At 36.3% G+C, this 144179-nt stretch overlaps 1 protein-coding gene across 5 annotated transcripts; it reads left to right on the top strand.

Annotated features, from left to right (window-relative positions):
- Positions 1-35270: 35270 nt before the first annotated feature.
- PPP3CA (protein phosphatase 3 catalytic subunit alpha) lies at positions 35271-115964 on the top strand. Of its 5 annotated transcripts, none has more exons than XM_039361328.1 (13): positions 35271-35402; positions 50967-51078; positions 53011-53156; positions 56414-56553; positions 68956-69033; positions 73262-73356; positions 76985-77110; positions 81327-81401; positions 92635-92658; positions 103981-104065; positions 106394-106491; positions 110044-110073; positions 114193-115964. In XM_039361328.1, exons 1-13 carry the CDS (start codon positions 35313-35315, stop codon positions 114387-114389), a joined length of 1296 nt encoding a protein of 431 aa, XP_039217262.1. In that variant the 5' UTR covers positions 35271-35312; the 3' UTR covers positions 114390-115964. The 5 variants fall into 5 exon arrangements, with proteins under 5 accessions (XP_039217262.1, XP_039217261.1, XP_039217263.1 ...); XM_039361327.1 differs by having other exon boundaries at positions 92632-92658; XM_039361329.1 differs by lacking the exon at positions 92635-92658.
- Positions 115965-144179: the final 28215 nt, after the last annotated feature.

Here is a 144179-nt window from a genome sequence, read left to right as displayed (position 1 = left end):
AAGAAGACCAAAGAATACCTAATCAAGAAATACCAATTAGAAACAAGGAAGATCAAGGAAGCACTGGAAATAATAAAGCAACAAATAACAGCTATAGCCAGGAAAATCAGTAGATATGAAGCTCGAATTGCAAACTATAGGCAGAACCTCCAATTTCAATCCAATCAGAAACGTTTATACCAATCCATCAATGGAGAAACTGCAAGGAATCAGTCAGTACCTGACAAGGAAGAAACAGTGCAATTCTGGAAGCAGATATGGGATAACCCAAAGAAATACAACACGGATGCAGCTTGGTTAAAAGAGGTGGATGCAAATAAAACAGAAGTTGAAATGAAAGAACTAGTAATAACAACAAAAATGGTAGAAAAAAGAGCAAAGAAAATCAAAAATTGGTCAGCACCTGGTGAAGATGAACTGCATTGGTTTTGGTTGAAACATCTAAATGTTATACACCCACTCATTGCCAAGCAGTTCAACAATATATTACAAGGATAGGATTGAAAGTGGCTAACACTGGAAAACCTACCTAATAATGTAAAAATCCAGCAAAGGGTCACCACCAGGTAACTACAGGCCATTACCTGCTTACCACAACTGTCATATTCTAACTTTGGTGGTAGCCGAAGTTTAGCAGTATACAGCATCTAGTTGAAAACAATCTCTTTCCATCCACCTAGGCAGAAAGGAAACCCCCCATAGCAGAGGAACAAAGCATCAACTCCTAATGAACAAAATGATCTTGGAAAACTGCAAGAGAAGGAAGACCAACCTGAGTGGCCATGGGCTTGACTACAAAAGGCATTTTGTACGCTCTGGTCCACATGATTGGATAATCGAAGTGCCTATAATTAACAGGATTAAGTAGAAACCATCAGAAAATTTGTGCAAAAATCGATGGCACATGGAAGACAAGTTGCAGATCAATGGTGAAAAGCTGTGGAGAGGTTAATCTCAAAGCGGAATATTCAAGGAGATTCATTATCACCATTACTATTTGTTATTGCACTGTTTCCTCTGTCAACAATACTGAATAACTCAGGACATGGCTATCAAACATCAAAAACATCTGCCAGACTATCCCACCTCCTTTATATGGATGATCTGAAGCTGTATTGAAAAACATCATCTGAAATAGAATCGCTGCTCAACAATGTCCGTATATATAGCCAAGATATTGTAATGGAGTTTGGCTTGGACAAATGTGCCACACTTACTATCAAACAAGGAAAAATAGTGAAAACTGAAGGAATCAAGATGCCCCATGAAAATAACATTAAGAATCTGGATGAGGAAGATTACTACAAATACTTGGGTATCCTTCCAGCTGACAACATCAAGCACACTGAAGTCAAGAAAAAGATTAGAGGTGAATACATCAAGAGAGTGAAGAAGATCTTAAAGTCCAAACTCAATGGAGGAAATACATAAAGGCAATCAACACCTGGGCAATCCCAGTCATTAGGTACACAGCTGGAATAGTGGACTGGACTCAAGCAGAACTAAAAGCAATGGATAGCCAGACCAGAAAAATAATGACAATGAATCATGCCCTTCATCCACGCAGTGACATTGATAGACTTTATCTACCAAGGCCAATAGGTGGGCGTGGAATGCTACAAGTCCATCAGATGGTTGAAGAAGAAAAAATGGCTTTGGAAGAATATCTGAAGAACAATGATGAAGATGCACTGAAATTAGTATATCAGGAAGGCTTACTAACTACTGGAGAGACCAAACTTGCCTACAAGAAAGACCAAATGAAGAACAGAATAGAGGCATGGGAAGACAAGCACTACATGGCCAATACATGAAAAAAATAGCTGGGAAAGCAGATAATAATAAAACCTGGCAATGGCTAAGAGCAGGAAAATTGAAGAAAGAGACCGAGGGACTAATTCTGGCTGCACAAGACCAAGCCTTAAGGACAAATGCATACAAAGTCAAAATTGAGAAGACAGCAACAGACAGTAAGTGCCGCCTATGCAAAGAAGCTGAAGAAACAGTGGACCACTTGGTAAGCTGTTGCAAGAAGATTGCACAACTGATTACAAGCAGCGGCATGACAAAGTAGCAACAATGGTGCATTGGAAGATCTGCAAAAAATATCATTTGCCTGTAGCAAAAACTGGTGGGATCATAAAATAGAGAAAGTCATAGAAAATGATAAAATTAAACTGCTCTGGGACTTCAGAATTCAAACAGACAAGCACCTGCAACATAACACCCCAGACTTAACAATTGTCGATAAGAAAGACAAAAAAGTCTGGATAGTGGACGTGGCAGTGCCTGGAGACAGCAGAATAGAAGAGAAAGAACTGGAGAAGATAACAAAATACAAAGACCTACAAATAGAAATAGAAAGACTGTGGCAAAAGCAAGCAAGGGTAGTACCAATAGTCATAGGCTCCTTGGGTGCAATCCCAAACAACTGGAGCACCACTTGAACACCATTGGCATTGACAAATTCGCTATTAGTCAATTGCAAAAGGCGGCCTTATTAGGAACTGCTTCCATCCTGCGACGATACCTATAATACCATCAAACATCTACTTCTGCCTATCCCAGGTCCTGGGTAAGGACTCGATAGGTAGACAAAATGCCAAATCCAGTCTGAACATCTGGCTGACTGTGCGATGATTGATATAATAATAATAAAGGAAAAGTAGTGAAAACTGAAGGAATAGGAAAAGTAGTGAAAACTGAAGGAATCAAGATGCCCCACGAAAATAACATTAAGAGTCTGGATGAGGAAGATTACTACAAATACTTGGGTATCCTTCAAGCTGACAACATCAAGCACACTGAAGTCAAGAAAAAGATTAGAGGTGAATACATCAAGAGAGTGAAGAAGATCTTAAAGTCCAAACTCAATGGAGGAAATACCATAAAGGCAATCAACACCTGGGCAATTCCAGTCATTAGGTACACAGCTGGAATAGTGGACTGGACTCAAGCAGAACTAAAAGCAATGGATGGAAAGACCAGAAAAATAATGACAATGAATCATGCCCTTCATCCACGCAGTGACATTGACAGACTTTATCTACCAAGGCAAATAGGTGGGCGTGGAATGCTACAAGTACATCAGATGGTTGAAGAAGAAAAATGGCTTTGGAAGAATATCTGAAAAACAATGATGAAGATGCACTGAAATTAGTATATCAGGAAGGCTTACTGACTACTGGAGAGACCAAACTGGCCTACAAGAAAGACCAAATGAAGAACAGAATAGAGGCATGGGAAGACGAAGCACTACATGGCCAATACGTTAAAAAAATAGCTGGGAAAGCAGATAATAACAAGACCTGGCAATGGCTAAGAGCAGGAAAATTGAAGAAAGAGAACGAGGGACTAATTCTGGCTGCACAAGACCAAGCTTTAAGGACAAATGCATATAAAGTCAAAACTGAGAAGACATCAACAGATAGTAAGTGCCGCCTATGCAAAGAAGCTGAAGAAACAGTGGACCACCTGGTAAGCTGTTGTAAGAAGATTGCACAGACTGACTACAAGCAGCGGCATGACAAAGTAGCAATAATGGTGCATTGGAAGATCTGCAAAAAATATCATTTGCCTGTAAGCAAAAACTGGTGGGATTATAAAATAGAGAAAGTCATAGAAAATGATAAAATTAAACTGCTCTGGGATTTCAGAATTCAAACAGACAAGCACCTGCAACATAACACCCCAGACTTAACAATTGTCGATAAGAAAGACAAAAAAGTCTGGATAGTGGACGTGGCCGTGCCTGGAGACAGCAGAATAGACGAGAAAGAACTGGAGAAGATCACAAAATACAAAGACCTACAAATAGAAATAGAAAGACTGTGGCAAAAGCAAGCAAGGGTAGTACCAATAGTAATAGGCTCCTTAGGTGCAATCCCAAAACAACTGGAGCACCACTTGAACACCATTGGCATAGACAAATTCGCTATTAGTCAATTGCAAAAGGCAGCCTTATTAGGAACTGCTTCCATCCTGCAACGATATCTGTAATACCATCAAACATCCACATCTGCCTATCCCAGGTCCTGGGTAAGGACTCGATAGTTAGACAAAATGCCAAATCCAGTCTGAACATCTGGCTGACTGTGCGATGATCCATAATAATAATAATAATAATAATAATAATAATAATAATAATAATAATAATAATAATAGGTGACTGTGAATAAAAAAATAGGATATTTAGCTGCAATGTTCAAGGAAAAAACAACCGTTCAAATGTTACAGGTTCACTATTGAGGTTCCTCCAATGATTTCCTTTAGTTATGTGGATGCTTTCAGGAGAAGAAAGTTGCAAGACTTCATACACTGAAATGCATTAATCAATTCCCTTTCAATCTCTGCAGCCTTAGAGAATTAGTTTGTGAGACTATGCACATTAATATGAATTGTCAAAATTCCAATTGTCCATTAAACAGGGCCACAGTGCTTGGATTTGCACATATATTAAGACACTACATTACAATATATTTGGTTCTTGAGAAAAACTCAATGCAAATGAAGGCCAAAACTGGCTAAAGAACTGGCAGCTGTGATTTATTATTATAATAATAATTCAGAGTGTAATGCAAATATGTTTACCTTGGAAATGTTGGCTAAAAGGATAAATCCTAGACAAGCACTCAAATATGCAGGATATTTGAGCCTTTTTTATTTTTATTAACAGAAATGTTGAGCTAACGAACAATGCTTATTCCAAACCTCAGAGTGTAATTTGCTCACCATTTACATCTATTGCTATCACTGAACATTTAACATATATGAGCTGAAGCTAAGCATTTGCAGCAGTAATAAAATAAATTAAAATCTTTATTATGATCATAGAACCATGTAGACTTGCAACAGGAAATTCAATCATCCACACTTTGCTCCAATATAAAATCATTTCCATGAGAAACAGGAAAAGAAATCAATAGCAGTCCTTAGATAAACACCATTGTAACAGAGAAGAGGAAAAAAAATAGAAATTGATGTAATTTATATATGATACATGATGAAGGAGGATCCATCAGAATTCTAACTTGTTTTACTAGTTGTGTTGCCTGTTTTTGTATACTTGTTTGTTCTGTTTGCTTCATAGCCAAATGGGTGAGAAAGTAAGATCAATTTAATATCTAAAGTGGTTTCTAATCTTGTTTCTCTCTTACTATATTTACAATTGATCAACAAGGAACTGATAGATTTATACTATTTATTTTGACAAACTATATTTAACAGGGGGAAAAAAACCCTTAAATTGGGTCAGTTGGAACAAATGTGATTTGGTGACTTGGGTCTGCAAGAAAACAATATCAGGTTTGGAAAGTGTTATATTTCAATCCATTTTCCATAGTAATGCATAAGAAAGAGTTGGCTACTGTAAACATGAGATAACTTATATTTATAAACTGCTGATAAGAAAACAGCTACCATAAATGCCAGCGTATAAGACAACTTCTGCGAGCGCTGAAATCGGCGCCAAAGACGGGGGTCGTCTTATACGCCGAGTCGTCTTATACACCGGAAATACTGGTAGTTTCCGGCGTATAAGACGACGTTCTAGGAATGCGGCCCGGCTATAAAGACGGGGGTCGTCTTATACGCCGGGTCGCCTAATACGGCGGCATATACGGTAACTATCTCAGCCCCATACTGTGATGTAGCTTAAAAAATAACTTATTTATCCAACCAACTTCCAGTACATTGGAAAATTAGTTGGATAAACTTGGAAATACTACCTGTTTGAGTCATCAGTTGGCAAACCATCCATGGTAGGCGTGATTATGTCAGAAGAAAGGAAGGATCTCTTTATTATTAGTCACCGTATTCCCTAATTAGGTAACAAAAAGTGTTTTAATTATTCTTGAAACACAATATAGAAACTGGATTAATGTTTTTTTTTTTAAGCTACAGCTCTCATAATTAGGCTTTATTTTTACAGAGACATAAGCAAATGTCATTCCAGTCCTTTGGAGTTTTCAGTTTCAAATGTATGAAGATAACTGGGTCAAGGACAAGGAGTGAAGATAATGAAACATGACTGGGCAAATGGACCTCAGATAGAAAGATTTCTGACAAAATTTATCTAAAAGATGCATAAACAGTTTTGCATCTTCCAGATGTGTTGGTTCCATAATCTCTGGTTAATTCTCAGGCTGGCTGTACTTTATGTGAATTATAGTCTCAAACCTCTGGAAAGTATCAAGTTACATACACTGTAAATACTGTAAATCATATTACAATATGCAGAATTATTGTCCTTTTTTACTGCCCTTCCGTCTTTTTTCCCATAAAAAAATCCTAATAGTTGCTTTTTGAGTAATGGATTAAAATTGCCACATGTTTCCCCCCACAATTTGGGTCCTCATTTTATCAAGGATGGAAGGCTGAGTCAACCCTGAACTGGTGAGGATCGAACTTCTGGCAGTGAATTGAATTAGGCTGCAATACTGCATTCTAACCACTGCACTATCATGGCTCCCTAATGCCACAATTCTCTGTAGGAAATATGAATTTGGTGAGACACATTGTGTACCATTGGTATCCTTGCATTTCTTCCATCTTATTTCTTTGGCTCTTGTTCAATATTTAAACTAAAGGGTTTTATAATTAGCTTAAACTTTTTTTTTAATAATCTGATATAGCTCAGGTTCCCATAAAGCTGCAGCTGTTGCAAACCCATTTGTTTATTAAATATATTTAAAGCATTTCTACACAGAAAGGCTCTTAATGCATAGCCAGATCAATAAAAAGACAGTCCCTGGCACAAAATATAAGAAACAAACAAACAAACAACATGAAAGGCAAAACAAAAGTCTATTGAACAATGACTGAGAGTGTCCAGATTCAAGTCCATCCTTAATTTTAGAAACACATTGGTTGACTTGGAGGCCACCTTGCAACCTTCCCCATAGAATTATGCATAAAAATGAGAGAGAGGGCTTTGTATGCTGTTTTGAGCTTGCAGAGGGGTATTAAACTAATGAACAAATAAATACCCAAGTACCAATTGCTAACATTATATGGATTTCCCTTTCCAGCATACAAGGGTTTTGGGGTGACTATCAAAGAAGATATGGAGCCCATTCAAATTAGATTCTCAGGAAAGTCAGTGCTGGCCTCTCAGTTATTGTATGGTAGACTGGCTGTCAGGTGACTTTTATCATCACTGTTTACATACAAATATTTATGTTTGGAAAACATACATACATACAAACACATACATACTACTTAGTAAGCTAGAAAAAGGTGAGATAGACAACAACACTATCAAATGGATCTATAGCTGATTGACAAACCATACTCAGCAAATACTCCTCAATGGTACTACATCCACATGGAGAGAAGTAAGCAGTGGGGTACCACAAGGCTCCGTCTTAGGCCCAGTACTCTTCAATATCTTCATTAATGACTTAGATGAGGGAATAGAAGAGGAACTCATCAAATTTGCAGATGACACTAACTGGCAGGAATAGCCAACATCCCAGAAGACAAGCTCAGGATCCAAAAATATCTTGACAAACTTGAACAATAGGCCCTATCCAACAAAATGAGTTTTAATGTGGAGAAAAGCAAAATTTTACATTTAGGCAGGAAAAATCAAAGATTTACGTACAATTTAGGTGAGACCTGGCTCAAAAACAGCAACTGTGAGAGGGAACTTGGAGTCCTAGTGGATGATCACTTGACTGTGAGCCAGCAGTTTGCAGCAGCAACCAAAAAACCTAATACAGTCCTGGGTTGTATAAACAGAGGCATAGAATCAAGATCACATGAAGTATTAGTACTGCTTTATAAAATCCTAGTGAGACCACACCTGGAATACTGCAACCAATTTTGGTCACCATACTACAAAAAAAATGTTGAGACCTTGGAAAAAGTTCAGAGAAGAGCAACTAAGATGATCAAAGGCCTGGAGACTAAAACATACTGCAGGACTTGGGTTTGGCTAGTCTAAAGAAAAGAAGAAACAGGGGCAACATGATAGCAGTATTCCAGTATTTGAGGGGCTGCTACAAAGAAGAGGGTGTCAAACTATTCTCAAAAGTACCAGACGGCAAAACAAGAAACAATGTTGGAAACTGACCAAAGAGAGAAGCAACCTGAAATTAAGCAGAAACTTCCTAACAGTGAGGACAATTAACCAGTGGAACAGCTTGCCTTCAAATTGTAGGCACTCCATCACTGGAGATTTTTAAGAAGAGACTAGACCAGTGGTTCTCAACCTGTGGGTCGGGACCCCATTTGGGGTCGAACGACCATTTCACGGGGGTCGCCAAACAACGCAGTCCGCCATTTTTTCCCCCTTTTCCTTAGCTGTGCTACTCCCTTTTATTCTATTGGCTTTTGAAAGCCAATAGAATAGACTCTCTTGAATAGAGTCTAATTCTATTGGCTTTCAAAAGCCAATAGGAATTGTCCAGGCTGTCTCTGCCCTGCTGAGCCCGCCAAAAGTCCCATTCTGCAAACGGTGCTGCGTCAGTTGAGTAGTCCTCGACTTATGACTAGTTGAGTAGTCCTCGACTTACGACCGGTTGGGGGTCGCGGCATTAAAAAGGTTGAGAAACACTGGACTAGACAGTCATTTGTTTGAAATGGTATAGGTTCTCCTGCTTGAGCAGGGGGCTGGACTAGAAGACCTCCAAGGTCCCTTCCAACTTCTATTCTATTCTATTCTATTCCTATTCTATTCTATTCACATGTACACACATACACATACAGTATCTACATATATAAATATTTGTATAGGTATACGTGTACACACACACACACATATATACACATACATATATGTATATACACACACACAGTCCAAAAATCTACCTTGAGAGTTCCATCTTTGCTGTCCATTGTTTTAGTGGTATGTGGGAGTGACTTTGGGAGATGGGAGGTGGGAGAAGAGATGCTTCCTAGGGAACAGTCTGATAAGAGACGGCATAGCCTGCAGCTTCATAATAGTCAGAGGAGACTCAGAAAGGAATCTCCTTAGTTTCTCACAGTGAAAAAGACGTGGCAGGAGATTTGTATTATCAGACTTGCAAGATTCAGTTAATATAGTCTTACAGTGAGGTAAATCATATGATTGTGTTTCCCCTCTGGTCTACCTGGGAAGGTTGCTTGTTGACAACATCAGTGTCACATGTGGTGATGTCAGAAGGGCAGTATTCAGCTTTTCCATTGCATAAGCTGAGCTGATCCTGCAGTCCCCTAGATTAATGTGTGTTGTTCTGTCAACAAATTTTGTTTAATGTGGCAAGCAGGAATTTACACTGCTAGGGGAACAGCTGGCCAAGCTGCTTTGTTTGGATTTGTGCCTGTATTTTTGGCTTGTAGGATGGGTGAGCAGGTATCTTGTATCACATAGGCTGCGCCATTCCAGTGTTTGTGTTAAGTGATTCAGGGAATTAACAGAAGTGAGGCGTGCATTCAATAAAGCAGACAAATAAGCTGACAAGTGTGCTTAGGAAGGTCTCTGTACAAGCTGTGATACAGCTTTTAATGAAGGCAAAAAAAGATATTCCTGCAGTTTTCTAAATAATTTTTTTTTAAAGGCGTGACTCAAGGTGGGGAATGATGGCCTGTTAATGACTTGTGGACTTCAACTTCCAGAATTAGGAATTCTGGGAGTTGAAGTCCACAAGTCATAAAGACGCCATCTTTCCCCACCTCTGCCAGATGAAACAAAAAGTTCTGCACTAGACTTACTTTACTCATTTAGTGATTTTACTAGTTTCATACTAATAGTAAAGGTAGTCAGTGACTTATAACTATTCGTTTAGTGACTGTTTGAAGTTACAGTAGCACTGAAAAAAGTGATTTTCGACGTTTTCACATTTACAACAGTTGCAGCATCCCCATGGTCATATGATCAAAATTCAGTTACTTGGCAACTGGCATGTATTTATGACAGTTGCATTCTTCCAGGGTCATGTGATCTAACCTAACCTTTCCAGCTAGCTTCAGATAAGTAAAGTCAATGGAGGAAGCCAGATTCGTTTAATATGATTCACTTAACAACTGCACTGATTCATTTAACAACTGTGACAAAAAGGTCATAAAATGGAGCACAATTCACTTAACAACTGCCTTGCTTAGCAATAGAAATTTTGGGTTCAATTGTGGTCGTAAGTTGAGGACTATATTCAGATTTGAAAAACGGTGGATTGCTTTAAACAGCTGGTTGGATATTAATATATTACTTGCCTTTCCATTCATAAAATACTGAGGGGGGAGTAAATAAATTTGAAGATGAAAGGGTAGTACCTTGGTTTTTTTTTAAAGTAGGCCCACATTAAAACATACAAGTTTTCTATACCTATCATTTCTGGAAAATCTTCTGTTCATTACTATAGAAGGGGCATTGTCTTACCTGAACACCTTTTCTCAGCACGGAGATGGATAATCCACTAATGGGTTAACTTAATCCTCCTGCCCAATCAGATCAAGTCAGCCAAACTTGCCACGCCTGTCCTGGGCCTGTTTTCCCAGTCTCGACGAGGGCGCAGCTACTGACTGATGGCATGATGTGTTGGCTCACAAACTAACCCTAGGCCTAAGGACCTAAATGGGTGGGTGTGGATTATCCATCTCCGTGCTGAGAAAAGGCGTTCAGGTAAGACAACGCCCCTTCTCCAGCACTGGAGATGGATAATCCACTAATGGGACATACCAAAGCCCACTGTCCTTACGGGAGGGAATCGGGCAAGTTTGGAACTGTGTCACGGGGCACCACCTGTTGCAGGACCCTCCTGCCAAAGGAGGCCTCGGTGGATGCTTACCTGTCCAATTTTTAATGCCAGATGAACGTTGAAGGGGAAGACCACGTGGCCACCTACACACCTCCTCAATGGAAGCTTGCGTGGCCCAAGCCGCAGATGTGGCTGCACTACACGTGGAATGGACAGTGACACGACGTGGAACCGGCAAGGAATCTGACTGGTACACCCCCACAATGCAGGCTCTTATCCGCTGGCTGATTGTGGAGGCCAAGACCTTCCAACCCTTTGAAGAAGGGTGGAACAAAAAGTGCCTCAGAGCTGTGGAAGGAAGCCGTCTGCTTGATATAATAACGGAGAGCCCAGCATATGTCCAGGGAATGCCATTGACGTTCCAGATCATGGGAAGGATTAGGGCAGAAATCAGGGAGAACGATATCTGAGCCCTATGGAACAGCGAATTGACTTTGGGAACAAAGGTGGGGTCTAAACAAAGGGTAACATGGTCCCGGTGAAAAATACATAAATCATCCCTGACTGAAAGTGCAGCCATCTCAGAAATACATCGGGCCAAAGTGATGGCTACCAAGAAGGCGACCTTGATGGATAAGGATCTCATGTTGCACGAACTGAGGGGTTTGAAGGGAGCTTTTGTGAGAGCCTGAAGGACCCGAGGCAATTCCCACAAGGGATACCTGTGGACAACAGGAGGTCTTGTATTGGTCGCACCCTTGAGGAAAGAACGGATCAAGGAATGTTGACCCAGAGAACTAACAGTGTCGCAAATAATCAATGTAGAGAGGGCTGCCACCTGTCTGTGCAATGTGTTAAGTGCTAATCCCTTATTCAGACCCTCGAGTAAGTAGTCCAAAATATTTGGAATGGTCAATTCTGATAAAGGCAAGTGGTTAGCGGAACACCATTGGCAAAAATTATGCCATGTGGCATCATAGATGCAGTTGGTGGCCGGTCTACGAGATGCCTGGATTATGGCAATGACCCCTGGTGAACAGGACTCCCGGGATAGGAGCCGGCACTCAAGTGCCATATGGCTAACTGGAGCCATTGAGGGTCTGGGTGAATCAGATCCCCCTGAGTTAGTGATACCCAGTCCATAGGAAGTTTCCAAGGGCATGATAAGGAAAGGCCGACAAGGTCGGCAAACCAAGGTCTACACGGCCAGTAAGGGGTTATCAAGAGAACTTCTGCTCTCTCTTGGAAAAGCTTGCGGATGACCACCAGGAGAAGAGGGAGAGGGGGAAAGGCATAGAGGAGACCTTCTGGCCATGAAACCCAAAGGGCATCTACTCTCTCTGCCCCTTGAGTTGGGAAGTGCGAAAAGAATCACGGGAGTTGTGTGTTTGCCTGGGAGGCGAACAGATCTATGATGGGAGACCGAATCTGTGGGTGATTTCCCTGAATAGATTCGGGTGCAGATGCTATTCCCAGTGGTCCACGGTTGACCTCAGAAAATCTGCTCTTGTGTTTGCCTCTCCCGAGATGTGGTCTGCCCTGATTGAGGCGAGGTTGGTCTCTGCTCAGGAACCCAACAGCTGGGCCTCAGTCAGGAGGGCACGGGATCGGTACCCCCTGCTGGTTCACATGGGCTTTTGCTGCCACGTTGTCCGTGAGGATTAACACATGCTGTCTTGCAATGCTGTGGCAGAAGTGGAGGGCTAGATGTGTGGCCCTGAGTTCCAGCCAATTGATATTGTGCCTCAGGTCTGACCGAGACCAACGTCCCTGGGCCCACTGTGACTGATGGTGTGCTCCCCAGCCAAAGAGGCTGGCATCCATCGTGATCGTAGCTGACCAGGCTTCTTGAAAAGAGACCCTCTGGCCATGGTGGGAGAGATCCACCATCTGAGTGAGCGCAGGATTTATGGTGGAATCCTTACCTCTCAGGAGGAAGTGCTGGTACCCTGCTTCTGGTAGGGAAGCAGAAACCACTGAAGAGTCCGTGAGTATAACCTGGCCCAGGGAACGATCGAGATGCAAAATATCATCTTTCCCAGAAGCCTGGAGAGGCCGGAAGGTGACGTAGAGTCCTTTCCTTGCAGACCTTGAGAACCAAGTCTCGTATGCTGTCCCTGCATTCCTGGGACAGATACACCCGACATTCTATTGTCTCTATTATGGCTCTTAAGTGGAGCAATCTGGTCAATGGGACCGTCTGACTTTTCTTGAAGTTGACCGAAAAGCCGTGACTCTGCAGGACCTCGATCACCTGTATCATGTAACTGAACCTGAGAAACTGGCGGTGGCCAGGAATGATAGGGATGTGTAAGTATGCCTCTGTGAGGTCTACAGATGTTAGAAAGTCCCCCTTTCGGATGCTGCCTAAGATGGACTGAAGTGTTTGCATTTTGAACCTTTGGTATGCCAGATAAAAATTCAGGCCTTTTAAGATTGTTCTCCATCCTCCCAAGGTCTTGGGGACCACAAAAAGAATGAGTAAAATCCGCGACCCCGTTGAGCCAGAGGTACCGGTTCTATGTCCCTTATTTCTAATAAGTGACGGATGGCCTACTGCATGAGACCCTTCCTTAGTGAGTTTTTTGATTGGGGGCAAGAAATGAACCGTCTTGGTGGGCTGGCAATGAATTCTAGGGATAGACCGTATCAATTGGTATCCAGGACCCAGGCGTCTGTGGTGGTGACCTCCCATTGAGCAGCAAATAGGGACAGCCTGCCCCCTATGGGAGGGTCCACTCAGGAGTCACTTCCTGCAGAATGGGCATCCTCCACCACGAAAGGGCCATTTGGACTGAAACTGTTGCCTGGGTCTCGAGGCCGGTCTATCTACCAGACAGTCTTGCCTGGGAGTGAAGGGTCGTGAAGGTTGCATAGTCGAAGGAGTAGGGGCAGATCGAAAGAACTGTCTATGGTTATACAGAGTAGTCCGCCTATCGGACCATTTGGTAAGGTGGGCCAGAATTTTCTTCTTTTCCTTGTTCTCAGTCTGAAATGGGGCTAACGCATCCCCAAATAATTTGCTACCCTGGTATGGGGCTGTCGCCAAGCGCCACTTGGCCTTGGCGTCTGCCTGCCAGTGTCTAAGCCATAGCAGGCAACAGGCTGTCACATTGGAGGAAAACCATGCAGCATGCAGAGTCGCATCGGAAGCGTATTCCGTTGTGGCCACTAACTTGCTCAGGTCCTGATGTGTGCGGACATCATCCGGGGGAATCCTGGCCTGGAGCTGACAAAGTCAGATGTGGGCGGATCTAGTAAAAAACGAGGCTGAAGTAGAAGCCCTAATAGATCATGCCGCCGCCTTGTGTCTCCTCCTAAATGCCAGTTCTGATCTGCGTTCCTCCATTTTTAAGGCCTCAGACATATCCCCTGAAATCCCCTGGTGGGAGAGAAGAGGTAGGACAGGGGCTCATCCAGTGGGCACGTCCAGTGCCCCTGCTAAATCTGAGGCCATGCTAAACAACTTTTTGTTGTTCCCACCTGGAAGAGGAAAGGTGCCCGGGGAGGCCCATTGTTTCTTAACTGCATTGAGGAACAATGATGGACAGGGAACATGGTGGTGCGTGATTACCGGTTCTACGAAAACTGGGTCCGCTTCTGAATCCGTTGCAGTTGTTGCTGGGGTCCCATGTGTGCTGCAGAACTAGCCTTGTGAAGAAGCTGTAAAAAGACAGATAGACTGCCGAACGGGGGTGGATCCGGGGCTGCCGCCTCCTCCAACCACGAGGCATCAATCGCCTGATCCTCTTTTGGGGTTAATGAGACCCCACTATACAAGGAATGGGAGGGGGAGGGAGGATTGTGAGAACTCTGATGAGCCGGACAAGATAGAGGAAGGGAAAGCAAGGAATCCGCCCTGGTTACCAGTGGAGATCTGGCCACGAGAACCCTCTCCACTGCCTGAGCCACCAGGACTTGGAGCCTATCCTCTAGGGGAGGAAGGTCTGACTCCTCTCCTCTGAGCCCCACGGCCGTGGGCATGTGAAGGTGGCCTCTGGGGCCTGCTGGGCCCATGGGGTGGTTGGAGACCTGAATGTATGCGTGTCAGATTCCAGGCCGGGCTGACCAGAGGAAGTAGAAGGCTTTATCAGAGACCAGACTTCCTAGGCAGAAGAGGAGAGACCGAGGGGCAAGTCAGAAAAGATGGACTCAGTCTGAGCAGTCTCTGCCCTAGCTTGTTTTTGAGCCTTTGAAAACTCTTTTTCCAATGCCTGGTGGAGGTTTGGAGGTTTTCCTCCCAGAAACAGCCTTAGGTTTTACCTTGGCTGAGATCCTACAAGCAGCCTCTTGGCTAGGGGACCTGTGCCTTTTCCGGATGGAGGGGAGGTGTCCTTGGACTGGGAGGCCATGTTATCCTCCATGCTGGTATAGAGACTTCAGGTGCACAAGAAGGTACCCCTGGAAAAGGGATCAATTGGCTGATAAAGGTGTAGGGCAACAGCTGGAAAGAACTGCCCTACCCCACTGGTCACCGAACCGGTGGTATCCAAAAGACCGGTCCTACTTGCAGTCCCTATAATTTCCCACCAGAGGGTGGATGCGGCCTGCTAGTAAGGCTTGCTGTGTTGCCAGGCCATCAAATTAAAAGAATGGCAACAAATACAGAGTCAGAGGCTGGGAACTACTGTGTTAATCAGCTAGCCAGGTGGTGGCCAGGACTAGAGACACCAGAGAGCCTATGCAGGAATGCGAGAGGAAAGGACAATTCTACGGAAAGGAGTTTCCAGGAATATTTTAGCAATAGCACTTAGACTTCTATACTGCTTCACAGACAAGAGAGAAATCCCATGGAATCCTTGGATGCAAGGAACCCGGGAAAAGCCTTGAACAGAAAAAAGGCCTCAGTAAGGCCTTGAGCTGGAGCACGTGGAGTCTCCAAAATGGCGGCCCAGACGGATGATGAAGCCTCCAAGATGGCGGCCGTAACCGGAGACACTCCTGCCTAGGCCTGGGCCTTCTACTTAGAGAATCTCTTCCAGGGGCTTGTACAATAAGAGGGAGATGCCCCTTAAAAGAAGGCTAGCAAAAGCATAAACTGGGTGGAAATTCCTTCGTCTACCCCCCCCACTTCCCCTTGCAGCCGGCAAGCCTGGGGATGACCACACGGTCTGCAACATGGCGGCCGCATCCCAAGCTCCGTTCACCCCCTCTGGCTCCGAACACAGAAAAAGTTCACCCAACTGAACACATGCTTCTCCGAAAGAGATGGGAGCAAAAACAGCCTCCACAGCTGATCGGCAGCGTTTCCGGAACGCTGGGAGCCTCCGGTGCGAGAATTTGCAATCCGAGGCACTGCAGCCTCCACGAGGCTAACCGGACGCTGTAAAGTCGTTGGAGCTGCAGTCGCAAGCTCTGACGCCGATGGTGAGCCGGGGGAATGGGGGGGGGAGATTTGTAACAGCGCTGGGCCCAGCGCTGTGCTGGAAAGGGAAGGGAGAAACAGAAACCTCCGTTTGCTGTAAATCCCAATGGGGATTAGATAAAGATAAAGTCCTCTAGAGGAGCACTGATCCAAGCGCCACTCTGAGGGCTAGAAGGTATTGGGAGTTATTAAAGTTATTAGGACAAATGGATAATCCACTAATAGGTTAAGATCTACCTACCTGAGCCAAACATGCACCTATGTTCTGGGCACGATCAATTCGAGACTGGGAAAACAGGCCCAGGAAAGGCATGGCAAGTTTGGCTGACTTGATCTGATTGGGCAGGAGGATTAAGTTAACCCATTAGTGGATTATCCATCTCCAGTGCTGGAGAATTACAATCGGTATAGGATATTGTCTGTATTGGGCAAGGAAACTGAACCAAAGCAGTTAAACAATATAATGCTTTTATTAAGAAACAGGTGTCCATAATGTATTGCCTCTTTAAAAAAATATTGTATGATATTTGATATTTTCATGAAATATACTATTGCCCCTGCCTTTTTATTTTCTTGCTCCTTATCCTCCTTTTTTTCAGTTTGATTGGCTTCTTGAATGGATGGCGAAAATCTATGTTTGTTTTTTTTGTTGTTTCAGAAATCTACAAAGATGCACAGGCAGATTGGTTATAAAGTTGATTTATCTTTTTAAGTATAAACAGTGACCATATTAATTTCCATGTATAGGATTCCTCTTTTTGCCTTATCTTTCTAAGAGAGTTTCATATGTTCTTTATTAATCAGCACAGTTTCTGCCTAGATAGGGAATACTTTTGGGGAGAATTTGGCCCTAAAAAGAAGCCCTTGTAATAAAAGTAACATGCAAAGCCTCAGAGATCAAGAAAAGCCCCACACAACATGTTATTAATCAGAAGAATAACTTAGCCAAGTACAATATGTTGCTGAAGGGAGTTAAAAATGAAAAACTAGTTATTAAATCTAATTATTTATGTCTGTTTCTCCTGGTACAGAATTATTTACAGAACTATAAGACTGAAAAATTACAGCAACTTTTCTTAACCTTGCAGTTTGAAGATGTGTGGACCAACTCCTAGAATTCCCCAACTGGAATGGCTGGATGGGTTATTCTGGGAGTTGAAGTTCACACATCTTCAAGCTGCCAGAGTTGAGGAACACTGGACTATAAGAATACAGTTAGTATTCATTCAGTGGTAACATCCAAATTTCATTTGCAAAACACAATGACATGCAAATGTCTAGACTCTAGAAATTCCTGCTTCAATTGTATGTTTCTCTGAATCTCTGAAACTGGCACAGCCTTTTAAGGATACCAAGTTAAAAACAAATTTCCTCAGATCTGACTGCATACTTTTGATGTAGTTATATACAGAATAACAAAAAAAAAAAAAGGAATGTGAAAAATACAGAAGCTTCGACATCCATTTGAGCCAGTACTGCTGCTTTTTTATGTCTGGTAAATTTGTTAATAAGCTCAAAAAAGATGATTGACCCATAGGAGAAGACAGTTCCACAAATAACTGATCCTTTTAACCTGTCAGATTGTGATCGTTGTCCTGTCTTCTTTCAATAACAGTTGGGTCTTCTAAACAGCTGTCTGGGCATTTGAAAATGAAGACATTACATTACAGGGAAAGTTATAAAAAAATTAAACACTACCAGCTGTCAATTTGCACTGTGTGAAATATTGCCAAGAAATGGAAGTAACATGGGGTCATTAATGTAATGGCAATACAAAGAAAAATCTTTCTAAAACTGCTCTAAGTGGTTAGATTTGCAGAACAAAAACCAGAGATCACTGTGACCTGCTGAAAAAGGTGAGTAGTTGTCTACAGATCCACAGTTATCCAACTGGTTAGCCAACAGTGATTTGCATGGGAGAGTTGTCAGAAGAAATCTTTTCTTCAGCCTGAGAAGAAAAAAAAGCTATTGTATTTAGAGATAAATCTTCATAAGTCAGAAGCATTTTTGAAGAGAGTGTTTTGCACCAATGAAACAACCAAACAAAATATTAAATAAGATATATCTATTTAATATTTAATCCAGATATATTTATAAAAACCATATAGAATGCATTTGGATAGAAAGGGGGAATAATTTGAAAAAAAAATGTCAACTGTTAAGCATGCGGATGTTTCTATTATGCTTTTGGTTGTATGGCAGATAATGGATTAGGAAACAAAGTGCATGTAGAAAAAACAAGTGCCAACATGTCCTAAAAGCTGATGTCCCATGGCCAGTAAAGGAATTAAAGCTGAAAGTGATTGGTTATTTCAGCAAAACAGTCATCTGAAACATACCTCCTAATCAACTGTGGGTTTACAAGAAAGAAACATGATGATTTTAGAACAGCCTTCACAATTGCTAGATGTAAATATAATTGAAAATTCTGTCGGAAAGAATGTGGGAAGATTCCAAAAGCATGAACTGAAAGATATTTAACTGACTACTGAAAATGTTTTGAAGCTGTTATTTCTGCCCAGTGATATGTTGCAAAGTGTTGGAAAAGTGTCCAGATTTCTTAACTTGCCCTATTCATTTTTCTTATTTTGAAGCTATAAACAACTGCGCATAAATAGTAACTGTGCATTCAGAGTTGCAGAAAGATGTACCAAGTTGAGCTTATGGCAGCTTCTGATACTTGAGATTTGTTAAAAGTTGCAATTTGACCAGGTCCCTAAACCTTTGCATGTACTATGAATGTGCATCATCCCAACAGATTTGTATAGAAGTTGCTAGCTCACTAAAATCAAACAAAGAGCCTCAGGGAGCACCTGTCATATATAATACGAAGACAACACCCAAGAAAATGTAGTTCTAAATGCGATAGCTTCTCCCAGAGTGAGCATGCTAATGAATAATATTAGCATTTGCTTTTTACAACTTGAGTTACAAAAGCACTGAGCTTCAGTGTACTGTAGCATTTTGCAGCCATTTCCTCACTCAGGCAGGCAAACACTGTTGGAACAAATTAATTGCTAAATATTGCACTTGAAACAGTTGTAGGGAAGTTATTCTAGTGTGAAGAATCTAAATATGTTTTTAACTTAATGTACCCTAGCCCAATATTCTCCATATGTGCCATGCTTCATTTCCCAGAATTCCTAGTCATTATTTCTGTGAAATGAAGCAGATGTGGCTGACTGGAAATTCTGGGAGCTGAGGTATAAAAGATGAGGAAAGAAACTTTATCAACATCAGTGATAATGTCTGAATTTTTGAGAACATAGACAATAGTCCAGACTATAACTATAAATAATGCAGTGGTTAAGATTCCCTTCTATGCTGTGATGTAATAACAACACTTTGGGAGGAAAAAAATCATTTATATAACCATATAAAAGTCTTTTTAAAAGCCTAACATTTTCCTTAACTATTCATTCTTTTTCTTCTTCCTTTTCTTTCTTTTCTGCACTTTCTATTTTTTTTTTAGTATTAGTATTTCAAAAGTATAAGGGCTTAAAAACAATGAAAAATGTGAGTTCATAAATATGATATAGCTATGTGTAGTGTGTTCCATTGATAAACCAAAAGTCAGACCCTATAGGCCAGAGGTGTCAAACTGCCAGCCTGCGGGCCGGATGAATCATGGTTAAAATGCGCCCACTTCATTGCTGGCAATGGAAAAAAAGTTGCTATATGTCACGACACGTCATGTGACATTGCGAGTTTGACATCTTTGCTATATGCCAATGTCAATAGGTTTTATTAATTAATGGAATTTTTCCCCAAATGTTACTGTTGGAGAAAGGTTTTTTTGGTAGTAATTCCAGTGTTATAATTAAAAAGATAAGAACTAATACTAAAAAAAAAGAAAGAAAAAATAGAAAGTGCAGAAAAGGAAGAAAAGGAAGAAGAAAAAGAATGACTTGATTTAACCAATATAGAAAACTTGGTGGAAATAGTAGGAAGATTGTGGAAAAATTATTATGTAGTAAGAAAATTGTAGATCTAGATTTTAAAGGAAACTAATGTGAAACTAATGTGATCAAACATTGATTTTGGACTACAAATAATAGCTACTTCCTGATTACTGTTGACATCTTCCACTGCTTTTAACATACATTAGCAATATAATGTTTATTTTAGTTTTTGTTAACTGAAATAGAATTGTAAGTTAGAAGAGATAATTCCATTTACTCTATTCAGTCCCACTTAAGTATTGGATTCAGTTGAATACACCATACTTTTACAATACATACTGAATCAAGTTCAGAAAAAAGCAACAAGAATAATGAAGAGACTAGAAACCAAATATGTGAAGAGACCATGAGGTAGTTAGGAATGTTTAGCCTTGAGAAAGCTGAGCATTCTTCCAATATTTAAAAATTTTCAGACAAGAATTTCCAGATATGATCTCCATAGTCCCCAAAGACAAAACACAGAATGATGGATTTTTAATTTGGATTTTGTTGCTGAGGAGGGAGTTAAACTCAATAACTAAAGTGGTCCTTTCAAACTCCTGTCATCCTATAGAATGTGAAAAGATACGATTGGCTTTCTCTAATACACAGGATTTTAGTCATTTTGATTATGATTATTGGACCATGACAGAGATTTTATTTTTATTTTATTTTATTTTTAAAATTTATAAGCCGCCCCACTCCCGGAGGACTCTTGGCGGCTAACAATAAAAACACATAAAACATAACAAAACAAACAGTACAAGAACAGTCATCCAGGGGTCAGATTTTATAAACCCCAGGCCTGCCGGAAAAGCCAGGTCTTAAGCAACTTACGGAAAACCAACAGGGTGGGAGCGGTCCTAATCTCTGGGGGGAGCTGGTTCCAAAAAGTGGGCGCCATCACAGAGAAAGCCCTCCTCCGCGGCCCCGCCAAATAGCACTGCTTGGCCGACGGGACCTGAAGGAGGCCCAGCCTGTGGGATCTAACCGGACGAAAGGAACTATGGGGTAGTAGCCGGTCTCACAAATAGCCGAGATGAACCTCGGTGGACAATTTTGAGTGAACTGCTTCATAGGATTATTGAGGGGAAGATTGGATGTGATAATGTTAAACAGGCTGTCTTTAATTCCTGGAGAAAACCTGAAATATCATTGATCAGTTATCAATATTTTAAGAACATTTTCTTAAACTATGTTATGGTAGTCTAGATCGATATATCATTCTAGCCATTGTCTAACCACTGCAGGATGAGGCCTTTTCTGCATATTTCCAACCAATATGGTTTTTCCTTTGCCAGTTGGGACCATAATACTTGGGACCATAATGTCATCGCTCCACTTTGTTTTAGGTCTCTTTTGTGGACACTTTTTTATCAAGTAGAATTAGTATATATATCAAACATAAAATAGACTTAGGTTATGCTTGCAGTAGTCTTACAGATTTAGCAATAATTCCCATTGATTTCAATGGAATTGTTCCCAAAGTTTGAACATAACTCAGTTTCTCCCAATTTGTATTTCCATGATAATTCCATTTCTTACCAAATGAGTCTGTTTTAAAATATCTGAAAATATTGGATTAGTTTCTCTAATGCCCAGATCATTTGACCAATATATCTAGAGGGCAGTGCACTGGGAAAACTGTCAGCCCCCCCAAACTGCAAAAGACATGTAGTGATGCTTCCAAGCTTGAGTTTTTTATTGTTCCACACCCACAGGCAGAATCTTTTCAAACTAAAGCACTCTACTATCTGCATCTATCATATGTTCTGAGAACTATTAGGGAGGCCTGTCTTCGCCCTCTTTATCTCACACAAAATATCTGAATTGAGATGTCTCCTATTCCTTTGAAAAATACCCACTCCCTTCGTTGGAATATGGCCTACTACATTCCATCACAGATTATAAGCAATTCTATAAGTTGGACAGACCAGAAAGATCAAAAGGCTTCTTTCTCCAGCTGTCTATTTATGGCCCCCCAGTCATAGAAGAGGACATAAAAAAGTATATCCTATATAATATTTCCAAGAATGTCTTGCTATATGTACACTCTGCATCCTTTCACTCAGTGAAAATATCAGATTACATTATGAGAGAAGATACAGAAACATACTGTCCCTTGCTAGCCTTTTAGTTTAATAACTGTTCAGTTAATTGAACAAAACACTGCTTCTATCCAGCAAACAAAACTTCAAGTCCTCTGTCTGTTCACTATTTGAGATAAATATAGAATCAGATAGATTGTATTTTGAACATTCAAAGTGATGGATTAATATTATAGCAAACTCTTCATAGAAATATGACAGAAATTAGCTAATTCTGTTGCCAACTTAGTTTGTCTGGTATAGTACTCCATAGTCTTCTAGATGTGAAATTACTATAATCAGTCATACTTGCTATGTATCTCATTTACATAAACACCCTTTATTGATAGTTTAGTTTTTGATTATTCCATAATTTTGCATCTATGACCATTCTTTCTGTGTCCCTAATTCATCTTTCCATCCTTATTCTATAAATGAGTACTAGAATGAACTTTGATTAAAAGCTACTTTACCAATGTAAGTATGAATAACTTTATTTTTTCATCTTCATTGTATATCACCAATATTTTAGAATATGAGAATAGTTAGTATAATGTCCACCTAAGATGCTGTTAGGTACTTACTGGTATCCATGAGCTTCTTGAATCATCTGATACTTTTAACAGAAAATAAACAAGAAAGTTGTGAAATATCAGTTACTGTATCATACTGTTTTCAGTAATATTTTTGGCCCTAAAATATTTTTCAAGGTGTAGTATTTGTAATATGACTTATAATCTTCTTTTCAATTTTGATGCTTAAAGCAAACAATTACTGAGGACATAATATAGACAGCTAAATTCTTAAATCAAAATTAACACTAAACCAAGAATTAAAATTATTTAAGAATTAAAGCCCGATGAAAGAGATGTGTATTTACAGATTTGTAAATGCAGATAGAAAGTGCCCTTCAGAGAGGGGATAGTGTGTTCTCATTAAATCATTATTTCTGATTGGCCACTGCTATTAACACCATAGATTTAGTATAATTGTTTGAATATTTTTACCATTATGCCCCTTTATCCCTGCTCTTCATAAACACAATATAATCAGAATATATGGAAAACCAGCTTCATATGCACTTCAACCAATTAATTGTCAAGCATAAGGATCAGTTCTAAGCAAGTTGACCGGGAGGTTCAGCTGATATATATATATATATATCTGCATTATTAGTATAATTAAACCAGAATTGCAGGAGAGAACATTGAACACTGTTGTTACCATATAGGATAGTCAGATTTTTCATATTAACTTGCATCTCTTGATCAAAATTCTGTTTGGTTCTTTTTAGCAGAATCAGCATCTGACACATATTTCCTTGATTTTTAATTGTATTTTGCCTATACTTGGTCACTCACCTTTGCTCTGTTCTCAGCTCTACAATATTAAAACACTTTCATGAACATGAGAATTCTGCACATCTGTTAGAACTGTCCTTTTTCTTACTCATTATTGCTACATAAATGAAATAATAGGCAAATTCTTCAAATACCACATTATGATCACAAAGTATACTATTTTAATTTAAAATTTAAAATAGTATACTTTGTGATCATAGTAATATTAATACTATGCTACTTGTAAACAAAGCACAATATGATTTTTTATAGATTATGTGAAAAAGAGATTTGGAACTTAAATCAGTTTTGAAAAAAAAATCTATCTTTTTTTTAAAAAAGTTTGCATAAAACAGATAATTAGTCTATTTGCCATGTTTTGGATTTCCCAATGTAACTGTCAGATAGATTGCCAATTAAGTTCAGAGACTTTCCTGAACCAAATGTTGACCAGTTAAATTTAATTATGCCACCAAAATTGCAATCTCCTATGCCAACAGCTCTGCTGACTGCAAAATTCTGAAATTTCTAGAGTAACTTGCCTCAAAGGGGTTGGGAAAGTTAAGACAGAAGATTAACCTCTATTGAGCATAGAGTAAACATTTTGGAGACCAAACCATCATTTATGATAATCAAGTTTGCTTCTGGATAGTAATATTAACAGTTGGGTAATGTCCATCTGTTCTATATGTGAAGATTTTTATAATTCCAGTACTCGTAGATAGAGGAACAGCAAGAGTGAGTACCTCGTTACCAAGCAATTAACTGTCTTTGTCAACTGGATTGTGTTCATTTTTAACCCTTGGAAAACAACTTAAGAGATATCATAAACTGATGATGTCATAAATTAATAATGAAGATGTTGTGCTCCCTGTTTACAGCTGGTTACAGGATGACAGCAGATACTGAAATGGATTGTACTATTATTAATAGGTCTCTTGTCTTCTATAGGTCCCAATTTATTAAATAACATCTTTGAGTAGGAAACAGCTGTCTTAAGCTTTGTTTATAGTTGACTTGAGGAAATGTATTCTAACCCTAGAATACATTTAGAGACTGTTCTTCATACATACCCATGGAGATAAAATGCCCAGTGAAAGGGCTTTATCAGTATACTCCCATAAAAAGAGATGAACATAGTGGGTCATTTGAAATATCCTCTACATTTATCACCTACTGATTTGTCAAGTGGACATTAAAATGCATAAATAAATGTTAATATGACCTGTCCTTAGAGAGATGCAGAGAAACTGCTTCATTCTTTTTTTTTATTGAAAATTTTTAAGTTTTACAAAACAATTCCCTTCCCCGACCCTCCCAACCCTCCCCTATCCTTCCCCGACCTTCCCAGAGCTGAATACAGGCTTAATTAAAAAAAAATTTAAAAAATCTTAAGACACATATAAACCATAAGCAAATCTAAATACATTAATTAAACAAATTATAAAATAGTTGACAACAATATATATATATATAAAGAAAAAATACAAGAAGGAAGGAAAAAAGAGACAGAAAAAGAAGAAATCAAATAAGAAGAAAAATAAAAAGAAAAATAAAAAAAATGTCTATAAAATATCTTAAATTTTAAATATAAATTATTCAAAAACTAAGTAATATTTTTTTATATCCAACTTATATTGTATGAAATCTATCCATTTTTTCCATACCAAAAAATACTTCTCTTGCGATTGATCTTTCAAGAAAGCCGAAATCTTTGCCATTTCCACCAAATAAGAAACTTTAAGAAACCACTCTTGCAAAGTAGGCAAAGATTCCTTCTTCCAACATTGCCCTCTAACAACCTAGCCGCTGTAATTAAATTTAACATCAATATAGTCTCTTTACTATCACAATCAGAAACAATACCTAACAAAAACAATTGTGGGGTAAATTTTACCCTTCTTCTAAAAAATTTTTGGATATTCCACCATATCTTAATCCAAAAAGCTTTTTTATTTTTACATGACCACCAGATATGATAATAAGTAGCATCCAAACATCCACATCTCCAACATTTAGGCTGCAAATCAGGATACATACGAGACATTTTTTGTGGATCAAGGTGCCATCTATAAAACATTTTGTAAAAATTTTCCCTTAAATTTTGGGCTTGTGTAAATTTAACATTCCTCACCCAAATAATTTCCCAGGTATCTAATAAATCCGGTTTATCAAAATTTTGTGCCCATTTAACCATACATTCTTTAACTAATTCTGCTTCTGAATCCATAAATTCTCTTAATATGAGTTCATCTTTGATCTTTTATTTGTTTTAACAAATTCTCATCTTCTCTAAGCAAACCCACATTACGATCTATCTTCCACCTCTCCACTATTTGTCTATAATGAAACCATGAGTAATTAATATGTTCTTGTGTCAAATCTTCCAAAGATTTTAATTGCCAGTTTTTACCATCCCATCTAGAAACTGCTTCATTCTTATGCATCTAAGAGGGCAGAAGTTAAATAGGAGAGGAGGAGGAAAGAGGAACAATAACTAGTGAACAAACAGGAAACAATATACAAACATCCTAGTGTTCAGAGACAGTCACTAAAATTGCCATTAGAAAGTGATGTGGCACCAAGAGTATGTCCAAGCTATGGAGACACAAAGGGCCACTTGGCTGGGAGATGCTTCATTCCTTGTTCCACAGGCAAGAGGGAAAGTTAAGCTCAGACTTTTTCTTATGTTGGGACTGTGAACCAACAGCCCTGGCATGCTTGGGTTCTGTTCCCTAATATAAAGAAAAGGAAACGTTTTTTTTTCACTTCCAACAACAGATCTTTAAGCTGGCATTCAAGACAGAAAAGGGTCTGGGCTATCTACAATCTGCAAGTTGTTATGTAAATTACTGAGAGTTCATTAAAAGAACTTACTTCAGCTGTTTATGAATCCCACACTTCAAGTAAACTATATGGTATACTTGATCTGGTGTTATTTTAGTGGTTCAGGGCCAGTGGAATCTGCAGCTCGATATCCAAAACAGAATTCTCTGTAATCTATACAGAGAGAGTTCTTTTTAAAAAGCCCTTGGGATCTTTTTCAATTTTCAGGATAAAACTTTTAATAAATATCTATAGATATCAAAGTAAGCTTTCATCTCAAAAATCAATAAATAACATTCTATCCATTTGCAGCCATTGAGGAATCAGGTCATGAATAGATATACTGTAACATGTTCAGATACTTACCCAATATACAATATTTTTCTCAAAATATATTTTCCATCATTAAAAATGTTGTACCATATAATACTTTTATTACGTTAAATGAAAGGATAGGTGGTAAAATTAACAATGGTTTTATTATAGTCAATGCATAATGTGGACATTGGTAATAACTGAAAATTGCTTTTGACATTTTTTTTAGAAAAGTAGAAATAAAAAATTAATATGCAATTATTAGATCCTATTTTAATTAAGCTTTTTAGTAATTATATCTATTAGAATCTATAAGGTGGATAGTGACTGATTTTATAGCACATACTGTAGAACACTTTCTCCACTACGATATAAAAGGATTACAGGTTCATTTAAAAAAAAAAAATCTAGACTTACTTGGAGTTTGTTGGTTAATTTCAGCTTTAAAAAAAGCTGCTGACATCTGACAGAGACAGATCTAAACAGGAAAATCCAGTTTACATAGAATAATCTAGACTGGTGAAATTGAGTCAGATAGGTAGAATGCAATCAAATTAAGTAGGTCAGATCTGCTGAAAGTCAATGGAGAATCTCTCATTTCAAGAGCTTGTTGAAACCAGAACCATGGATAGCTCCAAATAAGCTTTGTCTATTGAAGTTTTCTGTAGAAGAAATACAATTCTCTCAGCTGCTACCTGAAGTCAAGTGGAAGAGAAAGTTTTTCTCCAAATAATTTCTTAAGAACTAGCAATCCTACTATTTATTGGATAGGAAAAAATGCAGTTGAAAGCAAATGGAAGGGATACTACTGTATCCAGGTATTGCTACTGAAGGTGCCTTTGAAGATTAGGGTCTCATGGACTTATAATAATAATAATAATAGTAGTAGTAGTAAAGTTGGAAGGGACCTTGGAGGTCATCTAGTCCAACCCCCTGCTCAGGCAGGAAACCCTACACCATTTCGGACAAATGGCTGTCCAGTCTCTTCTAAAAAACTTCCAGTGTTGGAGCATTTACTGCTTCTGGAGGCAGGCTGTTCCACTGATTAATTGTTCTCACTGTCAGGAAGTTTCTCCTTAGTTCTAGGTTGCTTCTCTCCTTGATTAGTTTACACCCGTTGCTTCTTGTCCTGCCTTCAGGTGCTTTGGAAAATAGCTTAATTCCCTCTTCTTTATGGCAGCCCCTGAGATATTGGAATACTGCTATCATGTCCCCCCTTGTCCTTCTCTTCGTGAAACTAGACATACCCAATTCTCGCAACCGTTCCTTATATGTTTTAGCCTCCAGTCCCCTAATCATCTTTGTTGCTCTTCTCTGTACTCTTTCTAGAGTCTCAACATCTTTTTTACATCGTGGTGACCAAAACTGGATGCAGTATTACAAGTGTGGCCTTACCAAGGCATTGAAGAGTGGTATTAATACTTCACGTGATCTTGATTCTATCCCTCTGTTAATGCAGCCTAGCACTGTGTTGGCCTTTTTGGCAGCTGCAGCACACTGCTGGCTCATATTTAAGTGATTGTCTACTAGGACTCCGAGGTCCCTCTCACAGTTACTACTATTGAGCATGGTGCCACCTATGCTGTAATTGTGCATTTGGTTTTTCTTGCCTAAATGTAGAACCTTGCTTTTTTCACCATTGAATTTCATTTTGTTAGTTAGTGCCCAGTGTTCAAGTCTGTCCAGATCCTTCTGTATCTTAAGCCTGTCTTCTGGAGTGTTGGCTATTCCTGCCAGCTTGGTGTTGTCTGCAAATTTGATGAGTTCCCCATCCCTTCATCCAAATCGTTGATGAAGATGTTGAAGAGCACTGGGCCAAGAACAGAGCCCTGGGGCACCCCGCTATACACTTCCCTCCATACAGATGCAGTTCCATTGAGGAACACTGGCTGAGTACGGCCGGTCAGCCAGCTACGGATCCATCTGGTGGTGATTCTGTCTACCCCACATTTTTCTATCTTGTCAAGTAGTAGGTTGTGATCTACTTTATCAAATGCCTTACTGAAGTCCAAGTAAATTATGTCCACAGCATTCCTCTGATCCAATAATTTTGTCACTTGGTCAAAGAATGCAATAAGATTTGTCTGGCATGATCTATTTTTGACAAACCCATGTTGGCTTTTAGTAATGACTTTGTTTGCCTCGAGGTGTTCGTTGATTAGTTGTTTGATTATCTTTTCCAGGATCTTCCCAGGTATTGAGGTCAGGCTGATAGGTCTGTAATTTCCTGGATCCATTTTTTTTCCTTTTTTGAGGATGGGAACTACATCAGCTCTTTTACAGTCCTCTGGTAGTTCCCCTGTGTTCCAGGATCTTTGAAAAATATAGTTCAGTGGTTCCGATATCACATCTGCCAGTTCCTTGAGAACCTTGGGGTGTAATCCACTTGGGAAAGATGGGATCTTTACATACTGTCTTTTCCTTCTCTTTATCTTTTTCAGAGTGGCTTTTGGAAGATGCATACACAAGAATCACATACTTTCATAAATAGACACAGAGAGAGAGGGAGGGAGGGAGGGAGAGGGACATAAATATATATGTATTCAAATGTAAACAAATAAGCACAATCCATATATTTATTGGGATAGTGTGATCTTCAGCTGGAGTTGAGAACCTTAAGGTGACAAGAGAAGGATGCGGACATTGTATAGAATTGGGTCTGCATTTCTTATTGGATTCTTCCTTTGTTTGTCTTAAATTCAAGATAGCAATAATGCTTTAGTTCATTGCCTCTGGAGCCTCATATTTCTGCTGTACTGTGGAAATGAAGATTCTGCCGAGAGTTATCTTTTTATATAAAAATATATAAATTTTATTAAAAGTTTTATAACAAAATCATAAAAACCAGTACAAACTAATAAAGAACAAAAGAAACAAAGAAAAGAAAGAAGAAAATATTAAATGTGCAGAAAGAATGAAAAGAAATAGAAAAAAGAAGCTTCTGATTTCTTTTTCAGAAAATATAAGTACATTTACAGTATTATCTCTTACTTTATGATTACAAAAAAAGAACTCATTTTTTTCTTGTTATCTAGGTTTTTTTTTTTTTTGAGAACCACAAATCTTTTTTATGCAAAAAGTCTAAAGCAGTTTCCAATCAATCATGAATATAGAGATGTTTTTTTCTCTAAAAGAAGTTAATTTAGCCATCTCTGCAATTTCCATCATTTTCACCAGCCATATCTCCACTGAGGGTAGCATTGAGTCTTTCCACTTTTGAGCATATAATAGTCTCACTGCAGTTATCAGATATAGATATAGAGTTTCATTTTTTTCTAGTTCCCTGTCCATTAGTCCCAAAAGAAAAATATCTGGTTTCAGTTGAAACAAAAGTACAATTTAAGTTCTGTTTCAGTAAATGTCATCAAGCAATGTTCTCTTGTTAAGGATGTCCAAAACAGGACTCTCTCTAATATTCCTTTGTGGAAGAATGCAGAGCTAATATTTAACTAGTATTGAAGAGGAGATAATTTCTTTTGATGTTTTAAATATTTCCTTAGGTTGATGTGTATCCTCTTTTGAACCTTTGGAGTTTTGTTCAATACCTGGATAGAAAGGGAGAGAGACAGACCATATATTTTACCTTGCCTTGTGATTTATTGCATGGTGTAGGGAGATGTTCAGGCAGTGCAGGAGGGTATTAATTCCTATTTGCAAGAAATAATACTTCCAGTTTTATTAGAGAAGCCACAGTGAAAGCATTCCTGAAAAATTCATCACATGACCAGGAAGAATTGAACAATAGTAGTCCCATGGCGAGCTGCTTCCATAAGCAGTGTTTGACCAGATCTAGACAGTTAAGTTTTCTTCATCCATTTCAGTCAGATTTTGTTTATATTTTGATTGTCATTTGTTGGTCTTTGCTGAGAGGATTAGGAAGAATTTGACTCCACTGATTTTCCTAGAACTTAAATATCCTTCAGTGCTGTGAAGCATGGTATCCTCTCCTAGTAGGATGCCCCAAGAAAATAATATATTGAATTAAGGAAGCCCCAGGAATTGTTACCATGGTTACTATTGATACAAGCCCTGGAAAAAGCATGGCTTCTTTAAGAAACACTGAAAGGTGTAGCAAATGTGCTCCTCATGAACATCTTTTCAGATCCAAATAGCTCCCATCTCAACTTTCATTTCTTGGCACGAAAAATCTCAAGACATTTTTGCTTGACTACCAAGATCAACTTGAAAATTCTACTTCTGGTGTTATCCCAACTGTTTTTAATAATGTTTGTATTATGGTATATTTAAATATTTATTTTTATTTTTACATGTGATATTTATCACATATTTATCAACATGGATTGAAACTGGGATAGACAGTTTATTAATAACCCTGTACTCTGCTCTGGAAAGCGAGGGGGGAGGGTTGAGGGTGGGTGGGTGGGTGAGTGGCTGGGTAATATAGTCATCGTAAATGCTTGGGCATTTCCCCTATGCTGCGTTCATGTGTGCGAGAGGGATGAGAGGGGAGGAAGGAGTAGGGAGGAAGTAGGATGGTTAGAGGAGAAGGGGAGGGGAAGAGAGTAGGAGGGGAGGAGAGAAAGAGGAGGGAAGTAGGGAAGGATTAGAGAGGGTGGACGCAGCCTGGGGGGAATGGGCAGGCGGTACCAATGGTTAGGAATTTATTTTAATTGAATTGTATTTTGTATGAATAAAAGGAAAATAAAAACTTTTTAATAATAATAAAAAAAAGAAACTGGGGCATAGCATTTCTAAAATTCCATAGCAACAATGGAATTTAAAATAAATAAATAAATCCTGCACTAAAAGGTGGCTTAGATCAAAATGGGACAATCTTCCACTGAGTTTTGTAGTACTTTCTTATTTAGATTGTTTCTCCAAAGCTTTATATGTATACAAACCACCTTTCTGCTGTTATATTTTTTAATATGTTAAGTACACATTGGTATATGTCCATTATAACTTAACCTTAAATCAGAAGTATATACTTATTCCCTTCTGTCTCCAGAAGCATGATGTTTATAAATATTTCTATAAATATTGGAAGGCATACCATTTTAAACATTTTTTAAAAAATTGTTGCAATAAATAAAGATTTGAGTAACATATTCCATCTGCTATAACTGGCTTGTATAAATAATTTTCACTCCTCTGTACCTTCAGCTGTGGGATTCTGTAAAATAAATCCCTCAGCATAACTTGATTCCATTAACAGAAACACATGAGTAGATTCCATCCACTGATTATATTTGTACAAAATGTTGGATACCAAAATTTAGAAATGAATAATTAAAGATAAATATTGGAACAAAAAACACTTGGGACCAGAATTTCCGTTCCTAAGCAGATGTTAAGTGAGCCATGCCCAATTCACCTACCTTTTGTGCCACGGTGTTAAGTGAATCACACAATCGCAAAGTGAATCTGACTTCCACCATTGACTTTGCTTGTCAGAAGCCAGCTGGGAAGGTGGCAAATGATGATCACATGACCCCAGGACACTACAATTGTCATAAATTCAGCTAGGTTGCCAAGTGCCCAAGTTTTGACCACATGACCGTAGGGTTGATGCAAGGAACATAAGTGTAAGGTCTAGTCATAAATCACTTTTTTCAGTGTCATTGTAACTTTGAACACTTGCTGGATGAATGATTATAAATCGAGGATTACTGTTACAGCATAGGATGTGAACCTAGTTGGCATGAAAATATCTATATTTGAGAGTGCTTTAAACTAGTTTCCTAGGCAGAGATACAAAAAAAATCCAAATAAGCTATTCTTCCTGAAGGGAGCGTGCCTTTGCTGCTGTGTGAATAAAGTTCATAGCAATAGAGTTTTTGCTAGGGTTGGTACATTGAATTCTTATATATGTCAAGCAAGGGTATCCCAGCAATTAAGGCAAAGATGAGGGAGTTCATTTGCAGTTTTCCCTTGAGAATAAGTCAAGATAATATGGCACCATGCTGTGAAAAAATACTCAGATAAAATATGACTACGGTATAGGTATGGTATGATAAATTTTAGTGCTATCTTATTAACAGCACTTCTGCCACACCATAATTTCAACTATATAAATATGGTTTCTCTTATTCTAAATCACACATTGACATATTTATCATGCAGTAGCACATGGTTTTCATAAATAAACCTGATAAGAATTGATTATTTGTTTTTTTGAGTGCAGGAATAGCTAATAGTTGTCCAAGTTAAAGACTTGCTCCATGTCCACAAAATTGAAATAAGCTATGAATATATGAGACTGGTGAGGATTGAAATGTCCATGCAAGACTATTAATGTAAAAATGTAGCATAAGAACTGAGTTACATCTGAATGTCTTAGCAGGAAGCATAGGTAGAAATTTTGTTTATTAAAATTCCATAGTTTTAAAAAGCAGAAGAGAGTAGGTTTAATATCCACTAATATTACACACAAGATGTTGATACAGTGCTATACCGTGATTATCCAATCAAGCTTTCATATTTCTTTACTTTTTTGGGTACATGACAAATTCTGTAATGCTGTTTCATTCTTGAATTCAGTGTTCAATGAGAATGAGCGTACCCTTCTTAAAAGAAAAAAACTAATACTCTTGCATTCTTATGCTTACTTATATAGCTCAAGAGTGTATTTAATTATGGATATTTGTTAAGGGTGTGAGTATATATATTTGATAAGAGATTATATGAGAAAATAGATTTTAGTAGAGATTTACATATTAATAGATTTTTAGTAGAGATTTACATATTAATGATATTTTACAGTTAAGGTATAATTTTTATAATGATTAATATTTGGGTTTTATTATTTTATGGTGAACTGTGCTTATAATGAGATTTATGTAATATAAAAAGTGGATATTTTTATGATGGATGAATAGAATGATTGGATATTCTGTATGGGATTTTTTTTTAAAGGATTACATTAGTGAAGTAATATAATGTATAGAGATAAAATAAATTAATAAGATTTTGCTTAGGTTTGTTTTTAAATTAGGAACTAATTTTATAATTTTGTTTTATAATGATAAGTATTTTTGAATTAATGATTGGATATTTAGTTAGATATGTTTATGTTATGTTTAATTTAGATTAAAAGATTACCAGATTGTCTGGATTCTGAGGTAGAATTCCTTCTTTTTTATATATTTTTGTTTAAACTTCTCCCCCTCCCTTTTTTCATATTTTAACTTTTTCCTTTCCTTTTTTGTTGTTATTTTGTATTTTATTTTCTTTTGAAATTTAATAGTTATTAAAAACAAAATAGTGTATTGAATTATATTTTGATGTAATTAAAAAAAGATTTTTGAAATATTTACCTTCGGTATTTTTCCTGAATGATGTATATGACTTGTGCTAAATGTAAATGTAGATGTTTTAATACTATAAACTAGCTTATTTTATATTAGTTCATATAAAATAATTATTAAATATATTAAATTTAAAATGGCCAAACATCTTGACATATCAGTATATTTTTATTTGGGTAAGACTGTGTCTTAAATTATATCACACAATGGGAAGTGCAAAGGAATATATATTTATGTATATTTGCAGATGTACAGATTGATAGTTGGTGTGTTTTTAGACTTAATTTCCTTCATTATTAAAGGTAATATATATACAATCCCAAATAATTTCTAATCTAGTTTCAAACCAAATTTGGTTATACCAGGCGAACAGAAGCTGATCATTTGAATCTACATTATTAAAATTCAGGATTCAGTAAGATGTAAGATGTAAATGATCTTATATTATTATAGCTAATATAATCTAACATCAAATAATTAAATAAAATGTTCATAGAATTCTGCTATTGAAGAATTCTTGGCATTAATTTATCAGAATTCTATTACTGCCATTCTGTAGTCTGCAGTCTGTTCTACTATAATTACAAAGTGGAAAATGACTTTGAATGATTGATGGAACAAAGTAGTTCAATGAAGCTTGCTAATATTTAACCAAACAACTTTTTTTTAATAGAGTTGATATACTGTTTCTCATGGCATATATCTAACCTTATTTTCTCCTTTTATTCCACTATTGTTTTGGTTGCTAGAAGAATGCTACAAAATCTCCTTGATCAAAAGTTATTATGGACCGAATAAACTTCCATTCTAATTGCAGTTGTAATCCTTGAAACTTATCCAATGATTTTTAATATAGACCTGGTCAGCAGCATTTTGTTATGGTCTGAGCCCAAGAACAAGATAGTGCTCCTTCCCAGGCCATGTTCAAAGGCTGACTGAACTGAAAGTTGAATCTTACTATCACATCACCAGCGTTGAAGAATCTTACACCATGGATGCTAGTTTATGGAACAATATAGTCTAACATCTGGAAAGCAGATGGGTGCAGGGCATTATGGCTGTCTCTATAAGACACTAATGTCTGTTCATAACATCTGTAACCTGAGGCAGTCAATATGCTTCACCTATGCCTGAGCCATCTATCCATATAGATATAGATGTAAATCAGTTTCATAGTTCTTCTCTTATTCCATGTTTCATAGCAGCTAAAGAATCTTGAATAGCAAACTGGAAGGCTATTGGTAGTCAACATAAATCAGGAGTGGACAACTATGGCACTTTTATGAAAGTTGCCATAGTTGCCCATCCTGATGGCAAATCAGTGATGTAATATGTTAGAAAGAAATTGCCCAGATCCTACATTCTAGATTTAAGTTACATTTCACTTACTATCTAGAAAATAAATATAGTTCTATAATGTATAGCATTATTAATTATTATTTCCATCATTTTCTTTCAGTTTGTGGCGATATCCATGGACAATTCTTTGACTTGATGAAGCTGTTTGAAGTGGGAGGTTCTCCTGCCAACACACGATACCTTTTTCTAGGGGACTATGTTGACAGAGGATACTTCAGTATTGAAGTAAGTGTTGTTTCCTTCTTTAGCTATGAAATTAATTTGCAATGCATGTTGATTTCTTATTTTCTTTCAGTATATTATAATTCTAAAAGTATATTTTCATGCTGCCACTTTTGGCAAACATGGTATACAGAAATGTTCAGTAGAAAGCATCACGTTGAACTACCATAAGCATATTTGGTCTTTTTCTTCTAGCCTAGATATTACACTTTTTAAAAATAGTTAATATTTTATAATTATTAAATTTCAGGCAGGTCTAATTTATTTGGTTAAGCCCTGAAATCATTATAGGTAGTCCTTGTTTAACAACCTCTTGTTCAGTGACTGGGGTTACAGTGGTGTTGAACAAATGGTACTGACAATTTGTCTTTGAAGTTCTGGCTGTCCCAGCACCCCTGCTTTTACATGATCCTGATCTAGGCACTTGGCAACTGGCTTGCACTAATGAGAGTTTCAGCATCCAACAGTTACGTGATCACAATTTGTGACCTTCCTTGCTACATCACACAAGCAAAGTTAACCAGGAAGCTGGCAAGGAATGTTGCGACTTGCCCTGGCAAACCTAGCAGACAACTTTGTCTCCCAAAAAGTAGAGAAGGGAACTAGGGATTTGACATTTTGGATCTACTTCTCACTAACAGAGATGAAATGATAGAAGGTGTTGAAACCATAGGAACCCTGGGAGGAAGTGATCATGCAATATTGGAATTCAACATTATGGAAGCACAAGCAATAGAACACAGTCAAACGAGAGTCTTGGACTTCAAGAGAGCTAATTTCAATAAACTTAGAGAGGGCTTGGGAAGGATTCCATGGATGAGAATCCTCAAGGGGAAAACAACTCAAGAAGCTTGGGAAATTTTGAAAAATGAGATAATAAAAGCCCATTCTAGCACAATACCAACAAAGGAGAAAAATAACAGCTCTCATAAAGAACTCTCTAGCTGTATAAAGAGCTCTCTGACAAACTGAAAGGTAAAAAGGACAAGTATAGAAAGTGGAAAGAGGGGCACATAACTAAGTCAGAATATCAGCAAATAGCCCAAGCCTCCAAACATGAAGTGAGGAAAGCCAAGGCTCAAAATGAACTAAGGCTTGCGACCAAAGTCAAAAATAACAAAAAAAAGCTTCTTTCAACATGTAAAAAACGAAGAAAAAAGTGAAGGAAACTATTGGTCCATTAGTGGGTGAAAGTGGCAAGAAGGTGACAAGCAACAGGGAGAAAGCAGAACTATTTAACTGTTTTTTGCATCTGTCTTTACACAAAGGAAAAAACAGACCAACTTATCAAAAATAGTGCCATAAAAAACAGAATAGAAACACAAGTTAAGATAGGCAAGAAAATGGTAAGTGAACACCTATCCAGCCTAGACGAGTTCAAATCTCCAGGACCAGATGGATTACACCCCAATGTTCTCAAGGAACAGGCAGATGTGCTCTCAGAACTACTGAACTATATTTTTCAAAGATCCTGGAACACAGGGGAACTACCAGAGGACTGGAAAAGAGCTGATGTAGTTCCCATCTACAAAAAAGGGAAAAAAAATGGACCCAGGAAATTACAGACCTATCAGCCTGACCTCAATACCTGGGAAGATCCTGGAAAAGATAATCAAACAATGAATCAGTGAACACCTAGAGGCAAACAAAGCCAATTACTAAAAGCCAACATGGGTTTGTGAAAAATAGATCATGCCAGACAAATCTTATTGCATTCTTTGACCAAGTGACAAAATTAGTGGATCAGAGGAATGCTGTGGACATAATTTACTTGGACTTCAGTAAGGCATTTGATAAAGTAGGTCACAACCTACTACTTGACAAGATAGAAAAATGTGGGGTAGACAGCACCACCACCAGATGAATCCATAGCTGGCTGACCGGCCGTACTCAGTGAGTGGTCCTCAATGGAAGTGCATCTATATGGAGGGAAGTGTGTAGTGGGGTGCCCCAGGGCTCTGTTCTTGGTCCAGTGCTCTTCAACTTCTTCATCAACGATTTGGACGAAGGGATAGATGGGGAACTCATCAAATTTGCAGACGACACCAAGCTGGCAGGAATAGCCAACACTCCAGAAGACAGGCTTAAGATACAGAAGGATCTGGACAGACTTGAACACTGGGCGCTATCTAACAAAATGAAATTCAATGGTGAAAAAAGCAAGGTTCTACATTTAGGCAAGAAAAACCAAATGCACAGCTATAGTATAGGGGGTACCTTGCTCAATAGTAGTAACTGTGAGAGGGACCTCGGAGTCCTAGTGGACAATCACCTAAATATGAGCCAGCAGTGTGCTGCAGCTGCCAAAAAGGCCAACGCAGTGCTAAGTTGCATAAACAGAGGGATAGAATCAAGATCACGTGAAGTGTTAATACCACTTTACAATGCCTTAGTAAGGCCACACTTGGAATACTGCATCCAGTTTTGGTCACCATGGTGTAAAAAAGATGTTGAGACTCTAGAAAGAGTACAGAGAAGAGCAACAAAGATGATTAGGGGACTGGAGGCTAAAACATATAAGGCACAACTGCTGGAATTGGGTATGTCTAGTTTAATGAAGAGAAGGATGAGGGAGGACATGATAGCAGTGTTCCAATATCTCAGGGGCTGCCACAAAGAAGAGGATGTCAAGCTATTTTCCAAAGCACCTGAAGGCAGGACAAGAAGCAACGGGTGGAAACTAAGGAAGGAGAGAAGCAACCTAGAACTAAGGAGAAACTTCCTGACAGTTAGAACAGTTAACCAGTGGAAGAGCCTGCCTCCAGAAGCTGTGAATGCTCCAACACTGGAGGTTTTTAAGAAGAGATTAGACAACCATTTGTCCGAAATGGTATAGGGCAGGAGTGTTAAACTCAATTTCAGTGAGGGCCGCATCAGCATTGCGGTTGCCCTTGGGGGCCAGGTGGGTGTGTCCAGAGTGGGTGCAGCCTACTGGATGGGCGTGGATGGAGTGGGTGTGGCCTACTGGATAGGTGTGGCCAGTTCTACATCATTTGTGTCAAGGGTGCCTGTGGGGGCCTGGGCAGGAGTGAGACAGATCTGAGGGTCTCTGGCAGAAGGGGGTGGGATCGAGGCAAGTGCCAAGGCATGGTCCACCGGGGCAAATGCCAAGATGGCCACCACAAAATTTGTACATTGGCTCCCGGCTGGCCTGGGCAAGGGTCAAGGCAGCAGGGGCCATTCCCTCACTGCTTCCAGGATGGCTTCGTGGGCCACATGAAACCACTTTGCGGGCCTTGTGTTTGACATGTCTAGTATAGGGTTTCCTGCCTGAGCAGGGGGTTGGACTAGATGACCTCCAAGGTCCCTTCCAACTTTACTATTATTGTTTATTATTATTATTATTATTATTATTATTATTATTATTATTATTATTATATTCTCCCTCACCTGGTAGCAGTTACTCCAATCCAAGTGCCTTGCACACCACCTGCACACCCTCCCCCACCCAGCAGCAGCCACAAATCTATTGCTGGCTTTGTTGCAACCTTCTGGACTTACTTAATGACCTGTCATCCTCGCTTAACAATGGCAACAGAGAATGCCAGCACTAAGCATGCAATCACATGTCATTACATGACTTCAAACTTTTATGACTGCATCACTTAGCAACGGAAATTCTGGTCCCAATTATTTTGCACATCTGTACTGAGAACTAATATGTAATGTTAGCTTATTTGGTTGAAAAATTATTCATTAAAACTAACAGTATATTCAAAATGTCAAAGCTTTATAGGTAGTCCTCAATTTACATTTCTTAAGTCGTTGTTATGTGACCACATAGGATTTTATAAACATTTTTGTGACAGTTGTGATGTGAATGGAGTGTTCATTAAGTGAATCCATTTTACCCTTTGGACGACTTTTGCTTTAAACTGGAAGTAGATATTGGTTTACAGCAAAAAAATGTCATAAATTGAGTCATGTGTTCATGGACATTGCAAATGACCATAAATGTGAGCTGGTTGGTAACTGTCATAAATTGAGTCATGTGACTATGGGTGCAGCTGTTGGAACTTCAACAGCAAGTCTTGAGTAGCTTTGGAGAGGTCCACTGAAACTTTGAATTGTCACTAAGCAACTGGTCATAAGCTGAGGGCTATGTGTAAGCTAAATTACTCACTTCCCTTTCCTTGCCTTCCCCCCAAAGAAAGACTTATGGATTCTACAAAGCTGTCACATTGCCCTGGAAAACTGTTTTACCCTGTTTCTTCAAACTAAGTCCTTCTGAATCCTTATGACTTCCACATTCGGTATGCAGGATTGCAATTTAAATAATTCACATTCACCTTCCTTATAGTTTTAAAAGGATTTTAAACTTCTTTTTAATTTGGCCAAGTCTAAAAACAATCTGCCTTTTTTTTCCTGCAGTGGCATCAGATAATTGTGATGACTAACGGTTATCTTGCATTTAATTATGTTCCTTCCATATAAAATACAGTAAGAGGAATAAAGGAGCAATATGTATTCTTCCTGGCCATGTTAAATTACACTTTGGGTAGATTAATACTGCTCCTTAAGGCCATTCTATGTTTTTATCATATTTGAGATAGTAAGGAAAAGACAGCATCTATTGTAAAATCAAACAGGTTTTAAGGGTTTGGACCATCAACTTCTATGTTCTCTGAATCTGTCTTTTTTGTGGTGGGTGGAATTGCCTGCTGCCTGCAAATTGTTTCAAATAGAGACAACAGTGCATGAAGAAAACCTCTGTATTTTTAGGAACAAGAATTGGAAATTATACAAGGTGGGTGGTAGAAATATAATAATGCATTGCAAAGGAAAATGAAGCATTTCAAACTTTTATGTATGCTATGTGTGCGGGTGCATATAATATATGTATACACACACACATACACACACACAGAGATACACACACTCATATACATACCAAACACACACACACTGCAAAGCTCAATAAAATATCTGGTCTTTTTAAGCCATAAATTTGTCATTTTCCCCTTCCACCCCAGAAATAAATTAGGACTAGGCTATGTTCATTCTACTTTAATTTCTTTTTTTTAAAAAAAAAAGTTTTTCCTTTGAAGGGAGAGTGTTAGATAACCCTTCAGTTTAGCCTAGTAATTGAGTCTTCGGTTTAGCATAAAAATTAAGAGAAATATAATGAAGATTCCTGGTACATTTTTCTGTGTTGCAATACTAACACTGCAAGAGAACTAGTGTCTCTAATAGAAGACCTGTTTGGATCTTCTCAAATCTCAAATGCTGTAAATTATCATATGAACTTTGTTACAAGCTACCCTACCACAACATTTTAAAAGTAAATTATTATAGGAATCCTTCAAGCTCGAATAATTGGAGGTACAATAGACATGTTTAACATTACTGAAAAAAAATTGATAGAAAGACTTCTTTCTTTTTCTTCATTCTAAAACACAGGGTCATTCATTCAAGATAGATGAAGAATGCATGGTTGCAGAATGGAATATTTTATAGACAGTTAATTTGAATTACTTTAAAGGACTATTATATAACTTCATGGAGGACATTATAGGCACTAGTTACAACTGTGGTAATGAAGAATTCATATTCATTCAATCAATCAATTTCTTAGCTGCTCATCCCAGTCAATGTCCCTGGGAAGCTTACAATTTAAAAAATTACAATAAAAATAATAAAAACATAATAACAAGAGAAACATCCTAAATAAATATACATAGTAGCCAAAATATTTAGCCAGTTAGCAATACAGCCAGGAAATAGGGCCCTTAACTCATTCATCTTGAATCTCACAGCTCTTTCCTTTTCATCAGCTTTCTATTCCGTCCATTATATCTATATTGTTCTTACTGCTTGTATAGCATTAACCCCTTTGCTCAAGGGCTTCTAGCAGTAGTAGACAGGCATCTGTATACCCTTGTCCAGATAATCATGGACATGGGCATTTCTTCATAGTCCTTTGGCCACTTTGATCAGTAGAGATGTAGATACTGTAGACATTGTGCCTTAGCTATCTTGCTAGGTTGGCATAGGACCTCAAGAAAGCTGCTTCCTCATTTCTGGAAGACAGATTAGGAGTTTACAGGTTCTTCAGCTGCCATAACCAGCAGTACTTACTTTGATTTGGTTACTGATGTCTTTAGATCAGAAGAAGAAGAAAGAAATTGTGAATTAAATTTAACAATGTTATCAATCTTTATCTACATATGGTCTCTAGGAAAGATCATCTAATGATGCATGATTGGGCAGCTGTCTTATAATCATGTGTCAACTCTTTAAGATAGATAGACTAGGGCACTATGCATGCTTTTAGCAGAGCAGTCTTTAGTTCACTATTTCTTCCCCAAACATTGTCCTTTTGTGTTTTCTAGACCCCCCAAAATACTGTTATTTAAAAACATTAAAAATAACGATAATATCCTCTTGAAAGGGAGGAGATAGCTCTCTGATGACCATTGATGGCATGAAACTCTTTACTAGTTTTTGCTGTACTATTTACTGTACTGAGCATATATACAATTCTTCCAGGTTCAATTATACTTCAGGTTTGGCTTCCATTCTAGCCTCTTTTGAATTCTAGCCTCTTTTAACCTGATTTGAATATACAGATTGGTCTTTAAACAGTTGCATTCCTCTTCTTTGCAAAAATGAAAAGTGGTAATGATTGTTTAAGAAAAGCCTTCCAGGAATTATCAATGGATTTCTCCTATTCAAAATCTTTTTTTCTGCAGAAATCTAAAAGTATACTTTCTTCCTTCCTTAAAAATATACCTTAGTCTTCCCTTTTAATCGTCTAAATAGGAGTCTCTGGGCAAATAGGCAAATGATTTGTAGCTGAGAAAGAGGCTAGAATGGAAGCCAAACTTGCAATATCTTTTAAGTCATAAATTTGCACAATTTAGCTTTTCCCCAGTTGTCCAAATGCTCAAAACTGACTGCTAATTGGAAGTAATAGCATTCTCATGCATTTTTCCACCATAGCTCCTATATACTAGAAGTGTTATAATTCAGGGATGTTTAGTTAGCGCTGACCTTCAGATAAATGTCACTTGGAGAGGTCTTTTGAATTTTATATGGTGACATGTTTTGTTAAAGGGTCAAGCAACAGATATGATTTGTAAATATAGATTGGCAAATATAGCATACCTTCTGCGAGCAAAATACATTTCTGGCTGCAATCAAGATTCCCCTTCCATTATCTGAATATTTTGCAATATGCTAAAATCAAAGAGGAATGTCCCAGCACAGTATTCTGCTTAATTTGTGCCTTGACAAATACTCTCAATTAAAATGCTGGATATTATGACTCAGTATTCTGGGATTTGAAGAGAAGATGCAGAATTGTGAACTGTGCAGTTTATAAAGTTGTTCTTCTAATGCATGATGGAATATGAATATAGTTAGCAGAAGGGATACATTTCCTGCTGGTTGGGTAATGCAGAATTGAAATGGTTTTGAAATTGTACAAGGACTTCAGATACAAGTGCATCCTCCAATTTTCAAAAGAAACTTAAAATAATTCTTATTTTGTTCTGTTTATAGAGAACTGCTTACAAGAAACTAGCACAGAACCACATATCTTAATAGTTTTTCCCATCCCATATTTCAGACAAAACAAAGCAGATAGAGTATATGGATTTTTGTCCATACAATCATCTGAAAATAGTTGTTCTATGAATGGAGTACAGAGATGTTTGTGCAGTGTATCTAAATTCTGCTCTAAGTAGCAATCTGATAATTGTTTGAACAATACCACATATTTAGGATTAGCAACTGCCTTTTGGCATTTGCTAATGAGACAATACTCGGTGGATTTTATAGATGTTCTAATTTTCATATTTAAACAACACTTGATCTGACTATTAAAGTAGAAGTACACATTTAGGCCAAAATTATTTCATACACAAAGCCTTTGATCAATTTTCAATAAAACCACTATCCAAATTCTTTATACTCTTGTTTAGAACCAGAATGCTATGAAGTGGCCAAATACCTATTAATTTGATTAAAGAGTGAGCCAAAGGGGTTTGCATTATTTACTTATTTAACTGATGTGTATATACTGCCATTTAAAATCAGGTCTTCATGAAATTGTCAGTCTAAAAATCTTGCATTCAGTAAAGCTAGTAAATATCATTGAAAAAACTAATTAATTAATACTGAATTTCTTAGGATGGAAAGCATTTCAAATACAAGGATTTTTCTTTTTACATATTGTCATTTTAATGAATTACTAATTTAGTGATTAATCCTAAAGTTGATGAATAAGCTTCCAGATGTCATAAATAAGTTGAAGAATATTCAACATATGGTAAAAGAAACATGTGTTAATACGATCCTTGAGAGCAAAATAAAACAGGCAGATGTTACCAGTGATAATGTAACACCAACTTCAGGCCGTTCAGAAAAATTGGGATTGCAATGTTTAAACATTTAAATTCCCAACCAGCTTGGCTGAAGATTGCTGTTGTATTCTCTCAAGACATTTAATCACATAATGATACCACTACAGTTTCCTTTTCCTTTAAGTGTGTTGTATGTTCTGAAGGCATATGGTTAACATAGAGTATATCATGTCAAAGGAGAAAAAAATTCTCCTTTGACAATTTGAATTGGATTTTCTTGTTTAGAGTTCTGGAAAATTTTAACTTTATTAAATAAGTAAAATTATTTTATACTTCATAGAAAGACAAATAATTGTTAACGGAAAACTAACAAAAAAAGGCTCCAAATACCCGTTGTTTCTATCCTTGTTTATATTCTTGAGGTACAGGTAGTCCTCGACTTATAACCATAACTGAGCCCAAAATTTCTGTCACTAAGTAGGACATTTGTTAAGTGAGTTTTGCCTCATTTTATGACCTTTCTCCCATAGTTGTTAAGTGAAACTATATTCCCCATTGACTTTGCTTGACAGAAGATTGCAAAAGGGGATCACATGATCTTGGGACACTGCAGCCGTCATAAATAAAGTCAGTTGCCAGGTATCTGACTTTTGATCACATGACCATGGGGATGTTGCAATGGTCATAAGTGTGAAAAACAGTCATAAGTGACTTTTTTCGGTGCTGTTGTAACTTTGAACAGTCACTCAATGAGTGGTTATAATTCAAGGACTATCTGTATTGAACACAGACATAAGACAAGATGAGAAAATTGTGGGAGTTAAGCTTTAAAAAAGAATTCATAGATGACCTGATAATAGTTTTAGAAGAATTGGTAGGAGGAATAGAAAATTCCTAACAAGTTTTAAGTTTAAGAAAATGGAGATGCTAAGAAAAATATGAAATCAGAAGATCAAATAAAACTGATGGAGAAAACTGAATTTAAAATTGGAAAAAAAATAAAATGATATTATAACAAATATGAATTATATGTTATTTCAAAATAAGTATGTTAAGGGAATAAAATTAAGAAGATGGGACAAATTAAAATTGTCATTGTTAGGGAGAACTTTTGCGGTGAGAATTATTGTTTTGCTTACAAGCGATGTACAAACAATGGCAAAGGATATATCTAAAGTTATATGGCAAGGAGGGAAAACCCACAAGTTAAATATAATGCGCTACAAGATGCAAAAGAAAGATTGGGTTTACTGGATTTGAAACTGCATTTTGCATTTTGATGTTTGAACAGAGAAACCCATTTTGGTCTTTTAGAGTTAGATGACCATGACCTGAAGCTTGGATATATGTTATGATAAAGTTAAAATTAATATGTATTTTAAATATTTTATTAGATATGCCATATTGGAAATGTAAAAGATACAAAGCCAGACTATGCCTGAAAACATTTCTGTGGATTACAGTGCCTATAAGAAATATGGCAAGGACAAACAAATTGTTAACATACCAAGAATTTTTGGAAAATATTTAAAGTGAATATAAAATTAATCTATAGAGAGAGCAACTAATAGTAGAAGAATGATTGCCAATAGCTTTGACATTTACAGTTATCAGAAAGATTCAAAATGGATAAAAAGACCTGGTATAAAAAGACATAAATTGAGGCACTGTTGTGTATTGATGATAAACATTTAATTGCTAAAATGTATCAACTTTTGTTGACACTTGAAGCAGGAAGAATAGGTTAAAAGTCAGCTAATTATTTTGATTATAATATGCAGGTGGATCCGTGGGGAAAAATGGTTTTAAAAAGGTTGACATTTTCATTATGTTATGATCATTAAAAGAATTTTTATAAAATGGTATACAATGTCAGAGAAATTATCTAGAATGTATACTGGAAATGTGAACAAAATGAAAGGGCATTTTATCATACTAGGTGGACATGTGAAAAACATTAAAAATGGATTAAAATACATGCATTAATATAGTAGATTTTGAAGTTTAATATTCAACTGAAGCCATAATTTCTTTTAGGATTGATGAATAAACAGTTAGAAAACGTTATAGAAGATTATTTCAATTTTTTTTATTAGAGAAAGAATACTATACTTTGACAAAAAGAAAAACACCTTAATTATTTCAGTTTTATAATATCTAGTATTGTTCAGAATAACTTTCTGGCTTTCAGTTCCCATAATTCCCTCCTAGAATCAGTCCAGTAGAAAAGAGCGTATTGTTGAAACTTAAGGAATAGATAGGATCTCAATGCTATCATTGAGTTTAGACTTGATCTTAGATGAAATACCAAAAACTTGTTAACTTTTATTACGTCATAATGTAATTGCACTTCAGATTCAATTTTACACATACATTTTACATTTTATATTTGTTAAAAGTTTAGTAATAGGACCATGTAATCACTATATGAAAAAAAAACCCTCACATTTTCTATAGCTTAAAAGAAGACACAACTTTTTAATTAAGCCTCATGGCATCTATTTGTGGTAAATCAATGTTATGATTTATAGTTTGTTACATATATAAACTAGAATACAAAGAAGAGTTGCTGCCTTGTCATTGGCAAAAGGAAATAGAAAAAAACCCCTTCAAAATGGAAAGACAGATGAAAGTCTTTCACTATTTTAGGCTGTCACTCACTACAAAGAAAGAGAACTTACCATTAGAGAATGTTAGGAAATGATTCAGTGCATTAATGAGAAGTGAATGGGTTTAGAAGTCAGGGAGGCTGAGAAGAGAAGAGAAAAACAAGACCATATTTTTTATTTTTTTTAAATTAGGGCTCCCCTGCAATTGTTATTTTCACACTATAGGATTGGTTCAGGATAGCCCATATCTTAGTATCATATCCAACATGTGAAATCTGTCTGGGACACGAAGTATAATTGAGTTTGAAAAAGAAATCCGTTCGGCTTCATGCTTCTAGGAGCACGAAGCCGAAAACACCAGCCTGAAGATGACGAATGGGACTTCGTCGAAACGTCGCCAAGACACTTCCAATTTTACGCGGTAAAAAACTCGAATAACCAAAGACCTACATACAAACACCCGCGAATACATACATATATACACACACACACACACACACACACACACACACACACACACACACATTTTTCTTGAAGAGGCCTTCTCCAATTCATAAGTTCAATTTCTTGCCACATAGCCGGAAGTACTCCTGAGAATGTCATCTTTACAGGAGCTAATCATAATCAATAAGGTTAAGGGAGAGGGGGCGGTTGACAAGGAAATAGATTCACAATATTCTAAGTCTTTGCCTGGGGGATAGCCATTTTGTTGGGTAGATGGTGAATGATCCTGCTTTTTTGAAAAGTGACCTATAACTTTCCAGATGTTTGCTGGATTGTTGCATTGTGCAGTCTTGTAAATAGAAAGGTGAAAGCTACAGATTCCCATAACAAAAAGCTCATAACTTATAATATAACAACTGGTGTCTGCTAACCAAAATAAATGAATCATAATCCTTCATCTTGGAGAGGCATAAACCCAACTTACGTGTGTGACCATAATTTTAAAACATCTTTAACACCTCCACAGGCTATTTTCCCTCTGAACTCAAAATTATGGCTATTGTATTTTCTTTTGTGGTAGAGAAGGGATTCTTGAGGTTGGAGCTGGGTTTTTCCTTTTTTATTTTGCTTTAGTTTTCTTGTTTTGATATACAAAAATAAACAAAAAGTGATAAAACAAAGAAATACAAACATAAAAATACAGATTAAATCTTGATCCATAGAATAATATTGATCAGCCTTTTTATTATATGCATAAATCTTTTTATTTATTATATAAACTTCTAAAGCAGTGGTTCTCAACCTGTGGGTCGGGACCCCATTTGGAGTCGAACGACCATTTCACCGGGATCGCCAAACAACGCAGTCCGCCATTTTTTCCCCCTTTTCCTTAGCTGTGCTACTCCCTTTTATTCTATTGGCTTTTGAAAGCCAATAGAATAGACTCTCTTGAATAGAGTCTAATTCTATTGGCTTTCAAAAGCCAATAGGAATTGTCCAGGCTGTCTCTACCCTGCTGAGCCTGCCAAAAGTCCCATTCTGCAAATGGTGCTATACCAGTTGAGTAGTCCTCGACTTACTACCGGTTGAGTAGTCCTCGACTTACGACCGATTGGGGGTTGCGGCATTAAAAAGGTTGAGAACCACTGTTCTAAAGGAAGTTTAGAAGCAGGAAGCAAATACATTCCCTCAATCCATGAATGTAAATCCCAGTTACCCATCATTAAAGAATAATCCTTATTGTTATGTACCATTCTCAATGCATTTCAAATAATGGAAACTTCCAGATTTGGGGTTCATTCATATTTTCCACCCATATTCTTTCCAAAAGCAGACAATGAAAGACCAGTCTGACCTATGTAATTCACTCATGATAGTGTGTTGACAGATTTTAGATGTTTCATTATGAAGCTTCACATTCTGTTGTTAAAAATAAAAGAAATATATTTTAAAATATTAATTTGCATATTGCTAAGTATCTTCAGCTTAGCATCTGTTGTAAATGAAGAACTTGTGCCAGACCTTGATCTTCCAGATGGAGAAGAAGTAGAACTTTCCATTGCTGAATAAAAGTGTATGTTATGCGAAGATATAGTCCATCTAAGTGAAGTATAGATCAAATATCAAACTAGATGGCACAAGACAGCTTCCTCTCTGTGTTCATTTGATGGTTCTGTTACATTCTGGAAAATGGCAGTGTTGCTGATACCATATGTGGTACTAGTAGAATGCTTATATGGAAGAGTAATGGGTTCTTATACACCTAGAGGCAAGTCTATAGAAAGTAAGAAACTGGATTTCATGTATTGGATTTTATTGGTGATGTTAGTTAATTAGTTAATGGATTATAATTACCAAGAGTTTCAAGATCTGATATTGTTGACATTTAATAACTAAATCAATTGGATTCAATTGAACTGGGGAGGAGATGGTCTATCAATGTCCCATTCTTCTATTTTGCTAATAGGTAGACCTGCAAAAAGAGAGATGCTAAATAGTGTCTTCCTTTTATGTATGCCTTTTTTTTAAAAAAAGTTACTTATGGATTAAATTTATATGCCACCCATTTCACACTGAAAAATGACTTATTTGCTAGACTAGCCTTTTCCTTAGCATTTAATTGCCTCTTTCTTCCGAGTTTTCTATTCCTCTTCTTTTCTGAAAACAGCATTCTTAGCCATTAGCACCTTGTGTTTATGCAGTCTTGATTTTTTCCTCTAGAAGTATCTTGTTGCAAAACTCGCATACAGCCTCTGCTATGAGTAAAATATATAGGGTTAAATAGGAAGTAATAGATACAGAAATAAGCCCAGATAGGCACAAGTAGCGTCTTTTATTATTTTATTATTAATACTTCAGAAGAATTCTTAGGAAATTCTTTGGGTTATACAGTACAGCAATTTCTACCACTGATCAGTTTATAAAACTAAATTAAGCATACTTTGTGTAACTGGACTTGAATGGAATTATGGTTGTGTAATAATCCTTAGCTTGTTTGTTTCTCAATCTAATTTGGATTCTTACATGAATCTTTTTAAATGATTTAATATGCCTTAGTATCAGTTTCCCCAAGCCATTACAGTATTCTTCTTAGAGCAATATTTTTAAGACTACTTTTCTATATGTGAATATACTACAGCCAGGGTTTAGCGTTGTAATGCCCTAATCATTCCTCTCACTATGTTAGAAGCTGATCTTTCCTCTGAACCTATATCAGGTACGTTGTGTACCAGTTATTAGCTTTGTATAGCAGTTAGTACTGCTTTAAAATTATGCTCTCCCTTCCTCAAAAATAATAAAATTGCTTTACAAAATTCCACACTTTTCTTGTTAGCATTTTTATACTTGTAAAAATGTGTAAAATATTCCATTTCTGGATATTTTCATTATTTCTTGAGATTTCTCTAAACTTGATATAACTGTTGAAGGAAGTGTTAATAAGCATCATCTATCAAAAGGGGCTTGTGGGATGTATTTGTCCACATTTATTCTCAAGGAGTTAAATAAATAATAACAAATTTGTTTTAAAGTTGTTTACAAGAAAATTATTTCAAAAAGTCCTTTTTCTTGTTCTTTTTAATTGAAATGAGCCGTTTTCTTTGATTAAGCTTTTCTGTTTGTTTAAGCTCCATTTGATCTTGTAGGATTTCTGAAGGGCAGGGGTGTCAAACTGCTGGCCCGTGAGCCGGTTTCATCATACCGGAGCCGCGCCCACCCCATTGCCGGCAATGGCGAAAAAGCTCCGATACGTTGCGCGACGTCACGTGACGTCGTGAGTTTGACATGTCTGCTGTAGGGGATATGACCCAGCCTACCCAAACACAGAAACCCATTCTGTTTATCTCTCTGAAAGTGAACTAGCTGTAAATCTTTAAGAAAACTGAAAATCCAGGTCCTCTATAAGCTGAAACAAATGGAGGAAATTGCCAAAGTAACTCTGATTTTTCCTATAAACTATTTACTCATTTATTTAGTGTATGGTAATTCCTGTAAGCTTATCAAAGCAGTTAGATCAGTGGTTCTCAACCTGTGGGTCGGGACCCCATTTGGGGTCGAATGACCATTTCACGGGGGTTGCCAAACAAGGCTGTCCGCCATTTTTTTCTTCTTTTCTTTGGCCACGCCCCTGGCACCCGGTGATGTATAAGTGGTTGGGGGTCACCACATAATGGGAAACTGTATTATTGGGTCGCGGCATTAGAAAGGTTGAGAACCACTGAGTTAGATCAAAGGAGTCATTGGTCAAATTCTCACCTGCATAGGAGGCAATGCAAGCTAATGACAAAGATAACTTGGCTGTTATTCATTAAAGTAGCAAACATTAAGGTTTGTTTGTTTGTCTGTTTTCTTAAATAAAGCAACGATTGTGAAGAAGAGTATTTGTTCCCTTCTTCTCTGTGAATGTCATCCCTACCAGCTGAACTGATCTTTGTGTATGGATATGACATTATCAAGTTCAATCATTTTTTCAGTATGAAAACAACATTTCTGGAAGAATTATGGCTTGTCTATCGTTAGTAAATATATTAAAAATTCATGAGGTATTGGACTTTGCTAAAGCAAATAGAACAAGTGCATAGTATCTAAAAGCCTAGAAAAGCTTCTACATATCATAAAACATGATTAATTTAATATTTCATATGTATGCTGTATAAAACAAATTTGAATGTTCATTCTTGATCACCTTTCTACCTTTTTTCCCTTTTCAGTGTGTGCTTTATTTGTGGGCCTTGAAAATTCTTTATCCCAAAACACTGTTTTTACTGCGTGGGAATCATGAATGTAGACATTTAACAGAGTACTTCACATTTAAACAAGAATGTAAGTATGACTCAGAATGTCTTCTTTTGATTCTGTTCCTTTTTAAGAGAGTGTTAAAAATCTCATTCAGGAATAAAACAGATAAACTAAATACCATTTTTAAAACATGCATTTAGATTTTTCAGAAATGCTCATGGATAGTTGCCATCTAAAAACATTCATTCCTTGATCTTCCAGTGTGATTATAGTTCTTGAAATTATATCAAAATTCTGTGAGTTTATTTTGACTCAGTTATGCTCCATATTCTTTGAGCACAATAGTTCCTGGTTTTCCATGTTTTCTCAAAGTTTCAGAAATGTATCCATTTATGTTTTCCAGTGGTGGAATGCGAACAGGGATGGAGTTTCTGAAAGCAACTTGTTCTTATTTCCAAAATTATCCAAACGCATCTATAAAATAGCCTAAAACTAAAACTCAGCTTACATACATCTGCAGTAGAATGTTTTTTATTACAGATGGGACAGCAGTTATATTTCAATTTCATTGATCTCAAATAAAAGATGAGGGGACTGCAGTCATGGAAATTAGTAAATGTTGAAAGGATGCATTTGACCTTAGCCTAAATTGTACTTCTCTCCTAAATTGAAGAAAAGAACATTGAAGAGTTGGTTTTCCACTCTAATCTTTACTGTTTTCTACCTACTTTTTTTCCTATTTGCTTCTGTCTCATTTGATGGTTGCATCAAAATCTGCTGTGGTTAGAGGATCTGTGACCTATGGAAATGTGTACAGTGGTATTTAGTTTATGAGCAGAGAATGAAAGGTCTGTTAATTTACTTGACTGTGTCATAATTTATTGCTTTTTTACTATGCATACTTGTAAATTAGCATTTCATATTAATTTTATGTTCTAACTTATTTATTGCTGTGATTGTGCAAGATAATTAGAAAAACGCAGAGGGGAGATTTTGGAAACTGACCTACCCTTAAACGGGATGGGAGAATGCTTAATGGAATATATAAAGAAATTTAGTTTTTGGAAAGAAACTTTTGCATTGACTAAAAAATATTAATAGCCTTTAGTAGGAGCTTTTAACACATTTTAAAGATTTATTTACAATGTATGAAATGAATTCTTATTCCTACATAATTTTAAATTTAATTTATTATGCTTTTACACTATGTTACTCAAACTAACTCAACAAAATTTATTTTAAAAAACTGGAAATTATTAAAGTTAATAGGCAAGCAGAAAATGCACTATAGCTAAATATAAAAAGAATAAAATCTACAATTGATCTACAAAGCATGTACAACCCAAACAAGTTATCCCAATTAAGTCACCAAAATGAACTACAAATATTTCACATGAACAAAACATATTCCATATGATACCCAAAGTAGATCAAGGAAGACATTAAATTCATATACACTGAGAAGAAATGTTTGCATATACAGATAGTCCTCAAATTACAACAGTTCATTTAGTGACTATTAAAAGTTACAAAATGGTGTTGAAAAAAGTGACTTATGACCAACCATTGCAGCATCCCCATGGTCACATGATCAAAATTCAGCCCCTTGGCAGCTGGCTCATATTTATGAGGATTGCAGTGTTCAATAATCATGTCTTCACTTTTTGTGACCTTTTGACAAGTAAAGTCAATGGGGAAGCCATATTCACTTAACAACTGTGTTACTAACTTAACAACTGTGGCAAGAAAGATCATAAAATAGGGCAAAACTCACTTAACAATTGTTTTGCTTAGCCACAGAAATTTTGGGCTCAATTGTTGAGGATTACCTGTACAGAAAATATTTCAATTATTTTATTTATGTAGATAGTCATTGTCATAAGATCGACTCATTGTTAATACTAATATCACAACATAGCTGATACCTGTAGCTAGCAAAACCAGCATTCTTGGCCAACTTTTTATTTATTTCTATTTCTTTATTTTCATTTTTTATTCTTTTTACCATTACAAAAGGTAAAATAAAGTATTCAGAACGTGTGTATGATGCCTGCATGGATGCCTTTGACTGCCTTCCCTTGGCTGCTCTGATGAACCAACAGTTTCTATGTGTGCATGGTGGCCTGTCCCCTGAGATCAATACTTTAGATGACATCAGAAAAGTAAGTTTGGAGAGCAGGTATCCAAAATACTGCTTGTATATACACCTGGGGTGGCTGTTCTGGATCAGGGTAAAATGTTTATTACTAAATAGGTTTCCAGAAACCTGTTATGTTATGATCTAAGTTAGCACATTCAGTTGACATAGATTACTAAAGAGGATGCCATGTAATTTTAGATTCTGCATTAAAAGTTCAGTTTTTTCCTAAGTAACTATATTATCACAGCCTAAATGGTAGTTTGCAACAAGGACTCAATGAAGTATACTGTACTTAATAAGAGTACACATCCTCTATACTATATTTTAACCGGTTTCAAGATTTATTAAAAATAATTTTAGGAATTACAGATAATGGCCTTTTTGTCTTTTAGCAATTATTTATTCTTTTGAAAACTCTTTCATTTTTAATATATCATTTGGCGTATTAAAGTCGTGCTGTTCCATCACAACAGTAGTCTAAAAGCTGGGGATAAAACATGTAATTGAAGATGTGCATCTTAAAGTTTCCCAATTATTTGCTTTGGATGTTGTCAACCTTATCTCATCTGTCAGATGCCAAGATGCAAAAGTAAAGTGCATAAAAGATAAACCTCAACATTAGCAGTCGCAAAGGATTTAAAGTGGAGGGGAAACTGAAAATAATTTCATAATTTCATTCAGCAAGGGATGTCCTCTTTATACAGAATATTTCTTCATTATGTTGCTAAAGCCAAGCAGATCTGATTTTATTTATAGTGAGTCATCAGTGTTTAAATGTTGTTCTGGTTTAAATAGAATTAAAGAGCTTTATTATTAATATGTACCTAGGGAGTTATTCAGTTGATGGAATTGATTTCCTCTATACTTTCCCCTGATCAATGAAAGAATAGAAAGCTTATGTGGAGGTAAGTTATCAAATAGAAATGCCACATTCCCCAAGATGAATTTGCAATGCAGAGTCCAAATTTTTCAGTCAATACAGCTGCAAACTGGCTTAATGTTGATTTTTCAGCATTCTGTACTGTCATCCAGCACAACCTTTCACTCTGACACTTCATAATTTCACTATATGCTCTAGATGGGAATTCATTCAGATTTGGAAGCATCTTTTTGGCGATTATGCCATGACTGGCCTTAAAAATCATGTAAATTGCTTGAAATAAATTGTAGTGCTTTACCTTTTTTTTGTAATATTGTTATTCCCATTGTTTAATTCAGAGGTCTCCAACCTTTCCGGTCTCGCAGACCGGAATAAAGGAGAGCAGCTTCAAAGTTGGTACACGCATGTGTGCACGGGGCCATGCACACTGAGGCGACACTAGCAGCCCCGTTTTCACATATGGCATGCGCTGGCACCATGTGCATGCACGAACTGCCACACCCCCCCATGGCTACTAGTGGTCCATTCACACATGTGTGAACAGGCTGCATCAAGCATCTGAACTAGTGGCACATGCGTAAACGGGCTGCAAACACCCACCCCGTGCTAGCGTTCCTGTTCACGCGCATGGGCAAATGGCCACAGGTGCTAGCACGAGAGGGGGAATACACATCCACACGTTTGTGCACCAGCCAGCCATTTCTGTGGCCCACTGTCCAAGAGTCTGCAGCCTGATTCCAGGTCGTGGACCATAGGTTGGGGACCCCTGGTTTAATTCATACAAAATGTAAATAGTGTAGAAGCCTTCTTTGATTTATTATTTTTTTTAGTATTAAGTGCTTACTTTTCAGGCTGAATAAAATTGCTTCTGGTTTAGGAATATTTTATTAATGTCAGTTGTTTATAAAAATTGTTTCATTTTATATCAATGTGATTTAAGTATCAGTCAGAATTTAGCCCTAAATATGGCCTGGATGGAATGGAACGTACATTAGTTACTCTTGTATGTGACCTTTGATAGGAGCATAGGAAATCAGTCCTCCTGGTCTTGCTGAATATCTCAGCAGACTTCAGTCCCATTCACCATGAAGCCTTCTCAGCTATCTGTAGAGATTGAGAATCACTTCTGTCTGAATGACCAGTGGCAGTCATGGGAAGAGAAGTGGCATAATTTCACCCTGCTGTTAAAGAGCTATATGTAGCTGTTGGGAAAGATCATCCAAATGAAAATCTGAGGTGGCACAATCCTGTATTCTCAATCTACCTTCTCTATATTGCAACTTTATTGTCTAGTAAGAAGAAGAGACTTAATGAGAATCCTACCATCAAGGGAATGTCAGAGAAAAAACTCACTGTTGGCCCCTTGGTATGGAGCAGCTTGTTCCAGATATTCACTCTGTCCCTTCCTAATTTTATGTGGAAAAACTGTAAAGAGATGGGTCTTCGGGACAGCATTTGCAGTTGGATGACAAATTATCTGCTGCAAAAGATGGTGAATTGGGTTACAATAATTACTATTTTATGGATTATTGCTTTTAATTCCACTGGTTGGTATAAACTGCTCAGACCCTTAATAGAGCAGCATAAAAACTGAAGTAAAAATAGTGGTTAAAATGCATGAATCCATTTGAGTTTCAGAAAATTCTGGTTATGTTGGTCTGTTGATTACAGTATCCTAGGAATAGAAATTCAAAGTATTTTAATTCATGGAACAATTTACATTGTATGTGACATGTTATTCACCAAGGGTTTTCCAAATATGTTATTTGTAATGGGATGAAGCAGCGTATGGCTAGGTGACTATGGTGTTGTGTGTAGGTGCTGCTATCTACTTACTGACAGGCTGATATGTCAACAGTTGCAGGGAATACTCTAATTAATATGTTTTTTTTGAGATTATGATATAACTGTGATATTTTGTCATGCTGTTCTTGTAGTAGGACTGCATATCCTTTTGTCAGGGAAGCATTATGTCTAAATATTCAGTCTAGTGTGAATATCTTCAACATTTATTTTTGTAATTTGTTGCTTTCCTTCAAAATTTTGTATGTAGAGAATATTGTAATGTTGTGAGGTCAATATCTGAAGTATATAAAAACTGTAGTATACCAATCCCCAGAGATTGTGTCAACTTCATCAACTGTGACAACCTAGTAAGGTACTCTACATATATAATGTCATAAAATTTGTACCATCATGAATTGCTACAACATTGTACAGCTATATTATTACAACCACTTTCTTGTGACTTTAAGATTCAATTGTAGTTAAGATAGATATGTACTGTATAAATTCAAGATGGCAGCACAAATGCTAATATAATTTTAGTCAAAAGTTGTTTTGTTTCTCCTGATCCAGACATGCCCTTAGCCTTTCTCTTTATATTCTCTTTCTCTCAGTTAGATCGATTCAAGGAACCACCTGCATATGGACCTATGTGTGACATCCTCTGGTCAGATCCACTAGAGGACTTTGGAAATGAGAAGACTCAGGAACATTTCACTCACAACACAGTCAGAGGGTGTTCATACTTCTACAGGTGAGAATGATTTCTTTTTTAATATATAAGTTGCTGTTTTGTAAGCCATCATTGGTCCTTGAGTATGTACATATATCTCGGTTTCTCCATAAAAAATTATAATTGCTGGCTAAAAATTAATTTTGAGGGGCCTATTAAGAAGATGGATATCTTCTGAGATTTTATTTCATCTTAACATATTGACTCACATTTAAAAATTTCAACAAAAAGAATTGTGAAACAACAAGTTGTCCTATAGCAGAATCTAATGTGAATCTTGCAAAAGCACAAATCAAAAGAATACAATACAATACAATAAGAGGAATAAATGAACCAACAAAGAAGACAGATTAATGTTTTTCTACTGTATACCTTTCATTCTGGTTTAATTTGAATTTAGACTTCCTCAGTTTTACTCTAACACTGCTGAAAACTAACAGGGTTGTAGGAACTTGCAGATCCCAATTACAGGTAGTCCTTGACTTACAATCACAATTGAGCCCAAAATTCCCATTGCTAAGCAAGACAGTTGCTAAATGAGTTGCATTCCATTTTAAAATCTTTTTGTCACAGTTATTAAGTGAATCATGCAGTTTTTAAGCAAATCTGACTTCCTCCATTGACTATGCATGTCAGAAGCCAGATGGGAAGGTTATACGCTTAAAGATCCTGCATGATAGGCCAGTCATAGACCATGGACTAAACACTAAAACACAATCCCACTGGAGATAAAATAGAAAGAAAAATAAATGGACATTAAGAAACAAAAGAATGTCCACATGATATTGGAATTTGTCTTTTAGATCAGAATGTATTTAAAAGCTATTGAAAATGGCAGAAGACAAATACAACTACTACCTCTGCTCATGCTATGATTGGATTAAAGCTGAAAGAGTATGCAGCTCTTGATAAGGCAACCATGAACCAAAATATAATTGTTATTGTCTTTGAACATTGACATTCTAGTTTATTAGCAAAGTCAAATGAAATGGAGTTGGTCAATTCACATCAGAGAATCATCAAACCTTACAGGAAGAGAAGAAAATCATAGAAAAGATGGATGGGCATCATTATTAATGTCACTGTTCTGTCACTCACACACACACAAACGGAGGAAGGGAGGGAGGATAGAATCTTCTCATTTGAATCTGAAATAAGCCACAGGGATCAAATCTGTGCTGCAACAATAGATTAAACAGGTCTAATAAGGCTTGCAACAGCTTGTAATCAGCACGCCCCAAAAGGCAACTCACTAATAGCAAAAGCTAGGAATGCCAAAGTTGACAACTAAAATGGCATCCTAAATAATGTAAAAATTTGGCCTTAGTACCGTATATTCCGGCGTATAGGGCAACCCGGTGTATAAGACGACCCCCAACTTCGACGCCGAGTCGCATGCCTAGAAAGTCGTCTTATACGCCGGAAACTACCATTATTTCCGGCGTATAAGACGACTCGGCGTATAAGACGACCCCCGAGTTCGGCGCTGATTTCAACACTCTCAAAAATCATCTTATACGCCAGAAAATACGGTATATGAAAAGATGGGAACCTCAAGATGAGAGAAGAAGCACCTTCAGCACCATGGTTCTTCAGCAATGCTCTATGGATATGAAGGGTGAAACATGCAAAATCCAGATCCAGAAAATCTTCAAGTCACACAATATGCAGTGGATAGACAAGTGTTAAAAATCTCACTCAAACATTGAATCAGAAATAAGGATGTTATATAACAATGTTTTCTTTGTGATTTTTTTAAAAGTCAACTAAAAGAAAAGTGATAAATAGGAAGGGATTAGAATTTTTTTATCCAGGGGCAAGATTGTTCTCCTGATGGATCAGAATTTAGCCTTTTATCTTAAAGATAACAAAGCAGAATTTGGCAACTGCCAGAGCTGTAGGTTTGTATAGATCAGCTAGCAATAGTTGAGTATTAAAAAAGATCCATACATCCTGGAAAAGTCCATTAAAAGAGGTGCAGTATACCTGTTCTTAATTTCTATAGAGAAGAGGCAGTATAATGAAACATGGTTTCGGGATTCCACTGTATTCAATTCATAAAGAAATAATTGGTTATTATAAAAGACTCTTCTAAATTTCCCTTCCAAGAAAAGAAGCAGAACATCATAGAAGTCCAGTGAGGAACTTTCTAAATTATGAATTGTTGTACAGTTCAAGGAACTTGCTGGTTTCCACATAGGGGCTGAATTGTTAAGATGTTTAGGTTAGTAAGCAAAACTAGTTTGTCATTCTATATCCAGTATACATGAGTTTGTTATTTTGGCTACTTGCTTATAGGTTAGCATATGATGGGCTGCCCGGGATAATCTTAACTCCTGGATTCCTTTCCCACCATTACACTCTCCCGTACAATGGAGTTACTACCTAATGCGTGTGGGATCAGAGGAACTGGATAAGTAGGCAGAACATGTCATACCTTTACTTGACAGTTGGCGGAGAGAGAAATTTCATAGGGTGGCCAGCCAATTGCACACACCCATTTGTATAATTTCCTACAAGACAGAGACATGACTGCAGAAAAATCTTAGTGCAAATCAACATATTCCAGATAAACATAAAGATAGAATTAAAATTAATATTAAATAAGAAACAGATTTATAGAGTTATTATAGAAAGATTATAAATCTAGTATTTATAGCAAATACATCTAAAAGTATAGGAGAAGGAGGGGCAGAGTCTGGGGGTGGAGCCAGACAAGAAATCAGCCTAGTCATTGCATTCCAACAAGCTGTCCAGGTCCAACCCTTCTTGAATTCCGTTAACTCTTATCTAGCACCAATTTAGTGCTGACCATTAATTGACTAGATTCTTATGTATAGGCATGAGGAATAAATCAGCTTAACTGGAACTTAATACATGGTCCTGGTTCTTGGTCAGCCATCTGACAAAAAGATATCTCTACACATGGACATACCAGTTTGTTTTCCCCAAAATCACATTAATTATATAATCTGGAGACAAAGATGGAGTAGGTCTAGTCATTCAGAAGAAACAAGACCTAGTCTGCGTTATCTCTAATCTATACCCTAACCCTTGAAAATATACAACTTAAATGATCAAACAAGATTAACAGTAATCTATATGGTTATGCTGAGAAGATAAATGATTGTTTTAGGTTATTATATTTATTACATAGGCTTCCTGAGAAACTATATCCTGAAATATATGACATCATAAAAGACAAAGCAAAAAAAATATTCCGAACAGCAAACTATCTATTTACTGATAAACTGGAAGTAGCTGAAGAAAGGCAGAAAAAATAAAACAGGAAAATTTGCTCAGAAGGTTCTAGAGATGAGATAGAACATACAAGGTGTTATTTCCAAATAAACAATGAAAACAACTGATGATGACAATATAATGGGCAGGAGAATTGAGTTTTTTTAAAAAAAAATACAGAAACTATTTGTGCAGAAACAGGCATGGGAAAATTCAAAGAAGATAAAAGATGTACAAAAAAAAATCACAGAAAATATGTATGTAATAGCCAAAGTCAATTTGGGTCAAGCAGTTTCTGATTTAATACATAACAATAATAAGGACAACAAAAACAACAATATGGAAAGTATTGTGCAAAAAAATTCCAAAATTGATGATATACATAAAACGTTGATCATTGAACTAGAGCTAAATGAACCTAACAACAGTAAAGTACTCGTTGTAAAAATACTGCATGCAATTTTCAAGCAGGGATAGAAAAAAGAAAAGCACTGCCAAGGGACTGTAAGAGATCAACTTATAGTTCAATATAAAAAAAAAGGATGCTGAATAATGTTCACATTGCTGAATAACTATATCCTACATGCTAGTGAGATTATGCTGAAGAATTTCCAATCCACCTTTCAACAGTATAGAGAAAAAGAATTGTTTGAATTATAAGCTGATTCAAAACAAGCAGGATGCCAAAGATCACATTGCTAGCATCTGATGAGTAACGGAAGAGGCAAGTTCCAGTATAATATCTGATTTTGCTTTATACAAATCAATTTCAACTAGAACATAACAAAAATATGGGTAGCTCTTTAAAACTATGTACCAAACGACATATAAAGAATTTGTCTGATGATCAGAAAGTAATAAAATAACATTTGGAGCAACTACATGGTTGAAAATTGGGAATGGAGTGTGCTAAATGTTACTCTTTACATACATATGCATTAAAGTATACAACATGCCTATATATTATAGTATAAAAAGAACTGATCCAAGAGAGAAATAGAAATTAGAAATCAAATTGCTGAAAAAATGAACATGCTGATGATATTGCTTTGCTGGCTGAAAGCAAGAAAGACTGAAGTCATTTGTGGAGGATCTGTGGAATTCCTCTGAAGTTTTTTATTTGTAAATTGGGTCAGATATAATGCTGGCTTAATATTAAATATGCTGCATTGCAATTAATCTTTAAATGACATCTTTGTGTATTCTTTTTATAATTTATGGCAATAATTATTTATTTCGGGGTATCTCACTGGAGAACCCCCATTTACACTACTTATTTTTTATCTGGAGTTTCCAAGAAAAATAGGATTTATCTGAAAGAAAAATATGTATGAGGCCTTGGGGCTGAAAGTTAGCTTTCAGCCAATAACTATGTGCCCATATTCCCTTGTTTCAGTTGTTATAAAACTTCCCTCAAAACAGGGATCAGCATTAGGCACACATTTCGCTACCTGAAATAACTTTCTTGAGAAGCAAGTTTGTTCTAATTGACATCTGATTTTAACTGAGATCAATAGAAAAAGCTTCAAAACTGTAGGTACTGTACATAGTGAGCTACTCTAAAGAACAAAGAGAGGGTTGCTTGCTTCTCAACTCTTCTGAACATTCAAAGCAACCTGTCAGTAGAAGCAGGTTTTACACTGGAACCAGCTTCCCAGAGAAGTAATAATAATCATCTCATTGGTTTTATTCAAGCAGGATGAAGATAGACAAATGTTAGAGATGCTTTAATTTGAATTCCTATTCTGAGCAGAGGCTAGACCCAATGTCTAAATGCCTCTTTCAGACTCTGTAATTCCATAACAAGCTGGGCCAATTGTATGCTGCCTTGGAACTTTTTTGACAGGAGTTATTGCAGTTCAATTCTAGCTCCTGTCAATCATCAGTGTGCCGATAGCAAACACAGTTCCAGTTCATTAACCTATCTTGCACTCCATTCATCTCCAACAATGCTTTTGTTTTTCTTAAAAAAATAAAATAAAGCCATACACATTCAAATAAATTCATGTTCCTATTTAACTTTCTAATTATATTAAAAATTGTAAGATTGGTTCAGGATTAAAACAAGTTACTAATCACATTAAGGTTGCTATTTCTATTTTCCTGAGTTTGGTCTAGGAGAGAATATTATATATTCAAACAAAAGCAGCACCTGTTCTTTCATATACAGTATATATGTACATATTGCATAAAATATTAGAGGATTTAGTAATAAGAGCCCTGGTGGTGCAGTGGTTAAAGTATTGCAGGCAAACTCTGCCCACAGCCTGAAGTTCAATCCTGATGGGGATCAAGGTTGACTCAGCCTTCCGTCCTTCTGATTACCCAGCAATATGCAAGTAATGCTTTGGAATTGTAAATGGTCCAGGGAGTGCTGTAAAGCACTATGAGGTGGTATATAAGCCTAAATATTATTGCTAAATGAAAGAGGGGATTTTTGTATTATTGTAAGCAGTGGTATTGCAACTTATAGTTTAGCAATAATCAGGTAATATGCTGAGGTTTAATTTGACAGTGATCTGGACTCTTGGTTTGAAATTCTCTTCTACATAAAGTCATTTATGCACATTTATCCATGTTTAATTTGATCTTGTTAGGCAAAATATATTCCTCTTTAATGGATCTTTTAGACACAATCCCACTATGAAGGCAGAAGATGTTATTGATACTATTAAAATTAACTTCTGAGATCATTTTTCAAAAAATGTTTCAGTATGTTCAAAGATAAGAATATTTTGCTCCATTCTGCAATTGTAAGTCTACTTTGTGTTCTTCTGTTTTAATTGTAAATTTTAGTTCCCCTAGTGTCCAATTTTAAAAATCTCACATTTTTTTTTAAAAAAATTAAAACAAAAGCATTCTTTATTATTAATTCCACAATCTTATTTAAAATTTATCTGGATCCGTAATCCATTTGTAACTTTCTATAATCAAAATTTTAAACCATCCTTTTGCTGTTTATATTAAAATAATATTTTTAAACTTGTAGTTAACACTTTCCTTTTCTAAGGATTGAGAGAAACTTGTCTATGTTGTCAAATTTGTTGATATAAATTTGTTTAATAGCTGAAAAGCAGTTAACAAGCAATTTTCAAAAGTGATTAGAAAAGGAAGTATGTGAACTTAGTATCCTTTCAAAGGCACTGACTGCAATTTGAGCAAGATGGTTATTCCATCATCTCCCAGAGCTCCTAACCAACCAGAGATTGCTGTCTTGCAGTCTCCTCATGGGGAGCAGCTATCAGGAGCACTTTGAGGGATCGCAAGGCCTCTTCTTGTCCAGAGTGGTTTCAAAGGAAAGTTTAATCGCTGGCTCTTTGCTGCTGTCCTCAGCTTCACTTTTTGTGGAGCATCTTCAGTCTGCCATTTGTTCTTCCAAAAGTTCAGGAAAAAGCTTATCTTTTGGAGAGCCCTCCATGACCAGTTCAGATGAGCAGACTTAATTCTGGGAAGTGTTACCTGATATGTCACAGTATTTTAATTATATCAGAACCTTGTCTTAAATATAATAAGTAGGCTTGACTCCATAAAGAAGGCTTGACTCCATAAAGAACATTTCTCCTTATATCTCAAGATTTATAATTTTAAATATCTGAAAATGTTAAGTTTACTTCAAAGGACCGTTTCTTTATAGTGAAAATACATTAATGAAGTCTTTTTCAATTATCTGTAGAGGTATATCCAAAAATAAGGCATTTGAAGAGATTGGACAGCCATTTGTCTCAAATGGTATAGGGTTTCTTGCTTGAGCAGGGGATTGGATTAGATGATCTTCAAGGTCCCTTCCAATTCTGTTATTCTTGTATAGTACTATGCTGTCTCTGGTCTTTAACAAGGCAACTTTTGCAATTTCTTCTTGGATATGATCAGGACTTTTTTTGGTCACAGAACGCCTAGAACGGAGTTCCGGCACCTTTTTTGGATGGAACCTTGTAGGGTAGGCAAGGCGGTTATATGACGTGTGTGAGTTCCAGCATTTTTTTTTTTTTTTTTTACAAAAAGAGCACTGGATACGATTAACATCATGAGCAAATTCTGCTTTTTCTCTGCTGAGGCCTCTATTGGTCATTTTCTTGTTACAGTCAGAAATGTCTCTAGCATTTTCAGATTACTGTTTGCATTTGTATGTGTTACACATTTAGCATTGTTTTTATGTTATCCTTATAAGCACTCAGAGCTACAAAAGTGAATATCAAGCATTTTCAGTAAAAAGAAAGAAATTCTTCCTCTCTGTTTCATGTTACCTGTAGCTTTCTTGGTTATATAACTGGAGACAGTTACCATAGTTACTTCAGCATAATGCTTGTGTTAAGGGTAGATTCATGAAAAGCATTTATACCACTGTAGTGAAATAGAGTAAGAGAGTATTGCATGCTGTGGATAGATTGCAGATCCTTCATTGGTAACATTCTTATCCTTAAATCCTTATCTTTCCATTCTTAGCCATCTTTTTGTACATTTAGGGGAAAGTAAAAAGTGATCATGTTGAGATTTCCTTCCTTCCTTCCTTTCTTTCTTTCTTTCTTTCTTTCTTTCTTTCTTTCTTTCATTCATTTTTTGAAATGGGATGGTAAAAAAAAAAGAATTGAAGTTATTAAATTAACCTCATGAAAGCCCTATTAAAATTCTACCAAAAACTGGAAGTTAACAGTATGTGAATGTTCCCAATAAGCCCTCCCTCCTAATTAATATAACTAATGTCATAACAGGAAGACAATTTCAATCTAAACTACTTCACAATTGTACACGGGATTTGAACTGGGTCTCATCATAGGAATGTAACTTTCCTGTGGTAAGCATGATGTAATCAGGACTCAGGGCAGACAATGAAACTTTTTTATTTCTGTTATTTGACCTTTCAGCCTTACATGTAATTACATGTTTATATCTGCACTTGTTGGTGAAGTGTGTGTGTGTGTGTGTGTGTGTGTGTGTGTGTGTGTGTGTGTGTGTATAATTTATCTGTCACCTACATGCTGGCAGTGATGTTTTCTCATAAAATCATTCTAAATAAGAGTTCTTATCTAGAACATTGTTGAGATAAAATTAGCTTTCATTCAGTTTGGCACACTGGCCAAAATATAGTTAAACTAACCATAACTGTCCTTATTTTAACAATGATGCTGCATATGGCACAATTGTCACTAAGGTTGATAGTCTATACCATGGGTTGGCAACCCACGGCTCCGGAGCTGCATGCAGCTCTTTCAGCCGTCTCCTGCGGCTCCCTGTCCTCAGCCACCATGTGCAGTCTGAAAAAAAAAAGTGGACTAAAAAAGTTCAACCAATCAATTCAAACTTCTCATGAAGTTTGAATTTATAGGTTGAACTTCTTTGGTTTGTGGGACTGCCCACAAACCTCTTTCCTTCTTCAGACTGCACGTGGTGACCAGGAGGATTGCTGGAAACGTGTCCCTGGTAAGGAGCCACAGGTGGCCGGTCTTGGGGTGCCTCTTCCTTGCCCGGCGGGTCTCCCCTCACCCTGCTCCGCCATTGCCTCTGTTAGTGGGGGGTCGCCGGGGGTCTCTGTAGCTTCCCCTCTCTGCCTGCGCCTTTTGGCCGTCTCACAGGCAGCAGATTCCCCCACGGCGCCTGCCCGGTCTTTTCCCCAACTGCTGCGCTGTCCTCTTGACTGTCTTCCCGCTGCTGCCGGTCACGCTGAGCAAGGCTGAAGAGGCACCAGCAAGCGGGCAGCCATAGCCCTTTCCGTCCTCCCGCTGCCGCCCCCCTCAGTGCTGCAGGAGGAGACCTTGGGCTGCGAGGGCAGCGGGGCCGGCGGCAGGTTGAGACCCCCTCGTCCCCGCAGTGGCATTCCCCTCTGCCGGCGTGGCCGCCCATGGTGCACCCAGCCTTGGCGCCCTCCTCTTGCAACGGCGAAGTGGCTAAGGACATGGCGGGGGCGGGGGCAGGGACCCCCAACAATACTGCATTGGCCGCCACTGTGCCGCCGCCGCCACCGGAGCCACTGCCTCCCATCCTGCTTCCCCTCCCCGCCTGTTCAGCTAAGAGGCCACGCCGCTGCCGGAACCGCTGCCTCCCATTCTGCTTCCCCTCTCCGCCCGTTCGGCTGATGGGCCGTGCCACCACCACTGGAGCCACTGCCTCTTGTCCTGCTTTCCCTCTCTGCCAGTTTGGATGAGGACGTGGTGGGGGGGGCGCCGACCGCGTCACCGCCATCGGAGCCGCTGCCTCCAGTCCTGCTTCCCCTCTCCGCCTGTTCGGTGTCGTCTGCCTTTCGTTCTCTCTCTCTCCTCACCTGAAGAGAGAGAGAAAGAGAGAGAGAGGAAAGAGAGAAAGAGGAAAGAGAAAGAAAGAGGAAACAGAGAAGAGAAAGAGAGGAGAGAAAGAGAGAAAAAGAAAGAGAGAAAGAGGAAAGAGATAGAGAGAAAGGGAGGAGAGAAAGAGAAAAAGAAAGAGAAAAAGAGGAAAGAGAGAAAGAGAGAAAAGAGAAAGGAAAGAGAGAGAGGAAAGAGAAAGAGAAAGAAGAAAGAGAAAGAAAGAGGAAAGAGAGAGAGAAAAAAGAGAGGAAAGAGGGAGGAAGGGAGAGGAAAGAGAAAGGAAAGAGGAAAGAGAGAGACAGGGAGAGAGACCCTTTTGACATCTAAAATGAAGATAACACTGCATATATCCTTTTTTATCTTTATTTTATACACACACACACACACACACACACACACACACACACACACGTATATATATTAAAGGTAAAAAAGGATATATGCAGTGTTATCTTCATTTTAGATATCAAAAGGGTTTTGCAGCTCCCAGTGTTTTGTTTTCGGTGGGAAACGTGTCCAAATGGCTCTTTGAGTGTTTTGGGTTGCCTACCCCTGGCCTATACCTTGTCTAGCTTACTAAAACTTTTATGTTAAAACCTTGACTAACTAAAGCTATAATGATCGGCAGAGGCTCTATCAATGGATCCATCTAGTGATTATCATGGCATGTGAAAGATTACAATTGGAACATAATTCCAATGAATGATAAAGAACATGAATTAACAAACAAAATGAAGAAACAAAGATTGCTATGTAAATGTAAAAAAGAAAAAGTAACAGAGATGAATCAAAGTAGCCTGATCTTAATGGAGTAGAATCGATGGCCATATGCAGGGAAGTAAGGTATAGGTTTAATTCTGAATGAAAGAACCATTATATAGCGTCATCTAGGCTGAAAATTAAATAAAATTAAAATTCTATAGGTTAGTGACAATCGCATATTATATTCCAGGGACTGGAGATATTGGAAGAACCAGGAATGAGTTTGGGAAGAATTTGTGCAACATTCTGAATTAATGCAAAATGTATATTAGTGGGGGGGTGGCGGTTGGGTGGCAGATTATTTTTCAGAGTGATATGAATAAATCAAAGAAACAAGATGAATAAGAAAAAATATTAATTTTCTATAGTACCAACAGTATACAATGAGGAATAATAGTAATTGGAACTATATAAAAGGATGCTTGTTGGATTGATGAAATTAAAGTGGCAATGAATGCAGAAAAATGGTTATGAGAGAATATTTGCTGCCAAAAAAATCAGAATAATAAAAAGATAATGTCTAATGGATTTCAAGAGAAATGGATAGTTGCAAAAAAATAATAAAGTACTAAGTTTGTTAGCATTAAGAAGAAGCAGAGAAAGCAATTTTGATGGGAATAAAAAGGTTTTTGGAAGTAGGTGAAGAGGGAGCAAAATGAATGGAATTAAAAAGTGCTTAAATTGTTTAGAATGAAGTGAGAGGATACTGGAAGGTACATTTTACTGGAATATCATTCTCAGATTCATGTTATCCCTACCCTGTTGCCATTTAAATGAAATCTTAAGGCTCTGAGCTAAATTGGATGATGTTTTGATTTTCTGAATAGTTTCTCCCAGACTTTTCAGTTTGGTAGTGTACTGTAATCCCTTGTCATGACAGATTGTGTAGCCCATAAATTCAATAAATAAGTAAATGTGTCTTCTCCCTCCCTCCCCCATGAAAAGCAAATCATGAATGCTATGAAAATGTTGCAAAGGTATAAGGTGTTTACAGTGTAATAAGAACAGTGTTAAATATAAATGTGGTTTGCTTACGGAGTGGTTATGTAATTTGTTTAAACATGTGTGAAGACTTCCGTTGTGTCTGGTGATTGGAAAAAATGATATTATTGATCCTCTGTATAAAGGGTAAGTTAACAAAAATGAGTACCGTAATTATCCCAGGGAGATAAACTTATTAATCATGTCTGGTTAGTTGTTTAGCAGAATTAGGGTTGAAGAGCAAAGAAAAAGGGTAACAATGAACAAAAACTTGAAATTGCAAGGTGACATGTAAAAGAAGGGCTGTGCGGACAAGATTTTTATCTTTGGCAGGTCACAAAGAAAATTAGGAACATGAGAAAGAAAGTGTATTTATATTGTTTAATTTAGAGTAAGCATATTATAAAACAAATAACCTTGATTATGGAATGTTTTATCTGAATGTGGAGTTGACGTTAGCTGTTAGAAGAGGCATATAATTGAGGTAAAACATTTGTGAGAATAAATTGATTACTTTATGAAATAACAGTGAAAAGGAAGTAAGATAATATATGTAGAATAATGTATAATGTATCTTTGTAGAATAATATATGTAGAATAATGTATAATGTATCTTTGTAGAATAATGTATAATGTATCTGTGCATAAATATTTAAAGAATATTTGTTGCAATGTTAGAACTTTGTTGGCTGGAAACATGAATGTGCAAGCATTTTGACACTGCACTCTTGGCGGAGAGCCCAAATAATTTGTAGTGAATGTTAGATAGATGCCACGATCTGACGACAAATGTGGATTTAAAAATTAAAGTAGTTGCGTTTGGTAGGAAAAATTGAATGAATGAATGAAAGAAAGTTATACATAAATGGTAAATTAAAAAGTTGTATTATAGAATTTTACAAGAGTAAAACTTCAAAAGCAAAGTGTCTGCTTTATGGAGTATGGAATAAAGAGTGGTGGCGGCATTTATTTGTGTTACTTTCAGTTTTTCATGGCAAACTGGGATTCTTTGGAAAAAAAAAGAGGAGGGGCACAAATACTTTTGAATGCATCTATATATTCTTGAAGAAAGTGACCGATGTATTTTTTTCATGTATTTTAATCTAACATTTAAATTTCAAGGGTATAAACCAATATCTTTATATATTTTTTTAAATCTCAGTTACCCTGCTGTATGTGACTTCCTACAGCACAATAACTTATTATCTATACTCCGAGCTCATGAAGCCCAAGATGCTGGGTGAGTAGTATCTCTCTGTCTCTCTTTTTTTTTTAATTATGTGCTTTATATATATTTTTTTCTCAATACCAGAGGGCTTGATTTTGTCTTCCAAGCAGGTGGATAAAGATAGATATGTCAGAGTGGGCTGCTGCCTTTGGAGATGTTTCTTTGAGATCTAAACAACATGCCAACATTGCTGTTGTTTTGTATTTTTAATGATCAGGGAAGAAAAGCACCATCTAGCCTTTTTCAAAGTTCTGTAATTTCCATCAGTCTTGAAATTGCATTCTCAGTACGGATATTTCCTTTTGAGCAAAATGTACTGTAAATGGGGGTCTGATGCCCTTCCTTATCTTCAAGTATTCCAAAATGAAATCCTGATGTTCAAACTGTTTTCAGTAGCCTTATACTCAAATTCTCATAACAATCAGTAATGATGTAATGTCAGAGGTTTTCCCTTGTTCAGTAGGTAAGCAGCAGCAGAAAATATAATAGCTTTTTTCAGCCTGTTAATTTTCTAGACCTACAGATAAAGTTTGAAAGAAAAATATATTTTTCAATCTCTGAAATGAAGTACACTTTGACAAACGAATAGCTAAATTACAGAGAGAGAGGATTTTTTTTCAGAAAATCAGATATAAAAATATAAATTTCAGTGATTTAGAAAAAGTAGAGCCATACATCAGTTGCATAAGACCTTTCATATTAACCCTTTCTTTTCCTTTGATGAACTAAAAACTTACAGCATGTGACTTAATTTAATGAATGTCTATCCCAGCTTTTCCTCCAAGATGGCCTAAACTGCCAAGACTATGTGTTTATTTAAAACACCTTTCAAAATAAATGAGTTTGAGAAAATAAAATGCCAGATGGATCTTTTGAGCTACATAGCTCTATTAATTTAGTATAGACACAGAGAAAATGGGTATTCTGTTTTCCTATTGTACCTACCTGTCAACTCCCACATAGCTGGCAAAACCAAGAAAGCAAGAATGATACAGATTTCAGTAAGGTAGCTTAATGCCAATTTAGAATATATACAGAATCTTGAAAACTGTAATAGGACTTACCCAGTGTGAGTTATAATGTGTTTATGTCAGAGGCTCTTTCAAGTATTTTCCCTTCTCTCTCAACAGCTGGACTTAATTTCTTTCTATGACATAAATATTCAGTTGACTCAACTCCCAGCTTTACCCCAGTCTCTCAAAATACTACTGACAAAGATGAAATAACTGCATGAGTGCAGCTTTATAAAAAAGTGCTTCACAAAGTATATTTGCCTGAATGAAGTGCTTGTGTTTCCAAAGCATCAAAGTAGGCATGTCCTCTGGAAGACTTAGTGCAGCTGTTTCAAAGGCTTTCTCCAGTCTTCTGCAAGTTTGTATGTACACAGGCAGATAACAAGGAGCAATATTCAAGACGGCCCTATCTTAGCTTCTGGGAAACATGCTTGTTTCAATAATTGAGGAAGGGAACACCCCCTTTTTGGAAAACCTTACAAGAGGTCCCTCACTGACTTCAGAAACGGAGAACTTCATGCAGGAAAGATTTATATTAGTTTAAAATAGCAGTTTGAGATGAACCTAAGATTGGACTACGTACTTATTTATTATGCTTTTATTTGCTACTTTTGTTGGAAGATTCTTGGGACTGTTAGCATACATTTTTTTCTATAGAAAGGTTCTCTGATTTGCAAGCTGAAAAACTGCAATATCATATGTAAAAAGAGCATACCCGTAACTGCTGTGACAATACATGTTGGATCATTGCTTTATTTTGGAGAGGAATAAAAGTGGTGCACCTATGAACAGCAAAATAAAGCTTTTTTAAAGAGAATACTATTGAGAATAGTCTGAATTCAGTAAAAATGAAATACTAGTTTTATAACACAGATCAGCAACCTCTCTGACAACATATGATTGATCTGATACCATGAAAACTAAAAGAAATCTACTCAGAAGATGTTAGAAAGGCTAAAAGTCTTCAAGTTTTTTTGTGATAATACAAGATGCTTGCAAAATATGGGAGTCTACCATTTTTTGTTTTCTTAAAAAAAATGGAGGTCAGTGGATAATGCCATTTAAAGATGTTGCAGAAAGTATTGTGCCTGATTGCAGACACCTACTTTATAGGATAATATGGGTGAGACTATACATTTGTCTTGTCCAGAAATCCATGAGTACAAGGAAGACTTAGGGCAGGAGTGTCAAATTGCCAGCCTGTGGCCAGATGCATCATCCAGAAGCCACATCCAGCAAACAAACAAAAGAATATATCAAAATGATCACACTTGCTGTGGCATTATGACAGCAGTTCCCAACTTTTTCTATACCCGCACCCCTAGAGCACTTCTGATATATTCTCACACCCCTTACAAAAGTTCGAGATAACAGCAATGAATTATCCATATACACTATAATTTTGAAAACCCAAGTTTTCTCAGTCCCTGGAATATCATCTCACACCCCCGGTTGGGAACCCCTACATTATGAGATTCATCTGTCCTTGCCTACTTGCATCCTAACAATTGTTGCAAGTACTGTACATAAGAACATTTATAGGCATGCATAGTAACACTAGGAAACTGAGTTCTGAGTTCTGCCTTAGGCATGAAAGCCAGATAATGACTGATCTAGTCACTCTCTCACAGCCCATCCCACCTCACTGGGTTGTTGCTGTGAACAAAATTGGAAGAAGTTCATTTTGAATTATGCTGAGACCTTGTTTTCCATAACTCTGCCTGATCTCCAGTACTTGCCTCCAGTCCTACTCTTTTAGATATGTATACATGTCCCAGTCTTTTAAATATGTATACATGTGTGTCTATATACAAACACATAGATATATACCATACAGAAACACTCTCTCACAAACATATAATTGTAAACAGACTTGTTTTCTTTTTTAAAATGTCAGCTCAAATATAAAACAAATTCTGGATATCAACAATGTGAACTAATATTTCTGTTGATATTAATAAGTGTATCTAACAGTAGAGATTGACTATAGGCATGAATCTAATTATAGTGAGATACATAGCCTATGAAATACTGTAACTCACTTTTAACATTACATATTTCCCTTACACTCAGAGAAGGGAGAGAATCTAAAATTAATTTTCATAATCCATCTTAAAAAGCTGTAGGACTGCCTTTGCCTAAACCTAATTGCTTGCCAAGAGTCTTCCACTTAATTTCTGGCATTCTTCCCTCTTACAGTAGGGGCCTGTATCACATCTACTCTATCCAGGAGTTTTCTCCTGCAGCCAAAGAAACTTGGTGCTTCAGAAAAAAAGGAAGGAATGGAAAGATCGTTGTGTATACCTTTCTCTGTTTAGATGATCTTTGAATCCAACCCATTGTTCTTTTTTATTTGGAGGGGTGAACAATTTTGAAGGGTGCCTTCCTTCTTCCTATTAAAAGCAGAGGTATCCAGTCTAAGACTTTAAGACTGAATGCAACCATTGGGTGTCCCTGTCCCCTGAAAAGCAACCTCCATAAGTTCTGACTACATTATTATTTTAGTATGGAACAAGGAGAAAACTGTTAACTCTCCACTCATCTCCCGCAGTAACACGAATTATTTTACAAAATTTGAGAAAGGGACCTGAAAGTAGTTTATGGTGCCCAGGTATATGTAGCGAGGTAAACAGTATCTAATCATGCCTTCATTCTTCTGTACTACAGATAATTTGCTTGCTTTTATTTGGTTTTTGGATAGAGGGTTTTTTAAATCAGTAAACAGTTTTATCTATAAAGTTTAATTGGCTTTCATTGGCTTTGGCTTTGGTCTGGCTTTAGTTTTGAGAGCCAAACTAAATAAATAATTTAGCATTTAGTTTGACTAGATTACTATTTATTTTTTAATAGCCAAGGTAAAATCATACCAATGTTAGAGGGGAAAGAAGCTTTAGTCATGTGTTCTCCATCGTGTTTTCAAATTTTATTAAAATGCCGTTACTATGGAAAAAATGCACAACAGAAGAAACCAATGACCAATGTAATTTTCTATCCATATGTATGTATCTCTATTTGACCCGTTACTATATGACCTTCCCAGATTTATTGAAATTATAAATGGTGATATTTATTGATTTCTATCCAAACAGCATATGAAGTATGCACATGAGATATGAAACACATTTAACCAAAATCCATGAAACAGGCATCCATCATTACAGCCTCAATAACATTAATAAATAAGTAGTTAACGTTGCTATTGAAGTGTTTTATGCAATTTGTTGTAGGTATCGTATGTATAGGAAAAGCCAGACAACAGGCTTCCCATCACTAATTACAATTTTTTCAGCACCAAACTATCTAGATGTATACAATAACAAAGGTAAGAACATTTCTTTCACAGTATGCATTTTATTATTTATTACTCCTTTATTTTTATTTTTCCCTCTCTGTTGATAGTAATAATTTTGACATGATTTATAATGAGAAAGTATTAATTAATGTTGAAAAATTAGGCTTGTTTTGGCTTAACTGCATCTATATTTCCATTACCTAGGTATGGATATAGTATGTTTTTACTAATAAGATATGAATTAATTTGCTAAAGGAAGAAAAAGGAAGTGGAATTACTCCAGGTATGACTGAACCACCTATTAGTCTACAGAGTAACAGAATGATCCAAACATTCTTTACATTGCAAGTTGAACTTCAATATATTTCATCTGACCAATTCTTTATCTGGGTATATTAGTAACTAGAACCTAGAGCAGTGGTTCTCAACCTGTGGGTCGGGACTCCATTTGGGATCAAACGACCATTTCACGGGGGTCACCAAACAACGCAGTCCACCATTTTTTTTCTTCTTTTCCTTAGCTGTGCTACTCCCTTTTATTCTATTGGCTTTTGAAAGCCAATAGAATAGACTCTCTTGAATAGAGTCTAATTCTATTGGCTTTCAAAAGCCAATAGGAATTGTCCAGGCTGTCTCTGCCCTGCTGAGCCCGCCAAAAGTCCATTCTGCAAACGGTGCTGCACCAGTTGAGTAGTCCTCGACTTACGACCGGTTGAGTAGTCCTCGACTTACGACCGGTTGGGGGTCGTGGTATTAAAAAGGTTGAGAACCACTGACCTAGAGCATTGACTACCGGTATATAACAGTCAGCAATTTCAGATTGTACATTGTTTTTGTTTGAGATGTATAATAGCAATAGCACTTAGACTTATATACCGCTTCACAGTTCTTTACAACCCTCTCTAAGGGATTACAGAGTCATCATATTGCCCCCAACAATCTGGGTCCCCATTTTACCAACCTCAGAAGGTTGGAAAGCTGAGTCAACCTTGAGTTAGTAAAAATTGAACTGCTGAACTGCAGGAAGCCGGCAGACAGCAGAAGTAGCCTGCAGTACTGCATTTTAACCACTGCACCACCATGGCTCAGAACCATGGTTCAACCCAGAACCAAAAATGGAAGATCACTAGATCTAGGAGACCCTACAAGAGCTACTTAGTCTTGCTAGGATTGAGCTGAAACCTATTCTTCCCCATTCAGAATCCCATTTGCACTCAGAAATATGTCTTCCCAGCCATCACTTTTCATGCTGGGGGAAAGGGAGATTTAAAGCTGGGTATTATCCATACCATTGAATGACTTCAGTCAGCAGTTTCATAATTAAACAGGAGTAGTCAGATTGTTGAGCCTTGAGGAAAGCCCCAAAGCAGGGGCCATGGAATCCACCAGTTTCTGCATTCTACAACACCAACTGGAACCTGTCTACCTCATCAGGATTAACAGGCTCAAACTCATCCCCAATAACAAAGCCAGACTGGGCCTCAGGAATCAATCAGCACATGACCCTCCTCAAGAGAACAAAAAAATGCTAATACCTCAGCTGATGTGCATTCATCTCATATAAATTTATTACCACTGAACTTCTCTTTCTATTTGAAAGAAAGAAGGAATTGAAATACCACCATATCATTAGTATTAAAAAGGGCAAGTGAACAATACTAGGGTCTGAGCAAAATTTCTGCTATGATTGTAATGTTACTTTTGCTCTAGAATACTGGAAACAATCAGATCATACAATTATCCATTCAGTAGTTTGGATTAGAATTAAATTTGGAAAGGAGTGATGTGTTTTTCTCTAAAGCTTAACTAGACAGCCTAATAATCTTTTGCATAATATTTGAAAATTAGCAGTACTTAAACATTATAGATTTAATGGAAAAGAACAATGTAGGAACATATTGAATTCAATTATTTTCCTCATCTATAGTTGCTTTCAGTTAGCAACTCTGTAACTGGTTATTTTCACAGTAATTGGTTATTAAATGTGTGTCTTTTCTGCTTTTTTTTTATATAATGACTGCAATACCTTTTTGCCCCTGGCTTTTAAAAGAAAGAAAGAAAGCTTTTTTGAAACACGGTTTAAATTGTTTTAAAGTCACTAGTATTGGACTGCAGTATCAGCAATATAAATTTTTAATGTATTGTATGTTAGTAGTGTTTGATTCTCTGAATGAATTATTCATTTAATCACTTATTTTCTAAAATTATAGGAGCTTTGTCATTAACTGATCTTTTATTGAGATTTTAGAATGTCTTTCTAGTACTTGAGTCAGTATATACTGATTACAAATATTTGTCCATGCAGTTTTCAAAACTGATTTTTTCATTCCTTCTTCTGGGTTGTTTATGATTTTCCAAAATAGCCCAATATATATAAGACAAGGAAACCCAATCTTTCTGGCTCCACAGACTGGCAGTAGCTGCTGTAGTGGCAACAGGGAGGAGGGGATGGTTTTTATGGGTGGGAACTTTACGCTGGTGTCAAAGAACTGATGATGATGCCCAGTTTGGTAATGAAAATTTTGCTGCTCAGAGAACATCAAGATAATCAACTCTGGGCTACACACGTTGTCCATCATCTACCAGCTTATTAGGAACATGCATATAAAAATTCCTTCCTTCCTTCCTTCCTTCCTTCCTTCCTCCCTCCCTCCCTCCCTCCCTCCCTCTTTTTTATTTAAGGAAAAAAAAGCAAGCTAGCTCTCCTCTGCAAAATTGCTTATGGGTAAAATTGAAAGATAAAGTGTATTCGATAAGCATCTTTTCCAGAAAATATGGAGTGCAGAATATTTCACTTTGAGATAATTAATGGGGAGTTAAAACAATATGCAATACAACCTCTCAAGTTTTTGCACCTAACTTAAAATAAATGTAATTTAAGCATAATTTGGACTACTGTTTAAGAAAAGAGCTGAAAAAATATTTATTGTAAGAGACTAATAGCAAAGTGGGGAGACTTAAGACCATTATCAGGAACTTTGAAACTATAATAATTTGTTTAAAAATACTTCATCATTTTTAACTTTAATTGCTTTTTTGTTTTGTTCTTTGGGTTTTCAGTTGTGCTTTTTTACTTTTATATTTTGCTTTTTTTCACCATTTTTTTTTTTTAGAAAAGATGCTATGGTATTTGGTTGCCTTAAAATTGAAATAAGAAATAGCTAATATATCTGAGAATTCAATTAAATAAAATAAAATTTATTACTGGCTTAAGTCACATACAAACAAAATATGTAGTAAATAAGTATTATTTCTGTCTCTATCTTTATCTCTATATCTATCTATGAATAAAAGAAAAACAATAAGCATAGTTCTATTACATCTATTGTTTTCTGTTATACATATATAGTTAAGAATAAAGACATTAAAAAAATCCACATAAAACTGTTTATAAGAAATTCCAAATCTAAGTAATGGTGCAGCATATCGTACAAATGGTATCACAAAACTCTGTTACTTGAGAGGTTCTTTTTGAGTCTGTATCAAAAGAAGTAACATTAAATAGAAATCACACTCCTTACCTGGAATTTTCTATAAGACAGGATATATACATGAACAAAGCACTAGTGTATCTGAACTTCTCTGTAATTGGATTATACTCCAGAAAAAATATATTATTAAATGCCCAAAATGATTGCTTTCTTTTTTTCTTTTGCAGCTGCAGTATTGAAATATGAAAACAACGTTATGAATATCAGACAATTTAATTGTTCTCCTCATCCATACTGGCTTCCAAATTTTATGGATGTTTTCACTTGGTCTTTGCCGTTTGTGGGAGAAAAAGGTATGTAAATTGTTTTATCAATGAGTAAAAAGAGAAGAATTGTTACTGAAAAGGGGCTGGCATCCAGAATATTCAGAGATGTTGGAAGTGTGTCTGGAATAAGAGGAAACTAGATTAGGGCAATGGAACATGCATGATACAGCCAGCAACAGTAATTGGGCGATGGTGTTGAGCAATGTAACCAGGACTGGAATTTCTCTTGCTAAGCTGTGCAGTCATAAAGTGCAACATGACCACATTGCTTATCAATAGCGGTCTCCATTGCCATTGTTAAGCAAAATTCATGGGTCTTCAAGCAAGAACATCTATGACTGGCAAATTCCTGATCGATTCTCACAAGTATAATCAATAGGGAATCCTGATGGAAGTTGGCAAGACCCAGGTGGTTCACAATCAGGCCAGAGGGCAGATGAATACTACAGAGTGACATGGGAAATGTGCAAGTGAGTGTTTGTGGGCTGAACCCAGATGGTTGGGGTGCCACGTGAATGCCTGCACTGTTTGAATGCCTATAAGCTGGGAAGGGAATGCTGTGGTGCAAGCAGGCACTATGGAATACCAAAACCTTGGTATCTAACAAAAGGGGGAATTTCTGCTACAGATATTTTTAAGATGAAATATGCTGAATGATACAGGTCATGAGAAATGTCAGTAATATGTATCAGGATATTTTTGATAGTGATAATAGCAATTTGTTTCATAGCAGTATCTATGAAATGACTTAACATTTTTAGTTTTTGCCATGATGTTAACATATTTTTGAGAATATTTAATATTTTGACACAGCCAGATATTTTATGACATTTTTTTTATTTCTGCTATGCCTTATTGGTATATATGTGTGTGATATGTGCAGATGATTATTATAATTGCTGCTTTTTTATTTTAATGGTGACTTGGATGATTTTGATTGGAATTTGACTCTAAAAAAGACTAGTTGTGTCCAAAACCATTATTTCTATATTTGAAAATATCAGTGGTAGAGTTTAACCTGTAACTATGCCGTTACTGCTATAACTACATAGTTATCGCATATATTGATTTTAGTTCTTCATTTATATATACATATGAGTTCTATTTCAGCAAACTTAGTCTACATCCTTAAGACCAACAAGCTTAAAATATTCTCAGATACCTCCACAGTACTAGAAGTAGCAGCAGTAGGAGGAATTATTAATGCTTATTGTCCAGTAAAACTCTGTCAGATATCTCTGCCAATTCAGCTGGATTTGCCCAGCTGACATCCAACTCCAACTTTGAGAATGTTTATTCTCCAATTTATTGTACCTACACATCACAAAACTTCTTTTGTGAAGAAAGGTTTGTAAGCTTCTTAGTTAAACTAAAAAAAAGGCCTTCTGAAATTTCTTCACAAAAGAAGCTATGTTAAGAGTAGGTGCAATGAATTTTCTAAGGAGCTCCTTAGTTAAACAGTAATGGTGTGAGTTAAAAGGCATATTTTGGAAACAGAGGAAGTAGGTAGGTGAAATTAGCCAGGCACTTATACTGTAGATGAGTCTTTGTTCTCTGCTGTTTTAATTTTTCATAGAATTTTTTTGATGTTGCCAAATGATAAAGGTGAGATGAAGTTGCTTTCTTATGCTTGTTATGAGGTGGGTGGTAAAGGTATTAGTCTATATCTCTGCCTAGATAATTTTCCAACAGAAGCTTGGATTTCTATAGAGAAACAATTATATGGCAGGTGTATGTGGGCACAAATACAGATAAATGGAAATTTTGCAAATTGGACTTTGTATAAAATATAAGGGAATTTCAATTCAGGCGGGCAAGAGACTGAAAAGATTAAAGGCAATTAACAGACCTATCCATGCAAATCAACAACAGCCTAGGAAAGTCAAACACTGGGAAGAAAATCAAGAGATGTTTTTCCTTTCTCAAGTAGGCTTATGTAAAGAAAGAGAGAGAGGGGCAGTGCCCATTTTATTTTTTCTTTTGTATTTTATCCTTTGAGGCTGTGTAAAATCAGGCTAAAGGCAGACTTCCAGTCAACTGCAATTGGCTAATAATGAGATGAGGCAAGTTACAACCGCATGTATGTACTCCACCATATACTTATAGGCCCATGCATATTTCTGTATATCAAATACCCACTTTCTTTAATATATTTGCACACTTTTATAATCTTGTTACATTTCAATTAGTTTGTTTGAATTACTGGAATATTATTACCGTAAATGCCGGCGTATAAGGCGACTTCCGCGAGCGCTGAAATCAGCGCCAAAGACGGGGGTCGTCTTATACGCCGAGTCGTCTTATACGCCGGAAATACTGGTAGTTTCCAGCGTATAAGACGACGTTCTAGGAGTGCGGCCCGGCGATAAAGACGGGGGTCGTCTTATACGCCGGGTCGCCTTGTACGCCGGCATTTACGGTACTATATAGGTAGTCCTTGACTTATAACCATTTGTTTGCTGATTATTTTAATTTACAACTGCACTGAAAATGTACTTAGAATTTACAACTGTTGCAAGCATCCCCAAGGTCACATAATCAGAATTTGGATGCTTGGCAACCGACTCATATTTATGACAGTTACAGTGTTCCATGGTTATGCCATCACTTTTTGCAACTTTTTGACAAGCAAAGTCAATGGGGAAGCCAGATTCACTTAACAATCATACTATTAATTTAACAACTGCAGTGATTCACTTAACAATGTGGCAAGAAAAGTCTTAAAATGGGGCAAAACTCACATCTATCTTGTTTCGCAATAGAAATTTGTGGTCATAAATTGAGGGTTACCTGTATTCTGCATAATTCTACAAATATATGACTTCTGAGTATTTTAGCTTTTCTAAATAACATCTGCTCATGCACTTTAGGGTATCAAATTTCCATCAAATCTTACCCTATTAAAAGAATTGTGTAATGAATAGTAAAAATCCTAGATATATCAAGATCTAGTTTTGATTGGTATTCTAGAAAACATCTAGTTGCTGAGGCAAAAATCTATCACATATGAAAATACCACTCATTGGTTTATAAGTTAATATGTTCTTTTTCTGCCAAACTTTATCATGCATAGTATTTTCCAGTTAGTCCTTTTTTAATATTTAACCTGTACACCAGAAAAATCCCTTATTTATTTGTTTGTTTGTTTTCAATTTACTGTAACTATTGCAAAACCCATTTTAATCAATAAAAAGATTAATTGAAAAAACATTAAAATTTATCTATAATCCTAATTACAAAATTATTCATTTCTTACTTACCTTTGTCCTAAAATGTGATCTTTATTGCAGATACATTTTTTTAAGTTGTGCAGCTTAGTATAGCTTTATTTTAAATCTAACTAAAAATATGATATGAAAAGGTGACCAATATCTGATTATAATAATATGGTTGCATCCTACCATCCTATCACTGCAACTGGTTGAATTCCCTGCCAAAAAAAAAGTACATTTAGAAGCAAACTGAGCTTGTTGCTATGTAAAAATAAGTATTGTCTCTTTTATGTGTTTAAGAAATTGTTTTTGTTTATCTTTTAATTATTCCAAGTAGGAATAATTTGATAATATTGTTTAGGCTTACCTATCTGTCCAATAAAGTAATGAAATATAGCATATTTCCAAGAGAGTGAAAGATTATCGATACACCACACTTAAAAGGATTCAATTAGTTTGCATTTATGGCCAACTAGAGTTCGGGTCTGCTAATTTCATAGCGTGTTCATGTAGACAGAAATGCCTTCTTTCCCTGTTTAAATATTTATGAATACTTAATTAAAATATTTTATTTTGTGTAACTTGCACTGCTAAGTTACCTCAGCTTTGTGCCTAGTACATAAGAGAGAGGAAAAAGGGAGGAAAACAATACAACTGGCAAACATTGTTTCAAATTAATCTGACTTATCAAGTTTTTGGAAGAGAAACAAAAGGAGACGTAAACTTACTTCTGTAAGCCAGACATCAAAAAGAAGGAATGAATGTGTATTTATTAAAACAGGAGTTGTATTTTTGTAGGGACCCTTCTGTTGAGCATTGAACTGTACAGGAATCCCCCCTTAATTGCCTAAGGATCTGGACCTTATTCTCTGAATGTTCACACAAATTTTGCTTTAAAATTTTTGCTTAAAATTTTGTGTAGTTGTTATATATGCTGTGATTATAAACAACCATGCTACAACTGAGAATCTTATTTTGGATCCATCAGGTTTGTCTCATTGTCTCAACTTTCCACTTGATTTTCTTAACAGTAACAGAGATGCTGGTCAACGTGCTGAACATTTGCTCAGATGATGAACTTGGAACAGAGGAAGATGGTTTTGATGGTAAGAAGCATTGTGTCTTCTATTCAGGTGGTTTGCCTTGATTAACATTTGTGCTTGAAAATGTTTATTAATCTTAAAGAAAAGTCATAGGGTGACTTTTAGAAGAAAGAGTCTAGATTTCATTTCATCCATGCTTCCCCAAATAATATCCTTGCCGGATAATGTGTTTGCTTTTATGCATGGTTTGTAGAGAAAGAATGAACTTAAAATGTTCTGTTTGCTTCTTTTCAAATCAAAATGGCATTTAATACTAAAATACATGTTCTGTGACTATGCTGTGATTTGCAAGATTTCTAGGTAAGGAAAATCGTACTGTGTAGAAATTATAAACTTAGTATGGAAATTTTGGAACATGGACAGAATAGAAGGAGAATCATTCAAGAAGTTAAGTCTGATATTCAGAATCCTTAAGTTTTCTAGATGGTCAGATTAATGATGCTAGGCCAGCCTTCTCTAACTTTGCTCTAGCCAGTGCTATTTGGCTATGATGCTTAAAATTCCCAGTTTCCAGCTAATACGATTCATGTCCATGTTAGCTGGGAATTCTGTAAACTGGTATTCCATGGAGATACTAAGTTTTTGATACCATATGATGTGAATGTTGGTATTTATGCAAAATACAACTTTTAAACTAAGAAATACAGGGGAGATAATTTATTTCATGTAGATTAACATAGCTTCATTTTTCTCAAAATATTCAATATAAGATGCCCATCATCTGAAGAACTTCTAACACTCTTGAGATAAATTAAATGGAATAAAAACTATATTTTATATTAGAAATACAAAAGAAATAATTATATCTGGAGAATATTAGATTGGAAAGGTTGTGCTAGGAATATTGTTCTCTTTGAACGTTTGAAATTGGAAAACTCCATTTATGTCCTTATGGGAAGAGAATAGCATCATCTACAAATACATGGTTACCTGAGTCACACATTTCATTAGCAATGCCTTTTTTTTAATCATGTTTCATTAATCTCAGTTGGGTGGTTTACATAATAGATTAAACAATAAATATGGCTCACATTTTATATTATATCATGTACTACACCAAGTCAGAAGCACTCTATATAAAGGAAAATATTTGCATAGCAGTTCTGGAATCAGAGAATGGAAATTATTTTGGGAGTATTGGGGTAAGAATAAAAGGAGTAAAAAATAAAAAGATACTGTTGTGGGAGTTTATTATATATTGCCTGACCACACAGAAAAAGCAGATCAAGTATTTCTGCATGAGATAACTAGTCTTTCAAAAAGACTAATGCAATATTGATAATGGGAGATTTCAGATATCCTGTTATCTTCTGAAAATCTAATTCTGCCAGGGGTCAGAAGGCCTATAAATTCTTGGCCTGTCTTGCTGACATCAGTTGTCAGAAAGTGGAAGAACTTAATCCATGGACTTTATCTTTGTCAACAATGAGGGATTGGTAGAAGAACTGAAAGTGACTGGTACCTCAAAGAAAAATTGTCGTGTTATCCTTGAATATGTAATATCCAGAGGAGGAGTACCAGATAGAGTCAGACCTGCACACTGAAATTAGACTGTGATGTTTCATGAATTCAGAAGGAAGATTTGTCATATCCAGAAAAGATGTTAAGATCTTTTTGCAAACATTGTAATTGCAAACAATCTCCACAAGAAATAGGATAAATTAAAGCGACTAGCATAGATAGATGAAGAACTCTCTAAAATGTTGAAGAGAAAAAGTGACATATAGGAAATAATAAGATGGAACATAAAGAAGAATAGAAAATAGTCTTCTGAAACTGAGTCAGAAAAGCTACAGGTCAGAATGAGCTGAAGCTTTCGGCAAATTCCCCCCTCCCCCAAAAAAAGGGGTTATTTGGATATATTAGAAATAAAAGGAAAGCCAAAAGGACTGTTGATCCATAGTGAGAGGAAAGAGGTGATGCAATAATGTACAATGATGGGAAAGCTTAGATTCTCACTCCTATTTTCTATGTCTTCTCTGGGAAGGGAAATTAAACTATAGTTATGTGATGAGGGAAAAGAAGTTAAAGCTTAGGCTAGAAGAGGAGAGGGGAAGAGGGAATGCAGTTTATTTCAATGAATTAAAGACTCCTTACATATAAAACCACTGAAAGGACTAGCAGAAGTTTCCAGAACTGGTATTCTTTGAGAACTCCTGGAGGACTGGTGAGAACCCAGAAATATGAAGAACAAATGTTATTCCCATATTTAAAAGGGAAAAGGTAGATCTAGGAAACTGCAGGTCTGCAGGCTTGATGTCCATACTGGACAAAATCTTAGACAAATTATTTAGGCGTTCACAAATAAGCTGTTTCACAAATAAGCTGTTTGGAGCCAGCATGGAAGCCAAATGAATGATGTCAGACTAACCCTGTCTCCTTCTTTGATAGAGTTACTAGCTTATTAGATCAGGATTGTGGTGTACCTGGATCTCATTAAAAATTTCAGCAGAGGGTTTCATGATATTCTTTGAAAAATATATGCTAGATAATACTGCTGCTAGATAGTTTCACTATTGGCTAAATGATTGCAGCCAAAGAGTGTTCATGAATGACTCCACTTCAAATTGAAGGTAGTATCAAATGGAATGCTGCAGAGCTCTGTTTTGAGCCATGTGCTGTTCAGCATTTTTTTAACCAATAACTTGGATGAGAGGAGGTACATTTTTAAAGTTTGTAGATCACCCAAAACTGGAAAGGTAATAAATATTTTAGAGAGGACAGATATGTTCAAAAATATAACAGCTTGATGATTGAGGTGAAATGAATAGGATGTAATTTAATCTGGAAAAGATTGCATCTGGATAAGAAACAAAACCACAACAATATGATAGGAAATACCTGATCGCACAATAAAACATGTAACAGAGGTCTTGGCATCCCTGCTGACTACAAATTAAATATAATCCAGTAGCAAGATGCAGACCCCATGTCCACCAACAGTGGACATTAGGGGACTGGAGGCTAAAACATATAAGGAACGGTTGCTGGAATTGGGTATGTCTAGTTTAACGAAGAGAAGGACGAGAGGGGACATGACAGCTGTGTTCCAATGTCTCAGGGGCTGCCACAAAGAAGAGGGAGTCAAACTATTTTCCAAAGCGCCTGAAGGCAGGACAAGAAGCAATGGGTGGAAACTAACCAAAGAGAGAAGCAACCTAGAACTAAGGAAAAACTTCCTGACAGTTAGAACAATTAACCAGTGGAATAACCTGCCTCCAGAAGCAGTGAATGCTCCAGCACTGGAAGCTTTTAAGAAGAGACTGGGTGGCCATTTGTCAGAAATGGTATAGGGTTTCCTGCCTCAGCAGGGGGTTGGACTAGATGACCTCCAAGGTCCCTTCCAACTATTATTATTATTGTTGTTGTTGTTGTTGTTGTTATTATTATTAGTTCAGAGGGAAGAGTTCAGAGTGGAGCAAGTTTGCAAGAGGGCTACCAATACAACAGTAATTCTGGAAACTAAAACATCTGAGCACCAATTAAAGAATGTTTCTGTTTAGACTCTAGAAACACAGCTGTAGAGATGATCCTAGTCTTCAGTTATCTGGACAGTGTAACACAAAGAGGGAGTAGAGGGAGTTTCTGCTGCTGCACAGGGCAGGACTAGAACCAATGGGTTAAAGTTGCAAAGAGGAGCTATCACCTCACTAAACAGAAACTCGGTGTCAGAGGTTTTCTCATGGATCTGAACATGACGTTGGATTTGATGTCCTCTATGGTGCTTTAAGCCTCCATGATTCTATGAAACAAGCCACAATATGGCTTAATATATCCTGACAATCAGGCCAGCATACAGTTTTTATATACTACATGGTTAGTCCAATGAATCTCAATACATGAACAAGAGAATGAATGGCAAAGACTGCATAAATGATTTATTTACCTTAATTTAGAGGGAAAGTTTCTTCCTGGACTTATATAGCAGTATTATCATATATAAGATTCAGGTTAACTCTTGAATACAGCCATCATGTAACTATTAAAACTATTATACAATATTTGTATGTAATTATAATATCTTAACTATTAGCCATAGTACCATAATACATTTATGGGAGAAAAAAGGGAGAAAAAAATGTTCAACAATTTCAGAGACTACATCATCCAAAATAGCAAATCAATTTTGTGATATGCCCCTTCTGGTTCTAATACAGTCAATTCTTTTCATATTTTAAACTTATTGCTACAATAAAATGTCCTGTAACGTTAAAGGTGCAAAAGAACACACACACACACACACACACACACACACACACACATATATATTCATACTTTACATTGGAAACCATGCTTTAAGGCCACAAACACAATTACAATATTCTTGCTTCAAAATAAATGTAATATTGAAGCCTTAATGAAGATAAAATTACAGTATTCAACAGTTTTCTTCTAGAAATTTCCATATAATGCCAGAGAGGAATCTTCAAATTTTGGGTTTGTTTACTGGCTGAGGAATTCTGGGAGTTGAAGTCCATAAGTTTTAAAGTTGCCAAGGTTGAGGACCCCTGCTCTAGAGATTGCAAAAGTAGACCTGGGGAGACCTTACTTTGACAATCATCTGTAATTGCCACCAACTCACATTGATATATTTAGATATTGTTATGAAATTAAGCTTATTCTTCTTTCTTGGACCCTCTTGACAAAATAGTTTTCTGTTATTTGTAAAAAAAAAAAAGGTAAGAAAGAGTTTCAGAATCTTTGGTTGTTTGCTAAGGATATTGGTGAATAACATGCTCCTGAGGCCTGCCTGAAAAGCAATTCCCTTTGTTCTGCTCCCATTAAATTGTTCCAGTTGATTATTCAACTATAATTCTTCAAAGGGAGAATTAAAGCAAGCCAAGTAATATATTTATTTATATTATTTGTATTGATAATTTATATTTACATTTATATATCATCCTATTTTGAAAGATTCAGTATAATTGTATTATAATAGCAGTAAAAAACTAAATAACAGATTGATACCAAAACAATTATAATGACAGACTAGGTCCACCATGTGCATTATGGAACCAATGGAATAAAATGGTTTAATCACCATATGAAAGATAAGTAAAATGGGAATTCCCTATTTAATCGACTATAGTAATCTATAAGATAGTGCTGCTCCTAAGAAGACATGCTTCCAATGCCTCACTTACTTCATTTCACAAGGGATGGAAAATTCAGAAACGCCTCCTGGGTTTCTCCCGGGAAAACATTCTTACTGATTCTGAATAAGAAAATTAGTCCCATTAATATATTTTTGTTGGGGCATGTAGGCTTCAAAATCAACACTTTGATTTGGACTCATCTATCTGTAGGCTAGTGAAATGGTAAGATGATACCAAACCTGTCCCTCTCTGGTAGCAGTCAACATTTTACACCAATACACGTTCAAGGGAGATCACATATATAGTACTTAGCATTACTCTAAATTCTAATGGTTTATATCATGAGAAACTTTGGTCCATACATAGTAAACCAGCCAGAGCGGGATTTACATACCTATGGATCAGAGTAATGTAGACTGTTCAACTAGGACCCAAAGGTCTTGAAAGTCTCCATAGTTGCAGTTGGTTCTTATAAGGGGAATGAAATCAAGCCAAGTCAGTCAACTATATATGACAGCTTCATCTTGGAGAGATTTATCCACTCAGGCACAAGATCAGGACTATCACACCCTTTCCAGCTTTACCTGGGATGGTAATGTAAATCGGATGTCACCAACATATTGGTGATACCCTACCCCGAACTATTGGATATTCTCCTCTAATAGTTTCATGCAGATTTTGAACAAGAAATGTGTAATTCCACATGGGAGTAACAAGGTTTCAATCATTACAAGTGGAAGTACCATAAAATATGAAATAAATCTCCACAACATGACAAGCTGTTTCCTTTCAACTTAATACTATATGGTATTAATATGGTCCCTCATATTAGTTTAAAAAACCTTTTGGATGTTTCGTGATCTACTGCTTGATACGTCTTCTAAAATAATTCAGGTTATTGAATATTGTACTTTCTTAATGAAAAATGGCTGATATTATTTTCTCTGCCCCTGATTTTCAAAGAGAGTAGTCAGCAGTTTGAGATAATTATTATTCCTCTAATATTCAAGAAATCAATTTTGGATTGCTTTCATGATTTACAGTATATTGCTTGAGGTTTTTTCAATTAAACATTCCAAAGTAATAAATAAAACTTTTTGAAAGGATGGATACTTATCCAAATTGCAAGAATAATTAGTAAATATATATATAGCAGAAGAAATTGCAAAAACAGATTTCTGTAAAATGGTAGGTGATAGATTAAATTACAGGTTATTTTCATGATTAGCAGCCTAATCTATAAGATACTTTCCAAAGTGTTCAGAAAGCAAAATCTTTATTGTCCAATCTAATCAGATTTTTTTTTACTACAGCTTTATAGCTGTGGTCGCCATGTTGGATAGTCCTGATGACAGTAGCATAATAAAATATCTGAAGTACTGCCAAGTATTTGTACTGACTTTTTTGTATGGTTTATATGGCAAAGGTTTCCTATGAAATAAAGAAAAGCCAAATAAGATGCAATATGGGTAATCCTCGTTTAAACTACCACCATTGGGCCTGACAACTTGATAGCTAAGTGACATGGTTGCTACATGGAAAATCACATGACTCTGACTATTTATAATTTTATTTCAGCTTTTCTTTTTTCTCACTTCTCTATTTTTTGAAATGCTCACTCTGGTTCTGGATTAATTAGTAGGAAGGAGATTAATGTTTGGATTTACATTCATTGAGAGGATGAGATTACAAAGGTATAAAGGATTATAAGAGAGTAAGAAGATACACAGCAGGAATATACATGAAAAGGAATGTGCTGGCATTGGCTGTTTGCTTAACATACTTGAGGCTGCAGGCCAACACATTAGGCAAACACACACAGAGAGAGAGAGATATATATTGTGTACCTGCTTACTCTCCCACAATCCCTTCTTCTCCAATGTTAGCGGGGAGGGGATAGGAAAAAATGGGTTAGGCATAGGAAAGATTGCCTTAAAAAGTGATCTCTTTAGACATCTCTCCTGTGTCTCCACCATTTTTCCTCCCCCCTACCTCCCCCTGCAGACTGAGAGATTGGAGAGGAAAAAATTATAAGAGAATAAGCAGCACACAATGGGAAATACATATTGAAAGGAATGTGTTAGCTTAGGCTGTTTGGCTAACACACTCACAGCAGTACTGATTGCAAAAGATCTTTTAAAACTGATACGTTGTTCAAAATAAATTAATCCCAAGGTGCAGTCTTGTTTTACTTTGGTAAATTATATTTCAATTACAACTTAAAAAATAAAAAATGCTGAGAGTTGCTTTTTTACCAGTCTAGCTAGATAATGTTGGTTATCCTGTTTCTGAATCAAATCTGTAATAAAAGTTTAATTCCCTGAATACTTAATTTTTTTCTCTATCCTCATTTTTGGGGGGCCATCTCATTCATTTCCTTCAAAGAAAGATAAATTTCTCAATTCAACTAGTAATTTATAGTCAAAAAATAAGTCATCTTTTGTTTTTCTCCTAATTCTGCTTTTTTGATAAAAGAATTGGCCTTATAAGTACAAATAATCCTCAACTTACAACAGTTTGTTTAGTGACTGTTCAAAGTTACAACAGCACTGAAAATAGTGCCTTCTGACATTTTTCCCACTAAATGACTCTTGCAACATCTCATGGTCACATGATCAAGTGCTTAGCCAACTGACTCATATTTAAGACTGTTGCATGCCCCAGGGCCATGGGATCCTCTTTTGCAACCTTCTGACAATCAAAGTATATACTTAACAACCATGCTACTAACTTAACGACTGCAGTGGTTGACTTAATAACTGTAGCAAGAAAGGTCATAAAATGGGGCAAAATTCACTTATCAACTGTCTCACTTAGCAGAAGAAATGTTGGGCTTGTGGTTGTAAATTGAAGACTACCTGTATTCAGATTTGCCAGATATGTTTTTGATGAAACCTAAGCAAAGAAGAAATTGTGTTTTTCATCTTGTTGTTTTCATAGTTCCTGCTTCTATTCATCTTTAGAATCTTTTGCTCTTATTATTTTGTCTCATTGACCTTAGCCACCCACATTATTGTGTTTATAGATACTTGTGATGTCATCACACCAGGGGTCACAATGTTATGAGCAAAATCATAGGTTTTGGCTAGATGGTGAGATAAACAGATAAGTGAGACAAAGCATGAAAATAAAGAAGAGATAAAACTTGCAAACATGCAGCTCTTATTGAAATTAATACTAAATACTAAAAAAATAACTTCATAAATTGCTAATTGGCACGAGAGGAAAATAGCTTTTGACTCAGCTCTAAGAATACTTAACATCAAAGAATTATAAACAACTTTATAGTTGAATGATGGAATAATATTATTCCATACCATGCAATAAGAGCCATATATTTGAAGAAATCTCTATTTGATTTACATGTTAATAATTAAACTCTGGGGACTAGAAGTAAACACTGTAGATATTACTGAATGCAAGCATTTATTTTAGAATTTTCATTTACATGTGTGTGTGTATGTGTGCGCGTGCGCACGCACATCAATGCATACATACAATGATTCTAATTCCATTTAGTTTATTCTCCAGCATATAATGTTTATAAATTAATACAGAGCACACGTATTTGCCTAGGTCTCTGAAACTAGCCTGTACAGTGCTTTCACAGTTTGACTTGCTTTTCTAATTAATAAGGATATTGACTTGGTGGGAATGAATGAAATAATTAAGTACTAATTAAAATTACCCACTTACATGATAGACAGCTTGATTTGTCCTCTGCGCTCTCATCAACACTGAAGCACATTTTGCTAATTACCTGGCCTAATTTTCTGTTCCTTAGATTAATTTCATTGAAATGTAACTGTAACACTTTTAATTGTGACAAATATTCACTAGATGACATTGCTGGAAATATAGTTCTTTTGCTGTCATTATAGCTAGGAAAGGGAAAGACTATTCCTATTGGAGGGTTTTGATATCTTGAGTGTTAAAAATACCACTTCACTGTTTTTATTGATACTGATACAATAAACATAAGTAGAATATAACTTTGCGATATGAGTGAGCTTATGCAGAAACATCGCAGCGGGGAAGTCAAAAGATGAAAGCTTCAATCCTTGAACAGATACATTTAATATCATGATATTTGCACAAAGTGGGCTAGGGTTATGGTGTATAATGTAGCTTTCATCAATTGATGTCTCTGAACTTCTACTATTACTTTCAGGAAAGGAAAAAAATTGCATTTGAGAAAAATAGTTGAATAAATTACTAACTGACGTGTTTATTAATATTTAAGGAAGATTACCACAGATTGTGATGGTACTATATAATAAAATAGTCATTGATTATCTAGTACAAGAGAAGTTAAATTAGGAAAAAATGTAAATTGGGAAATGTAAATTGAAAGTTGCAAACAGATTTTGTTCTTCTTATACTTTATCTGTGACAAAGATAAAGGAACAGAGAAAAGGGGCTATGGACAATGATCTAATATATATAGAACACATAAATATTGTTTTTATAACTTACAGCATTAATAATCAGGAGCCAAAGCTGGGTCATGAATTGGATCTCAAAGTATCATAATCTGTACCAAAGTACCATTTTTAGCATTCATTTGATCTTTAGTGGGGGGGGGAGGTTTGAAATAGAAAGGAAAGAAACTAATTAAAGAGAAACCAAAGGGGAGCAGGAAACCAGAATGCAACCATAAAAATAAACATAGGTATGATGTTGCACTCTGAAGTATAAGTTCAGAGTTGAATATGCTATGCTAAATGCTATTGTTACAGAGCCTAACTAGGTTAGGTGTAGAACAATGCTGAAGAAGAGTTATAATTCAAAGCTACTGCCGTAACAGTGCTATATATTTATCTTGCTTTTTCTCCAGGGATTTTAGGGAGGCTTACATGGTATTCATCTCTACTATTTTATCCTCATAACAACCCTGAGAAGTAATTACTATCTGAAAAGATCCAAGGAACTTTTTGGCTGAGTAAATACTTGAACCAAATCTCCTTCCTTGAGCCTTTACCCAGTATGCAGGAATGGTTATCAAAGAATTTCAATTTGTTTACTTAAGTTTACTTTATAGATAAAAGCCATAACCTGAAATGTCTGCCCAGAGCAGGATGCCTATGATTTTATAGTTGTTTAGATGGCAATGAATTACTTGATCAGGATTCTACATGTTGCAGCTCATTTTCATAATCTTTCTGAATAGGCAGATGTCAGAAAGTGTTTGATGGCCACTTTATTCAATAACCAAAGAATCACTGTCCTTCAGCACAAAAATGAAAATCATTATGGATCTAGCTGCTGAATAGGTCTCCTAGAAAAAATATTATGAAGTCCATTGTTAGAAGAAAAAAAAACTTGATTTTACTTCAGTAATTAATTAAATAGATTGAAGGAATACACAAAGAGGTCTCTAAGGTGCTGTAATATTTTTTATTGTTTTTAGACTCTGATTCTCAAGGATATTTATTTGAGAATAGGTTGCCTTGAAGATGATTTGCTTAATTCCAAATGAATGAGTTTGGATTTGAATCTTATTATTAAGTGTGTTTATTTCCTGTCTTTCATTTAAGGGGTGTTAGACTGGTTCATGTTTCTTTTTCCATGACTCTTTCTGCTCTTTCTCCCTCTTTAGCTATCATGTTATGAGAATAATCAGGGTTAGAGACAGGGATTGGTGTTAGGCCATGGCTTGATGCAGATGTGAATGAATGAATGAATCTATGCTCTCCGCTCTTGGTCCAACATTATATAATAAATGACTCTGGGAGATATACATGGCAGAAATACTCTTGTATACATATTTCCCAATATCTACGAACCCTTGTAGTTGACATGTCATACTTGATCCCCTAAATGAATCATTGCATGACCAAGCAGCATGGCCAGTAGTGGACCAGCCTTATGGTTATCTTCCTGCATTTTAATTTATTGCAAAGTTTACTAACAAAGCTGTGCTGAAGTGTGTTTTTCTTCTCATAATTCTTTTTTCTATTCCTTTTTAGTGTTCCCTGTCTAATTTGTTTCTTTTCTATTTTTCAGAATTACTTAAGTATTGCTTTCCCATTGATGTTGTCTTGTATTACACTCTTCTTCGTTCTCCTTTCTTTTTTAAAAATCTCTTATCTTCACTGATCTGTTTTCTTTTTCCCCCTACTCTGGAATTTCATAAGAAGATCCTATTTATGCACAGAAGAAAGGTATTATTAAATGGTCAAGAAAGGCTTATATTTAATTTGCTGTTGTATAACTTTTCCTAGTGCTAATTCTCAGAAGCTTTCAACCTCATATCTTCCTGCCAAATTCTCAAAATTGTATTCTTATATGCACTTTTCTAAACTCATAATAATCAAATGACTACTTAGAAATAGATATGGGGACCCTGTAGCCCTTCAGACATTGTAAAACAATAACAAAACAGCATCCCATATTGTCAATAATTGATGAGAATTTTTGTTACACAACAACTAGAGAAGAATAGGTTGCTCAGTTCTCTACTAGGCAGACGTAGATCACTGTTGACTAATATTGTATAGATCAAGTAGATTGTGGTATATTTGCATCCTAAAAACAAATTTGTCTTATTCAAATTAAAAACGGGTTTTGTGTGTGTGTGTGTGTGTGTGTGTGTGTGTGAAAATGCATTTCAAAGAAAATATGCCGCATGGAGGCTGCTGAATCTTTATAACCTACAGCTTTAATACAAATAATCCCCCAAATAGTACCTTTCTTAACCAGTTGGATGTCACCTTCCTTGATTAAGTCATCTTCCACTATCCACTTTGTGCACGATTTGCTCAAAATTACAATTACTGACTGGGTTGCAGCTAATCATACTAAGTTATGTCATTAAGAAATGAAAATGTCTTTACATGTGCCATGATACTATCAAGCTTCACCATGAATGGTGTGGAAACTTGGTTAAGGTCATGAAAAATTAAAGAGATCTAAAATTTGGTTGCACCAAGATATTTCAAACTAGTTTCCAGGGGAACCGCTACTTTAATAAATATTTTTAACTGCATGGTATTTTTCTGAATTTTCTGAATTATTTTGGAAGAACTCTCCATCTAAAAGCCTTACAATTGCTTTGATGTTAATAAACTCTTTTTAATAGCAATTAATACATTGACAAACCAGCTCAGTATATATCACTGAGTGTAAAACTTTAGTGGGCACACAAATTTGCCAATTGCTTTAATAAGCCAATTGAATTCTTGAAGTACTGAGTTCTGCTTTGTTATATTCCGTAATGCATTTTATACACTTGCAATATTTTAAGCAATGCTATGATAAAGGCAACTTTGCCTTTTTGAAATTTACACTGGCTACAGCATTTCCTTAGCATAGAAATCTAGCTTTTCATTAAGCAGTACAATATAGATCTTCTGGAGCCATTTTGGTGTCAGGATCCAAAATTTAACATCTGTTTGTCATTGGCCAAATTTAGAACTTTTCCTAGAATGAAGTTATTCTGACACATGGATCAAACCAAAACCCACCCATTCCTATCACTATTTATTTAATTTCATCCAGTTCTTAGACTGTCCATGGGTCCCCTCCACAATGAAGAAGAGCTTTCAGTAGAATGCTGTCACTCAGAAGTGTTTATAGTACAGTTCCCTTGGCAGAGTGGTCAACATATTCATATGCTTACTTTTTTTTCTGGAGAAGAGGAAGCTAGGAAAAGAAAACTGGCTGAACACTTCCCATTCTCCCATCTCTGCAAATAGTCCCTAATAGAAAGAGTAGATATACATTTTAAATATTCTACTTTCCTGTAAGTCCTACATAAGCTGTGAAACCCAACTGGATTGTCAAGACTCTCAGGAAATTACCAATAGAGGAGAAGAATTCCATCCATCTTTAAAGCCCTTCCAGACATGGGTTTAGGTTACTTGAGGGACAGTCTCACCCCACTGGGATTGGCGTGTAACACTTGTGGCAACAGAGAAGGCATGCCAGCCCAATTATTCTGGCCTTCTCTGCTGTTTCTCCTTCTCTCTGGAACATCTTGCCTCCTGATGTGAGGTTGGCCCCAACCCTCCTATCCTTTCATAAGGGCCTAAAGATGTGGCTCTGCCAGTGGGAGAACAGTGGAAGTGGTTGGTTGAGTAACAACAGATACCACCTCTCCCCCACTCCGTCCTCACTCTCCTCATGTGTCTTTAGGTTTTAATGTTACTTTAAATTATTTATGTTTTAACTGTATACGTATAGATACATTTTTTATGATTGTAAGCTGTCCAGAGTTACCATATGGTAAGATGGGTAGCCAGTAAATTTTATAAATAAATAATAAAATAAATTTCTCAGGAAATCAGTCTTTAAGCATTAATTCTTCCTCTCTTATGATATTTATAAATTGGGGCTGGACAGAGATCCAGATCAGGAAAGGTGATGCTGAGACGACAGTGGCCTGATTTTAGGAGTGATGTATTTGTCCACTTAATGTAAGAATCACCATTTGCCCCACAAATTCAGACTTCCGCATATCCCTAATATAAAAGTTATTATATGTATGCCACCCCAAATAATTGCTTTTCCTTACAGTCCCATCCACTTTAGAAAACCATGTCCAATTCTTGTCTTCTCCATCTTAAGTTTCTTTTCTAGTCTGTCCACAATATAAGAAGTACTGAAATATGAGATCCGGTTTACAGTGTTATCTGAACCTAGTCCAAATTTTTAAAGCATTTATCAATTCCTATTCCAAACTGCATGGAGAGGTGGTAGTGGCAGAACGACTACATAGTGAGATTTTATTATTGTCAAGAAATTGCTAAGAAACTGAAGTAGTTCTTGGGTGTTATTGAAAGTAGAGTTTTTTAAAAAAAACAAAAACAAAACAATGAAATGTATTGAGATGAAATATTTCAGATAACTTTTATCGGTCATTGTGATGTAAAAGTGAATGTTATTTTCAATTTCAAATGTTCAGACTAAATTAGATTCTAGCAGGCCTCCTTTTTTCCCTTCATATAATACTCTTTTTATTCTTTCTTTCCTTTCTTTCCTATAATACATATTTCAGAGATATCTATAATTTTCTTCTAACTGCATCTTCTAGTTATTTCCTGTGTAATATTTTCCCTATTTCCCTTTTCTCTGACTAAAAAAAAATTGCCTAAATTATTTTGCTGTATTTATGATTCATTTTTCCAAATCTACCCTGAAAATCAGTTTTAGCTTCTTCCAAATATATATATGTCTTTAAAACATTGGTTTACATTTATTATTTTTGTACAGCCTTATAAATATTACATCACATTCCTATTAATCATTCCTTTGATTAATATGGATTGGTAAACATCTTTATTTCACCAATTCATTTGTAAAGGTAACTAAAAAGTGTCAATTTGAATTTTGAAAATAATTGCAAATAATCCATGTTTCTGAGCAATTTAGCAAACAAATGTTTTATTTCCATTGTAGCTGGAATATACTGGTTTGATTTCTTTTTTTTTCTTTTTTTTATTGAAAGTTTTTTAAATTTTACAAAACAAATCCCCTCCCCAAACCCCCCCACCATCCCCCACCTCCCCAAACCTCCCAAACCCTCCCAGAGCTGAGTACAGGCTTAATTAAAATTTTTCAGAAAAAGAAAAGAAAAACTTAAAACACATATAAATCCTAAACAAATCTAAATACATTAAATTAAATAGATTATCTTCTCTAAAAATAATAATTGCAATCATTAAACACATTATAATATACTCTAAACATTTTCTAGTATCATACTTATATTATTATCCATCATTCTGTATAAACTCCCCCCAAAACACAAATTTAAACATTACTTTCTTTGAATATCTATACCTACAATATAAAATCTAATCTCTCCCTCTTTCTTTATCCTAGAACACAAAAATAAACATATAAACCTTCATTATACCATTAAAACTAAATACTCTTTGAATACTTAAACTAAATACTTAAACTTAAACTTCTTATCTAAGATTTTCATTCAATCTCCATAATCTTCTCTCCTATAAAAAAAAACTTAAAAGACATATAAATCCTAAACAAATCTAGGTACATTTAATTAAACAAGTTATCTTCTCTTATAATAATAATAATAATAATAATAATAATAATAATAATAATAATAATAATAATAATAAACCCAATCATTAAACACATTATAATATACTCTGAACATTTTCATATCATACTTATATTATTATCCATCATTCTTTATAAACTCCCTCCAAAACACAAATTTGAACATTACTTAAAACATTAAAATTCCCTTATACACATTTAAATCTTTACCAATAACAAATTCCATCCACAATAAACACATTCCTTATCAGTCTCTCTTGTCCATAAACCATTAAAATTCCCTTATACACATTTAAATCTTTACCAATAACAAATTCCATCCACAATAAACACATTCCTTATCAGTCTCTCTTGTCCATAAACCTCAAAAGAAGTGCTTTGAAAACTGCCCTTAAAGCTAACTCCAAAAAGTTTATAAATCTTGCTTCTCCCACAGACTCAGTACTCTTTTGAATACTTAAACTAAGTACTTAAACTTAAACTTCTTATCTAGAATTTTCATTCGATCTCCATCCTTGTTAGTCTCTCTTATCCATAAATCTCGAAAGAAGTGCTTTGAAATCTGCCCTTAAAGGTAGCTCCAAAAAGTTTATAAATCCTGCTTCTCCCACAGACTCAGGAGCCAATACTTGTGAGGCTTCCTTAAACTCCTTCTTCTGTTGCTCTTTTTCTTTACGATTGTATGTTGCACGAGTTGTCCTCTGCTCCTTCATCTCGACTTGTTGAGGCCCCTCGAACTGAGATTTCCCATTTTTCATTAATATAGGCTCTTCAGACTGCAGTTCTACCCTTAAAGGTTGCTCCAAAAAATTTATAAATCCTACTTCTCCTGCAGATTCAGAAACCAATAGTTGTGAGGCTTCCTTAACCTTCTTCTGTTGCTCCTTTTCTTTACAGTTATATGTTGCACAGGTTATCCTCTGCTCCTCCATCTCAACTTGTTGAGGCCCCTCAAACTGAGGTTTCCCAATTTTCATAAGTATAGGCTCTTCAGACTGCAATTCTACCTTCTTTTCTTCCAAAACTTTAAACTTAATAGATGGCGATGAACATACCCCCAGGACCGAAGTATAAAAGTCTTTTGCTTGAGAAACAGTATTAAGTCTATAACATATCCCCAGGTAGTTCACCACCATTCCAATCGGAACATCCCATCTGAACAAGATTCGTCTCTTTTTAAGTTCATCTGCTAAAAAAGCAAACTCCTTTCTTCTTCTTAAAATTTTAGATGGGATCTCCTTTAGAATTATAACATCTTGTGAAGCAATTTGAAATCTCTTCTTATAAAAAGCTTGTATAATTTCGTTGCGCAGGGATCTTTTCCCAAAGTAAATTACCACATCTCTTGGCAAATTCTTTTGCACTGCCACCACAGAGTTAACTCTAAATAATTTTTCAATTTCACTAAGTATTTCCTCTTTTTCTTTATTCAAAATCACAGCAAAGTCCTTTGCAACCATCTCTCTCAGATCTCCTTGCACAGACTCTCCCAAACCTCTGATTCTTAAGGCATATTCCATTTGTCTATATTGAAGCATAAGAATCTCATTTTCCATTTCTTTTTCCATGCTTTCAAATTTTCCCTCCATCAATTCCACTTTTTCTTCTACCTCTTCTACACAAGAGTTCAGCTTTTCAAGAACAGAGGCAACTCCTTTTAGAGCCAAAACTATCTCTTGCCTCAAAATCTTATTATTTTCCTCTAAAATCTCTTTCATTTCTGCCCTAATTTGAGATATAACATTTCCCATCATATCTTGCAAATCCTTCACAATTATTGGCTGTACCAAGGAAGAGGGTGAAGCTATTGATTTAGGTTGTTGCACTGATGATAACACCGAAGAAGAAACCACCTTAGGAGCTGTAGGAATTACTGGACGCTTTGGAGCCATCTTAAAAAAAATCTTTACTCCTTCTTAAAAATTACAAAAATTAAGCAAAAGAAAAAGAGAGATTAAGTCCAAAAAAATTCAAAAAATCCTTCAAAAGGAGATCATTATAACAAAAAGATACTGAACGCTTTGGAGCCATCTTAGAAAAATCTTTACTCCTTCTTAAAAATTACAAAAATTAAACAAAAGAAAAAGAGAGATTAACTCCAAAAAATCAAAAAATCCTTCAAAAGGAGATCATTATAATAAAAAGAAAGGAGTTAAAAAAAGAAAAGGGAAGAAGAAAAAAATAATTAAATAGAAAAAATCCATTCCATTTTTTTTTAAAGTACAAAAAGCAAAACAAAGAAGTTAAACAAAAATAATAATGGTTCTAAAATCCAAACCCAACATCAAAATCAAATCCACATTCCGTTCCAATCATTAAAAAAAAAGGAAAAGGATAAAAAAACACCAAAAAGCCTGCCGATCGCCATTCTACCTTCCCCCCCCCCAAAAAAACCCGAAAGGCTTGCCGATCGCCATTTTACTTTCCCTTTCAACAAAAGAAAAAAAATAAAAAGAGGGAATATAAAAGTAAAAGTAAATCTTTAAACTTAAAATCCAAATAAAATCAAAGAAAGCAAAAGCTAAATCCTCCACTCAGCTCTGTCCGCCTCTAAAAAAAACTCACCAGATCACTTTAATCGCGGAGGTGGTTGCAGCGGCTTGTTTTGTCCCTAGGGACAAAAGCAGCTGGGAAGCGGAGACAGTCTGAACTCCGTGGGAGCACTCCTCTCACCCTCCAAAAAAAGCCTTGGGGGTGCATGAGAGTGGCTCTACCACTATTCAGACAACCCTCTTCCCCCCCCCTTTGCCTGGGAGGGGGATTTTGAACCGCTGAACAGCTAATGGCCACTGTTCATAGCGATTCAAACACTTACCCAGGAGGACGGCTACAAAGTAGCCGCCATCGTGCACGCAGATCCACCGTCTCAAACCCGTCTCAATTTATTTTTATTCTTTGTATTCTTTGTTCTAATACTATTTATACTGTTTCAACCAACATCGTAACCCAAAACACATAATGGTATACTTTATTCTCAGATTTTTATTACTGTATGCAACCATATGAACAAAGATAAATCTATCCTAACTTTATTATTGAATTTATCACATTCATTACACAGTTGTTCAGTAAGATAGCATTTGATAATAGCCTAGTTACATTTGTGTATCATTAAAGAGCATTTTAGATGCATCAAAATATTTTTTTTACAGGGATTCTATCTATTCACATTGAATTTAATGACTAACAACTTTGGCTACAATTCCATTTTTTTCCCCATTGTGAAAGATATTTTTTCAGTTACTAGTAATGAATACATAAAAATATTCAAAAATAATAAAATGTAGCTGGGGAAAAAAATAAAGCTGTTTTTTTCTGTCAGATCAAAGAATACAAAGCCATTTTCCCTGAAAAAAAAACCCCTCTGTATTAATAAAGCAACATCAGTTACTTGATTTAACTTAAAACCAACTTTTTCCAAACTTAAGTCTAGATACTAGTCAAAATCTCCAAAGGTTTTCACTGGTTTTTTCATAAATAATATATGAGTTTCATATAGATTTCTTTCTCTCTGACTCTTCATTTGTTCTTATTTTTATGCTAAAGAAATTACTAAATGTGTGTTTAATTATGATGTTCCTAAATAGGCCCTCTATAAACATTTTCAAATTCTGATCTCCCTTTTCATGTCTAGATTTGTCTCCTTGTGTATATATTTTGTACCTACTCTAATTTATTTGATAAATTTATTGTCCATATCAAATTTCTAAAGAGCAGAAGGTAAGTGTTTCACTGCAAGAGATTAAGAGAAAGCATATATTTTTTTACAATATACATTTTAGAGGTATATCAAGAATTTTGAACCATATTTTTAAGTCTTGATTCAGGAGGACTACAGATGTATGGATTTATTTCTGATGTGGATTATAATCTGATGTGATGATAATTTTTTCCACTTCCAAAAATACCATCTAAGGTATTTTTGTTTTGTACGATATCACTTAATTTTTTAAATAAAGCTGCATTTTAAAGCAGATAATTTTTTCCAGTGAATCTGAGATTTTGTTAACTATTTACATATACAATTGTTCAGCAGTTTATTACTACAATTATAAATCCTGGGTATATCTAGTTCATTGTATAACTTTGATTTGCCCTAAGAATTTTTTTAATTTCCTCTAAAGGATAATATTAAGAATTTAAAAATACTATATTTTAAGGATATGCAGATCAATTTAAATTCTGGTCAAATCAGCTTGAATTCAGGAACTAGTCAGTTTCATCACATTTTCTGCACAAAATAAATAAACCCAGAGTTTTTGTGGTACATAATTTCTTCGATGTATGCACTTCGCATGTATTAGCATCTTTCCTTAATACTGTACATGCATCTTTTACTTATCTTTCTCAAGTATATTCTCTCTCTCTCTCTCTCTCTCTCTCTCTCTCTCTCTCTCTCTCTCTCTCTCTCTCTCTCTCTCTCTCTCATATGCTCAAATGTATGCATTTTGTATACAATTTTTGAGCTGGAAATATTTCAAGATGGCTGTTGATTGACTCCATGAATTACATGCATGTCCACTTAATTACTATACATTATAGTGGATAACATTTTATTTGAAAGATACTAGTGATTTATTTCTATTACATCCCTACTTTATTATCTCAATATATAATATTCACTGAAAAAGTTACTATTTTATTCATTATTTTAATGAAAGTGAATCACAGCATTATTTCTTATCTAACATTAAGCCTAATGTTTTATTTAGTTACTATAATTTATTTTTTCATGTTGTCATTTAAAAAGATAAATATTTTCTACTTGAATACAATTAATTGGATCCACCTATTTTCTCTATGACTTGTGAATTCTTTGTGAACCTGTCTTCTTACACTTTTGACATTCATAGAAATTTACAAATTTTTCTATTTTTTTTCTTGAATAAAAAAGTTTCTTGAATCTTAATATGTCTAACTGTGGCTTTAAAAACTGAAATTGGCTATAAAAATAGCACATTTTGCTTTATCTGTGATTTACACAATTATGTTTTTAAGAAAGTAAACTATTGTATCTTATTTTTATTTCTATAAAGAGTTAATTAAAAAGGGAATACCATTTCATATTTCCAGGTAAAAATCCTGCAATCCATTTTGCTTATAAAATACTATTTCTTCTATTGAGAAACAAATAAATCTTTTAAAAGGAACTCAAGAAAGGAGTGGGATAAATATCATAGCACATTCTAGTTCAGAAACTTTTTAACATCAGTCTAGGAATTCTTTTATACCTTACTTCTCCAGTTCTTCAAGTACAGTTCTAGTTTTCAAGTAAAATTTCCTCATCTGAATCCAGCTCCTTCCTTCTTTCTTTAATTCCTGACATAAATCCTTATGTTGATGTAACTGTGTCATTATCTTTGTACAGTAACCTTTTGGTTTTTCTCTACCCATTTCCATTATTTCAGGATTTTTTTCACATATAACTTCTCTACTTTTAAGAACTATATTTCTGTGTTGGGTAAAAAAGAGCTTTGTACCTAAAGCAACCCTGCCATTTCTTCTCCTTGTATAATGATCCCCATTGGCATGATAAAAAAAAAGATAATGATGTGATGATATCCAAATCAGCATAGTTGCCTAAACACCTACATAAAATTAGGAAACTGCCTAATTTGAGCACTATTCTGAAGGTACTTGCTGCAGCATCTTTGGGGATACACACACACAGAGAGAGAGAGAGAGAGAGAGAGAGAAAGAGAGAGCGCTCAGATCAGGCTATTTCCTAATCTTATGTAAATTTATGTAATTTAATATATGAAATTTATAGGCTACCCAGCTTACCGCAACTCTAGGCAGAATTATGCCTTTCAGCTATAAATGCAACACTACAATAATATAAAAATGTGGGGGCATCTTCTGTGATATTGCAGTGCTCCTTACTTGTGACCCCTCCCATCCCCTTAATGCTACTGGTTATTTGACATAACTGCAGAGCATGCCACAAATCAGTGATAATCACCTATCCATTCTTAAGTTGTTTTCTGTTACCTTGTTACTTGTATAAATGTACGTTGGGCATAAACAAAAAGGATATTCCCTCTATTTTATATTTTAAAGCATTATTTTGCTGTTAGATATTAACAAAATCTATTTATTCTGATAGAGAGATAAGCAGTAATATGTCCTTCAATATTTGCAAAGGCCTTAAAGATATTTTATATTCCAAAGTAACCAAACACCATCAATTCAGATAATGTTCTTTTCTGAAACTAAATACTAAATGTGAGCTAACTAAATGTGAAATTCCTTTTGTTTTCTACGGCTTGATTTTCTTTTCTAAAACTTCCTTTTTCTTTCAGTAATAAGCCTTGTTGCAAACATTTATTTTAAAGATTACAGACTATTTTATGATACATAGGGGTTTTTTTTCATCTCTAAATGCAATCTTGTTTAAAATTAATCAGGAACAGGTAGCTTGACTGAACCTTATCAATGTAATTTCTCATTTTTCACATGCATCATTTGCCATAAAGATCAAGGTCAAAAGTCAAACATTTTGATGCTTTTCTTTCAGTCATTAAAATTGATCTTGAACTAGTGCTCTGTAATGATTTGTTATGTATATATTATCAGGTGATTGAGAACTATATTGGTCCAAGGCACAAGTCAAAAATCAACATTTTTCTGAGCGCTTTTGATAAAAATTCAGGGAGGACAGAGTCATTTGATCAAGAACTGGTACAACTTCGCTTCCAGTGTTAATTCTTTGAATATATAACAGAAATACAAAGTTGGAAGGGACCTTGGAGGTCTTCTAATCTAATTCCCTACTCAAGCAGGAAACCCTATACAATTTCATATAAATGGTTGTCCAATCTCTTCTTAAAAATGTAAGCTAGCTGCCTTACACATTACACATTCATGTAATGTGCAAAGTAGCTAGTTCTATGCTTCTTCCCAGTTAGATGTAGAAAACATTTTTCAAACTATTTATGGTTGATATGCAAGCATTCCCAGAGAAGCTTTCTTTTTTTTTCTTTTTTTACTTTCTCAGTGGCAGTTCAGTATACATTTTTATTAAAATAAAGACTGATAAAGAAAAGAGCAGGGATTTCAAAAAGCAGGGAAAAGCATTCTGAAAACCAGTAGAACTATACATGTTAAAGTATAATTTGATATATAATTTAACTGCATAAAACCTAAATAAAAAGATAACTCTTTTTAAAAAATATTCTAACTTGTAGTTCTAAATTAAAATGTAAAAGTGACAGTTTATTTTATAGAACCATTGCATTTGTGTCTTGTAAAAGAATAAAAATCCAGGTTTTAATAAACAGAGAAAGTATATAGCTGCAGGTAATTTATGTACATCAACAAATAAAATGATAGGATTATGGGAAGATTTTGGGAGACTGTGGAAGATGAAATGTATCTTTTATAGTTCTTGAAATTCAGGTATTATTCTAAAAAAATTTTTACATTATTTTTCTTTCTTTCTTTTTTTATACTTATAGGAGCCACAGCTGCAGCTCGAAAAGAAGTTATACGGAATAAGATCCGGGCAATAGGGAAAATGGCTCGAGTGTTCTCTGTACTGAGGTATGGCTCCTATGTATTTTAGAGTCAGAAATTATTCTTCATTCCTTCAGAGAAATGTTCCTCAGAAAAATAACAGTAGCAATAGCACTTAGACTTATATACTGCTTCAAAGCAGTTTACAGAGTCTGCATATTGCCCCAACAATCTAGTTCTCATTTTACTGACCTCAGGTAAAGGATGAAAGTCTGAGTCAAACTTGAGCTGCTCTGGATCAAACTCCGGGTTGGTGGAAGCATCAGCCTAAAATACTGCCTTCTAACCACATTTCCACCACAATTCTAAAACAGGAAAAGACATTTCCTCAGGGTTTTACCCAATCAACTTCATTAAAAAAGGGAATTGCCTTTTCTCAGTTGAATGTTTGTTCACAGTACAGATAGATCATAAAAATTTCTAAATCAGTGGTTCTCAACCTGTGGGTCGGGACCCCATAAGGGGTCGAATGACCATTTCACGGGGGTCACCAAACAACGCAGTCCACCATTTTTTCCCCCTTTTCCTTAGTTGTGCTATTCCCTTTTATTCTATTGGCTTTTGAAAGCCAATAGAATAGACTCTCTTGAATAGAGTCTAATTCTATTGGCTTTCAAAAGCCAATAGGAATTGTCCAGGCTGTCTCTGCCCTGCTGAGCTCGCCAAAAGTCCCATTCTGCAAATGGTGCTGCACCAGTTGAATAGTCCTCGACTTATGACCAGTTGGGGGTCGCGGCACTACTGTTCTAAATAGATATGCAGGTAATCCTCGATTTACAACCATTCATTTAGTGACTATTTATAGTTACAGTAGCACTGAAAAAATGACTTATGACTGTTTTTCACACTTACTATCATTGCAGCATCCTCATGGTCATTTGATCCAAATTCATACACTTGCCAACTGGCTCACATCTAAAACAGTTGCAGTGTCCTGGGATCATGTGATCAACTTTGGAGACTTTCTGACAAGCAAAGTCAATGGGGAAGCCAGATTCAATTAACAACTGTGTTCCTAATTTAACAACCACCATGATTCACTTAACAACTGTAGCAAAATGGGGCAAAACTCAACAACTGTCTCAATAACAGAAAGTTTGGGCTCCATTGTGATTGTAAGCTGAGGGCTACCATCTCAGAATTTTTATATATTGCAAGCTTTAGAACAATCTAGATGATTAAACTGCAGAAGTTAGTCAAAGACATTTTGCTGTCTAAAGCCAAAAACAAAAGCAAATATTTCACACAGCCCCTCCGTATGCGCACACATTTCTTTTTGTTTAGAGACAATTCTGATGCAGATCACTTCTTCCTCTGGGATTTGGGTGGTCAAAAGCTGTGCTGCATAATTAAGTAGTGCCTTGTTGAAATATTGCCGATGTTGTGATCAGTTGAGCTGAGTGAACATTCAACCCATGTATGTGAGGGTCTGCACTTCTGTGGCTGTGTATGGCCTTGCTCTAATTTCTTATAGCTTTTACCTTAATTGGAAGAGCTCTAAACAGTGCAGAATAGATCACTGGTAGCTAGTAAGCATAGCAATCCTTTTCCTGGAACCTAGGTTAAAGAGAGAAAAGAGAGTTGGAAATATAAGAAAAGAGTGGTTTCCCCTTTCGTCCTTTTGGCTCTGACACTATCTTTGACTTGCTTCAGCAGTCCTCAGAATGTTAACCCCAAAAGATTATTCCTGAAGCCTTCAGCAGAAGAAATGGTGGTATATCATTTATATAGAACCAGCGTGGTGTAGAGGTTAAGACATTAGGCTATGAACCAGGAGACCGTGATTTCTAGTCCCACTTTAGGCATGAAACCACCTGGGTCATTTTTTCTCAGCTCTAGCAATGGTAAGCCACTTCTGAAAATCCTTGCCAAGAAGAAATTTGTCCAAGCAGTCTCTGAAAATCAGTCACAATTGAATGGCAGAAAAAAAAATGTTATATGAACATTAACCAGTATAATGATGTGGTTAATAATCATGTGTTATTACCTTTTTTTCTTTTTAAAAAAATGCTTTTACTATCTAAACTTTCCTCATTTCCAGATGAAATCCTCTACCCACCCAAATGGACTTGAGATTTATAATTACTTAGAAAATAAAGGGATGTACAATATGTCATAACTCCTAGGCCTGTATTACTGGGAATTTTGTTCTGCTTAATATATGTGGTCCTACTTTTTTTACTCAAAGACTGGTGTCCAAAGCAGCTTGCCACAATAAAAAAGGTGTAAAAAGAGAAGTGTTCTTCAATTGGAACAGCATCCTAAAGTGTTAGAAGGTGCCCAGCTTTACAACCAGTTTCCTCTGATTGTATCTGTTGTTAGCCACAGCTGACAGTCTCATTCTGTTCCTATCAGGGAAGAGAGTGAGAGTGTGCTGACACTGAAAGGGTTGACCCCAACAGGAATGCTGCCCAGCGGGGTGCTGTCTGGAGGAAAACAAACTCTACAAAGCGGTAAGTGCTTTTGCACATGTATACTGTGATAGACCTAAATTTTTCATCCTCTTTCCATTATAACAGTGGTTCTCAACCTTTTTATACGGCGACCCCGGTCATAAGGACACGGCGCGCATCTGCGGCACGGCACACTTGCGTGGTGCCCCCCCATGCGCGGCGCACTTGCGTGGTGCCGCCCCCATGTGCAGCGCGCTTGCGTGGTGCTGCCCCCATGCGCGGCGCGCATGCGCGCTGCCGCCCCCTGAGGGAACAAAATGGCGGATCGCATTGTTTGGTGACCCCTGTAAAATGGTCGTTCGACCCCAAATGGGATCGCGACCCACAGGTTGAGAACCGCTGCATTATAACAATACAGTATTTTCAAAAAAAAAAAAATGAGGGAAAGACCACAGATCTGGAACGTAGTTCACAAAATTGGGTTTGACACACACACACATACACACAGAACAAATCTAATTTTCAAACCATATTTATCCCACTTGATATTATTTAGAAGAAAAATAGATTATTTCTTAATTTCCGGGAAGGAATCTTCTGTAGAAGAAGCACAACAATCGGGGGGGGGGGAAGTATGTCTAATTCATATCTGTGTTAGCTTCCTAAAGTTCTGCTTCCTTTTAGTACACCTAAATGCCTGGGGATTAAACATAAAGATAAAATGTTCAGATCAAACCAAACTCTTTCCCTAGTCTACCCCGTATTGGTATGAGCACTAAGAATGTAGATCTGCATCCATTTAAGAAATCACAAGGAAGATAGGCAGGGTTGCAAAATGTATCTGAGTCCCCAATTTATAAATGCAGAGATATTCCCTCTGCATGAATATTCCTGTGTAGTATTGTTAATAATGTGCATAATTCTGAAAAATCTTCCGTAATGTAAACAAGCACACACTTGAATCCCTGACACACCTGATATCTGGTAGCAGGCTGACAGTAACCTCTAGCGCTATTAGCTTGTCTGGCTGGCCTAGCTATAATATTAACTTCCCATCAGACAGTATTTGCAGTGCTTATGTGATGAGCACTGTATTGTGGGAAAGGTAAAATAGGTGTGTGGGCATGGCCAACCATGGAACACTAGTATTCCACTTAGGCTTGTGATGTTCCACTGTTGCTTTGTTCCTTTCCTGCAGCAACACTAAAGCCAAGTCTATATGACTGGTGTAGTGAGCACAGCATCTAGATTCATTTAACAGCATCCCAATAGGCTGGTGTTTCTTTTAGCCCCATGTTTAGCATGATGGCTGAACCCATTGTGGTTTCATAAACACAAGGAGCAGATTAGGGAATACAGTTTCAGGGATGCTGATATTTTTTAGAAGAATAGGTCAGTACAGAATACAAATCTTGAGTATTTTTTAGGAACATATTATCCTTTTTCCCTTGCACAGCAAAATGCAGAAACCCCCTCCAGTGTTGCTTCCCCTCTCCAAAAAAGTGTGTCTTTATTATTCTTTTTGTTCAAGGAAATCTGCACATTTGAATTGGAATCCAGGTTTCCTTCATAGGTGCAAATCTAATGGGCAAACCTAGTAGTTAATCTCTAATTCACAGATGGGGAAGTCATAAATGAACTTGAGGAAGCATTCATTAATTGAGCGTGATTTTTATTTGAATGCAGCAGGAAAGCATTATTACCCAGTGATTGTATCAAAACATATTTTGTATGAATTATGTTATGGAGTATAGCTAGTAGGATAAACTTCTTGAAGTAAGGAGCCACAATCAAATTCATTAATGTATATAACTGTTATTTTGTTATTTGTTTTTAACATATATTTCATGCACCCATTAGTGTCCTACTGTAATTATGATGCAACTTTTAGTAACCATGAGACATGGACATTCGCCTTTCTAATAACTCAGTCTCAGCCTCTAACTTTCCCATTTCTTCTTGGAGTTTCTTCCCTGTACTTTTCCCCTTTTTGTCTCTTTTTCTCTTATCTAGAAGATTCAGGTATTCTGTGGTAAACTCTCTTTTTGGTGGCTTGTGTGTTACATATATTGTAATATTCTGCTTTGTAAATGCTGCAGTATGACAGAGTATTTTTGATACACTGATGCAATTTGTAGTGTCTAGAGGATATTTGACTTTCAGATAATTTGGTGTACCAAAAGCACTGCAGTCCTAGTTAAAGAAGTAAAATTTCCTCCTGTCACATCATTCAAAGGTCTCATTAAACTATGCACTGGCAAATACTGCAGTATTAAATCTAGCAGAACATTACTATACCCATTAGTTAGTATCTTGTACCATTCATCAAATATACTGAAATTCACATAATTTCTGTTAAGAGCAATTAACAGAAAATATGGGCAATATATTCTGTGAAATGTGCTCATTCTTAGTAGTCATTATTTTCAACATTTCCATGCAATTTAGATCTTGTTGCTCATCTTTGTTCTTTTATTTCCTCTTTCATGTTGATTATGCATATTTATTTTTATTACTTAATTCTCTTATTTTCCACAACAAAGGGCTCTAGATTCTATGGGGGAACATACCCTTGATACAATATGGCATTTAATGAGATATCACAGATGTCCATATTAAATATTTCATTTGCAAAAGTATAATATTCTGATTTGGTCAGACACAGGCTGATAATAAGTGAGATCCATCTGGCTGCCCAAGGAAAGTATTTTTAATTTCTGCTTGTATATTCTTAAGCCCAGTTTTAAAAGGCAAAATTTAAATCTGTGTTATACTACAAACGACTATGAAGCAGCCTGTTTTCCAGTATTTTAGTTCCATTCAAAAATTTACATATACATACACACAGAACATAGAATTCTAACATTTGTTAGAATTTCAGCCATTTATGGATTACCTCAAAATATATCCGTGCATTCAAAAAATAATAAGAAATGCATTAAACAAAATGTTGGACACTGGTGTGTGTGTATATATGTGTGTATGCAGACACACGCATGTAGGATGAACAGAAAATGGAGGAAAAGATGCTCACCAAAGTTCACAAATACCATATTCCTTCAAAAATTGCTATTAAGACCAAACTTCCACAGCCTTATGCATTGGAATTCAACTCCCAACAATTCCCAATTTACTGAGAATTAGGAGAGATGAAGTCCAAGGCATCTTCAAGGTTACCAGGTAGTAGAATTGAGAGAAAATGCTGTTTCAGCAATGGTGGTGATTTCTTCTGCCTGCTTAAAGTTTGTGTTTCCTATATGGCGCTCCTCTGTTTAACTTGCCCCATTAAATATGGCAGCTGTTCTTGTCCTAAATGACTTAATCATTGGAACTTCCAATTTATATTCTATTTAACCACTGTGGTCATTTCCAAACACCAGATCACATGTTTCTTCATCCCCTGCAAAATAAACAAGAAATCTATTGCCTGCCAGTTACAATACCTGTGTTTGTTTTTGTACGTGGCATTTTGTGTTGTCTTTTGTGTCAAAATCCAGCACTTACAGTAACTTTTAAGTGTACTAGCTCCTTTGCTATTCACTGACTTGTTCTAAGAGTTAAATCCTCTGCTCATTTTTCTCATTCATTTTGCTACCCCTTTCTTCTCTTCAGCTACTGTTGAGGCTATTGAGGCTGATGAAGGTAAATTGGCCAGATCCCTTTCTGTTGTGGTTACAACAGATAAGGGCTCTGCTGGGTGTATTCATTTTTGCTGTAGCTTGTATAGAGTGTGTGGGTGTTGAGCTAACAATTGTGGCTCAGTATTAACCTAAGTTTACTTGCTTTAAAGGGGAAAGTGTTTCTTTTGTTGTTGATGTTGTTTCTTAGAGTTGCAAAAATGTTCTGATATGTGTCCATGAAGCTTCAAATGCTGAATCAATGTCACACAAGGATAAGAAAGCTTGCAATCCAATTAAAGCTATTTGGCAAACAAGCAGTGGGACCAATCTATTCCTCGTGTTCTCTTTAGCTATCTCTGAAAATGGAGAGTACATAACTAAAATTGAAAGAAATTTCCCCTGTATTGAAGTCCATAGAAAAGTCAATGGGTCTTCTCTGCAATTCAACACATTTTAAAATACCCTTTGGGGGAAGAAAAAAAAAATCATTAAAACAATGAGAGGATGGTAAGACAGTATTTTTTTCAAGCCTTGGGAACTTCCTGTAATTTCACCCTTAACATCAGCATTATTTTACAGGATTTCGGACACAAATGAATTACTGTCAGAGCAGTTTGAATGCAAAATGTTAAGCTGCCTCTCTTAAGCGTATCTTTCATTTCAACAACTATGGAATTTTGTTAGTTATACAGTTAAGAGGTCTCCAATTTTTATGATGAAATATTTTCTGTGCAATGAGAAAATTAATATTTCAAATTGTTTTGCAAGATGAGAAGACTCTAAAGTTCCCCTTTAAAACAAAACAAAACAAATATATTCAGTTGTATTTTGTTCTTGCCCACATAAAAAATGTGAGTTTTTCTTAAGGAAAAAAAAAGTATTAGCTTTCTGGCAAGATGTAATTCTACCATTTTGGCTTCTCTTATCTATTTTTGCTTTTAAGAAAGTTTTTGTTACAGAGGTGGAAAAAGAATCATAGAAATAAGTAAGAGAAAATACAACTGCTTTCTAAATAGCAGTGAGTCAGCTGCTATTTACATTGGAATTCTCTATTCCTGTTGGCAAAATCTACTCTGCAGTGTGCATTCTTGTTGACAGTTTGGCTGTTTTTTTTTTTCCTGTGATTTGTGTGACTGTGTTGTGTTTCTAGCATTACTCTCAATGTAAACTGCTAATAATCATTGTCTGACCAGCAGCAGAACACATTCTTCAACACTATGATGTATAAATATGTCTTCTTGACATAAAGATTAATTTACAGTATGCTTCCCATTCCGGAAATATATCTTGTTCAGGTTAAACTTGTATTTATTATTACCTTGTACTGTAATGGAAGTTTTACTTCATCACTATTTTATAATGGTTTTCTCCTTTGGGAAATCAAATAGAGAATGTGATTATAAGAATAGCTTCACGGGTGGCCTCACTAGGCCACAGGACCCCTCCAATAGCTTAACATGCTCCACAGAAGTAGACCACTTTTACTTCTCACACCTGATTCATAACTGAATGGGTCTGGCAGCAGTGTGGTGAATATGTAAAGGGAATGTTCTCAAACAGTCACCATTCACCCATCTCTTAGCTCTGAAACATATCTGAAATTTGGTGGGGAATAGGTGAGATTTTAAACTTGAGTGATATGTGGGAAAAGAAAATGCCAGAAAAAAAAGGATATTTTTAGCCCTTTGGCAATTTCCACAAAAGACTGTCTGAAAGAAGCCAGTGCGCAAACTTCAAATGTATTGGATTAATATCCAGTACTTTGCTGAAACAATGTTCCATACACAAAAAATATTTTGCAGTTTATACTTCATACTGAAGTCTTCCCTGAGAGAACTAGAATCAAATTCAGTTATATATATTTTTTGCTTGCAAATTCTTGTTCAAGTAAAAGTATAATGACCTAATTATTAAAAAACCCTTGGACAAGATTTTCTAGAAGTAAACTATTAATAACTTTGTTTTCACTCTTAATTCTTTAAATCCAATCCATCAGCAATTTGTTGGAATTTTCACAAACTGAATGCCATTTCAGATGGTGTAGTATTCCATCTGGCAACGAATAAAAGTAATCATCATATAATTTGGGGTGAGGTGGGGTGTCAGTCTTCCAGATCTTTCTGCAGTTCTCATTTCCATCCCCATGGTGGGCAAAACGTCAGCATGAGAGATGTTCTACAAAATTTTACCCAAGTTTAATAATACCAGGGACAGCAAAATTGCAAGTCAAATCAAAATTCAGAAAATAATTTGCTTTCCCTCTATTGGAAAATAGATATGATTAGATAGTCAACATACCAACAAAATCTCTTTACACTCTTACTTTTGCTCACATTCATCAAATAATTTTCCCCTGTGTTTTTGTTTGGATTAGCTGGACTCTCTGTGCATGTAAAAAAAACCCTGAGCAGACATAAGCATAACCAAATATTTTTGAAATCTAATATAAAGCATTTGATTTGAATTTTATTAAAATAAAAAGAAGCATGGAGAATAGTAGCAATTGAAAAATTAAGCGATATTAACAGATTGTTGCCCCAAATTCTCCCCATATTAAGAAAAGCGGTTTGCATGGAGCCTTTGAAGGGACCAAAATGTATGCAGTACCTAATAAGAGCAATGGGAAATTCAATGCCGGTGGTAAAGGGAAAGTTCATTGATTTTTAGATTCAGTTACCTTCACTCATGTTCTTATACTTTCAAAGTTAAGAACACCAAATATGCTAAAAGAATTATATTCAGAGTCCATGGCACATTAAATAACCACAGTTGAGATTATTTTATAATTGTCTGGGATTGACAGAAGTTTATTGTATTGAATAACACAATCAGTTCTGCTACGCTGAAGACACTGAAAGTCTTCTGTACAATACAGTAAAAAGTTTTCCTTCAGTAATGAATCTTTTGGATACAACACAGGTTCCTTAACAATGGGGCAGTCAGGATACCACAATAAAGAAACTCAGCTGTTACATAGCATGCCTCCAACTCAGCAACCCCTTTCTTTTCATTTTTTTAAAAAAGAAATTCTGTTCGAACAACAGTTAAATGTGGCTTCAGTAATAACATTAATGGGAATAAAAGATAAGGCGTTCTTCTAGATTAATCAGGATCTTTAGTTATTTAATAAACCCCGATTTTTTAAAAAAAAAACCTTTTTTTTTAATCTTCGCTCTAATATAGCAATTAGTAGGTGTGAATAATTCCTGCAAGAAGAGCAAAAGAATGGATGCTATTTGTAGTTTGGACCCTTTATCTTAACAGTGATTGAAAATATGATTTATTATATTTTCCCTCTGGACTTTTCATAGAGAGCAATATAGCAAGCTTGCTAATCTAGGAATGTGATATAAAATGATTGGAAGAGTCCTTGGATAAGCTACACTTTTGAAATCTTAATTTTTCTTTTAGAGCTTTTGAAAGTTGCAAGAAATTGCAAAACTGCTAAATTTTATCCCTTTATTTCAAAGAAATAAAATAATATATGAAATCAGCCTAAATTCTATCATAAATGAAATTATTAAGGGCAATCCACATTTTTTTAAAAAAAACAGAACTGCTATCACCTCATTGCAAAGTATTCTTAAAATCCTCGTTTCAAATTGGTCCTCCGTTCACATTCACAGTTTATTGTTGGTATCAAACTGAGTTAATCTCCTCAATGTTAGGACAAAATAGATTTTTTGCAATAATTCCAGCTACCATTATGGAAGGAAATGAAATTTCCTACAGGAAATAATTGTGATCATCAATTTCCGCCATCCCCAAAGAAAACTTTCATGAGAATTGGTTTCCAGATTTTAAGAAAATCCATTTTAGTTGTCCCCCCCCTCTCTCTCCCTCTCCCTCTCCCTCTCTCTCTGAAGTCTACTTGTCCATTTAGCCTAAACTATAGAACAAAATGCCAGAACTGGATTTTGTTGGGAGCATATTAATCATTCAAGAGACATTGGCTGTTCACCTTTTAGCCGTTTCCAGTTACACTCAGAAGCTTTAATTGCAGTTGTCATTTTTTTTCTTCACTTTGAAGGAATTTCTCACTCATTGATCAGTAAGCTGATAAAAAGCCAACCCTTTGTCCCTACTGACTTTCTTTCTCGTTTTGTTGTTCTTTTCTTCCCCACTCCCTTTTTCTCTTCAGCTATCAAAGGATTCTCACCACAGCATAAGATCACAAGCTTTGAAGAAGCAAAAGGGCTGGACCGGATCAATGAGAGGATGCCCCCGCGCAGGGATGCCATGCCTTCTGATGCCAACCTGAATTCCATCAACAAGGGAATCTCGTCAGAGACGAACGGCACCGACAGCAATGGCAGTAACAGCAGCAATATTCAGTGACCCTTTCTGACTTGCAGGGATATTTTTTTTGTTTTTGAGCAGGGCACCGTGGGACTGCTGCTCAACAGCAGTTGGATTTTCTTGCCTCTGACAGTAGCTTACCTGCTCTGGGGCCAGATGTTGGATTCAGTTTACAATATCATCTAAGAAGAGATAGTAAACTTTATTGGGTGGGGTGGGGGTGGAGGTGTAACACCTCCTTGGACATGCCTTTAAAATGCTTGTAGAGAAATAAATGAAAGCTAATGCTGGTCTATATTGCAAAGTTAGGGGAATGAACATGTTTTCCTATTGCATTGGAAACCTCTAGATATGTTAACTGAAAGGCCTTTTATTATTATGTTACTGGACATGACAACTTTGTCTGATTTCTTACTAACTATTGTACGTTTACAGTTGCAGCACTATACATGGACAACATCCAAACCATTTTTAACAGAGTGATGTACAAACTAAATAAGGAGACTATTTATTGATAATGTTTTGCTACTCTTGTCAGACAACGGCTATCTAAAACAAAACAAAAAAATAATTAGGCAATCTTTAAAAAATATATAAAAGAAAAAAAGAATGTTGCAAATTTGTTAAAAATGCCAAAAAAGACAATTTAATTTTGTATACATTATGCTTACCTCAGGTTTCTTTAGTGTGCTTGAATACCCTTCTTTAATTATAACATTTACCTTAATTAATTTGGCAGTGAGAAATCTTTTTCATTTATGTTTTTAAGGAAAAAAAACTGGAATAACGATATCCTTTTTTTGTTTTCCTAGTTTCAGTTTATATTTAGGATTATTTTCTTTTTTTTCTTTACTTTTTTTTGGTAAATCAAGTCTTGGTTGTGGCTTGCTGAATTTAAATATTTATGAGTGGTGCATTTTTAAGTATAGTGAACAAGACACCATATTAAGTGCAGTGAAAGCATCTATATTCTGTAAAAAATCTGCCTATGCATGTTTTTTAAGAAAAAAAATTGGCTGTATAGGCCTGTATGGGACTGTAATGCGCTTAGTGGTCTGACTTATACTGGAAATGTATGTATACTGGCGTACTTTATATTCTCTAAAAAAGAAAATGCTAATGCCTTTGAAATTTTGTAATCAAAAAAGCTTTGAAAAAATCTAAGGGGGAGAGTATTCTTAAAAGTTTTTAATATAAGCTTGTCAGTGCACATATAGATGGTTAGCATGTTTAGCAAACCTTGTGAAATTTAAACTAAGTTTGTAGTTACACGTGAAACTAAATGCATGAGAACTGTTAACGTCATGATGAGTTAGTCATTTTGTTACGTTCTGTCATGTGCCACAAAATGTGTGATTTTTTTTTTCACTTTTTTTCCCTTTATATATCAGTTACGGGTTACAACTGGTTCAGTCTTAAAGGAGGAAAAACCAACAAAACAGTCCACTGATATTTTTTATCAATTGTATAAGTGCCCAAGTAATTCACTACAGCCTACAGCCTTGCCTTTGTAATTTGACTTATGAAATGTTGGCAATCAAAGCATGCACTTGTAACAATGAAAAAAAAAGCATTTTATATTACTACTCAATAAAAATGTGCATGAACCTAGAAGTTTTCTTGTTAAATCTGCAGTATGTGATAGTACATATTTAACACTCGCTCGGGTTTCTTAGTGAGGGGAGCAAACCTCTTTATTACTTGGTTTGTGTGTTACCTCTCGTAGTCCACAAGCTCTCTGACTTGCCCAAAGGAGTGCCCTTGTTGTCTTTTCAGTTGACGGACAAGTCTTCAGATAGGAGGTCCAACCAGGAGTGATCTGGTTGAAGAAGGCTAGTCAATTGACAATAGGAGATAACATACCTGGTTTCGCAGAGACACCTTTTAAAATTTCAAGGAACTGAATGTAAGATCTTCTACTTTCCACATTTGCTGTTTGTTTATTGAAATTATAATCTGCCTAATAATCCATGTTCAAGTGACATCATTGTTTAATGTTTATAAATAAAGCAGTATACTGCAATAAATAAATAAATAAATAAACTTTAAAAATCCACCATACCCATGAAAAACAAGCATTTCAAATAAAATTCTTTTCAGAATTAACAGTATGCCTTTCATTCATTCACGTATGTGAGGTACATATTCGTAACAGGAAAAACATGTCTTTTAGTTTAGAATCCCCTGCCAGAAGTTCCCTCATTCCCTCTTAAAATAGAACGGCCTTTTCAAGTTTTCTTCTTTCCAAATTCTAATGGCAGGCAGTGAACTATCTTGCCCATCCTAAGAATCAAATTTATTCCTTATTTCCTGTTTTGAGTGAATGGCTACATGCCTTCAAGTCTGCCGTGGACAAGTCTATGCAGGTTTTTAGAAGTGGTTTGCCATTGCCTTTTCCAAGGTCCTGACAAGCCAAAATCATCCAACTAACTGCCTACTGCAGGACTAAAGATTATAATCTCCTGGTTTGTAGCCTGCTGCCTTTACTACTAAATCAAACTGGCTCTCTAATTCCTTTTAGACAAGTCTGTTCCAAATCTGCACACCACTCAATGCAGGCTTGGGTCCATACAAGCAATTATTCCTGGATCTGAAGGATTTTATTTCAGCAGTCAACATATAGAAACTTAGGCTTGGAAGGGACAATCTTATACATCTTCTAGCATCCTAGACAAATAGCTGTGTAATGTTTGCTTAAAAACCTTCAGTAACCTCACAGGCTAAATAATTCACATTTATTAGCTTAATTGATTAAAAGATCCCATAGCCAGGAAATCTCTTCTAATATTGAGTTACAGATCTCTTTGTGTAAAACTTCTACCTATTGATTCTTGTCCTTTCCTCAGATGTTATAGAGAACAATACACATCCACTTACCTATAATGGCCCTTCAGGTATTGAAAAATGCCATGTCCCCATTTAGCTTTTTCTTCTTTAGATTAAGTGTACCAGCTCTTTTAATCATTCTGTAATAATTATGTATAATATTTTAGTCTCCAAGCCCATTGCCATCTTCCTTACTCTTCTTCCCACACTCTCCAATTCTTCCGCCTTTTTTTGTTTTGTTACCCCAAAACTGGACACCATTCCATGTGTGGTCTAACAAGTACAGCATAGAGCAGAACAATCACTTCCCATGATCTTGACACCATATCTCTGTTAATACAGTCCAAGATTGCACTGGTTCTTTTTTCAACTGCACCACACTGTTGGCCCAAGCTTAATTTGCAATCTACCAGAATGCCAAGATCCTTCTCACTAGTACTACTCCCAACCCAGGTATATTGCCTCTTGTATCTTTTTTTTTTTTTAATTGAAAATTTTTTAAAATTTTTTACAAAAAACAAAAAACAACAATACGAACAATAACAACAAGAAAAAAAAACAAAACAAAACAACCCTCCCCCAACCCTTCCCAAACCACCCACTCCCTCCCCCCCAGAGCTTCCCAGAGCAGAATATAGGCTTAATTTAAGTTAAACAGATTATAAAAAAATTAACAATAAGATTATAATAAAAATTAACAATAAGATATATATATATATATATAAAAATAAAAGTTATAAAAAAGCTAAATAATATTTTTTTATATCCAATTTAAATTGTATAAACTTTATCCATTTATCAAACAGCAAAAAATTTCTCTTGCGATTGTTCTTTTAAGAAAGCCGAAATCTTTGCCATTTCCGCCAAGTAAGATACTTTAAAAAACCATTCCTGCAAAGTAGGCAAAGATTCCTTCTTCCAGTATTGCCCTACTAACAGCCTTGCGGCTGTAATCAAATTCAACATCAATATAACCTCCTTTGCATCACAATCAGTAACTATACCTAACAAAAATAATTGTGGAGTAAATTTTACCCTCTTTCTAAAAATTCTCTGAATATTCCACCATATCTTAATCCAAAAAGCTTTTATATTTTTACACAACCACCAAATATGAGAGTAAGTGGCATCCAAACAACCACATCTCCAACATTTAGGCTGTAGGTCAGGATACATAAGAGACATTTTTTGTGGATCAAGGTGCCATCTATAAAACAGTATCTTGATCTAGTTTTCCCAACCTTACAAGTCTATCAAGATCCTTTAAATCCCTGAGCCTGACTTGTGAGGCGTTACCAATCTTCATTCTTGGTAAAGATGGAACAAGTACTACCTACCAAGTTCCATTTCTGTTTTGTTTTTTCAAGCTCTCAATAATAACTTATCACTGAAAAATATCATGAACTGAATGTAAGATGCTAAGGTCACACATGATACAGTCACTCTTTCCCAAACATGCCACACTTTCCTCCTCCTGTATTTTGGGAATAATGAAATTATGCAGACAGATTATTGCACAGGAGCATCTGTCACCCTAAGGTACTGAGTGTGCCATTGCTTGATATTTCACACTTTGAATTCTGCAGAAGAGGCACCACAGAGATCTGTAGCATACGGAAAGAGAACAACAGTAGGCACCCTTCCCTGATCACAGAAAATCACAATCTGTAAACAGCTTGAGAAAATTCAGAGCACAGCATCACTAATGCGCTATATCACACACTTGCCTATTTAATTTTCATCTATGTTTTAGGATCTGAGTATGGTTTTAGTAAGACTTTTTAAGATTTCATATTTCAAGATTCCACAGTTAGTCATTCTGCATCAATTAGTGCTAACTGAGGGCTTTTTAAAGCAGCTGGCAAAAACATTGAGAGCTAAAAGATAGTTTTGTTACTTATATACTAGATTTACACAATGTTCTTGGTTAAAATTAGCTAGTTTGTGGCTCTGAATATTGTATAAGCTCAATCACTACAATTAATTCATGCTTTGATATGTGGAGCAAAACGAGTAAATTTCAGTTTAACTATGGGTTGGCTTACCATGTGAATATGGCCTTCTAGGACAACTTATGAGCTATATATTTTGCTCTTGCTCAATGAATTCATGTCCCCTTCCCTCCTCCCCAATATTTTCTCCTCTAAAACTAGATGATGCTTAAGGCGTTGACTTAGATAGAAGAGCCTGGTTCATATCTCCTACTAAGCCAAAGCCAACTAAAGCACACTGCCTGAACCACTTTGTGTTTAATGGCTGAATTCCTTTTGAGCCTGAATCCCAAAGTCTAGCCTGACAGCACAACTCCATTAGCGGCATGGAAGTGCTTCAGTAAAATGCTCACAGAGTGGAGGACATTATTTGCTGACATATTTATATTCATGTTACTGCAATCTGGAAATAATCCTATCACGTTGACTTGGGGGAAGGATCTAGATGTTTGTTAAAACTAGAAATAATTATCATGATTGACTTGAAAAAAGTTATTTGAATTTATCAGACACTAATACCAAAGGGTTGTGTACTTCTAGTGCTAGAAACCAATTCATTTAGCCACCAAATCTTGGTGATGTCACTAAGGCTATATCAAGTTTTGGACTGTCCCTACTGAAATCCAGCTTAGAAGACTTTATGGGTACTTCTTGCATCAAAGTTCAAGATGACTGAGTTCCTGTAACACATTGAGTTAAAAAGTTTAGTAAATGGGAAGTTGATCTTGTTGTACACTGTTCTTCCACCACTTATTAAATGATGGGTGTCTGAGTTGAATAAACATCAAGTGCAGTGAAAACAGAATAAAATGACAGCAAATGCTCTGATTAATGAAATTTTTGGGCTTAGCATATTGTGTGAAGGCTGCCTTCCTTTCATCTCCTCCCCCATCTTTCATTTTGGTGGAACTATTATCAGAATAGGGAAGTGTATTGGGCAATGGTCACAAAGGAGTATTTTGTATAGAGAGCTGATTTGTTTGAAAAAACAGAGCCAGACCAACTGCACAAATATCTCAAGCTGTTATTCTTGGTTTTAAATATATAATCACAACAAAGTAAACATTTGCTCTAGCTTCAAATCCAGCAGTGCAAATATAAACCGTTTTTAACTATTACCTCCATCGGAGATGGGGACTATTAACTTATCTGAAGCAGTCCAGAGAATCTCCTATTTTCATGGAATTTGGGAAAACAATTTTAATTTAATTTTGATTTTCCCTCCCTCCCAAAAAATATCTTCCAATTTTCCAGAATGAAATACCTAAAAATAACTTTAATAAAATTATCAGTTATTGTTAGATAAATACCTAATTTATTTCTTGTGCTGCAGATCCAAAGTCTGAAAAAGGTATAAATGTACTTTCAGAAAGGTATAAATAAAATTGCAATTTGCTTCTGTGGGTTTGTTTTAACTCTTCAGGAAAATATTCAGCCTGAAGATGTTTCTAAAAACAAACCTAGACTGTTTTGGTAGCATTTTTCATGGATTTGGTGAATGCACTTAATTTTGCCTAAGATGTGCTGGTTCCTTCTACATAAAAGTCACTCTTTTATAGACAATCTTGAGCCAGGAGCAAATGTAAAATTCTAATTCTGCCTGGAGAATGGGTGTCCTTATTCACAAATTACCTACTATTATTTTAGGTTTTAGAAGGAAAAAGAAATGTAAAAAATTAAACAGTAGAAAATTCACAAAATAGCTTAAAACTGGAGCAAGCAACCTTCCAGACCAATTGCTGCATGTTTAGAATTATATCACTGAAATCTGCACATGAAAGCTCTGGTTTTTTTAGTCATGCAATCTCCCACTTCCTATTTTACAAATTATGGTAAGTTTAAAATGTGTAAAACTATCTTAAAGCATCCATTTTGTTCTTCCTTTCTCTCAGACTTCCAAAATGCTACCTTAATGTAAAACATCCAAAATCCATTGGAGGCTAAAAAGAATAAAAAATGAAATTCTATTCCTGCCTGCAAAAAAATGTTAAATTGATAATTAATTTAAGGGTTTTTAGAAACTTGTTTTGTCATAGCCAGGGCATACCTAATTTTTTTTGTTCTCTCCCAACATTCCTTATAGACTGTGTTTTGGCTTTAATGGATTAGAGGAAAAATATCAAACTCACAGAGCAAAATATTTTATGGACAACCATGAGAAATAGCTTGATAGCTTGATACACACACAGATATCAAAGTTCAGTGATCTGTGAATAGCGATGCTACCTCAGATTTTTCTTTTCTTCATTTAATTGAGACTATTCTTTCCATTCACAGTTATGTTTAAGCAAAGTCAGTTGCCATAGTGACACCAGAGCTTTCTAAAAGTATCAGTTCCTGTCCAAAATTGCATTTTGAAATTAACTGTTTAGTTGAACCATAAAGAGCTGTGAACCTTTAGATATTGAACTGTTCTCACCATAGATGTTAAAAAGATCAAAATAATGCTTTCCATTTGCCTAGTGCTTTAGCACTTGATATTCTCCCATTTTTCCAACCTTTGATGCAACTTCTGGAAGGCAATGCATTTCTCCATTTGATTCCAAATGCATTTGATCATCTGTATTCCTGCCGGAAATAGTTCCAGAAAGGATACAAAAATCATGTACCCTAACTGAAATTTGGCACAAATGTATTCCTTCAAAGAGCAATTGTCACATTCAGTTCTAAAATGATAAATTTTCAGTGCGTATAGTAGTGCTGGGAATGGGGAGAGACCATTAATACTGCATGGTTTCTACAAAATTTACCATTTCCTGGTAGCATTTCTGGACTTTAATTCCATTTGCTTTGTTAAAAAACAACAAGCATGAATCCCACAGGGAAAAAAATCCATCAGCTTTTCCAAATCATATTCCAGATACGAACATATTGATAAGTATAGGAAGAGATATGAAACTAATAAATAAATGAATGGAAAATGGAAGGTTAATTCCCAGTGACTCCATTAGAAAATCACTCCCATTATAAATATTAAATCTTGGCTCAGTCTGGGCTCATGTTAGAGTCAAAAAACAATTTCTCCATAGAATCATTATGGAGAGCTTCAACTAGCCTCATAGAGATTGAATATATTATGTTCTTTTCCTTTCCTTTCTCCCTTTCCTTTTCTCCTTGTTTTTTCTGCTTGACCATTCAAAGTTATAACAGCACTGAAAAAAGTGATTTTTGACTGGCTTTTACATTTACCATCATTGCATCTTCCTCTTGGTCATGTGATCAAAATTCAGGTGCTTGGCAATTGACATGTATTTATAACACTGACTTGGGGTCCTGTGATCACTTTTGTAACTGTCCCAGCCAGCCTCCAATAAGTAAAGTCAATGGGGGAAGGCAGATTCGCTTAATGACCATATGATTCACTGACCAACTGCAGCAATTCACTTAATAATGGTGGTTAAAGGGTCATAAAATGGGGCAAAACACACATGACTGTCTTAGCAATAAAAAATTTGGGCTCAATGCGGGCACAAGTTGAGAACAATCTGTAGAATCCAATAAGCTTTAAAATGTAATATTCATTTTAGGAAATGGAAGGTTGTATTTATTTAAAAAGATTTTTACAGTTGCCCATTTTGTGATACACAACTCTGGGCATCTAACAACTGTCATAAAAACATAGCAATAACACATTCAAGAAATAAGAAAAACGACATCTATCCAACCATGCAGAGCCCTGACCTCCAAAGTAGATATCCCAATGCTGGGATGAGGGGCAGGGAGGTGGGGAGCCAGCGCTTAACAGCTTTGGAAAACTAAAGAGGATGGGGTCCTGCTAAATAATAAGAGAAAGGGTGTCCATGGGGCAGAGGTTCTTCAGAAAATGTGTCCTAATGAGGAGAATAAAAACAAGCACAAATCATCCTCCACTTAAATAAGAAACACATATATACATACACAAGTGCCTGAAGATCATATGATCTTTCCTTTTACTGATTGCTAATTGGTTAAAAAGAGTGGAAATTATGCTCCATTTTCTCAGTTGAGGGAAGTTAAAAATGAAGTGTCTTGACGATATGAGTTGGAATTGCTGCTTTCTAATTTGTTCATAAATGAACTTGACTTGTGGGTAACTAGTAAGTTTGTAGATGCATTAAACCATACATGCTCAAAGTGACTGAGAAGAATTCCAGGATTTATTGAAGATGGGTGAATGACCAAGTAAATGGGGAATGCAATTTCAGCAAGCATAAAGTGATGCACATTGAGGGGTATGGGAAACGGGTGGAGGAAAGACCTAATTCACGTAGATATTGAAGGGATATGAACGGTCTGTAATTAACCTGCAACGAGAGATTTTAATAATAGTAGGTGATCCAACAGTGTTGTAGAGCTAATGTGACAAAGATAAATTCCGCTTACAGGATCATTAGAGAAGGGTCTGAAAACAAAAATGACAGCAACACATGTCTCTAAATGAAACTATGGTGCATCCATATCTGAATTTTTGTCTAAACCTCCTTGAAAAAGGATGCAAGAGAGCTGAAAAAAGTGCAGAAAATGACAACCCGAAATTCACTCCTTTTTTAAAGAAAAGGCTAGAATTTTGAGAAGCCTACGATGAGAAAAAGGAAAACAACCAGAGGTATGATGGGGGTGCCTAAAATGATGGACCGTAAAACTTAAAAGGAAAAGGTTTCACTGATTTATGTGGTTCTTTTCTAGAGTTGCTTAGGGTTTGCCAGAAATATAGATAAAGATGTTTATTCTGGACATTACATAAAATGAAAAGTAAACTAGCAGCTACACAGTAGCCAGAGTCATTAGAGCCAATATCTAAGTCCTGGGCATATGTGGTAATTCAGACAAGATTGTTTTGATATCCATGTGTTGCAATTTCTATACCCTTGGAGCACTGCAGCTAATTTAAATCCAATTTGGGATCAGGGAGTGTTTTCAAAGTAGAAGGCACAGTAAGAGGCAAACAACACATTACATAATGTTGGCATGTTTCTTTACAAATCTTTTTATGGAATAGATAAGGACTGAGATTATTATTATTATTATTATTATTATTATTATTATTTACCATGGGACTGCAGATACACAAGGTTTTATGAAAAAAGTGACCTTTTGATAGTAAAGTGTAGACCAGGGGTAGGCAACCTTGGCTCTTTTATGAGTTGTGGACTTCAGCTCTAGAATTCCTGAGCCAGACAATGGAAGCACCATGCTCTTTTCACTCTGAGGTAGAACTTCAAAGTTTTCTTGAAACTCATGTATACATCAAGGCCTTGTGATGGAGCAATAACAATGAAAGAGCAGAAAAATTGAATGCACCCATGTTTGTCTTCTCCATAGACCATTTATAACATTTTACAATTCATAAATCCAAGTAGAAAGAGGAAGGACAATAGGGAAGCAAAGATGCCTTGAGGATGTGGCAGCAGTCTTTTGAAGTGCTGCCAAATAACTTCAGGGAACAGGGAAAAGAAGGGCCATCGTAAGAAATGCAGGTGTAAACATGAGAGCAGGTCAACAACAAACATTTCTGACTAGGTTTGTGGCAAGAATCTCCATATAATATGCCAAAATCAATATGGATTTGTTGTCAAAACATCAGCACCATATCTGATGGAAGAGCAGCTGACTGCAGAGCATCAGGTTAGAGTGGCCAAGTGTTAAAAGGGCATAAATGATACCGAATGTAATACACAGATGTATTACATATTTCTATATTTGAAATTAAAATATTTATTTTAGTACAGCATGTAGACCAGAAGAGAGAGAGCTTATTGATGGTGCCCTCAACACTTTTGAATAGTTCATTCCATGAAGTTCAATCAGTTGCCATTTTATTGGTCTTGGAAAAGTGAATCTTTGTATATGGTATTTGAATGTTAACTGTGGCACAAGTTACTGTTGGGGTGAGAGACTAGCTTTTGATCTTGGATAAAATTATAGATTTCTTTTCTTAATGTGGATGATATTCTATCCCAGTCCATAGTTTTCTGTGGGTGTGTTTGTTTGCTTGCATGCTTAAAAATCAATGACATTAGCTGTTTTTACTGTTTTTTATATATTGCCTTATTACTGGATTAGTATTAGGCTTTGTATAAATGCCAAGAAGGACAAAGCAGGAAATTTGCTTAGTAATTAACATTTTATCTTATCCCAGAATATTTGCTGATAGCAGAGTGAAGTTAATTGAATAATTGAAATATCAGGTTAAAATATAATTTAAAATAAAGAATTTACATTGGACGCTACCTCAAAGGTGGGATATGCATGGGATTTACTGAAAACTGAATAATAGTTATACCTGTGCTGATTTATAAATGAACAGTAAATATTAACACGATTCTGTGAATAACAAAAGTAGTTCCAGATCACTTGCTCATTTAGATTGCAGCATACATGGAGTAAAGCAATGTTCTTCAACCTTGGTCACTTATGTGAATTTCAACTCTCAGAATTCCTCAGCCAATATGCTTCCTGAGGCATTTTGGGGGTTGAAGTATATCTATCTATCTATCTATCTATCTATCTATCTATCTATCTATCTATCTATCTATCTATCTATCTATCTAATTGGCGGGTGACTTGACCCAATACCTACTGAACAAACAGGCGGGCCATTTTGGCTTCCTAAAAACATTACATCTCGTACGGTGTCAATTCTGGTGGCCCCGGATTAAAGTGGACGTAGAGGCCTATGTGAGAAGTTGCCATATCTGTGTTATGGCCAAGCCCCGTACTGGAAAGCCTTTGGGTTTATTACAGACAGTAGCAGATCCTTGTAAGGGGCTACCGTCTGCTCGGCGATTGGTCAGGTTATTTATTGACCATATCTACTGGGCCCATGGTGTTCCTTGGCATATTATATCAGATTGGGGGGCGCAGTTTACCACACAGTTCTGGAGAGATTTTGTTAAATACATAGGATTACCCCAGGGCCTCAGCTCAACATACCACTCCAGCACCAACGGAGCAGCCGAGCGAGCGAATGCCATGGTAGAGCGCTACCTACGCTGTTACGTGTCATACCAACAAACAGACTGGGTAGACCTGCTCCCATTCGCCGAAGTGGCCTACAACAACACTGTGCATAACAGCACAGGATTCACTCCTTTTCGGGTGGTGCATGGGATGGATTTTGTTCCGATCCCTGAGTGGCCCCAGGGGGTCCCCTTGCCGTGGCCCCTCCTCCAGCATTGGATGGCACGAGTGGAAGGTCTGTGGGCTAAGGTTAAGGAAGCATTGGCCAAAGCAGGGGTGGCCACAAAGGCACAAGCTGATAAAAAGAGGGCTGGGCACAGACCCTTTCAGGTGGGTGATTGGGTATACCTCTCCACCAAGTACCTATGTTCGAGGGTGCCCTGTAAGAAGCTGGGTCCCAAGTACATAGGTCCCTTCAAGGTGCTTCAGGTCATAAACCTGGTAACCATATGGTTACGGCTGCTTCGGGTCTTTGGAGAGGTGCACCCTGTATTTCATGGGAGTCTGCTGAAGCCAGTAACGTGTATCCCCAGGGGCCTGGCGGCCCAACCACCAGGTCCGGTTTCCGGCAACCAGTTCGAGATACAAGAAATTCTGGACTCCCGGAGCCATCGTGGACGAGTCCACTACTTGGTGAGTTGGAAAGGGTACCCTCTGTCGGAGGCGTCGTGGGTGCGGAAGGAAGACGTCCATGCTCCGCGATTGGTGCAGGCCTTCCATCGCCAGCACCCTGGAAGACTGGGGGGAGGGGCCACGGAAGGGACCAATCGAATTGTCACATGCTCACCTGTCTCTGTTTGCCTTCCAGGAGGGGCCCTGGTAGAGGGGGCTGCTTGTCAAGCCCCTGAGCTTGCCATGGGCCGGGAGATGGGGAGCATGCATCCAGATGCCGCAGGTGCTGTCCTCAGAGGAGACAGAAGCCAGGAACACTCCTCCTACCAGCTGGACAAGGGACTAGATAAGCAGGACGAAGGAGGGATTGTGCCTTACCTTGGCTGCGTCTCCCTTCCTCCAGCTGCCTCGTTATCAGAACAAATGGCTGGGATGGCAGAGGCTCCGTGGGTGTGTCTGGGGGGGGAAAGGGTGGTGCACTATTATCCATACAGACCGGATGCTGGCTTGCTAAGTGGGGTGGGGTTGGTGGGTGGAGCACAACTATGTAAAGCACTGGGAGCAATTCACTCCCAGTGCTGACTTTTCTTTTGCATTAAAGTTTGCTGGTCACCTGTTCCTTCTGTGTTTGGAGTTTATCAGCTGCTGGCAGAGGACAGCTGACTCTATCTATCTATCTATCTATCTATCTATCTATCTATCTATCTATCTATCTATCTTAAAATGACTGATGTTTAGAAACACTGGACTAAAGGATGGAGGGGAAGTGTTCTACAAGTGTTGGATTCATATCTTTTTTTTTCCTTGGGAGGAACTTCACATTCCAGATACTATAATCTCTTCTTGAAGAAGTTAAATATTGGATTTTTCACCCTTCTAAGCTTCTTTCCTGAGCCATCCTCCCACTCAAATGCAGAGAATATTGACTATCACACCATTTGAGATTTTTCGTTCATATTGAAAAATCTGGTAGAGGATATAATTTTCATCCCTTTCCATATTTTGAAAATGTAGCAGTGATTATGAACAATGAATAAATGTGCTGGGTTAAGCTAATAAAGAGTCCACAATGAACCCATGGATCTATGATATGTCTCACATGACTTACTATTGAGATCTTTGGCCATTTTGATAAGGATTTACGACTGATAAGAAGCAGCTTGTCTAAAAAAGGATATCTAATAATAATGCAGGTCTTGCTTCTAGCATGAATCAAATATTAGAGATATCAATACACCTAATATAAAGATGGAAATTTGGAACTAGCTCGGTGGGCAATTATCGTTTTGTCCTATTCTCATTCCTATTTCTGAAGAACTAGCCAGGATTGCTTCAATTTTTAATAGTTTTGCATCTATTGCAGAAAAAATACAGAAGAACAATGGTGTGGATGACACACATGCTCTTAGCAGCATATGTACCAACATGGCTTTGTGATGGAGGCACTGAAAGTTGTTTTAGTGTAAGCATTTGTTGTTTAATTTGATTTCTAAACTTGCACAAGCATACAGTACAACTCTTGGTAATATTTAGGAATAATTTTCAAACATGATAACAAATATCCCATGGTATAACATATATGAAATAAGAAATTAGTAACAACAGCAAGTAACTGAAACAGTATAAGCATCCATACAGCATTCCTCAACTAATTCAAAAGGTCCTTTAGAATCGCTGTGCTTTAACTTGCTTCCAGAAGTCATTAAGATTGGGGCTAATCTGTTCACAGGTAATCCTCAACTTACAATTTTTCACTTAATTCAAAGTTCAAACGGCACTGATAAAGTGTCTTATGACCATTTTTCACACTTATGAACATTGCAGCATCCCCATAGTCATGTGATCAAAATTCAGATGCTTGACAACTAATTGCAGTGTCTCAGGGTCATGTGACCTTGTGATAAGCAAAGTCAATGGGGAAGCCAGATTCTCCATATTAGTAATTTAACAACTGCAGTGATTCACTGGTCGTAAGGCAAGGACTACCTGTACTTTATTGTATATGTCAGATAATTTGGAAAAAAGGAATTCAGTATTGTGATGTATTGTACTGTCCATGCAAGCAATTTACAACAGCTTGGTTGATCTCAAGTCGTAATTTTTTTTCTTCCACCTGTATTATTACAGTCAAATTCATATGGATTAACTTTGAGGAATGATAAAAACAGAGATAAAATTGGTTTGTTGCACCATTTGCATTTCTAAAATATCAAAAGTATGCCGTTACAGAAGGCTGAAGGAATTGGATATTCACCTTAAAGCAACTTTTTTTTTTACCATATTGCCTGCTGCGATATTTTTAACTCTCAGTATTTTTGGAGCTATTTTGTTTTAGACATATTGTAATGTCCTGTTGATTTTTTTTTAAATGCACACACATCCTGCTTTTATTAGTAAACAGGAATTTGGAAAGGCCAGCAGGAAATGAGGGGCACTTTTTCACTTTTTATTTTTCTCTTTCCCATCTACTTTATTTAACCTAGGCTAGTGCTTACCCCAAAAAGCAGAATCTGGCAGCTCACAAATAGAATACGCAAAAAAGAATGACTTGTGTGGAAGTTTGACTAGGAGACTTAGTAAGGAATGGTCCAAGCAATATGGACAGAAAGGGAAGCATTACAGGTAGTCCTCAACTTACAACCACAATTGAGCCCAAAATTTATGTTAAATGAAAAAATTGTTAAATGAGATTTGCCCCATTTTTACAGCTTTTCCCGCCCAATTTGTTAGGTGAATCACTGCAGTTCTTCAATTAGTAACACATTTGTTAAATGAATTTGGTTTTCCCATTGACTTTGCTTGTCAGACGGTCACAAAAGGGGATCACACTACCTAAGGACACTGCAACTTCATAAATGTTGAGTCAATTGTCAAGCATCTAAATGTAAATCACATGACCATGTGGATGCTGCAATGGTCATAAGTATAAAAAAAGGTCATAAGTCACTTTTTTCAGTGCCATTGTAACTTTGAACTGTCACTAAACGAACTGTTGTAAATCAAGGACCACCTGTATTGGGATTTGCAGAGATTGCACAATGGTTGCCTTCCAGTAGTGGGATTCAAATATGTGAACAACTGGTTCTCTGTGTGGATGCTGCTTCCGGACATCCATTCTGGGCTTGGGCAACAAAAAATTAACTACCGGTTCTGCCAAAGTGGTGCGAACTGGCTGAATCCCACCACTGTTGTTTTCCTATCTAAAGATAACCCAAACTACATCTGCTCCAAATGCAAATTCATTTCTTCATTGGTAGAGAACATATAACAGACTCAAGAAGAAAGTTGCTGAGAAATGCATTGGAGAAGACCTTTTCGGACAGAAAAATGAAGCTCCCAGGAGACACTGAATTGAAGAGAATACATGGATATCTCTCTCTCTCTCTCTCTCTCTCTCTCTCTCTCTCTCTCTCTCTCTCTCTCTCTCTCTCTCTCTCTCTCTTTCTCTTTTCCCTCTCTCCCTCCCTCCCCTCCTCTCTCTCTCTTCCCCCCCCTCCCTCCTCTCCCTCTCTCTCTCTCTCTCTCTCTCTCTCTCTCTCTCTCTCTCTCTCTCTCACACACACACACACACACACACACACTCACACACACACACACACACATACACATAAAGGATCAGGAATCACTCAATACCAGTGAAACTCAAGAACTTAAATAAACCACACAGCAGATTATAGAAGACTCATGGGCATCTGTGGACCAAAGAATGTGAAGGTTTGTGCAGGAGACCAGCATGGGGAGTTTTGCAAGATCTTGTAAGACACCAGTAGAGATACTTAAACCTCAGGACATTAATAAGTAAAGATATGCATAATTGGTGTATTACAAATTGTGGCAAACTTATCATATTCTTATGTTTGAGAGTTAGTAATAGAATGTCACAGACACAATTAACCAAACCTCAGCAAGGCTTTCAGCTAGATGTCCTATAATATTCTCTTCCACAAAATGGTAAAAGACAGAGCAAATGATGCTCCTTTTAGATGAGATCAGAGTTGGCTGAATGACTGAACCCAAAGAGTGTTTATTAATACTTTATTAACACTTCCACAGTTTTGAGAGCTGTACTAAGAGAAGTGTCACAATGGAGAGGCCACTTGAAAATGGCCCAAAGCTGTAATGGATTGCTAATACTTTAGGTGAAAGAGAAAGGATTCAAAACATAGAGTTGAGCAGGGGGCTGAAATGAGTAGGACAGAACTTAACTTAGAAAAATCTAAATTTGTGCATCAGGATCAGAAACCTGAATAAGTATAGGATAGGAGGTATAGAATGCAAAGCCTCCTGACTCAACTGTAATACTTGGGAAAGGGTTCTGGTTGTGATGCTACGCAAAATGTAGTTGCTAAAAAAGCAAATGTTATCTGGGAATACATTAACGGAAGTATAGGGTCCAGATCACAGTAATTTTTCCACTCCACTACTCCAAGGTCAGACACTGTGTCGAGTTCTGAATATTAGAATTCAAAAATGACAGTAAATCAAGTCTGGAAGAAGGTGGAGAATCATCTGGAAACCAAGCTACATGAGGAAGGTTAAAGGTCTCTAATGTTAACCAATAGAAAATATGACTGAGAGAAGATATAGCAGTTTTGAAATATCTGAAAGGTTGTCACACAGAAGATGGAATAGACTTATCTATTGCTGCAGAAAGTAGGATTTGAACTAATAGATTAAAAGTATAAGGAAGGAGGCTTGGGCTAAATATCAGGAGGAACTTCTGAAATGTCCAAGGTGTCAGTCAAGAACAACTGACTACATGAAATAGTGAACTCTCCTTTGCTAGACAACTTCAAAAAGGCAACAGCAAACTTGCAGAAAAAACTGCAACACTGACTCTGCCCCCCCCCCAAAAAAAGACATCTTCAAGCAGAGGCTGGATGATTATCTGCCAGAGATGTTCTAACAGATTCTGCATGGAGAAGGATCATTATATAATTATGGATTGGTTCATGAAGTTGATTAAAGGATTTAGTGTTTAGCTGTGTTGAATACTGCAATCTAGTGCAATAGATTTGGAAATGTATTTCCAACCAGATGGAAGCATGAGTGCAATAAGGCTCTCCTGTTCATGTTTCCCAGAAACTAGTACTCAGAGAAATGTGAGCTCCCATACTGCAGATTATATATAATCATCATTATTAATATTTTACTTTATGCAAATTTGTAAAAATTATCTTTTGTAGTCCTCACTGCAGGTCTTAGTAACAAATTCCATAGTCGGTCATGCACTGAATGAAATAGTTATTTTTATCTACTTTAACTGCTATACTTCAGATACCATTATTGTTATCAGACACAAAATATTAAAAGCGAAGAACAAGGTATGATAGAAAATCAGGCAATGGAAGAGATATCAGTGTATTTTGTGATATGGAAACTGAACACCCAAGTATATAGGAAGGGACCATTGGAAAGAAGTTGCAATAAGATTTTGAAAGAGAACAAACCTGGTAACTTATAGATATACATATTAATACTCTATTCCATTGATTCATTGATTCATGTTTCCAAATAGTATTTAAATACATTTCTGCCCTAAATAGACCAAAATAATATAAAGAATCATACCAAGTACTGTATACCAAGCATATATACCAAGTACTGCCATTGATTCAAAGTACTTTTCATACATCTCCTTATACATTTGGCACAAAGATGAGCTTTCACTACTATTTGTAAGTTGAGTAAAAACAAATGTTTTCTTTGCAAACACAGTGAGAGCCAAGGACTTTCACTGTCTTGAAGACATGAATCTCTCAAATGAATCCATACCAGCTTAAAAACTGCAGGTTTAATAGATGCCCTCCGCCTATTTATCCGATTGATAAATATGGCATCATACAGTTGCACCACAAAGTTCACCCATTTTGTATATGTGTGTAACACCACAATGTACATAGAAAAGGACCAGATTTTCCATCATGGCATCATTGTGGTACTTTTGTCACCTGCCTCTGAGTTCACCCTGCCAACAAAGGCTTCTGCCAACCACCTCTGTGTAATTCTGCACAAGCAGCATTCTGTGCTTCTATAAATCTTTCACCCAAGTTAGAATAAAAGTAACATTTGATAAAATGACATGATGCTGATAGGAAACCAACTCTGCATCCTTAAATCTCAAAATATGCCGTGCCATCATTAATACAGACCTTTTTCAGAGCTATCTTCAGCCACTTTCAATTGATTAACTATGTGGAAATATTAGTTGTCCCAAGGTTTATAGTTTTGGACATGCAATAAATCTTAGGAGAACAAAAGTTCTAGATGTTCTGCAATACCGCCCACCTCCTCCTGTGATCTTTGAACTATCACAGCATGTCTGTCTTCACATCAGAAGTGAACTGCCTCCCAAAGGTCCAATTTAGCACTGTTCCATATCTTCAGGTGGGTGAGTCTGACAAATGTTTACTTTATACTAATCTCCAGAGTCTGTCTGCTTCAAGAAAAGCTGGAATGTCATTTGCAAAAGAAAAAATAGCCAGTCTGATCATCCACTGAGATTGGCTGTTCCATTTTTTTTTTTTAGCAGACACAAAGACATTATTCTCATTATTTTTCTTGTCAGGGCAACCTGAAGTACTTAAAGTACATGTTATTAAATTGCCCAGATAGAAACAGCCTATCTGAACTGTTCCAAAGATTTCAAAAAGGGTTGTCTTAGACAATTAGAAGTGACAAAATGACCCTACCAGCCTACCATTAGGCAGTGAGCAACTATTTCAACAAGTTGATGGGTGTCAAGAAAATCAGTAACATGCTAGTTGCTTTATGAAGGCAGGGCTGGTTAACTGATATTCACATCTCTGTTTAAACCTTGGAGTTTAGTTTGAGTTGAGGAGGTTGAGAGTTGGGCCAATAGTTCATTAAGACTGTAAAAAATAGCTCTAAATATCCATATAGGCTATCATACCTACTTGACTAGGAATAATGGATATTGTAGGCCAACAAAAAAATAAGAGAGCAGATGTTGAAAATGATTTTGTTCAGCCAAAGACAGAGTTATGTATTTTTCCAAAGTTTATTCATAGCTGTTGTGATGGTTGACATGCTTTTCTTCTGCAGTTATGGTTTGGTCATCCCAGATACCATCCTGCTAATATAAATGGCTCTTAAATTTCTCTCTGACCTCTCTGTTCCTGGTGAAAGATCCAGGAATACCTAATAGAAAGTTGGCTACCATTCCTCCTCCAGAATCAGCAGCTTTAACCAATTGCCACCCAACAATGCTCCCTTGAAATGTCCAGATTGCCTTCATTACTTCTCAGCCTGAAAACAGAACTTAATCCTGACCTTGACTTTAAGATTTATCTGTCTTCTTGCTCTCTCCTGCTTTCTCTTGGGTCTTACAACTTCATTTTAGAAATAACTTGGCCATCAAATTATAGGCATTATTTTTCTCTTGTCCAATGTCTAGATTACTCTTCTGATTTTAAAATAGAGAAAACTATAGTAACAACTCTTCTTGAAAATAATTGTTCTTATGAAGTGGCTTTAAACTCTGGACTTAAATTAATTGCTTGTATGAACATATATTATTTCTTTCCTTTGCCCTTTGAAACCATGTTGTAGTAGTCTGGAGACTTTAATTACTGTGACGTCTGTTAGAGTCTCAGCCTGCAGAGCATTGTCCTTCTGGGAAATTCTTGACCTGTGTCACTGACAACTGTCTCCTTTACAGGTAGAGAATAGACAAGGGAATTTGGAGTAAAATGATAATGTGGTGTTGGGATTATTAATAATAAAGAAAACAGAAGCTAATTAAATGTAGGCTTATGCAAAATTGCAAAGGGATATTTAAACTATTCTTCTAGTGAAATTCCTTTCCAATGCACTTTTCAATTTTATTTTTTATTAAAAATTTTAAGTATGATTTGTGAAAGCTAGGTGGATGACCTTAGGACAGTCACTTTCTCTCAGCTTAATCCACCTCACAGGGTTGTTGTTGTGGGGGAAAATAAGAGGAGCAAAGTGTATTGGATATGTTCATCACCTTGAGTTATGTGTAAAAATAGTAAAGTGAGATACAAATTAAATAAATAAATGATACAAATTAAACTCAGAAAGAGAAAAAGAGATTGAGAGAAAGAATAAAAAGTGCAAAGAAAGAAAAAATAGAAAAGAGGAAAGAAGTAGAATAAGGAAAAAGAAATGGCATAGGTAAGGAAGGGACTTCCAGTCTTCATCAAGATAAGTTAAAAACAAATTGGGTTCACTCATCACTTCCTATAAAGTTGGAAACAAATAAGTCATTTTCCCATAACCAGCCCTCCTATAAATAATGCATTTTTCAGCCCAGGGTTTAGCAAAAAGTCTGTAAAGGTTACCCAAGCTCTATAAAAAAAACATGTCTGACTTTAAATTTGATCAAACAAACAACTTCATTTTTTTTCTCTTTTATGTCCAATAGTCTTTGATCTTTAATTCCTTCAGATATTGTCTTTTTTCTCACCTCATTGCAGAGGTTTTTTTGAGACTAACATAAATCCAGTGGAAAGTCATTTCAAAGCCTTAACTAGCTTCTTTTGTGTTTCCAGTAAAAAGTCCTTCTCAATCATTCTGTTCGCTCTTCTCTGTCTTGTAATCCACACTTTTACTATCAGATGTATTTTCAATTTGAACACTTATCTGCTTTGTAATTCAGCCTTTTTTAGCCAATACTTATAATTCCATCAGTCTATCTATAAAAGCAGAAATGTTATTTATATTGTTGATATGTTGCCTACTAATTTCTGTTGCCATTCTTCAAACATCTCCTTTATATTTAATATTTCTTCTTTAATGTTTCAAATGGGTTTTGTGTCCTTTTGTAAATTCCAATCTAAAATGAAAGCTGCTTTTTAAATTTTTTGCCTGTATTCTGGTCCTTTCTAATGCCCAATTTAAATCATAAGATCTTTTATCTTTGTTATGACTTGCAGTAGCCAAAATTACTCTGGTTCTCATAAAAACCTGTTTATGTGTTTTCCGGTGAGACCAGTCTATCAGGGCAATCTGGTCTATCCCAAATATGGGACGGAGCATACTGCTTCCGCTTCCGCCTTTCAGCCCCAGTCTAGGAGCCTTCACAGGCAGTCGCTTCTGTGACAGACTATTTCTGTGTTAAATTTAAATTTACCGATCTTTAATTCTTTGTTGATAAATTTAAAAAACTTGTTTATTACATATAGTCAATTCCAAACTCTTATAGTAGAAATTTAATGTACCAAATTTGTCCAAACTCTTAATTTATCTTTCCAAACTACTTTTCAAAGCAATGCAGTTTCCTGCTTTTAGAAGAAGTGAACAAAGCTGTCAAGTTGTTTCACTTCACATCATTTCAAAATCTTTTCTGGCTACAGGAAGTGTCAAGAGGTACTAGTAGTAAAATGTGGTGCTTACAAGACACACTGCTTCATTGCTGTATTTCAGCGAGGCAAATCGTGTCATATTTGAAGTACAAAACGTTTTTATTGAAACAAACACATTTCACATAAGCCATCTCAAATGTATGTCTTACACTTCAAGAAAGTACATTGTAATAAAACCAGAGCAATAAATATAATTCCACGGTGGAAAATGTCAATGGCAAAAACAGCCCACTATTTACAGTAGTTCCTACAAGAAGAAATAGTGAAAGCATAAATACACACAACTCCAATGGTGAAAAAAAAAGGGATCAATGCAAAAAAAAAAAATGCTTGGTAAAAACCGAACATTCCAAAAGTGCATGTATTGGATGGGAAAAGAGAAAAATGCATTCAGGTACCCTAAATTTGTAGAGATGGTGCAGGAAAGCTAAATCTCAGATAGGAATTAGTGAAAGACGGCAACCTAATTAGTTTTCAATAGTAATTAATAAAGTTAACATTCGATGCAAACTGGTAAGAGTTTGTTGGGACTAAGCGGTAAAGTTAAAACCTGATTGCAAGGACCTATAATTGGGTTGTTGTTGTTTTTTACTTATTAAATGTATATGCCTTCCATAACACTGTCAAGGGACCCTGGTGGATTACAAACTCATAAAAGCAGGTACAAAATGTTAAAATCCTAAATATTAAAACAAAAAGATATTAAATAAGTTAAGAACCAAAATATAACAGGGTAGAGGTGGGATCTTCTTCCTAATCTATTAATCACCTCCAATCCCATTAAGAACCATTGAACTATATTTTTCAAAGATCCTGGAGCACAGGAGAACTGCCAGAGGACTGGAAAAGAGCTGATGTAGTTCCCATCTACAAAAAAAGGAAAAAAAATGGATCCAGGAAATTAGCCTGACCTCAGTACCTGGGAAGATCCTGGAAAAGATAATCAAACAACGAATCAACGAACACCTAGAGGCAAACAAAAGCCAACATGGGTTTGTCAGGAACAGATCATGCCAGACAAATCTTATTGCATTCTTTGACCAAGTGACAAAATTAGTGGATCAGAAGAATGCTGTGGACATAATTTACTTGGACTTCAGTAAGGTATTTGATAAAGTAGATCACAACCCACTACTTGACAAGATAGAAAAATGTGGGGTAGAAAGCACCACCACCAGATGGATCTGTAGCTGGCTGACCGGCCGTATTCAGCGTATGGTCCTCAATGGAACCTCATCTACATGGAGGGAAATGTGTAGTGGGGTGCCCCAGGGCTCTGTTCTGGGCCCAGTGCTCTTCAATATCTATATCAACGATTTGGACGAGGGGATAGATGGGGAACTCATCAAATTTGCAGACGACACCAAGCTGGCAGGAATAGCCAACACTCCAGAAGACAGGCTTAAGATACAGAAGGATCTGGACAGACTTGAACACTGGGCACTATCTAACAAAATGAAATTCAATGGTGAAAAAAGCAAGGTTCTACATTTAGGCAAGAAAAACCAAATGCACAAGTACAGCATAGGTGGCACCATGCTCAATAGTAGTAACTGTGAGAGGGACCTCGGAGTCCTAGTAGACAATCACTTAAATATGAGCCAGCAGTGTGCTGCAGCTGCCAAAAAGGCCAACACAGTGCTAGGCTGCATTAACAGAGGGATAGAATCAAGATCACATGAAGTATTAATACCACTTTACAATGCCTTGGTAAGGCCACACTTGGAATACTGCATCCAGTTTTGGTCACCACGATGTAAAAAAGAAGTTGAGACTCTAGAAAGAGTACAGAGAAGAGCAACAAAGATGATTAGGGGACTGGAGACTAAAGCATATAAGGAACGGTTGCTGGAATTGGGTATGTCTAGTTTAATGAAGAGAAGGATGAGGAGGGACTTGATAGCAGTCTTCCAATATCTCAGGAGCTGCCACAAAGAAGAGGATGTCAAGCTATTTTCCAAAGCACCTGAAGGCAGGACAAGAAGCAACAGGTGGAAACTAAGCAAGGAGAGAAGCAACCTAGAACTAAGGAGAAACTTCCTGACAGTTAGAACAATTAGCCAATGGAACAACCTGCCTCCAGAAGCGGTGAATGCTCCAACACTGGAGGTTTTTAAGAAGAGACTGGACAGCCATTTGTCAGAAATGGTAGAGGGTTTCCTGCCTGAGCAGGGGGTTGGACTAGATGATCTCCAAGGTCCCTTCCAACTTTACTACTATTATTATTATTAAGACACCGGGCCAATTGGCAGAGCTAGATTTTGAGGTGCTTTCAGAAGGTCGAAAGGGTAGTAGCAGATCTCACTTGAAAGGCATGATGTTTCAGAGGGCAGGAGCCACAGAAGAAAAGGCCCTTCTTCTGGATCCCATTAGCCAGAATTCCTTGACCAATAGGGTCCGCTGCTGCTGCTGCTACTGCTGCTTTCAAAATGAATAAACAGAGTGGATTCAGTGAAGAAATAAAGCTAGCTACCTCCAAAATTGAAGGGTTTTTTTTCTCCCTAAAGAGCAAAGAGACAGAAACAAAACAGAATGAGGAGGCTTTTAAAAAGAGCAAACTGTTGGTATAACAGAGCTGTAAGGATAGCAGACAAATGTGAAGTAGCTAAAGAAGAGTTCAAAGAGGTATCACAGCAAGGAAAAAGAAGGAAAAGGATGAAAGGAAAGGCAAAAAGAGATAAGAAGAGATAAGAGATAAGAAGCTGAGCAATCATTTATTGTCTGAAAAAGAAGGGTAGGAAATATGGTTTGCAAGAAAGCAAAGGATAAAAGGAAGAACGTTCTTTTATAGCAAGGGTTTCCCTCACTTCACTATGGCCCACAAGGAACTGAAATGCAGCCTGGCCTTGCATGGAAACAAGGAACCCCAGTTATCAATGTTCCCATACCCTACTGGCAAGCTTGATCTTCCCCATCTTGTACTTGCCAGACTGGGCATTTTTTCTTATTACATTTCACCTTTCTTCTTCTTTTTTTGTTTAGACTCACTATTTAAACTTATCTAGTTTCTTTTGCATCTTTCTCTTCTAAAGTGCTAGCTATTCCTCCTTGTTTTCTATCATTTGAAAGTTTGATAATTTTTCCTTGAAAACACTTCATTCAGGCAAGGAATAAAAATGGTGACTGTGCACCAGGTGCAAGACAGAGCCCTCTGGCACTGGGGGGTCTTATTTTATTAGATTTCTCTGGAAGGGAAAGAAATTTGACTCATTAGTGGCCAGCCACAGGCTGGAGACTCAGTGGCAGAGTTTCTTTTAAAATGAACTAGGTAGCTGGGAGAGATCGTTTAGAAATTCCAAAGCAAATCCAGCTTTTTAGGATGACTTTTGTCTTAATAAAAGAGCAACAGATGCTAAGAATAACGCATAGGACTTTTTAATATATATTTATAAAAATAAGACAAAAGAAAGATTTATCAGATGTTCAATCAATATGAAGAGATAACAGTTAATAAAGAATACATCCAACTCTTTTTTTTTTTGTTTAGACAAGGAGGAATAAATAAGAAAAATACTTGGAATTATGGACCTAGGTATGTCAGGAACATACATACATTAGGTATATATCATGTTGTGTTTTGCCTGTTTCTGAGAACAAACACAAGTTTAAAGGAAAAAATGCTTGTTTAGTATTCCATTCTCAGCTGCATCAGACGTTGCCAGCTAGGAGGGGAAAAAATGCCCACTAAAGAGCATGAAAAGTATTGAAAAGTGAACCGATCTATCAACCCTGATAAAGCTTGGTGTACGGTATATCCAGAATACTTATTTCTCTGCTTTTAAACCAGTGGTTCTCAACCTTTTTAATGCCGCGACCCCCAACCAGTCGTAAGTTGAGGACTACTCAACCGGTCGTAAGTCGAGGACTATACAACTGGTCCTGCAGAATGGGACTTTTGGCGGGCTCAGTAGGGCAGAGGCAGCCTGGACAATTCCTATTGGCTTTTGAAAGCCAATAGAATTAGACTCTATTCAAGAGAGTCTATTCTATTGGCTTTCAAAAGCCAATAGAATAAAAGAGAGTAGCACAGCTAAGGAAAAGGGGGAAATAATGGTGGACTGCGTTGTTTGGCAACCCCCGTGAAATGGTCGTTCGACCCCAACTGGGGTCCCAACCCACAGGTTGAGAACCACTGTTTTAAACAAACAGAACAATCTGGAAATGTAGTCTTGTTCCCCATCAGAACTTGATTCTGTGTTCATGGGATTCTGATGAGGGGATTATTGAAAAAAAAACTGTAGAGAACATCTATCAAGGCCTATAGATCTTGATGAATCAGTATTATTTACTTATGGGTGCAGGCATATAACTTCCAATACTAGTCATTGGGGAAAATGATACTAGTCACTGGAAGATCATATTTCCATTTTTATCTTTGGGAATACTCCAAAGGCTTGCTATCAGTGTTCATGAGAATCAAAAAGCTGTTCTAAGATGAACTTTAGCTGATCTTGCAGGGCTGTTCTATGTCCCTTTGGTTCTCCACCCCATCTAAGCAGCACTTTACATAGAGCACCATGGCTGATGAAGAAGTTTAGGGAATATTCAGCCAAAACTATAGGTCACAGATAGGACAAATGTTACTTTTATTATTAGAATAGTGAAATAAATGTCTACGTTAGGCAGTAACAATAGAATAGTATAAAAACAATTACTACTAAATAAAAACTTTTTAGTGACCCATTCTCCCCTTCCCTCCTGTTTGTTTTCTCAGCTGCTGAGCACAATCTAAATATTTATACTTTAAGTTCTTTTGCCTATTATTTATTACTGGTCCCATAAACCTCTTCTAGAAATTATATCCCAAACATCTAAATTTGCTCCACTATGTAATGTGCACTATACATGGGAGCCATTCTTGTTTACATTTGGTTAGACTGTTGTGCATATTCCATCAATTTTGTCATTGCTATATATCTCTAATTTTATTTTCCTAATCTGATATCAGCAAGGTTCATCTTTTTCACTATTGTGCCAAATTTGATCTTGCAGCTGTCAGCATACAACTTAATCAATTGTGATCTTTTTCTCTTATGGGAATTATACCTAATAAATGTATTTGTGATTTCAATTCAAATATTATCTCTAGAATTTTCTCAATTTTTAATGTATTTCATTTATTTACTTATTTATTTATTCCTGTATTACTCTTGAGGGTTTTTTTTCATAACCACCAATATGGTAACCTGTTTTTCTTTGTTATGACATTTCTAGCATTTATTGCTATATAATTTGTCTATTATGGTAATTGCTGAAAGAGTTATATACCATCTGTAAAACACTTTGTACAACCTGCCTCCAGAAGTGGTGAATGCTCCAACACTGGAAGTTTTTAAGAAGAGACTGGACAGCTATTTGTCCGAAATGGTATAAGGTTTCCTGCCTGAGTAGGGGGTTGTCAGTGATGGCAAACCTTTTAGAGACTGAGTGCCCAAACTGCAACCCAAAACCCACTTATGTATTGTCGAGTGCCGGGTGAGTGTGACCCATTGGAAGGGCATGGTCCATTGGGTGGGCGTGGTCCATTGGGTGGGTGTGGCTGCGGTGGTAACGCAGACTGGGTGAGACTAAAAAGTTCAACCAATCAACTCCAACTTTGCAAGATCTTTTTCAAGAAGTTGAAATTGACTGATTGAACCTTTTTTTTTTTTTTTGCACAAAGTGAAAAGATTTTATAAAACCCAGCTGAAGGCCTAGGACTGGGGCGACGGCACGCGTGCCCACAGAGAGAGCTCTGAGTGCCGCCTTTGGCACCCGCGCCATAGGTTCACCACCACTGGACTAGATGATCTCCAAGGTCCCTTCCAATTTTACTACTACTACTACTACTATTATTATTATCCTTAAATAATAATTTGGAGTAAGCCTTATTGACTTTTTCCATCTCTTTAATTGTTGCACTGTAATCATTTCTTTGATGTTGTATGTCACTTTATCATATACATATTTATTTGTTCCATCTCCATGTCATATTTATATATATTTCCTAATAGCAATGTTAATTTTGTATAAGTGTTTCAAATTCTATTTGTTTTGTCAAAGTTCCTATTCTTTCTGCAGTTGTGTTTTTAATTCTTCCAGACATTTGTAAATATATCAACCATAGTATATTCTTGCCTGTATTAAGCAGTTCTTGCTGTCTCTTTTCCTGAGTCTGGATGTATCATATTGTCATGTGCAATTAAATGTTGCTTATTTTAATTTTCCCTAAAGTAAAATGCATGTCATGGTAAAGCATTTTTAAAAAATCTTACAAAATCTTAAATCCTATTCTTTTTTTTTCTTACTTATTCTTACTCTGTTGACCATGGGAGTTTTTGTTTTTTTCTGAGAGGGATAGCTAGTACTTTAGAAGCCAGGATAAAACTTTAATAGAACTTGCTGAATTAGAGAAATGGTTTTAAAATAACAGAATAAAATTAACAGAAACAAATGCAAAAGACTTCACCTTGGAGTTATGCAGAGGTATAGAATGGAGTATAACTGTTTTAATAAAAGTATGTGTGGAAAGATCTCAGAGGAATAATTACCAAACAGTATGAGTCAGCAGAATAACATTGCCAAACAGGAAATACAATTTTAAGCTGTATCAACAGAATATAGATGCCATCACAGGAACAATTTCCATTGTGTTCTGCATTGGACCGACTTCAAGTATTGTAACCAGTTCTAGCAGCCACGTTTTAAGAAAAAATCAGGAAATTGGAATAGGTGCAGAGAAGGACAATGAGAATTAGTTGCTTTTCTCTCTGAAAACTTAATTAAAGGAAAGAGTTGAATAGAGCTGGGAATGTTTACATGCAAAACCTAAGTTCTAAAAGGATGCTATGTCTTTTCAAATAGTTTGAAAGAACAAAGCAAATCATTTCAGCCTGAGCATATAAAAACTCAAATGTGAAAGAAAACAATTATAATTCTTACACAATTAAAGAGATATAAGAGATCAACAAAGGATTCTCTTCTAGAAAATTATAGCCATGCTTCCTTAATGTATGAGTCTCTGCTTTCCCTTCCTCTAAGTATCAATTTTCAGTGGCCACAAAATCCCATCTTTTTTAAAAATAACACTCCATCTCTCCAAAATATCACTGCATTGCATCCAATTAATGACACAGGTGTCTGTGAGATATTTCCATGTACAAACTTCAGTTCATTTTTGTGTGTGCAAGATTCAATACCAAACAAAGACATGGATCAATACAATTGTTATTCCATGCTAATGGAATACTAGAATGTGTTGCTTTTAATACTAAAACTTGTGAATTTGAAGCTGGGGAAAGAGAAAGATGCTTCCCCAAAACTAAGCAAGCCTCCATATTTCTGCAAGCAGTTCCTGATATCTAACAGCCAAGCCTGTTGTCTGACTTGTAGCTAGGAAATACTGCTGGGTATTTGAAAAAGCAGCAGTTTGAAGGAGGTGGGTAATCTGTGGGTGTATTAGATAGAACTCCATGTTAAGCTTTTCAAAGATGAACTGTTTTTTCAAGACTGTTGCTTAAATTCTGCATTGCTGTATAAATGGATTTTGCAGTCCTAGTTTCCATGGAAGTATGGGTCAAGCTCTTCTGAAGAACATTGGGATCTAAAGCTTGTCTTTTACTTTAATTCCAGTTTGGAATCAGGAAAATAATTACCATAAATTTATGCCAAAAATAATGAATTAAAAAATGTACATAAATTTGTGACAGGACCTTTCCTTCCTTCCTTCCTTCCTTCCTTCCTTCCTTCCTTCCTTCCTTCCTTCCTTCCTTCCTTCCTTCCTTCCTTCCTTCCTTCCTTCCTTCCTGGCAAGAAAGAGAGATACCTTACTAACCTTACTATCATATATTATCCTAACCCTGAATTATATCCTGATGTTACACTGGCTGAAATTTGTGCCTAATATTATTTTAAAATAGTCTTCAAATGAAGCCTCGTGGTCATTAAACAAGTCCTGCCCAATTTTACACCTGTTTAGCTATGGTCATTTAGCAAATCGAACAATTGTTAAGCAATCTGGCTTTGCCCATTGACTTTGCTTGTCAGAAGCCCCCTGGGAAGTTAATAAATGATGATCATGTGACCCTAGGATGCTGCAACCATTGTAAATACATACTGGTTGCCATGCGCCC

This window comes from Crotalus tigris, unplaced genomic scaffold, assembly GCF_016545835.1.
Source record: "Crotalus tigris isolate CLP2741 ecotype Arizona unplaced genomic scaffold, ASM1654583v1 scf7180000019245.846064, whole genome shotgun sequence".
Taxonomy (NCBI): Eukaryota; Metazoa; Chordata; class Lepidosauria; order Squamata; family Viperidae; genus Crotalus; species Crotalus tigris.
The sequence above is the reverse complement of the archived record's forward strand: the minus strand, read 5'-3'. Positions and strand labels throughout refer to the sequence as shown.

Excerpts from the sequence above, each read along its gene's own strand:
- PPP3CA (XM_039361327.1), top strand. The coding sequence starts at position 35,313 with ATGAAGCTGTTTGAAGTGGGAGGTTCTCCTGCCAACACACGATACCTT. Across the intron at positions 69,034-73,261 it reads CATGAAGCCCAAGATGCTGG|GTATCGTATGTATAGGAAAA; the intron begins GTGAGTAGTATC and ends AATTTGTTGTAG. Across the intron at positions 92,659-103,980 it reads TATTTATGCACAGAAGAAAG|GAGCCACAGCTGCAGCTCGA; the intron begins GTATTATTAAAT and ends TTATACTTATAG.